Source organism: Hemitrygon akajei, chromosome 8, assembly GCF_048418815.1.
Source record: "Hemitrygon akajei chromosome 8, sHemAka1.3, whole genome shotgun sequence".
Lineage (NCBI taxonomy): Eukaryota > Metazoa > Chordata > Chondrichthyes > Myliobatiformes > Dasyatidae > Hemitrygon > Hemitrygon akajei.
Window position 1 is genome coordinate 16,736,596 of NC_133131.1, and position 144,179 is coordinate 16,880,774.

The 144,179-nt window shown below is 43.7% G+C and overlaps 1 protein-coding gene and 1 long non-coding RNA gene across 9 annotated transcripts; one reads left to right on the forward strand and one right to left on the reverse strand.

Moving 5' to 3' along the window:
* Window positions 1-3,444: 3,444 nt before the first annotated feature.
* On the reverse strand, window positions 3,445-6,830 carry LOC140731682 (uncharacterized). Its single transcript, XR_012099895.1, has 2 exons — window positions 6,185-6,830; window positions 3,445-4,207 (listed from the first exon to the last, which is right to left on the reverse strand). It is a non-coding gene; the product is annotated as an uncharacterized lncRNA (long non-coding RNA).
* A 1,533-nt stretch (window positions 6,831-8,363) lies between these two features.
* LOC140731681 (hepatocyte nuclear factor 1-beta-like) lies at window positions 8,364-118,934 on the forward strand. Of its 8 annotated transcripts, none has more exons than XM_073053340.1 (10): window positions 8,364-8,737; window positions 11,705-11,904; window positions 17,730-17,997; window positions 21,369-21,598; window positions 70,408-70,527; window positions 73,057-73,217; window positions 77,677-77,818; window positions 79,804-79,998; window positions 85,751-85,869; window positions 113,503-118,934. In XM_073053340.1, exons 1-10 carry the CDS (start codon window positions 8,388-8,390, stop codon window positions 113,746-113,748), a joined length of 2,031 nt encoding a protein of 676 aa, XP_072909441.1. In that variant the 5' UTR covers window positions 8,364-8,387; the 3' UTR covers window positions 113,749-118,934. The 8 variants fall into 8 exon arrangements, with proteins under 8 accessions (XP_072909441.1, XP_072909443.1, XP_072909444.1 ...); XM_073053342.1 differs by having other exon boundaries at window positions 21,369-21,589; XM_073053343.1 differs by having other exon boundaries at window positions 17,811-17,997.
* The last annotated feature ends 25,245 nt before the right edge of the window (window positions 118,935-144,179 follow it).

Consider the following 144,179-nt stretch of genomic DNA (forward strand, 5'->3'; position numbering starts at 1 on the left):
AACCGGAGCACCCAGAGTCATGGGGAGAACGTACAAAATCCTTACAGTTGCCGTTAGAATTGAACTTTGAACTCCAATGCCCCAAGTTGCAATATTGTCGTACTAACCACTACACTATAGTGGTCATCTTTATCCCTCTACCCCTCTAACAACCTCCTCCAGTTCTGATGCTCTCACAGCAGAGTTCTCCATCTTTCTCTCATTTAACCTGCTTGTTAAAACGTTAAGAACCAAACCTTTGTTCATCCATCCCAATACCTTCGAATGAAGCTCAGTATCATTGTACTGTGAGCACATTTGGGATTTTTTAAAGATGTAAAGAACAGTATATAAATTTAAGTTCCTTTTTATTGGGGTTGAGTATTACTTCAAGACACATCCTCATTGATAACATCAAAATTAATACCTAAAGGGGCCACTGTTGAGAGGGTGAAGGTTTGTTGCCATATCAACTCTCAGCCGAAGCTTGGTCTCACCAATGTAGAGGGCGCCAGAGATGCTGGTCTATTGCATTGGATGCTGTCACAATTCACTCATGTGAATGAAAATGGACAGAAAAGACCAAATGAAAACTCCTGAAGAAGGAGTTCTGGCTTGAAATATAAACTATTTATTTACCTCCATAGATGGAGGAAATGTGGTAAACCAAAGACAACTGCACTTAGATGCCCAAAGACACATAGATGCCCAAATGAAGACCCTGAACCATACCTGTGGCACAGTGGAGATGGCCAAGGACAGACAGAGATGGAGCATCTTCAGTATAATGGCCAGTAAGCAAGTATAGATGCTGCCTGACTTGCAGAGTTCTTTCAGCCTTTTGTGTGTGTGTTACCCAAGAGAAGGTCAAAGCATGGCAGCTTATTATAACCCTTGCAACTGACATGTTTCATCACAGGTGATTCTAGCCTCTTAAGATGAGAGATATAGGCATGGTACAATTCAAAGGACAGTAGATATTCCATTGCAAAATGAAACCTCAATCAATTTTCAGACTTAAATTTATTAACTGTGTAGATAGCATGTGCAAAGAATGGAAAATGCGATTAGATGATCAGTATGAACCTGAAGGGATGAAGGGCCTTTCTCTGTGCTCTGTGATTCTAAATCATACATAAAACTAAGCTTCTGGCTTTATGGTACCATCAGTAGGGTTACATTGTAATTTGCATTTATGCAAGCAAGCCACAGATTTTCTCTTTTAAGGTACAACTTGAGATTGAAGGGATGGTTAAATTTCAGGTCCAGACTCTGCATTAGATCTGAGAATACAGGGACAAGGTAGGCAGTGTAGAGGGAGAGGAACACCGAGGTTGGTAGGTGGAACTAGATGAGAGGCAGATGGAACAAGGTGGAGGAGGGTGATAGGAAAGGTGAACAATTGAAGCAGAAACCCTGGTGGACAGGTAAGTGATGATCAGCAGATGGAACCGGATGGGTGGAAGGATGGACAAGGTGGAGAGAGAACCTGGAGTGGACTAGAGGGAGAAGAACACAGTGGTCTGGGTTACATGAAATGGGAAAATTCAATGCTCATACAGGTATGTAGACTACCCGAACAGAATATGTGCTGTTGTTCTTCCTGTTTAAATTCCATTCCACTCTGGCAGCAGAGGTGGCCGAGGTCATACAGAATGGTGTAGGAATAGGATTGGTAGTTGAAATGTTGTGCAACTGGAAGCTCAATGAGAAAGGCCACTGTTGAGAAAGTGAAGGTTCTCTGCAAAATGGACTCCAGTTGCTCTCACCAATGTGGGAGATGCCAGAGAAAAGCATATCTCCTGGTCTATCGCCAGCACCAAATGCTGTAGACCTGGAAGGCATGTCCTTATCTCTTGGAAGAGCTGCTTGGGACCCACGATGGGGGGCGGTGTTATGTAGGAAAAAAAAGCGTTGCTCCTCCGACAGTTGCCGGAAATAGTTCCAGGGGATAGGGAGGGGTTGGGGGAGGGTGGTGGGGGGTCATGGACTGGGTGGTCCCTACCGAAAGCAGCAGAACGCTTCCTAGGAGAAAACAGTCAGGTGCCAGGACCGATAAAACCACTTGCAGGTGGATTAGTTGAGGGGGCTGATGCCTTTTGGATGCAGTGGGCATTTCAACCCATCTGCAGCTGACAAATCAAACAGGATGGAGCGCCAATCCCTCCTGTGGTGTTTATACTCTGTACAGCTTTCTCACTGCTGGACTCAAGCAGCTCCTGATGGAGTGGAACTCTTGCCTGCAGCCACCGCCCTGTTTGTCTGGAAGAATCACCCTAAGACCATAGGCCTCACTCAGTATTATAACATGTGCATTCACCAGACATTATTGACAACATCCTCCCTCCCACACCATCGGAATTGCAATAAATTTGCATTCCTGTGACAAATGTCCTCAAGATTTCATCACCAGTGTATTTGCAGTCTTAATTGTTAAAAAGAATTCAAATCAACACCAAAACATGAGGACAAATTGTCATGAGAATCCAATTTAGTGAAAATATAAGAGCAACGTTTTTTTAATTGTAAAATCAGTGAGAACAATCATATTGGATAAATTGCCCAGCAGTGTTAGCCCTGCGATATGAGAAACTCATCTATTCCAAAATTCTTCAATGCTACCCAGTGTATCGCAGGCACCACTCTACCTGCCGTCAAGGCCATATATGCCGTCTTTGCTGTGTGACGTTTTCACTAATTCTGTTGTGTTTCTTTGTATTTACTGTGCATGCCCTCCTGAAAATGAAACTCAAGGTGACATATATGCCTTTGATAAATCCTTTGACTTTGATGCACAGAAAGGTGCTGGAAAAGGGACAGTAACATCATTAAGCATCCCACCCATCCTTCTCATGGAGATCCCACTCCCATCAGGGAGGAAGTTACGTAGCATCCACGCCAGGAAAGCAGTTCCTTTCCCCGAGCACTAAGTTTGATCTACACCCCTACCCAGTAACCCACCCCTCCACTACTTTACCATGTTATGTACAGACACTCCCGTGGCTAGCGTCACTTTATGGACATGAAATCAGTCTCTGTATGTCCTCTATCTCATGTATTTATGGGGTTTTTAAAAAATCTTTACCTTATTGTGGTTTGTTTGTGTTGCATCCGGATCCGGAGTAACAATTACCTCGTGCTCCTTTACACTCGTGTACTGGAAATGACATTAAACAATCTTGAACATTTGGGCTCGATTCCGCTGCAAGTACCCGGGTTGATATAGAAGTGGCCACACGCTTCATGAGCGGCCGCTGACGGGGTGAGCAGACTGGGAGGAAACTTAAACCCATTGATATTGCCCCTTTAGACCAGGGAAGGGTTCATCGCCTTCGTTATGCCGTGGACCCCTTTGGCAGCCCGGTGAAGCCCATGGACCCCTTTTCAGAACAAGTACAAAATAAACCGATCGTATTGAAATACAGTTCTCAAAATATAAAAATAAACACAATGTTGACACAGCAATGTATGTGCTTCTTTATTAAAGCGTTAAATAAGAAGATTTGGACCCTCTGGAATCTTATCAACAGAGCCCCGTGGACCCCAGGGTAATAACCCCTGCTTTAGACCATTATATTACGGATTAAAATTCCACGTTAAACGGAGTTCTTTATCCACCCGTGTATGATTTCAAAAACACTATGTCCAACAATTAAAACTTTAAATTCGTTGACTAGTTCATTTAAAACAAAATAATCAGTAGAAGTCGCAAGCATTCCTGTGTAATAGTCTGCGATTCCAATGTCATTTGACGCTTCTATAACGGCAGGGCTTTCCGTCTCTGTACGAATTAATTCTGTTCTGGCTCCCCGATCTGGATTGGGCTAATCTCCGTCCCCAGCAAATGTCCAGCAGACAGTGAGAAGTCCTTCAATAAACTAATTCGATCAATCGGTAATAATGAGGCTAAAGCTGGAATTCTGGCGTCTATTTGCAAAATTAACCCACGAACTCCTCTCTAATTGAACAACTGTTTCATTATGGCAATCACTTTAAGCAATTATATTTCGATCCTCTTTTCATAAAATAATTACTATGTTGATAAATCATCGACTGACGGAATAAGGACAAATTACCTCGTTATTTAAACCGATGCATTGTATGTGGAATTTGCATTTACAAACAGACTTTAATCAATTTCACGAACTTTTTATTTATTTAAGATGGAGTTGCTGTAGATGCGCTTTGGAAAACTTGATAAATTCGTCCATTCTGTGTACAGAGCGCCCTGAAATGAAGATGTTTTATATAAAATAAACGTTATAGATATTATAACATTATAAAATAAATGTTATATATGTTATAGAAGGATAATTGGTATCAACGAGATAATCCATAGGAATTACCTCAGCTCTCCAGCACACGTTGTGGGTCTATCTTGGAAAGTTACAAGATTGTCGAGAGTGATAACTTTTGCCGTGACAATGGGCTCCATTCAGGTTCTCTCCTCGCTGGAGATTGATTACATATGCTGCAATTGCATTATTCATCAAGGGGTCAAAACTTAGTTTAAAGGCAAAGTCTCCACTTTGTTCGGCCGAATTATCAAAAAAAAGGGCAAATTCTGTGGAAAATGGCAGGCTTTTGAGAAACATTGATAGAATTTATTTTCGTTGCGCCTTCATTCTCCTGTCACTTTTCCTGTGCGTCGTTTTGGCAAACTCCCCGCGGAACTGATCGATGTAAAGTTTACACAAGGTATTGCCAAGTTGCGAATGTTCTGTCGGGATCTCTAGCACAACAGCGAAAAACAAAAACAAAGCAGATCTCAAGTATTTCCAGTAGCAATCCTTTGCTTGTCAGTTGTTTTGTTTGGCATCCAGTGCTGACGAAAATACAATTACTTTTATTTAAGGGTACTATTTTATTGCATTCGATTGCATTTTTCTTTTTGGACCATAATCGAACAAGGTGATTGAATTTACTCGTTTGGGGCGTATTTCTGTTACACGGTCCAGAACAGACGGAGAAAGGCGCCACAGCGGTCAGTTTTCTGTACTTCGCGCTCTCCACAGGTAGTTTGGGTGGGGAAGATTGGAAGGGATCCGAAATGTGCCGGGGTTGGGATGTCTTATGGACCCTGAACGAAAGCAGCCTTCAAGCTTAAATACAGACGTATGGTGGCAAAACATGCACTGAGATGGACCGGCATAAACCTCCTCTCGAGAGCCCAAAAGGCTCGCTCCAGTCTTCAGAGCTCTGGAGCCCAGTCGTAATGTTGGGACAGATGCCTGTCGCATATCCCACCCACTTAAGTGTTAGTTTAGCGCGCGGAGGGTAAAAATTCTCGGGACAGACAAAACATTTAAATTTTAATCCGCTTGACCTCTAATCAAACAACGACCTTTAGAATGAATGGCTGTTGCTTTCAGCACAAGACGGTTTCTCTTTTCTGAAACACACGTTTATTTCCCTCCTCGGCGGAGGACTTTCCCCAATTCTTCGTGCAGCAGTTCCACTGCGGGACCATTTTAGTGTCAATGAAACACTAGGTCCCTCCTGTGCAGAAATGGGCCGTGTACACAAAAATATTGATTTAACCGCAAATGTCACTGACCCGCTTCTACTCTCATTGATTCTCTGTTAGTTATATTGCATTTATGTATTTTTTTATATTCCGGGGACTTTCTTGTATGGAAATCCTAAACAATTTGATATTCTGAGTTATATATGAAGACTTTATACGTAAATATATACGTCACAGAGTCTCCACTTCACCTATAAACCAACTCAAACCTATTATTACCTTCTGAAAAGATTGTAAAATATTTTGATTTCAGATGAAAAATAAAATAACAAAATATTGCAGTTTCTTATATTATATTGTAGTCGCTTGCTCGAATTTGTAGTTATTAACAAATTTGTAGTTTTTAACATCTAGGTCCAAAGTTAGCCTACGGTAGAAACTTCAAGGTGAGTAAGTTATTCTGAGCAAAATTTGCTGTGATCATTTATAGGAAGAAAACGTGGTCATTGTTTTTATGAACCATGAACATCTTTTCGATAACAAATTAAAGCAATCTGTTGCCCAGAGAGAAAACTAGACTTCTAAAGTAAAGTTCCCAACGCCTTCATTTTCCTCAAAACTCGTGCTTTGCATCAAAACTCAGCATTTGTAAGAAAGAATGCAACAGGAGAGAGAAAGCAAATTCTGGAATTAAACAGAACTCCTTATGAATTGCAATGTGAATGGGCAGTCAAATACCTTAGAGCAGGATGTTATAATTTGTCTAATTCAGGGTCGCATGTTCAGTTTGAAAGGGAAAACTCCGATCAATTTCCCTTTGGCATGTGAAACCGTTTCCAACGCAGATTATCCAACAATTCATCCTTGTAGAAAATATCTGCTGCTTAAAAAAAAAATTACAATCTTAAATCAATTAATCATTTTAACGAGATTGATCTTGATTGCATTTATAATTTGTAAACCCAAAAACAAAGAGTATTGATAAGTTTAAAAAAAGGCTACAGCCCACGGCCACCTCCAGTTGTACCCTTAGGTGACGGCCTCTACGTTTTCAGGTGAGCGAGGGCCGTGGCACTGAAATGAAATGTAATTTCACTTCTATTTTAAACAACACGCTGCTTATACATTGATTTAGGATTAAAGTTGTGCGCATTTACACGAGGAATTAAACGTTATCCCGAACACTGCTGTATATGGACACGTGTCTTGTCAACAAGTAGCCATTTGTCCCAGCGCTCTCGGTGTGGCGTTTCGGGAGTCGTTCTCACTGGGACACGAAGAGGCCGGTTAAATGTGCTGATCGAATGCAGCCTGTCCGATCGAAACAAATTCTAAGACGGCTGTCTGAGCGAGCAAGAGCAATAAAACCGCTGTAAAGTCTCAGCACAACCTGCTGCGGCCCACCGCGGTATGAGAGCCCTCCTGAAGGGTTATTGTTTCAGCAACTTGTTGCGAATTATTACTCGGGGGCGAAAAAAAAACTCAGTACGAAGTTCAGGTCAAATATACTTTACTTGACATTATGAGACGAATGAAACATTTTATGCTCATATTCGTAGTGTGATATTTTAATATTTTATTTACGGATTCAAGATGACTGATGGCACGGATTTGATACAAACGAAATTGAAAATTAAAACTGTATCAGGCTTGGACTAAACATTATGTCAGTATTGTGAACACATTTCCTAATTGTTGCATTTACTGGTGCAGGGCGCAGTCTATATGACATTGTACTAATTTAATCAAACTTTCAACTTCATTATGGTTTTAAATGTTTTCAGCCACACCAAACATTTTCGATTTCACATTGCAATCCAGTCGCTTCCTTCGTTCAGGTCGGTTCAGTTCCAACGCCTCTCGACAGCTTGGAAATCTAGGAGCTGAGACTGACAGTGTCGGTAACTTTACGGTTCTCCCTTGTCTCCCGATCGGTGGTCAAACCGCGTCTTTTGCATTAGACACAAATTTATGAAACGTACTAATTTCACCCGAGAGGGTGTTAAAGGATTCAAACCCGGGTCTAATTATTACAATCTGGATCGAGGAATTACAAATTAACCAATAAACATAAATTAAATCCGTCATTCTCGAATATTGCTGGCAGTTTTGCGCCCTATAGTATTAATACTTAATAATTCAATGGTCCTGCCACCCGTTACGTACACCGCACCAAAAAAACGCCAATACCCGTCCTCAATCGTATTCCGTTTCGCTGCTTATTCTAAACACTTATAATCAACGCTTTATCTACTTGGCAATAGCTTGTGTCTGCAATTGAGATGCACATTACATTTTTTTGCAGGGCTGTAAAAGCAACGCTATAAAGATTTATTTCCTTTAAATTCATACTTGATTCTTTTTTTCTTGCTGGCCTTCTTTAGGGGTTGGGTTAATTCCTGTCAAAAAGCTCAGTATATTTTTCAACAGTTTCTCTTTCAATATAATTGTTTTTCTAACGCGAATTATTAAAAAACAGCAGCCCGGCTTGCATAGCATCCGTTCGGCTGGCGCAGTGTCGGACTCTGGACTTTGTTCGTAGTCGGTCCAAAGTTCAGAGTTTTGTAGGTACTAATCGATAAATAGCGGCCAATAAAATGCGCCAGTCTCAAATGTAAACACAACGAGCTCGGCTCGCATTGTCCCGGCTCCTCCAACACGCACTCTCGCAGCCTCGTTGTATTTGCATATTGCTAAGACTTTTTTTTCCCCCCACAAAGACTTCCCGCCGATTTGCATATTCTTATATTCTGTTCCCAAAGAATGATCATGGCAGTTTAGTGCAAAAGGTGCCTCCAGGAAGCGGCTTCTCTGGATTTTAAAAAAAATATTTTGCCATTTCTCGAAAATATTTTTTGATGTACGAGGAACAAGTGGTTACAAAGGATCCGATTGGTCTGTGCGCATATATATTTTCTAAAAAGTCTGATTTAATTAAAAGATGGTGTCCAAACTGACATCTCTCCAACAGGAACTATTGAGTGCCTTGTTGAGCTCCGGAGTATCCAAAGATGTACTGATTCAGGCTTTGGAAGATTTGGAACCTTCCCCGAGCTTTGAGGTGAAGTTGGAGAACCTGCCCGTGTCTCCCTTGAAGATGAACGGCTCGAGTTCGGAGACCAAGGTCGTCTTCCACTCCCTGACTAATGGGCACGGCAAAGGCAAGTTATCCGGGGACGAGGGCTCGGAAGACGGCGAGGATTACGACACACCTCCCATCCTCAAGGAACTGGAGTCTCTGAACACGGAGGAGGCGGCGGAGCAGAGAGCCGAGGTGGACAGAATGCTGAGGTAACCCGTCCCAACAGCTTTACTTCTCTCTTAATAATATGGAGTTACAAACGCGCAATCTGTTGTTCGGAGCGTTCATTTAAGTAAAATAGGAAGCCGCTTGCTCCAACGCCCTAGCAACTCAATTTTTTAAAAAATATATATAAATAAACTAAATGTACGAGAAACATTGTCAGTTTTAAACCGGGAGTCTCGACGACAGTTGTAATCGTGTAGCCTTTTTCTAAGGCCAGGTTAGGAACAAATCTGCTGTCGTTTTGCGGGGTTTAATCCGGGCAGGTTGTCAGTTTCATGTTGTTATTTTGTTAGTTTCATGTGGCCAGACTGAGCTCAATTTGTCCGGTTTTGTCAGGGTAATTCTGTAACCTGGGCGGGAAATCTGAAATAGTGTTTTCAATGTATCGAGGGGTCGAGGTTTTCCACTTCATCGATGAACTAATACTAAATACAGTCCTTGGCCGGAAAATACTGTAATTGTGTAAGGGGTTGAGATTCGCTTCACTGGTGTCAAAAAGTTAGTGGCATTTTGTAGGCAGCGTTAATATGAAATAACATGAATAAATGATAACTGTAGGTTGCGACAGTCAGCAAGACAAGTTCATGCAGACATTTAAGGGCTGAACTCGTCCGATCTTTTAACATCTAAAAGCGGGGCGGTTAAACTACAGTACAGAAAATATCGACCATCCGGAAAACCGCTCTCTTGAGTGTAAAACCCCCGAGTGTCCTTGCAATCTTACATTATTAGCAAAGGACATCTTCGTTTCTGACGTTCGCTTATACCGAATTATTTCAGGTTCAGTCAGATTCGCTTAATTTCGGACGAATTCTTTCGAAACCGTAGATTTTTGACTTTTTTCCCCCCCGGAGAGAAGGCCTCTAAGCTTTGGCTAACTACAGTACTTAACCTGTGTAAGGTGGTCGTGAAAAAAAAATAATCTGCTTGCATCTAGGGCGGATCTGTCAACCGAGCGCCAGGGGGGAAAAATAGGCTTTCGTTAAAAACGCGCCGAGAAGTGTAAACAGTGGTAACGCGCACCTTTCCCCGTTTAGAAAGATTTTCTGGCTTTAAGCTTGTAACAATATTATAAAATATATGCATAACTCATCTGTTTTTATGAAGTAATTCATAGATGTGTTTAATGTGCATGTAGAAAATGCAAGGCGAAAACATTGAAACGTGTATTTTTAAACTGTTCCTTTCTGTTTGAATGAAAGACGAGAAACGGCACGAGGGCTTTTAATCGTCCCGTGGCAGTTTATAAATATAACTATGGTCCAAGATTGTGGAACACGTGCGGCTGACGTTTCTGCAGAGCGCTATTAATTTAGTATAAATGATCAACCCCGAATGTACAGAAAAGTGGAACACACTCTGATTAGGTGAATGGGTAACCTGGTTACTCATTGGTAAGGCGAGTTGTAAAGAGCGCGTACTCTACTGAACAAACAGCTCTTGTTTGGGTTTGCGAGTCATGAGAAATTACAAAGTATGATCTGAAACTCGTCACGGTTGATCAGTCCCGAATATAATATGACCCGCGTAAATCTGGATAAATCCATGTGATTCTCAGGGGCAATTTTGAGTGGGAGAGCGGTGACAAGGACCGCATTGCAGCCCACTGCTAATTAGGTTCCCAACACAACTTTCGGTAGTGTCATACCCCTGTAAATTCACATGGCATATCTAAACTGGCGGGCGTGCCTGAGCTTCAGAACCATATTTCTATCTGAAGTATTTTTATTTTATACTGATGACTGTTTTTTAATTCAATTGTCATATTATTTGTTTATTTTTAAAGCGTCGATGTGGTACAGTGACCGGGCGTAAGTGCTTGTTGAAAAGCACATGAACCCAGAGACAGGGTGCGCGCTTGGAGTTTATGAGAAAAAAGATTTTAAACCTTGTTTAACGCCCTAAAAAAAAAGCCACTCCACGGTTCGAATTCATCAGTTTAACGAAAGGAAATTTAAATATTATGCGTTCAAATAATCTGCAGTCGTCAGGTAAACTATTCGTAATTACAGAGGAGAGTGCACGCTGTCTATTTGAAAAAGCGGAGAATTCCCAATAAGCTATTAGCTAATTTTACATCGGTAACACACGTGGTACGATAAGTTTTTATCGTTTAATTTTTTCCATTAAATATCAGAATCAGGTTTACTATCACTGACATATGTCGTGACATTTGACGATTTGCGGCCTGGCGCGACGTGAAAAGCTCGAAAGAAGCCTGAACGCTGCGCCATATTTTAATAATAGTATACCAGGCGAAGGAAAGTTGGGGTGTGTGTGTTGGGGGGGGGGGGGTCTAAGGGTTAATAGTCACCTCTCTCCAGGGAGATATAAAAGTTATTCCCCTTGCACGGGGGTACAGGGATTGTGGGCGGAGATCACAACCTAAGTGCAAAACGCTGGTAAAAATTAAGTGTGTCTGGGCCCAACGGCTCGAGTCCTGGTGGAAGGACCTCAGTGAGTGATATAAACTACAGCCACCAACAATGTTTCAACAGCAGACACAAGCCTATCGACGACAAACCCCAACCTGTAAAAAAAATAACTGATCGCAATCCCCTCTCAGAGTTACAATTACTAAAGGCGTATCACTAATTGAATATATCCCGCCCTCTTTAAAATCAGTCTCTAAACTGGTTGGAATCTGCGTGGGGCATCAGTTTTGAAAGATCGATTTGGATGAAAAAGAATTGAAATCGACTTGCTTCCCCCCTATCTTTTGTACGGCCCCCATAACTCAATATCAGCTGGACTACCGTCCAGCATCGTTGATGGAGATCTTGTATCGAGCATCATTTTCTAGCAAAGGTTTGTTCCTGTCGGGCCTTTGCAGTGTGCGAGTGTGTAACCAAGCCGCGGCGTTTCAATACTCAGTACTCTACACCCTGGCCCTGCAGCGGCCTTTTGACAGAGTTGTTGAAATTGTAACCTGTTTGTTGGACCCTCTGTAGGGAGGACCCGTGGCGAGCGGCGAAGATGATCAAGGGCTACATGCAGCAGCACAACATCCCCCAGCGGGAGGTGGTGGACGTGACGGGCCTAAATCAGTCTCACCTCTCGCAGCATCTGAACAAGGGCACCCCGATGAAGAACCAGAAACGGGCCGCCCTCTACACCTGGTACATCAGGAAGCAACAGGAGATTCAGAGACGTAAGTGTCCACACTTCAAAGGCTCGCTTACTCTTACTGCAAAGTAACCCGCTTAGTTTCCAGTCGCGTGATTTGTCTTTACATCTAGAAGGAGAGGAATTAACACCGACGTTTCAGGCCAACACCCGTCATGAATTGAATCCCGATGAAGAGTCTCTGCCCGAAATGTAACTGTCAGATGCTGCTTGATCTGCTGAGTTCCTCCAACATTTTGCTTTGGGTTTTCAGCATCTGCAGAATCTCTTGCGTTTGGTCTTTTTTACATCCCTAAATGAAGGAATCGCCTTTGCTCCGCCATTTAGACTTCCTAAAGAACTTTACATCCATTTTTACAGTGATATAGGGAGACGGGAACAAGACTAGATCAGCTTATTGAAGGACCTGTACTGGCTATCACAGTTCGGGCAGCTGACCCACTATTGGTTGAAGGATATTTCATATCTCTCATATGTACCCAAGAGAGTAGATATGAGCTCAGTTGAGCGCCCATTCTGACAGTGCGGCCCTCTCTCAGTATCAGAATGGAGTGCCTGTCAGATTTTTAATGGTCAGATCTCCATAACACAATATTGCATTGCAGGTTCATTCCCTGAGATTAGAATTATTTTTCCCATTCATTCAGAAACAAACACTTATCTTTACCTCTGGTTGTTCTGTGGAAGGTTTCAGTGATGATTTGACAGATGCTGGAAAACTTGGGAGTTTTGCCATTTTAACTTGTTGGCTTGCCTGCGTAATTAGAGTGAAGGGTACTGCTGCAGGTGGCGGAATTAAAGTCCTCTGCGCAATAATCTTGTCCCTTTGTGCTGGGTTTCAGGAAGTCCTGTCCTCTCTCCACTGTCTTCCATCCCATCTTCAGAAACACATCCACTTTTCCCCTGCAGGAGACGGAGAAAAGAACACCAGCTTCTTTTTAAAAAAAAGACACCTAAGTCTGCTATCTATGTGATCAGGGAGTCTGTAACCATGCAGAGAGTGATGGACAGAGGAATTGATCCTAGATTGAGTCATAACGGAAGAAACCCTGAATCATTTAGGAGCCAGCTGGAAGTGGGGAGAAAATGCTGAGTAGTCTTATGGCCCTGCTCATCTGTATTGTTCAGTACTGTTCTGTGTTATGTGCTTTGTATGCTTCAGCCTCTCCATCATAACACAGGGAATATTACTAACAGCAGTGATCATTTGGAACTCCATAGTTCAGCAATAATTCTTCAGAATAAATGTGTAGGATCCACTTAATTAGTTGACTGTGACAGGTTCATTCATTGAAGTGACAGCTGGGCTGCTCTTTCTCTGGCAAAAAAAAGTTTGACTTGATGGGGTACAGAATAGAAACACTGTCCAATACTTTACTGCTCTCACTTAAGTAACTCTGCTCAAGGTAAAAGAAAGTATTTGCCAACCAACCTGTAGTTGGTTTGTTGTAAATGAACTGTTGTGTTGCAATGTGTAGAGTATTCACAGTGGGGAAAGTGGAACAGCCTCCAAGGTAAATCCAGGGTCTGCATTTTATGTTGGAGTAGACAAAGAAGCTGAAACAGTATGATATAAAAACATTTCAGATGGCACTGTTTAACTGTGGAGTATCATCTGCCCCTTCCTACTGTGATTGCTTATGCTGAGAAAAATAACACCATGAAAGGAAACAGATAATGTCTGCCCCCAACTTATTTCTGTTACTATGGGGTTGGGTGAGACTGGGGCAGCAGAGGAACGTGACCCCTCACTAATGATTACTAGACTAAGTTTCAGGTATTTGATTTGTAAATATCACCTGGAAGTTAAGATGACACCATAAAAAAGACCCATTGGATCTAATGTTTTCTAAAAAAGGGTTCAATGCTAAAAGATGACCACCAGCATCACTCTATTTCCTGAGTCATTTGCCTCTAGTTTGTTTGGTTTTAAAATACTTGCCCCTCCACAGCTGACCCAATCTTTTGTACAAAGTTCATTTTAAACTTTTACAAGACTTGCCTTTTACAAGAATAAACAATGATTGGGTCAAAGGTGTTTTTAAGCACAAGAGATTCTGCAGATGCTGGACATCCAGATACAAAACGCTGGAGGAAATCAGCATCTGTGGAAAGGAATAAACAGCTGACGTATTTGAGCGAGTCCTGAAGAAGAGTCTGGACCGAAACATTGACTGTTTATTCCTTTCCCTAGGTGCTGACTGTCCTGCTGAATTCCTCCAGCATTTTGTGTGTATTACAAAGATATTGTTTATCTGTAACTGGTGCCCATGGATATTAAGCTCTCATTTTTTGAATAGTATTTCTTGGTTAGTATTTAAAAATTTCCCTGGTTTATAAAAAAAACTGAAGTCAATTTAGGTCAATATCTCAATATTAGATTTCTGTTAGGAGAAGCCAGCAACAATTTCATTAATACCACTTGAATACAGGACTGTGCCAAAGTCTTAAGCACATGTATATAGCTAGGGTGCCTCAGACTCCTGCACAGTATTGTCATAATCTTATGTATTGTACTGTACTGCTGTCGCAAAAAACAAACAAATTTAATGACAGTGTGATTTTGATATGGGTCTCTGTTGTGGACTGAGAGTGGGAAAGGGGGCAGGGAGAGGGGAATCATGGTTGGGAAAAGGAGAAGGGAGAGGGGAGGGAGCGGGGAGCACCAGAGAGACATTCTGTAATGATCAATAAACTGATTGTTTGGAATCAAAAGCCCTTGCCTGGTGTCTGAGGGCTGGGCATGTCTACACCAACGCCACCACCCCACCCCCACCCGCCCAGCACTCCTCCGTCACCTGTCCCACACCCCTCCCACAGCGCTCCACCCTCTTCACTCCCAATATAATTTGCTTCTGCCAGATTTACAAACTTGCTCTCTGCTCCACATTGACAAACACAGTACTGTGCATAAGTCTTAGATACTCTAGTTATAAATACATGTGCCCAAGACTTTTGCATAATACTGTAAGTATGCAACATGTTCTTTCCTGAATGCTGTAGCTCTCAGTGTAAAATGTAAGACGAAAGTAGTTGAAATTCACGAATTACCGCGTGGTTAGATGAAAAAATATTGAAACAGAGAAAACATCTCGAAACTTTGGTATTTTCCGCGACCTAGAGATTCTATCCGAGGAGCCAGTTAAATTCTGTTAGAGTAAAGCCAATTTCACAGTTAAACATCCACAATAAATCAATAAAGAAAAAGATACAGATTATAGTAATCATTCGAGCGTATTAATCACTCTACTGGATTGATCCATTTTCTAAAAACATCCATATACATTTTCCAATTACAGAACTTTCTCATCAAGGTTTAGTTTCTGACAACATTTTAGCCATCAAGGCTACATCATTGCATCGACAGGCAATTCTGAGAGTAAATGTACTGATCTATGTTGTTACCTGATGTTCCTTTTTCCTTACTCCATGTTTTACACTCTGATTGATCTTGTGAAGTCAATAAATGATGATGCATCATTTCCTTGCTTTACAATAAAATAGATTTGACATTAGGCACCATTACCAAGATCTATATTCATAATGGGTTAATGACTTTAACCCATTCAGCGTGGAAATGTTACGTTCCAGCTCTTGAATGTACAAGAGACATTTAGGTGCTCAGTAATAAAAGGATTGTGAAGGGCAACTAGCTATCTGCCATATGGTAGTCCCTTTGTAAATAGAAATATCGCCGTGCTTTTGAAACAGCACTTTACATCTTTACACCAAGGTGGCTTAGCGCTCAGTGTGAAGCTATTGCAGTGTGGGCGGCGGAGTTCAACTCTGGCACCGTCTGTAAGGAGACTCTCCATTCTCCCCCGACTGTGCGGGGTTCCTCCAGGTGCTCCGGCTTCTGTCCCACGTCCCAAAGACGGTTAGCAGCTTAACTGGTCATTGTAAATTGTCCTGTGATTAGGCTAGGGTTAAATAGGTGGGTTGCTGGGAGGTGTGGCTCGTCGGGCCTGTTCCACCCCATATCTCTAAATAAATAAGTAGAATTGAAGTGACTTTAGCCTGTTCAGCTTGGAATTGTTATATTCCCGCTCTTGCTGTATAAGAGACCTTTGGGTGTAAAATTATAAAAGAATTATGAAGGAGAGCTAGCTACATGCCATATGGCAGACCCTTTGTAAATAGAAATGTCCCAGGACTTTTGAAATGGTAGAAATTTCCCAGCTCTTTACAACTCTTGGCTATAAAATAAAGTTCACAGAATGTACACAGGATCAAGTGAAGTGCCCTTCAAAGCTCGGCTGAGGCATAGTTTTGTTAAAATAATCTCCTCCAGCATTGATAAAGCTCTGCTCAAAAGGAAACTCCTTTCTGTCTGAATGATTTATTTAAAGTAATTAAACTTTGAAATTAATGAGGAAATCCTTGTAGATATATTAACTTATTCCGCAAAAAAAAAATCAATTCAAAGATTTGTTCCTCAGTAGTTGCATTTCTCCGCGCGGTACTCACAACAAAATCCCAACAAAGAGAATTATCACTTACAAACGATTGCTTCATTAATATTTTACTGCAAATGACTTCCTGTGACAATACCACTGATTCCTATTGGGCAGGGCAGAATTGCATCTGTACGGTCATAGGAGTAGACACAATGTATCCTTGTCCAAAATGAATGTGGCTCTCAATGGAAACTGACTTACTCTGTGGTGAGAATGAAGCAAATTACCCCAGAAAGTGATCACAGCCATGGTAGAGGTGTGTTTTAAGGGATATGTGGGGCAATTAAGTAGGCAGTGGGGAATAGAAAGGGTGGCAGGTGGAGTTATAGGTGGAAGAGGCTCATGGCGAATACAAGCCATTACCACTGTTTTCTCTGTTACAAAGTTTATGTGCTTTAAGGAATCTTCAGCCTATTAAGATATAATTTCTTCATAAAAACAGAAGGTATGGAAATGCTCAGCAGGTTATTGAATTGGATAATTGGATGTTTCTTATGTTTCCCCCCTCCACAGATGCTGCCTGACCTGCTGAATACACTCAGTGGCTACTTTATTAGGCACACCAGTACACCTGCTCATTATTGCAAATATCTAATCAGCAAGTCATGAGGCAGCAATTCAATGCATTAAAGCATTATCAAGAGGTTCAGTTGTTCAGACCAAACATCAATGTGGGGAAGAAATGTGATCTAATTGTCTTTGACAGTGGAATGATTGTTGGTGCCAGACGGGGTGGATTCAGTATCTCAGAGACTGCTGATCTCCTGGGATTTTCACACACAACAGTCTCTAGAGTTTACAAAGAATGGTGCGGGAAACAAAAAAAAAACACCCAGTAAGTAGTAGTTCTATGGGTTAAAATGCTTTGTTAATGTGAGAGGTCAGAGGAGAATGGCCAGACGGGTTCAAGCTGACAGCAAAGCGACAGTAACTCAAATAATCACGTGTTACAACAGTGGTGTGCAGAAGAGCATCTCTAAATGCACAACACGTCAAACCGTGAAGTTGGTGGGCTACAACTGCAGAAAACCACACTGGGCTCCACTCCTGTACCTAATAAAGTGGCCACAGAGTGTATTTCCACCGTCTTCAGTTAGCATTTTAGTTGTCCGGCAGAACTTGCTTTTGCCTTTCGGTGTTTGAAGCGCTACTGTGTTTGGTTCTGGTCAAGTTGTATTGAATTTTTGCAAGGGAACGTAATGTCCAATAAGAAACTCTGAGTAAGAGTAAACAATGCTGTGTTATCAAATTAAATTTTCATTTTGTTGCTCTAGTTGGTAATAAATTGATTGTAACTACTTTTGAGAATTTTGTCATGATTTTTTTTGAAGAATATATAATCCAATCTTTTTGTCATGTATGGGCTGGGTCAAGTCTACCCTTTCTCTTTCAGAATTCAACCAGACTATCCAGAATACTGGAAACAATATGACAGACAAAAGCAGGCCAGATCAGCTGCTGTTTCTCTTTCCAGAGTTCAATCAGCAAGACCAGGCCTCGGGGCAGGCTGAGGAGGCGGGTACTGAACCTGCCAACAAGAAGATGCGCCGCAACAGGTTTAAATGGGGACCAGCTTCCCAGCAAATATTATACCAAGCTTATGAACGACAGAAGAATCCCAGCAAGGAGGAACGGGAGGCACTAGTGGAGGAATGTAACAGGTAAGCAACGACAAGGTGGGGGCTGAGAACAACATCAGCGAAGGTGCCAAGCCAAGACTTTATGAGGCATTGTCCAGACCACACTTGGAATATTGTGAGCAGTTTCGAGCCCCTTATCTGAGGAAGGATGTGCTGGCGTTTGAGAGTGTCCAAAGGAGGTTCACGGGAATGAAAGGGTTAAAGTATAAGGAGTGCATGAGAGCTCTGGGCCTGGTGTTCAGAAGAATGGTGGGAGTTCTCATTGAAACCTATTGAATATTGAAAGGCCTAGATAGAATGGATGTGGAGAGGATGTTTCCCACAGTGGATGAGTCTAGACCCAGAGAACACAGCCTCAGAATAGGTGGTCATCCCTTTAGAATAGATACGAGGAGGAATTTTTTTAACCAGAGGGTGGTGAATCTGTAGTATTCATTGCCATAGACAGCTGTGTATACTTAAAGCCGAAGTTGATAGACTTTTGATTAGTCAGGGTGTCAAAGTTCACGAGGAGAAGGCAGAAGAATGGGGTTGAGAGGGATAATAAATGAGCCATGATGGAATGGCAGAGCAGACTCGATGGGCTGAATGGCCTAATTCTGCTCCTATGTCTTATGGTTCCTGAGTAGCTGAGTACATAGCCTAGTGAGGAAGGATCAATGTTTGAACCCCTGATTTTTGTTTGTAGATGCAATGAAACCCAGATTTGTCTCAAATTCAGTCTGCTGCTTGTATCGTTTGTTATCCAGTGGTGCCACATCTAACCAGCCCTGAATCTGTTTGGCTGCTCACCCAGGAAACTTCCAGAAGCCCCGCAGAATCAGTTGATGCAACTGCAGTTGGCGGGAGGGTTACAAATGTTGGCTTCAGTTTTACAGACGGAGACGGATGAGATATTAGTCTGGGTTTACATTCCAGTGAAGCCAGGTAGCAAAGAGTGAAGGACAGTCTGTGGTCCTGCCCACGATCAATTAACACTCACCACTGGATCATAAATGGCCACTTAAGTTTGGCCCTTCCCCGTACTTTGAGTCAGCAGATTCAGAAGATGGGAGAAGAACAGAGAGGGAGATGGAGAGAAAGGATTTGTTGCACTACATTACAACACAAACCAGCATGAGCCATGATTGATAAACCTTTATAAAGCCATTAACGGTTTGACTGACTTTTGATCAAACAATTTGAACATAGTCTTATAAAACTAACCTTGAAACAGACACAAGATGCTGGAGGAACTCAGCAGGTCAGACAGCATCTATGGAGGGGAATGATGAAGGGCCCAAAATGTTGACTGTTCATTCCTTTCCATAGACGCTGCCTGACCTGCTGAGTTGCTCCAGCATCTTGTGTGTGTTATTCTGGATTTCCAGCGCCTGCAGAATCTCTTGTGTTTATGCTTGTTTCAGAGAATGCATTTTCAGCTCCCAGCCAGATATTCTGTTAGATATCTTTGCAGTCACTGTAAATTTCTTGAGTAACACGTACTCCCTGGACTAAACTGGATATTGGATATTGGAATAATTAGTTACAGTTGTATATATTGCAATCAAATTAATTTCAAGATCAAAAATGGCAAAATCTTGGGAACTATATAGTTCAAATGTCAAACATTCAATGTCTGGATAAACGTCCTTGGTATTTATTAATTTATTGAGGTACAGTGCAGAATAGGTGTGCCATTTGGTAATCCCCCAATTTAATCTCGGCCTAATCATAGGACAATGCACAGTGACCAATTAACTTATCAACTGGTACGTCTTTAGACTGCGGGAGGAATCTGGAGCACCCAGAGGAAGCACACACAGTCACGGGAAGAAAGTACGAAGTCCTCACAGTCAGCAGTGGGGATTGAACCCTGGGTCGCTGATTTCAGATTTCTTCAGCAATCCAAATGCTCATTTGTTAATAGTGAACATGCTGTTGGTTGCAGTTGAATTCACTCAACTCGGAGAATATATCTTTGCTTGTCAATTCTTAAAGCAGCAGGATATGTAACGGATATAGGTGAATGCTGCTTTTCGATTAGCCTTTGGGGAAAAATCCCAGTAAGTTTGTTTCGAAAATGTTGTAAGTAAAAAGCATTGTTTCCCTCCTGGTGTGTCTGTGCATGTTTAATTCGTCTATTTCCCGAGGCACCGTCAAGTTCAATTACTTTCTGAGCCTGCTGTATCAGTGGTGTCACCCAGCAAAAGCCAGTGCTGTGAAAGAAGGCTGGGATTGCCTTCTCTTGTTTCCCAACTTTATTTGTCCAGCCATGTACTTCAATGTACTGAGAGAGCAGGCGTGGAAAGCCGCTCCTGGTGATTTCAAAGGGACTACAGGGTAGAAAGATGCAAATGGATGTGAAATGTCAATGTACACACTCGCATCGCCACTGCGTTGGGTACAGACGTGTAACCCAGTGTGGTCTTCTGCTGCTGTTAGCCCACCCATTTCAAGGTTCAATGTGCTGTGTGTTCAGAGATGCTGTCCTGCACACCACTGTTGTAACACGTGGTTATTTGAGTTACTGTCCCCTTCTTGTCAGCTTGAACCAGTCTGGCCGTTCTCCTCTGACCTCTCTCATTAACAAGGCATTTTTGCCCTCAGTACTGCCGCTTCCTGGATGTTTCTCTTTGTTTTTCGCGCCATTTTCTGTGAACTCTAGAGACCGTTGTGTGCGAAAATCCCAACAGATCAGCATTTAGATACTCAAACCACCCCATTTGGCACCAACAACCATTCCACGGTCAAAGTCGCTCAGATCACATTTCTTCCCCATTCTGATGTTGGATCTAAACAACAACTGAACCTCTTGACCATGTCTGCATGCTTTTGTGCATTGAGTTGCTGCCACATGATTGGCTGATAAGATATTTGCATTAAGGAGCATGTATAGCTAATAAACTGGCTACTGAGTGTCTTTCTTTCCCTCAGTTTCATGCTATAGATCTGAAGAATATTCAGACAGAAGAGGCTGCAGATGCCAGAATCAGCAGCAATGCACACAACATGGTGAAGGGATTCGACAGGTCAGGCAGCATCTGTGGAGGGAAATGGACAATCCATTTTTCAAGTTCCAACCTAGAATGAAGGGGCTTGCTCTGAGATGTAACTATCCGTTACCCCCCATAGATGATGTCAGAACTGCAGAGTTCCTCCAGCATCCTAAGTTTTATTTGCAAGGTCAATTCTCACAATTTGATTTTGGACAGAGTAGAAGTCTTGTATCAAATTATTAATATTTGCAAGATCTTCAATGGCTTAATCCATATTCAAGTGAAATCTTATACCTGTGTAATCAAATACAATGAAATAGAATAAACAACATTAAATGATATAATTAGTTTAAATATAAAATTGCTTGTAAGTTTGCAATATTTTAGAGTATGACTGTCACTTGTTCACCCTAGAGCCGAATGCATACAACGTGGCGTGTCTCCTTCTAAAGCACACGGACTAGGATCGAATCTGGTTACAGAAGTCAGAGTGTATAACTGGTTTGCCAACCGAAGGAAGGAAGAAGCTTTCCGCCAGAAACTAGCCATGGACGCGTACAGTGTTCAGTCGCACAACATGAACCCACTGCTGTCCCATAGCTCTCCACACCATCCACCAAACTCTTCTCCCTCAAGTAAGCACGGTAAGCCGTTGTCCTCTGTTCCTTTCCAGTGTGCCTGGTAATTGTGGAGGGTTCCTAAAAGGTGGGACTTCGGAGTTAACGATCTGGCTTGCCACGGAATGGCAAGCTGGGGCAATTTGAATTGAATCTGAGCATTGGGAGCCTATTGAGATGCGCATTGTTGGACTTGATGCTCTGAAAATGTTTCCTCTCTGTGGAAGCTACCAATGATTACTGTGGACAGGGATTAAAACCAATGTTCCACTCAGTCCATCTGGGAAATTTAAAATCTAGGAAGATTAAAATGACCAGATTGAGCTATTTAACTGTGCTTATAAATGTTTGGGTTGACGAGTTAAAATTAGATGCGTTGAGTCCTGTTCCTTTTGACAGTTGCAGTGTGAAAATGTAGCTTGAGAGACCAGGCAGTCCCTTGGCTTACAACAGGTTTCCATTCCTGAGGAGTGTTTGCATCCTGAGGTGATTGTGAGTTGGAGATGAAGACAAACAGTGTGTGGGAGAGAGCCACAGAAACAGCGGTGAGGGGAGAGTGAGCAGGCTGAGGAAGAGCAGCGACCAGCCGCTCTCACTGGCTCACTGAGCGAATGAGCATGCTTAGAGCTCCCAGCACCACTCTTCTGGACCCAGTTCCCCCACTGTTGCAGTTCAGGATGGGGTGTGAGGATAGAAGGCATGTGGAAGTGTCCGGTTCCCACCCGGAAGAAGATGCCTACAGCCCTCCAGCAGCCGGCAAATTCATCCTCATCCATCCCACTGATCTCCCGAATGCTCATTTGTATGTATAATAGACACAAGAGGTACCGGAGATGCTGGGATTTCAATATGGTGGAGGAGCTCAGCAGGTCAGGCAGCATCTATGAATGGGAATGAACAGTCAATGTTTCAGGTTGAGAGTGTTCGTCAGGACTGGATTTCTCTCTAGTCCTGCTGGAGGGTCTCGACCTGAAATGTTGACTATCTGTTCTCATCCATAGATGAGGTGTCCATAAGTCAGGCGTCTGTAAACTGGGAAGCACCTACAGAGATAGATTTTCCTCAGTGGTATTGGTTCTTCATTGGCCTTGCTCAAAACCTATTCTGCATCATAGTGCACCCATGAAGTTCTCAGGTAGGGTTTCTTTGTGTTTCTTTTCCACCATTTCCACGAAATTCAGTGGAGGTTGGCTGCAGTTTATTCTGTGACAGATAGAAGATTGAATTTATACACAGGTCAAGTCTCCCTTGAGTAGGTGGAGCAGAAATGGAGCACATCAGACAGATTGTGCATACAGATGAGCAGAACGCACAGAATGTTGGAGGAACTCAGCAGGTCAGGCAGCGTCTACCATGAGCTGCCGCCGTTTTGGCCCGAAACGATGGCTGCTTATTCCTGTCCAGAAATGGAGCAAGTTTCTGGATTAAGTTTCTAAGGACATTGAGCTTCACTGGCGGTGTGTTGCAATGTCAGATCTTATCCTATATCGGCAAATCGTCTCTCTGGGGTGTTGGCGGTGGTGGTGGTGGGGGAGGGCAGGGGGGTTGTGTAATATAAATGGTATATCAGCTGGGCTGCTTTTCAATGGCCATACCTGCTAACAGCGTGAGGCTCCTTAACGGCATTTAGATAAGTAAGGCTTTGTGGAGTTCTGCGTATTTTTGATAACTTTATAGAGTTGTTAATGATAAACTCAACTGGTGTTATGATGAGCTTTGTTGTTCTACTCCACACACCAGGAAGACAGTAAACCTTTAAATAATGTTACAATGGCTATGCATGAGGAATCCAGTTTTTTATCTTATTAAGCTTAGGTCCCTGATTCTTAAGTTGATTCCAACATGTCTTTAAGAGGTAAAGGCAGGATAATATAAACAATGCTAATTCCAGGTGAACAGATGGCCACCATCTAAGATCTGGGCGAAACCACTGGAGCTCAAGGCAATGCCTGCTCTGACCCCATCAGTGTAACTGTGGCGTTGAACGTTGCCAGTACTGGTGTAAAGGGATTCGTTCAGGGATCTGCCATGTGATGTTGGGTCCCCTGTGCTATTCCTCGTAACCTTTCTTGTTTCCGAGTGACTTTCTGTGTTCAGGGTGGATAGGAAGCACTTTGATTTCAAAAGAGTTGCTTACAACCACTCCACTTCCCGCTGTGGTTGACAGGCAGTGCCACACTTTGGAATTGTGGTCACCGTTGAGCGAGATGAGGCAGCTGATCTGTACACTGCAAGAACCATAGAGTCACAGAAACAGGCCCTTCAGCCCATCTAGTCCAGCTCAGCATGATCTCCTGCCTAGTCTCATCTGCCTTCACCTGGACAACATCCATGTACATATCCAAACTTCTCTTTAATGTTACAATCGAATACACATCTAAAACTTCAGCTGGCAGATTGCCACACCCTCCGAGTGCAGAATTTCCCCCGTAGGTTCCATACAACCATAAAACCATAACACATAGGAGTAGACTTGGCCCCTTTGGCCCATTGAGTATGCACTGCCATTGGATCAAGGCTGATCTCCCCTTGACTATTTCACCTTTCACCCTAAACCAATAACCTCTTGTTCTAGTCTCATCCAAACTGAAGGAAAAAAAAAGCCTGCTTGCATTCACCTTATCTATACCCCTCATAATTTTGTAGACCTCTGTAAAATCTCTCATTTTTCTGCGCTCCAAGGAGTAAAGTCCTAACCTATTCAACTTTTACCCATAGGTCAGGTCTTCAAGTCCTGGCAACATCCTTGTAAATTTTCTCAGCTCTCTTTCAAGCTTATTGTTATCCCTCTTGTAGGAAAACTATCAATAACCTTGAAAGAGTAATATTTGATCAGAAAATCTTTTTCATTATAAATGTTGGTCAATACAAAACAATATCTAGAGGCCCAGAAATGAATTTTTATTGGTAGTTATCAAAGTTCAAAAAGAACTGGAATTTAAAAAAAAATGAAACTTAAACGTGAACTGGTGTAGCGCAGAGAAGTGGGATTTAAACCTTGCTCTACTACGTTCATTATATTGTAAAGAGAAAGGAACTTGAACAGATTCCAGGCTTTTCCCCACTCGCCAGCCACCTGCTCTTGAGCCTCTTCAGCACCTCCTGGCATCGAGGTACCAATCGAACAATTAACGAGGGGAAAGTCCAGCTTCTGAGAATCAAAAAGAGAGCTTTGAAATGAGATATGCTCCGCAAATGAGCGAGGCAATAAATGATATTAGTAGCGCTTATCAATAGTTTTGAACCTGCCAAGGTTTGAATCTGTGTGGCGGGGTGGAGATACGTCTCTACCGAAGGAGGTGTAAGGCGCTCCTTCCCTCCACGAGCCTGCAGGTTGTCCCTGGGTAGAGTGTGGCACCTGCTTAGCCCCCCATCAGATTCACATGAATCCATGGCAACAGGTAGTCATATGAGCAGCTGGAGCTCATACCTGGTTATGTCACCACTCACTCCAGGCAGACAGTTTCTGAAGAGCATTGGTAATGGCCGGGGGGTCACCCGTCTTGTAAAGACACTGCCCAGAAGAAGGAAATGGCAAACCACTTCTGTAGAAAAAATTTGCCAAGAACCGTCACGGACATAAAAACCATGATCGCCCATGTCACATGACACGGCACATGATGATGTTGAAGGTTTGAGCTGAACAGGTAAGAATGCTCCCAAGAGATCTTGCAGATGCTGGAAATCCAGAGCAACACACGCAAGACAGTGGACGAACTCAGCGGGTCAGGCAGCGTCTCTGGAGGGGAATCAACAGTCAATGTTTTGGACTGAGACCGGTCTTGGCCCGACTGTTGACCTTTTATTTGCATCCATAGAAGCTGCCTGACCTGCTGCGTTTTCCTCCAGCATCTTGTACGTGTTGCCGAGAATACTCCGAGCTGGCTGGTTACTTCCAGCAAGCTAGGAGTTTGGAGAAAGAACATACAACAGTACAGCGCAAAAACAGGCCATTAGGCCCATGATGTCTGTGCTGTACTCTGTCTGTGATATATAATGCCAAATTAAACAAAATCACTGCTGCCTGCACCTGATCCTTACCCCTCTGTTGCCTGCCTTTTCATGTGTCTGTCTTACAGCCCTTTAAATGCCACTGTCACATCTGCTTTGAGCACAACCCCTGGTATCCCGCTGTCTGTAAAAAGAAACTTGCCCCACACATCTTCTGTAAACCTCAACACCCCTCCCCCAGCACCCATAAATGAATGTCCTCCAGTGCTTGAAATTTCTGCCCTGTCTATCTCCCTCATAATTCTTTGAATTTCTATCAGGTTTTTGCTCAGCCTCTGCCGTTCCAGAGAATACAGCCCAAGTTTATTCAAACCTCTCCTTCTAACTCGTGCCCTCCAGTGCAAGATTGCTGCAAGTAGTTCCCTCGTCCTTGAGGGTGGCTTGCTCCCGGCTGTGCTCTCATGGGAAACGTGGCTGGTTCTGCTGGCGATTCAGTGGTAATACATTAACTGGGACAAGTCAGCCTGACTGTCCAGGGATCAGCAGGATGTGACCCTGATATAACAACCCACCGAGTTTGCTGCAGCGTCTTATTTCTTCACTCGGAGGGTTGTGCGAGTGTGGAACGAGTTGCCAGCACGAGTGGTGCATGCCAGCTCGATTTCAACATTTATGTGAAGCTTGGATTGGCACATGGACGGCAGGGGTTTGGAGGGCTGTGGTCGGTCCCAGTGCAGGTCGATGGGTGTAGGCAGTTTAAATGGTTTCTGCAGGGACTAGATGGGCTGAAGGGCCTCTTTCTGTGCTGTACTTTTCGATAGCTATGACTAGATAGAGAGATTAGCTTTATTTGTCACACGTGCATTGAAACATCGAAACGTACAGTGAGATGCATTGCTTGCGTCAGGGTTTTGCTGGAAGCAGCCTGCAAATGTCACCACACTTCTGGTGTCAACGTGACGTGCCCACAACTTACTAATCCTGACTCGTACGTCTTTAGACTGCGAGAGGAAGCCAGCGCACCTTGGGGTCACAGGGATTTCTTAAAAACTCCTTACAGACTGCAGACCCGATCTTACCTCTGGCACTGTAAAGCATTGTGCTAACTGCTCCACCCCCGTGACAACACCCATCGCCCCCTTCCCCTCCACCACTTTACCCCAGCTCTTCACTGAGATGCATAGGCTCATTGGAGGCAGAGAGATCTGTTCTCCCCTCAGCTATCGGGCACGGTCGTGCTGGATTCTGGAGTGGATGTGCTGTGGGAGGGCGATGGTGGAGAGGGCAGGACTTTTCCCCAAGCAGTTCTGCAGATGCTGGAAACCCAAATCAGCAGACACAAAATGCTGGAGGAACTCGGCAGGCCAGGCAGCATCTACAGAAATGAACAAGCATGTCGTTTCAACTTCTTCAGAGTCTCGGCCCGTTTGTTCATTTACCTGGATGCTGCCCGACCTGTTGAATTCCTCCAGCAATTTGTGTCTGTTGCTTAGGACTTTTTCACAGACTCTTTAAAATTAGCATGTCCCAAGTCTGTGGTTTCTGGTTTTTATTTATTTTATTTAGAGTAATGGCCCAATGAGCCATTCCAATTACATCCATGAACTGACTAGCCCATAAGTCTTCAGAATATGTGAGGAAACAGGAACACCCAGAGGAAACCCACGGGGTCATGGGCAGAATGCACAAACTCCTGTCAGGAAGCGGTGTGAATTGTACCCAGGTTGCTGGTGCTGTAATAGGGTTACGCTAACCACTATGCCAACTTGCTGTCTGTACAGGTTAGGGGTAGTAGATTGTGGGCACGTTGGTGCTGGAGGCATGGCCACACTTGCTGTCTGCCCCCTGCACTTCCTCGGGGCTGGGTTGGTTGTTTAACCCTTTGCATCACAGCTAGTGGGGAAAGAGATCAGTGGAATGGGGGAAGTATCGTCACAAAGCCTCCTTACCCATCATCCACACTGCCCTTTGTCGCCAAGGACACTGCTTGGAGTGTGCTGATGTGCTTGAGGCTTCCATACTGAGGCCCTCACTCATGACAACGGAGCGGAGAACCGGGTGTGAAGGATTGAGTTAGCAGAGCGTGACCATGGTGCGTGGTGCCGGACAGAGTGAGTGCCATGGCCAGAGCTCAGATGCGATAAGTAGCCTTTGGAACAGAAGTTTACAGGGCAGTTGAGAAGGTGTTAGCTCTGTTGGCCTTCCTCGGGGGATTGAATTCAGGAGCCATGAGATAATGTTGCAGCTCTATAAAACCCTGGTTAGACCACACGGAGAATATTGCGTTCAGTTCCGGTTGCCTCATTACAGGAAGGGCGTGGAAACTTCAGTGAGGGTGCTGAGTAGATTTACCAGGATGCTGCCCAGGACTAGAGCACATGTCTTATGAAGATAGGTTGAGTGAGCTCGAGTTTTTGTCTTTGGAGTGAAGCAGGAAGTTTCTTGATAGAGGTGTACAAGATGATATAGAGTAGATAGCCAGAGACTTTTTCCCAGGGTAGAACTGCAAGGGGGCATAATTTTCAGGTGATTGGAGGATATTAGGGGGAGATGTCAGAGGTAAGTTCCTTGCACTGAGAGTGGTGGGTGTGTGGAACACTCTGCCAGGGGTAGTGGTAGAGGCAGATACATTGGGGGCACGGATACTCTTAGATAAGCACATGGAGGATAGAAAAATGGAGGGCTATGTAGGAGGGAAGGGTTAGATTGACTTTAGAGTAGATGAAAAAGTCAGTACAACTCGCAGGCTGAAGGGTCTCCGCCCTGTGCTGTAGTGTTCTACGTTCCAAGTGTTGAACGCCTGCTCGCAGCCGCCGCATGGCGCTTCAGAAAGAACGGATTGTAGGGGAGAGAGGGGTGGGGGGGGGGGTCGGTGGACAGAGGTAAATAAGCTGCAGACAACAACAAAAAATCAGAGCGAAAAATAAAGTTGAAAATGAAGAGGGCAGTGGAAGTGCAGAGACCTGGCGGCTTGAGCGAGTGATAATGCAGGTGTCATTGTGATGTTGACGAGATTGGAAAACAATCCGTATTGTTCTTGTACCTGCAATCTACACACTAAAGTCAGCAAGGCACTGATCCGAACAAAAGAACCTGACCAGTATTGGGGTCAACGTGAGGTCGCTGTCCGAGAATGACGGGGGGGGGTGGGTTGAGATGCTGGTGGGGTGGGGGGAGCTCCTCCTGACGGGTCGGGACCCAGCCTTGCTCATTTACAAGCACATTTGTAGGCGCAGTCAGCTGTTTCCAGTGTGTCGCACTTGGGCTAAAATAATGCAACAGCATGCAGCCGGTGTTGTCATGGCATTGTGTCCATTATGCATGCTTAATTGAAAATTAAGCAAGCTTTTTGAATGAGCTACGCTCCCCTTTGATCTTGCCCATCCTTCCAGTGTGTACTCAGTCACCGCATGAGACTCTTTGTTTTTTTATATTAGCGACCGCATTGGTAGGATTGAAGCCTTGTTCATTTATCTTTATTTTGCGAGGCTCCCCTTTATGTCCCGAGCTCCAGACTCAGCCGGCAGAAATTGCCCAGTCTATGGGACACGGCGACACCCCATTCCGCGGTCTCCTCTACCAGCCGGGAATCACAGTCCTTCCGTAATGCAGTCTGTGAATTGGGAGAGGGGTCTCGAGAGGTCAGGAGTGTCGGAGGCGAGAATTTGTGAATTTGCCGGGGACTGGTGCTGATATTGATTAGGTCTCGGAAAAGGAGGAAATTAGCTCAGGAAATGAATAATGCAGGACAGGGGAGAGTGTATGCAGAAGTCAATGAAATCTGGTCTATTTAACCTTTCCCTGGCACACAGGTACAGGGTATCTTTGCTTTTTAAAGCATCTGCAACTCAGCACTGGTGAACGCCTTCAAAGTGTACAAACTGCGCACATCAAGTAAGACTAACTTTTGTAAAAAAAATCCTTTCAGATTAGAAGTTTTACTTTCCACGAGCAGTAGGTTTTGTATCGTTCGTGTAGCAGTTAGCCCTGGGTGTCGGAGTTCAGAGTTAATTTCCCGCGCTGTCTGCGTGTTCTCTCCGTGACAGCGTGAGGTTCCTCCAGGGACTCTGGTTTCCTCCCACAGTCCTCAGATGTACCGGTTAGTAGGTTAAATTGTAAGATGTCTTGCGGTTAGGCTAGGGTTAAATCAGTGGATTGCTGGGCTGGAGGGGTAGGGGACACAGTCTCAGAAGAGAGGGGAGTCCTCTCAGGGTGGGGATGAGGGAGAATTTAACCAGAGAATGGTGAATCTGTGGAATTCTTTGCCACAGGCAGCTGTGGAGGCCAAGTCTTTATGAATATTTAAGGGAGATGTTGATAGATTCTTGATTGGTCAGGGCATGAAGGGATATGAGGAGAAGGCAGGAGACTGGGACTGAGAGGGAGAATGGTTCAGCCATGATGAAATGGCAGAGCAGACTCGATGGGCCAAATGGCCTATTTCTCCTCCTACATCATGGTCTTATAGTATGTTCCAGGTCTGTATCCCTGAATAAAAAAATATACATGTAAATTTAACTTCTGCTCAGGTTGTGGGGTGGAAATGGTTAATCATTGCAGATAAGAGAAGCTGTGAGCCAGCAGATATATTACTTTTACTAAGCTTTTAGAATGCATTTATACTGAGGCAGATAGTATACTAATGCTGAATATATGGTATGTCAGTAGGAAAGCTTATGTTGTGTTTCAGGCCGAGTCTGGCAATAAACTCCACACCAAGCCCTGCCCTGCCAACAACCTTTTCCACATGAGGAGAGCAGATGAAAACAGCCACTTTTGTCTTAACACTTTAAAAAAAAACTAATTTTTAGTATGAGTTCACAAAGTGTACCGCGAAACTATTCATAGTGTATCTTAGCACAGAAGGGTTCAATGGTCAAAAGGCTGCGAACAGAGAGAAAGAAAGGTGCTGCAGAAAGGAGACGCCAGGGTAACATTTTACCTCAAACACACAAAATGGGAGATGACTGAACCTCTCTGAAACTGAGCAGTGTGGAGATGAGAGCACCATTTCCTTTGACTTCTTCCTGGCTATGAGACCACTGCGAACAAATTAAAGTAAAAATCAGTTTGGTTCCTGTGATAAAGGACGTTTCTGAAGCAAGAAGGCTCCTGTGCAGTGGGAGAGAGGAAATTAACGCTGGAGCTATGATTAGTGGCACCCAAGGCTGGATTGAAAACTGAGGAAATGAAGTCACTGGCCGTACTCTGTCCTCATCTCAATATCCCCCCTCCGCATTTCAATTCTTTTTGTGAGTGACCCAGGAAATCGGTGTCAAATCGTTTTGGTGACTTTCCAGCTCCTCATCTTGTAAAATCCATGATTTATCTTAAGTCATGCTGTGACCTTATGTTCAGGAATTCAAACCTGTGGCTCCTCCACCACATGTGAAACAGGGGAGTGCATACACATAAGTCAGTGAAATCTCGCCTTGCATTTCCAGCAACGGCAGACTTCCTCGTGGTTTCTATTTAATCTTTCCCTGGTTCACAGCTACAGAGTATCTTTGCATTCTTAAGCATCTGTAACTCAACCCTGACAAACTCCTTCAAAATGTATAAATTGCACAGATAAAGTAAAACTTGCTCACCTTTGTGAAGTCCTTTCGGGTTAGAACGCTGTTCTCAAAGCTCCCATTGCAAATGCTACTTCTCATTTGTGTGTTTATACAGTTTAAATGGCTCATTCGGAATGCCCTGTTCCCTTCTCTTGTTGAATGAACCCTAAGATTGGTGGCAGAAAATTTAAATATATGCAGCTGAGAAGAAAGTGGATAGTTAGGCTTCAGAGGGCAATGTTAGCTTTAAACAAATGTGAGAGTATTCACTGCCTTTGTTCCACTGAGGTCAATAGAGCTAAATTAGAATATATTGTCTTGTTTGTTCTCAGAATAGAGTATACTGTATCGAGTCCTGGTGAAAGGTCTTAGCTTGAAATGTCGACTGTTTATTCCCCTCCATAGATGCTGTCTGACTTCCTGAGTTCCTCCAGCATTTTGTGTGTGTTGCTCCAGATTTCCAGCACCTACAGAACCCCTTGTGTCTAGACCTCAGTTAATGGTAGGGGTCCATGGCATAAAAAAGATTGAGGACCCCTCCTTGGTCTACAGCATATCTGCTGGTTAATACACCCAAGTTTGTTTAAGATAGAGACAATCCTCTGATACCCTACAGTAAGTAAAGCATTGTCATTAATGCTTGATCGTCGGTGGTCTGAAATATTTACTAAACTTTCTGAGTGTTGGCATTAATATAGCAGCATTGTCTGTAGATTTATCATGATTTAGAAGGTCAATTCAAGTCTAGACGCTTTTATTGTCATTTCAACCATAACTGCTGGTACAGTACACAGTAAAAACAAAACAACGTTCCTCCAGGACCCTGGTGCTACATGAAACAACACAAAACTACACTAGACTGTGTGAAACAACACAAAACTACATTAGACTTCAGACCTACACAGGACTACATAAAGTGCACAAAACAGTTCGAGACAGTACAATAATTAATACACAAGACAATAGGCACAGTAAAGGGCCTATTAATTTATTATTTATTATTTTTGCAATAGGACAATGATTGTCATGTAAAGTTAAAGCAATTCCACAAAAGCTGCATTGTAAATATCCTATTGAATATTGAAAAGGCCAGATAGAGTGGACGTGGAGAGGATGCTTCCAATAGTGGGAGAGTTTGGGACCAGAGGCCCAAGCCTCAGAATACAAGGCCATCCCTTTAGAATGGAGATGAGGAGGAATTTTGTTGGCCAGAGTGTGATGAATTGGTGAGATTCATTGCCATAGATGGCTGTGGAGGTCAAGTTATTGGATACATTTAAAGCAGAGGTTGATAGTTTCTTAATTAGTAAGGGTGTCAAAGGTTACAAGGAAAAGATGGGAGAATGAAGTTGAGAGGGAAAATAAATCAGCCATGATAGAATGGTGAAGCAGTCTTAATTGGCCAAATGACTCAATTTTGCTCCCAAGTCTCAGTCTTACTGTAAATGATCTTGGCTTGCAGATGTTATGTCAGAACCTAGCTAGAAAACCAAATCGACAGTTTGGTGGTGATGGTCCATACTGTTCCACCTACATGCACAAGGGCAAGCGGACGCAAGGAGCAGGCAAAGATGAAGATTGTCTGGTCCTTTGAGCCTGCTCTGCCATTCGTTGAGATCATGGGTGATCTACCTCAGCACCACTTTTCCAGCACTCTCACCAAACACCTTGATTCCCTTAATGCTTCAGAATCTATCCATCTCCCTTTAGAAAGAAAACAGGAACTGAGCTTCCACAACCATCCAGGATAGAAAATTCCAAAGCTTCATCACGCACCCAAGTGAGGAAAAATTTCCTCACTTCATTCCTAACTGGCTCAAATGGTGCCCCTTCTAGCTCGCCAGTCACTAGAAACATGCATATAGCTTGTCAAGCCTTTAAGAATTTTGTAAGTTTTGATGAGATCAAGTTGAGGCACTGAGCAATGGAATTCTTTATTAATGTGGGACAAAAATCTCTGGTGACTGAATGAGAATATTTTAAGAATTACATTCCAAGCATCTAAACGTACATTGAATTGAGATTGGTAAACATTCAATAGGTCACTTGCTCCTTAAAAATGCTTTATCCAACATTCTACACAGCCAAGATGACAAACTCAGAGATATTTTTTCAGTTTGGCATAGTTTATTGTATTCAGTCATTGGTTTAGTAAGTATTTCAGTTTTGTGCAAAAGGATGTATTTGAAAATGGCTCATTTTCCTCTACTTGATGACTATCACACAGATCAGTTCTTGTTGGAAGATGGGGACATTCAAAAGTAAGCATTGGTTACCAGATGTTTATGCGACCTGATACCATTTGGTGATGTAACAGTTACACCCTGTTAGTTTTAGGGACTTTAAACACAACAGAGACGCAAATTGCCCCTTCATCCAGGCAGGTAAAATATGACAGCATTTACATTTTAAAAAGGTGTCAGACTCGTATACAAGCAGCATTGTTTTAAGTTGTCATGGTTTTATGAACTAACTGCTGTTTCACTGGAGTTCCCCACTCATGGGTAGCCTTCAAATAGTTTCCTTCTTTTTCCTAATCCAATCCTGCAAAGAGAAACTGTAATTAAAGACAAGAGATTCTGAGGGAGAATTTTTGATGAAGTTCCACGGGGTCTTTATTGTCAAGTTTCAATAACTCCAATAGATCTTGAGTCATCATCATTACGTGCCTTGTCGTATAATGTGGACCATGATTGTTCTTGGCAAATTTTTCTACAGAAGTGGTTTGCCATTGCCTTCTTCTGAGCAGTGTCTTTACAAGATGGGTGACCCCCAGCCATTATCAATTCTCTTCAGAGAATTGTCTGCCTGGCGTCAGTGGTCACATAACCAGGAGTTGTGATGTGCACCAGCTGCTCATACGACCATCCACCGCCTGCTCCAATGGCTTCACGTGATCATGGGGGTTGGGGAGTGGGTTAAGCAGGAGCTACACCTTGACCAAGGGCGACCTGCAGGCCAGCAGAGGGAAGGAGCATTTTACACCTCCTTTGGTAGAGACATATCTCCACCCTGCTACCAAAATCTTGAGTGGACTTTGTAATAGATTTATATTGGGAAGTCAGGCCTCTAAATGTCTTATCAACCATCGTGCTTAAAGCTTTTCACAGAGTTAGCTTTATGATATACAGAGGAGTTGGATCCACTCAAGAAAGAGTGGTTACTTATAGGAAACATGACATTTCCTTTGTGCACAGCAAGATTCCAGGAAGAATAATGGAACCATGACTAAATAATAGCTTTAGTAATGTCAATCTAGGTGTAAATATTGTTGTCTCAGGGCACTGGGACATCTTCTTTGAAGTTGTGTCGTAGAATCTTTGTCATCCACCTGTCACCTACTCCCTCACCTCTATTCAAACAGTCCTTCCAGGTGAGGCAACACTTCACCTGCGAATCTGTTGGGGTCGCCTACTGTATCCGGTGCTCCCGATGCGGCCTCCTCTACGTTAGTGAAACCCCTCGTGAATTGGGGGCCGCTTTGTCGAGCACTTCTGCTCCATCCGCCAAAAGTGGAATTTCCTGGTGGCTAGCCATTTTAATTCCTATTCCCTTTCCTGTTCCAACATGTTGGTCCACAGCCTCCTCTTGTGCCACGATGAGGCCACTCTCAGAGTGGAAGAGCAACACCTCATATTCTGTCTGGGTAGCCTCAAACCTGATGGCATGAATACCAATTTCCCCATCTGGCAAAATTTTTCCCCTCCCACTTCCCTCTTCTTCTATTCCCCATTCTGGACTCTTACTCCTCTCGCTTGCTTATCACTTCCCCCCTTCTTCCCTTTTCCCTAGGTCCACTCTCCTCTCCTATCAGATCCCTTCATCTCCAGCCCTTTATCTTTCTTACCCAACTGGCTTCACCTATCACCTTCTAGCTATCCTCCTCCCCCTCCCCTCACTTCTTTATTCTGGCATCTTCCTTCTTCATTTCCAGTCCTGAAGAAGGGTCTCGGCCTGAAACTTTGACTGCTCATTCATTTCCGTAGACGCTGCCTGACCTGCTGAGCTCCTCCAGCGTTTTGTGTCTGTTGCTTTGGATTTCCAGCGTCCACAGAATTTCATGTGTTTATTATAGGCTGGGTCTTGCTAATATCTTACCAGAAAGGCACCACCTCCATCTGTGTAGCACTCTTTCAGAAGGGTCTGGAATGCCAGTTTAGAGTCTTGTCTCAAACCCAGAACCTTCCAGTTCAAGTTCTGAGTGTGAGAAATTCCACTGAGGAAAGGAGTGAGAGAGCCTGGCAAAGTGAACTTTGTCACATTGAAGCTGCTTTTCCAGCAAACACACATTTCACAAATGGGTAACTGGGGCTTGAAAACCACATCTAGGAACTTACTATAGTCCCTTCCATGTATTGGGTACTGCTCATATGATCTGCCCCTCTGACTCACAGAAGCACAGAGCATCTTGAAAAATAGGAACAGGAATACCAAAAGACCACAAGACGTATGAAGAGAATTAAGCCATTCGGCCCATCATATCTGTTCCACCATTCCATCAAGGCTGATTTATTAACCCTCTCAACCCCACTTTTCTACCCATAACCTTTGAAGCCTTTACCAATCAATAACCTATGAACCTCCACTTTAAATAGACCCAATGACTTGGCCTCCCACAGACATCTGTGGCAATGAATTCCACAGATTCTTCACCATCTGGCTAAAGAGATCCCTACTCAATCCCTTTAGCATGCTACATCATCCAATGTGATCACAGGTGATCTCCTATCTGAATACAATATTCTTGCTTCCTGTACCCGTTGATGGTGATGTCTCCTAGGTGAGTCATCAAACCAAGACCTTATACCAGTCTTGGTTGAATGAACAAATGTGAAGTCTTTAGGTGAGATTGCCTCTCATTTTCTAAAATTAATTTGCGGAAGAATCTAAGGCAGGTTATCTTCCTGGAGACTGGCCACTGATGACACATGGGGTTCTGCAGAAAGGGAAAATGGGATCATGAGAAAGCTAACATATGAAATTTTGCAGATGACATGAAGATTGAAGGTGTTATGGATAGGGTAGGAGGTTGTCATAGGTTACAACAGGATTATAGACAGAATGCCAAGCTGGACAGTAAAGGGGCAGATGGTGTTCAGTCTGGAAAAGTATGAATTGATACACTGGAAGATCGAACCTGACGACAGAGCACAAGGTTCATGGCAGGATTCTTAGCAGTGTGGAGGAACAGAAGGGTCTTGGGGTCTGGGTTCATACATCCCTCAAGGTTGCCATGTAAGTTGATAGGTTGTTTAAGATGTGGTGTTTCGGCCTTCTTTAGTCAAGGGATTGAGTTCAAGACCATGAGCTAATGTTGTAGTTCTATGATCAAACCGTAGTATTATATTCAGTTCTGGTCACCTAATTATTGGAAGGATGTAGACAGGATGCGGATGAAATTTACCAAGATGCTGCCTGAATTAGAGAACTTGTCTTATGAGGAAAGGTTGAGTGACCCTAGGCCTTTCCTCTTTTGAGCAAAAAGATGATGAGAGGCAACTTGATAGAGTTGTGCAAGATTATACGAGGCATATATAGAGCCAGTGCCTTTTTCCCCAGGGTTGCAATGTAAAATGCCATCTCTTTAAGGTGAGTGGAGGAAAGTTTATGGGAGATAACAGAGGTATGGAGAGTGGTGACTGCCTGGAACACACAGCTGAGAGTGGTTGTAGAGGCAAATGCAATAAGGACATTTAAGAGACTGTCAGATGTAAGAAAAATGGAGAGTTATGGGCTATATAAAGCCAGCCGGTGGTGGTGTGGCATCAGCATCGGACTTCAAGGTAAATAGTCCTGGGTTCGAAACCGGCTGACCCTTGCACACTGGGTTGAGCATTAAAAAAAGACAGTTGCTAAGGAAACAGCAAAAAAATGCCGCCCGGTGTGCCACAAGACGTGAAAGGGAAAAATCACGATAGGCTATATAGGAAGGAAGGGTAAGGTTGATCATGACTTATGATTATAAAGGTTGGCACAACATGGTGGGCCTTTACTATGTTGTACTGTTCTATGTTATTAATAAAGTTGTTGAATCACTTCTTTGTAGATCTGACACGATAATGCAGAAACTGTGGTGCTTCCTGTACAGATCTTTATAAGGCTGATTCTTGGTGTTGATTCGATTTTTTTCCCACAGAGCTTATCACACACTTGCCACAGAAAGTGGTAAATGAATGGACCACCCTGCCAGAGATGGTGGCAGAGGCAGATACATTTGGGAGAGTTAAGGAACCCTTGGATAGGAAAATGGATGAAAGAAAAATGGAGGGTGATGTACGAGTGAGGCATTAGATTGATCTTGGAATAAGTTAAAGGGCTGGCACAACATCGTGCTGTAATGTTCTATGTTCTGTTATCTCAATTGGGCCCTAGAAATGTTGATATCAGACCCATAAATGACTATTAGTCCTTTTGCATGTAAAACTTAACAAGTGGTTGCCTGCTGGAGCATCAGTTGAAGTGTGATTTATAACCATCAGTATCAACAGTGGGAAATTGTGCCTCATTACCTGAATGCCAAGATCATTTACTGATCTGTAGTTCACTGAAATGTGGACTATTCAGATGTAGGACCAGATTAGCTGGTTATCATTATGCCTGGGGAGGAGGGGTTGAGAGGGATAATAAATCAGCCATGACAAAATGGGGGAGTAGACTCATTGGGCTGAATGGCCTAATTCTGCTCCTATTTCTGATGGTCTTCTGGAGCTTGAAGGGTGGCTTGAAGTAGCTCAGTTATCAGCAGTGTTGCCTCTGGGTTTAGCCCAATCCACTGACATTAACATGAATATCTAGGCAAACATCAATAGACTACGGAGGCACCACTGCACTCTTGGGGGGATGCTTCCTTTAGGAGGAGACATTAAAATGATGTTCTGTGTGGGTAAACGATCCTGCAGCAATGCTTCAGAACAGAACAGAGGATTCTCCCTGATGTCATGGACAATATTTATCTCTTAATCAATATCGCAATAATAGGATTTCTGATTACAATCAATTCATTTTTGGGAGGTTGCTGTTTGCAAATCGGCTTCTGAATTTCCTACCTTACCTGATGACTAACTATAAGCAAACGGGAAAGTCTAGCTTTATATATGTAAAATCATGTTTGCACAATAGACATTTTCATATATAGCATTGGTGGACATTGTTGACTGGTCACTGCCCTGACAAGTGTGTTGTCATGGTTCCAGACTGAGATTTCTGGGGTTAATGGTGAACATGTAGCTACTGAGTTTATCTTTCAAATTGTCCATGGTTCAGTGTAAGAAATCTCATTGTGTTTGTTGCCCCATTAGCACGTGGCCAAGTTCAGATGATTAGAATGTACATGGTACCGTGACCTATGTGCCACAGGTGCTTTGTAGTATGTGCTCATGTTTTTAAACACAAACCTTCTTTTGACTAAGAGGCGGACACATAGAAATTGTGTGTCCATGGAATCCTTTCCCACCATGAGCAAAACGCATTTAATCAAGATGGCTGTCCTACAGACATCTACATTGTAAGTTCACAGTTTGACAAAAAAAAATCTGTTTCACTTTAAGTATATTCTGTGTAAGCAATTTCCCAATTAAAAAAAACTGAATTAACAGACATTATCCGCGTAATACGGCTAAGTGAGAGGTTGCAGCTAATTTGAACAAAAAGAAAAGGATTAATTATCATGTGAATTTAGTGAACTGTTTAACTGAGGTGGCCAACAGTACTGATTAAGAAAATTTAACTGTGACACCGTTAGAGCTTGTTGCTTTGCATATCTGGAAAGGATATTGCTGGGCATGATCTCTCTTTTGCAGTCCTGCATAACTTAGGGTGAGTGACAGTACAATGCAAATTGCATTACACAGTATAGGTTGCTGTCGTCCAAGTTTCAGTCTGTCTATCAATTTCTGCAGAATTTATTGATAAGTGCTAGTGATAGTAGATTTTCTTTGTAACTCAAGTGGCCAAGTCAACTTTAAATCCATGTTTTTTTTAATGGTTAGAGCTTTAGTGCTTTTAGCATTCCATCTGAGGTGTTTGCTCACTTCCTGCTTTGATCTTTATACGTTGTCTAATCTAGAGCGCACGTACTGACCGTACTGAGTTTTATATCACTTTGCCCCTGAACTTTTTCTGGGCTTCCATCCTCCCGCCTTACTTATGCTCATTAGCATCTGGTTTAAAACCTCACTATTTACTGTGTCAGAGTTTGAATTGTTGTGTTCTCTAGTTTTGCAAGAGGGTGTTTCTGTTGTATAAGTGAAAAAGGCACATAGTAACGTGTTAGTTTAGATTGCAAAGAAAGTTTAACCTCCACGAGTACACTGCTGATTTACCACAAGATGTAGGATGAACTCAGTGGGTAAGATAGCATCTGTGGGGGTAAGTGGGCAGTGGACAATATGGGTCATGACCAAAATATTGCCTATCCATTTCCCTCCACAGATGCTGCCTGACCCTCTGAGTTCCTCCAGCATCTTGTGTTTTGGTCCAGATTCCAGCACCTGGAGGCTCTTGTGTCTCCTGATGATTTTCCAGTCTGAGTAGGTGGTGTCAGCACTGAACCTCACTCTCGTTGACCATGACCAGGAAGATGCAAGCTTCCTGGTCACTGAATGGAGGTTGAGTTGAACAGAAAACAAGACACTGTGGGTCAGAATCAGAATCCGGTTTATTATCACTGACGTATATCAGCATTTGCTGTTGGCGGCAACAGTACAGCACAAAACACAAAAACTATAAAGACAGAAATAAATAAATAATGCAACAGGGGAATAGTGAGTTAGCGTTCATAGCTTCTTGGACAGCCCAGAAACCTGATGGTAGAGGGGAAGGCTCTGTTCATTAAAAAGTTGAGTGCAATTTCCCAACTAGCACCACTGTAAGCTGCAACCCACACCAGAAGTGCTCTGTCAAAGAATCACTCCTGGGTTTGTGTATGGGTACTCTGAAACCATGCTGTGTGCTGTCAGTAACCAGCATAATTTTTTGCTCCCAGCTATAGGACAGGCAACTAGAATAATCAAATCATCATATCTCTTCTCTCCTTTGTGTCCACTCCTACATGAGCAACTCTACCATTCCCATTCTTAGCTTGCTGAACTACTTTTCCTCAAATGGCTATCATACTCTTTATTAAAAATAAATAGGTTACTTTTTTCTGTAAGATTAGGTAATTCGACATTCGGTCTTTTTTTGATTCCACTTTCTAATGTTCCCCCACCAGATGCTTGGGAGCATCTGGTTCTATCTCCAAACCTTGTCACTCCACTATCTTCCCCATGACACACACAAAATGCCCGAAACGTGGACAGTGCTTCTCCCTATAGATGCTGCCTGCCCTGCTGTGTTCCGCCAGCATTTTGTGTGTGTTGTTTGAATTTCCAGCATCTGCAGATTTCCTCGTGTTTGCTCTTTAACTTCCCCATGAGTTCATTCTTTAGTATTTGTGAGAGTACAGGTTACTGATATTAATTATAATACATTTTTAATGAATTTGAGATGATTGCTGAATTCTGCTTCTGCAGTTTGGTTTAAAGTTTGTTACAATTTAACAAATTCCATAAGCATATAAATCTGATAACCTTGGTAGGATGCCTCCTTTCCAGGGTGTTAACACACTTGAACTGCTTTTGCAGGGTATCTCAGACTCTTGATAGTTGGATTAACCCTCTCTGTCCCTTCCAGCTCTTGAGGAGCAGACTGGGTGCTAGCTCGTTGCAGTGTGACCTGGTCAGGATCTGTTTTCATTGTGGGTATATCAGCAGTGGTAATCCACCCAATTCAAGCAGGCACAACCTCTGGCGACTAAGTAACAACCATGTGTTTCTTGGCTATTGACTTTCATTTATTTTTCCTGAACTATATTAACAGCAATATGGGGTTCAATTTGGACTCCATCTGTAAGAAGTTTGTACGTTCCTTATCGTGAGTGCATGGGTTTCCACTGGGTGCTCCAATTTCCTCCCACAGTCCAAAGACATATTGGTTAGTAGGTGAATTTATCATTGTAAATTGTCCTGTAACTAGGCTAGGGTTAAATAGGTGGTTTACTGGGCGGTGCAGCTCGTTAAACCAGAAGGGCCTGTCCCATGCTGTATCTCTAAATAAATAATAATCCCTGACAGCAATGAAGATCAGCATTTCTTTGGGAATGTTGGATCTTTGCGTCATGACTGTTTTGGAGATCTGTAGGTGTCTGTTAGCTTTATCCGGTTCACTCACTATGAGCTGCTGCAGTAGAGGCCAGTGAGTGTGACATTCAATCCATTGGCATGATATCAGATGCCACATTTCTCTCTGTCCCACTTGGGTTGGAGGCATCACTACCACAGGATGTGGCTGCATGTGTGACTGAGAGGCCTGACACTAATCCAACAGGTAGAACAGACAACAGAATGAGGCATACACGGGTTGCTTCCTCAGGCTAGGATCTGCTCACTTGGGAACTTAAGACTCTTTGTTTTAACCTTCTGTGTATTTTCCCGTTTATGGTGTTTTGGTGCCACTGTTTTCAGATAATACAGGCTGGAATTCAAGCAAACAGCAATGCTTCCATCATTAAGGACACCCCTCTTCTCATTGCTACCATCAAGGAGGAGGTGCAGGAGCCTGAAGCTACACAGTCAGTACTTTAGGAACAACTTCTGCCCCTCTGCCATCAGATTTCTGAATGGTCCATGAACCTATGTACACTACCTCACTGTTTTCCCTCTTCTTTTTTTTTGCACTACTTATTCAAAACAACAAAATTCATGACATATGGCCCTGATAAAAAACCTGTTTCTGATTCCAGAATCAGAATCAAAGTCAGAATCCGGTTTAACACCTCCAGCATATGTCATGAAATTTGTTGTCTTTGTGGCAACAGTACAATGCAATACATAATAGTAGAAAAAATGTGAATTACAGTAAGTGTGTGTGTAAATATATATATGTGTGTGTGTGTGTGTATATATATATATAAATAAGTAGTGCAAAATAGAAATAAAAAAGTAGTGAGGTAATGTTTATAGCTTCAATGCCCATCCAGAAATCAGATGGCAGAGGGGAAGAAGCTGTTCCTGAATCATGACTGTGTGCCTTCAGGCTTCTGTATCTCCTTCCTGATGGTAGCAATGAGAACGAGGCATGACCTGGGTGATGGGAGTTGTTAATGCTGGATGCTGTCTTTTTGAGGCATTGTTGTTTGAAGATGTCCAGGATACTGTGGAGGCTTGTGCCCATGATGGTGCCGACTGAAGTTTACAACTCTCTGCAGCTTATTTTGATTCTGCGTAGTAGCCTCGCTCCCCCATACCAGACAGTGATGCAGCCAGTTAGAATGCACTCCATAGTCCATCTGACATTCACGTTAGATGTAACAGAGATTAATAAAACCATTGCAGATACAGTCGAGTTTGTTGAAGGCAGACATATGAATATGCAAGGAATGGAGGGATAACATGTACAGGCAAAAGAGTTTTAGTGTAAGTCGGCATTGTGTTCAGTGCAGACATCATTGGCTGAAGGGCCTTTTCCAGTGCTGTGATCTCTGCATGTTCTGTTATTTTTTCATGCAACTTTCTTCTGGTTCCTTCTGCTCAATGTGAAGCATCACTTTTAAAGACAAATTTATCTAATGAAAGCTACTCTGACCATAGGAAGGGAGGATTCTCAGAGAACTAGTCACTCTGGACCACTGCTGAGCACATCAGTACTTCCCAGTAGCATGGTCGGACATTGCTCATCTACCTCCTCAGGTGAGGGGCAATATGTGGTCTGACTAAGAAATGCAAACAGGATGAATAACTGGAGAGATGGTATTACATTTTCCAGCAAGTGCAGTGGGCCAAGCTGAACTAGATGGTGCTCTTTAAAGGAAGCTTACGATAGAAGGCTGCATTCTAGCTGCTGTTTGCTAAGACATTCCTTTAATTAATGGCCCTTGATTGGAATTGATAAGACATGCCTGGGCAGAAATTTGCATTAATTTTATACTCAACTGAATTCTTCAAAAGGCAGAAATCTGCTTACTTAACAAGACACAACAGGTCAGCTTCTGGGGTCAAAAGTTGACACCAAGTGCCTTTATTGCTCAGGACCTGGGAAGATGGTCATGGTTGCTACCTTGAAGAAGTTTGCACCATGGTGTTGGCTAATTGCCTGCTCTTTCAAGACTTGCTATTGTTTTGTGGATGTGCTCATAGGTGTAACCAATAGGGATCATGCAGGAATTCAAGAGCAGAGTATGACTAAAGGGAATTTAAGCCACAGATCCATTGGTAGCACGTCTGATTTCGGAATTGAAAAGCCCCAGTGTTACACCAGTGCAGATCAGCACTGCTTTTACATGAGATGCTACACTGAAGACACTTTCTGTTCTCGCAGTCCGGACAAGTACTGCATGCAAGTGGTAGAGAGCCTTTGCTTCACAACGCCAGAGGCATACAGTTCAATACTGACCTTGGATGCTGTTTACATGTTCTCCCTGTGGTGTCATGGGTTTCTACCAGGAGCTTCAGTTTTCTCCCAGATGCTAGGAGATGCGTGGGTTGATCTGAACATGAAGGCCTCGATTGGTTAAGGTCGACCATAGACATTGTGCCTTACTGTCTAGATATGCAAGCCTGGGCTGTACAATATGGAGAACAAGCTGTTGCCCATGTAGCAAGCTCCCCCTCTCTACACAACTGATGAAAGCAAAGGAATGGCAGAGACTGACACTGCTTGGCACAAACAGCATCGCAGGATTGCCAGTCAGAGTCGAACTCAATGTAGGGACGCCAGCTCCGGACTTTTCCCTTGGAGTTTACTCAGAAAAACTTCTCTGTGAGTGGGTATACCTGCAAGGCAGTGGAGGTTGGAGACCAGAGTTTTCCTTCCCCTAGACGAGCTGTCTGAAGCAACTGGATTTATGGCACCAGTAACCCGCATTTGCCCTCTTCTCATGTCAGAAGAAATGGTTCCACTGGACTTTGTAGCTAAGCCACTCGAGAAAGCCAGAAGGTGGACTTGGTTATCAGAGGCTATTTGAGGCACATGCCATTGGGAGCATTCAATAGGTAGTGGGAGCTTATCCCCATTACTTCCCTGTTACGTACCCCGTAACTGGGTCACTTACCAGCAAAGATAGAGAGGTCCATTGAAGTCTGATGGTACTATTTTTAACAGTATTTATTGATAAAAATACACAAAAATAATATCAATGCACCCATACAGATAATATACGTCGTCAATACTAAATCTAAAAGCGTGGGTATAATAATAATCAATAAGAAATAACTCCATCGTTGTCTAGGGGATAATGTATTGTCCAATGGAAATAGAAAAGTCACTCAAGTTCATTCAAGCTGCAGCTTTTGGTTGGAGAGAGAGACGGATTAAAACTTGCCCATTCCTTTTATGATGTCAATCCTTCGAGAGTCATTGGGGACTGATTTCTCCTTTGTTGTTAGCTAAAGCCGTTCTTCTGTGGCAAGGCCCACCAATTCCGAGGCAAATGGAAAAGGACGCACGTGGCTTTCCACCGGCTTTCGCTATTACGCTGTTACAGGATTTCTAGCGTTTCTTCTGGTGCATCTGTAGGGCTGTTCCCCAGACCTCTTTTATCCTGACTCACAGGGTCTCAGATGTCAATCAGGGTGGAATGATGCCATCCCCCAACCAGCCCACGTTGCCTGAGGGCTTCCACGAAGCACAGTACTCAATACACAATTCCGTCTCAAAGAGACAATGGCCGCTTCCCGTTGCTTTGTATCGCTGAGGGCCAGCACATTTCAACCCCCTTTGTGGATTCTGCATGTCTTTCTCTCATTTCCTGGGTCTCCTGACCCGAATCAATAGTGATCCTGCGATTCTCAAAAAGGAGAGGGCACAGGCGTAACATCCCCCAGCTATAACAGCCTTATGGAATCAATCTGAACACAATCATTATGTTTTAGAGATACTTAGACACTTAAGTAGGCAAGCCTTGGTAGAATATGGTCCAATGGAATGAGTATAGATGGGAAAAAGAGCCAGTATGGACTTTATGGGGGCCTAAAGGCTTGTTTCTGTGCTGTACAATTCTATGACTGTACGCTCTATAACAAAGTAAGGGTTTAGTCTTGTTTGACCCAAGCGGCGGAGCATGAGCAAGGAAGAGGCTCCCGAGATGTTCAGGCTGTTGCTACACTTACACCAAGACAGGAATGAAAGATTTTAAAAGTTAACTTTATTTGTCAGGTGTACGTTGAAACATAGAGTGAAGTGTGATAAAGCAAATCAGCCAGGATTGTGCTGGGAGCAGCTCACAGGTGTTCCCATGCTTCCAGTGCCAGAATAGCATGCCCACAACTCACTCGCTAATTCTCACCCATACGTCTTCGGAATTTGGGAGGAAACTGGAGCACCCGGAGGAAACCCATAGGATCACAGGGAGAATGTACAAACTCCTTACAGCCAACAGCGGGAATTAAACCTCAGATCTAAACCACTCACTTACTTCACTTGCCCCACAACCTATGGACTCACTTTCAAGGACTCTTCGTCTCATGTACAAGATATTTATTATTAATTTTTTTTGTATTTGTACAGTTTGTTGTCTCTTGCACACTGGTTGTCTGTCCCGTCAGTGCGGCCTTTCATTGATTCTGTTATGGATATTGGATTTATTGAGTATGCCTGCAAGAAAATAAATCTCAGGATTGTCTATGGTGACATGTACCGAATGTGCTTTGTTAATGAACTTACTTTGAACTATGCTACTGTGCCACCCCACACACTAATGTGTCGCACCATTACGCTAGGTAGGATGTTCTCCTAACCCAAGGGGTTAATCCCCAAATGGAGATCGTCTGTGCTTGACTTTGTTTAACATGGGGAGGCTGATCCATGGACAGCCACCATATGGTCCCTGACTGATTGGAGTCAGGGTCCCGTGGCAAGAAATGCAAGATGACTGAGACCCTTCACTGCTGCAGCCTTCTTTTGCTGTCACTGCATTTATGATGTGACATCATCTTCCACCAACTCCACACTTGAGGTCTTGGTTGGATTGCTCTTTGGCTGGAAGCTCCCCCTTGACCTTACCATGATGGGTGACCCTACCAGGAGCTGAACTCCAGAGGGCATCACTCTCGGGATCTCAGGAACTCCACCGCGGCAAGATGACGATCTATGGAGAAGAAGTTATCAGCTTTGAAAACAAGGACAGTGCGATGTAGTGCTGGTGGTGGTATATTCAGAGTGATCTACGATTTCCCTGGAAAATTAGAAGTTAAGTTATGTAAAATTCGAACTTCAGTTGGTCAATCCTGGGTTTTGTTTGATATCTAAATCTGCAGCCCAGAAATTTGAATAGATCAGTTTAGCAAAGTTGTGTGTGTACAAAAATTTAACCTTAAGAGGCAACTTGTGGAAGGCAATGCAATAAAATGGGTGTGGCCAGCGGTCTGTACAACCAGAAAGAACTACCTCACAGTTAGGCCTCTAGTTCGTATTATCTATATTTACATATTTCCAATTATGTTGAGTTTCTAGATGAGAGACTTCATCTTAGACAAGGATTTCACGTTCTTGTTGGTGTGGTTGGGATGTAAATTTTCATGTCTGTGCTGCAGGAAATTGATGAAACTCTGCTGTTCCTGGGAGTTGTCATGTGCAAGTTGGCCGCCATGTTTCCTGCTGCACTTTATGAGTACGGTACTTCATTGGTCGTAAAACCCTCTTGCATGTCTTGCTAGGATCTGGAGTCACTGCCAGGGGCAGTATCAAAGAAAGATTCTATACTGTTTATACAGATATGTCCTGGATAAGGAAGGAAAGCACTCTTAGGGCTGTAGGGAGAAGAAGATTAAACGCAGAAGATTCTCCAGACGCTGGAAATCCAGAGTGGCACACACACACAATGCTGGAGGATGTCAGCAGGTCAGGCAGCATCTATGGAGAGGAATAAACAGTTGAAGTTTCAGGCTGAGACCTAAAAGAAGACTTCCTCATGAAGGGCCTCAGCCTGAAACGTCGACTGTTTTATTCCTCTCCATAGATGCTGCTGGACCTGCTGAGCTCCTCCAGCATTTTGTGTGTGTTGGGAGTAAGATTAGCTGGATTGCTCTTACATGGGACAGCTATACATCAGTGATAAACCTGATTCCGATTCTGAGGTATGAACTCAATGTAGAAAGGCTTCTTTCTACACTGTAACCTTCAGGTCCCTCTACAGAAACGCTGGTCTTTCTGTGTTTAATCCCAGCCTGGTGTCTAACGGCAGAGAAAAGATGCTACTGCCTTTAAAATATCAGCTTAAATTGGCTCATAAGGACATTAGACCATTCAGCTCATCATGTCTGCTCCGCCATTCCATCATGGTTGACTTATCCCTCTCAACCATATTTTCCTGCCTTCTCCCCGTAACCTTTCATGCCCTGACTAATCAAGAACCTATCAACTTCCACTCTAAGTAAACCCAATGACTTGGCCTCCACAGCCGTCCGTGGCAATGAATTCCACAGGTTCACCACCCTCCGTCTAAAAGAATTCCTCCTCGTCTCCGTTCTAATGAAATAAATCTAGAATTAAAGAGCTGGTACCCTTCACCCTGAAACAAAATGTCTAATTTGCTGACTCATTATTTGTTTGCTTGCACGGTGAAACACCAACCTGTACCTCCTCAGAGGAAAGAAGGAGGCCGTTCGGTCCATCCGGGCATCTACTAGCTCTTTGGAAGAGCCTTCTAATTTGTCCTGTTCACCCCAGAGCCCTGGAAACGTTTCCCCTTCAGGGCCCTTGGGTACAATTTATCGTGGCTTCTTTGACCGTGTCCTGCAATTGAACCCACTGAACTTCCTCTGCGTTTCAACATATTGATCAACCCATTTAAACTGTTATGGTTTCAGCATTTCAATAGTGCATGAGGGATTTGAAGCCATCATGGACTTGTGAGAACAACTGGTAACTGTGGATTAGAACAACAGTCCAACGTGACGCTGAAAATCCTGTAACCACCCGGTTTTCAGAGTACTGATTAAAGCAGGTTTGCCAATTTCTTCCACCCAGACTTCAAAGCAATGATCAAATGCCTTGAAATAAATGGTTTCAATACTTCATTGAAATCTGACAAGCTTAAGACCCAAAAACTGGACACAGAATACTTTGATTTGCTGACAGTGGTCGAAACAGCTCTGCACAGTGTTGCCTGGAGTAGCAATGATTTCTGGGGATATTGGACCAGTAGCTCAAAGTTCAAAGTACTGTATATGTCACCATATATAACCCTGAGATTCCTTTTCTTGAGGGCATTCTCATTAATTCCGAGAATCATAATAGAATGAATGAAAGATCACACCCTACAGGGTGGACAAACAACCAATGTGCAAATACAAAATACAAGAAGAAATAATAATAAATAAATAAGCAATATTTATTTGTTGACATATAGCGCAGAATAGGCCATTCCAGCCGTTTGAGCGCGTTGCCCAATAATCCCTCGATTTAATCCTAGCTGCCTAATCTCTGGCAAATTTAGAATGACCAGTTAACCTACCAAACTGGTATGTCTTTGGACTGTGGGAGGAAACCAGAGCACCCAGAGGAAACCCACACAGTCACGGGGAGATTGTACAAACTCCTTACAGGCAGCACCAGGAACTGAACCCAGGTTGCTGGTGCCGTAAAGTGTTGTGCTAACCACCACGCGTGTTGGTTAAAACTAACTGTAGTGGCTAATTATCGAGAACATGAGATGAAGAGTCCTTGAAAGTGAGTCCACAGATTGTGAGCATAATTAGTGGGCAGACTGCGCACTTTCCCAGAGTCAGGCCTGTACCTTGATGTGAGTTACCGTGTGACAGTCAGTATGTTACAAGTTGGAGCTCAAAGTTCCACGCTATAAATGCTGCGGAATACTTTCCACGGAACTAGGAGCACGTCACACATCTTCTTGTTTTAGACTCTAAGAGCACAAAAGCTGCTTCCCTCCTCCTCCCCCACCCCCTCCACCCGGCGGGATGCCATTGCTCCCGAAGATCCTCAGCCTTCTCCTGTGTGATGGAGACGATGCCTGTAACCAGTTCAGTGTGAGACCCCGTGGATTTTGTGCAGCCTCTGCAATAGTTGTCGGAACTGCCAGCTGCGAGCGGTGGGATTGTCTCTAGACCTCTCTAGGCAAGCGTATGTATGGAGGATGTATCTCCTGCTTTCTCAGAGCTTTCTGTCCGGGTAAAGGAGGGACTATTTTGAGCTGCCAAGCGTTGTGAGCACTCTACGCGGCGCTGGAGTGTGCGGCAACACTTGCAGGCTGCGCTCAGAACACCCTTGGGTGTGTTGGTTGTTAACTTAAGCTGCGGATTTCACGGTCTGTTTCGTTGTACACCTGATAACCAAAACTTCATCTTTGAGTAAGGAGTAAACAGGAGGCTTCTCATCACTCCTTCCCGCTGCTGCCTGTAAGGAGTTTGTACACCCCCCCTCCCGTGACCACGTGGGTTTCCTCTGGGTGCTCTGGTTTCCGCCCACAGTCCAAAGACACACCGGTCGGTAGGTCAATTGGTCATTGTGAATTGTCCCATGATTAGGCCAGGGTTAAATCGGGGCTTGCTGGTCAGCACAGCTCGAATGGCTGGAAGGGCCTGTCCATTCACAAAGAAGAGAAAGGCTGCAGACGCTGGAAATCCGAGCAGCACACACAAAAAGCTGGGGGGACTCAGCAGGCCAGGCGGCGTCTAGGAAAAGAGCACAGTTGACGATTTGGGCCGAGACCCTTCGGCAGCTCCCGTGCTGCATCTCAATAAATAAATAAATATAACTTTTTCCCCTTAAAGTTCCCATTAAGATTAGCTGTGGTGCCTAAAATTCCTTTGTGGCAATGCAGCAGTACAGATGGAGATGAAGATGTACCTGTACCCTCTGTAGTTCAATTAAAAGGGCTTCCTGTAATCACAGTGACATATTATTAGTGAAGAACTGTGAATGTCCACAGTAAAACAAATGTCAGGTAATAACCCAGATAATAAATTTAGTTTGAAAGTTGGACTTTGAAGATGGCTGGCAGATTTTGTATTGACTTTGCTTGAGAGGTGGTTTTTGCCCTGATTGCTACTTGACCATGAGGGCAGCTCGTGCCTTTCTGCCCTGATGAGATGTTCAGCTCAGGTCCCAGTGCCCCCCACATGGAGTGAGATAAATCATCTTAACTCAAACTCCATCCCCTGGCAATCTAACTCGGCCCAATTGTCCGAGCATTTACATTGCTGTTATCTACGTATTAGCACACCAACCCTCACATGCAAGCCTCTGATAATTCAGTTAAGTGCTGATAATGCGTAAGGCAAGGCATAGAATGAATTTATTATCTCCCAGTTACAACCCTTGATGGCATCAGTATCCTGCCATTCCAGTGATATGTCACAACACACTCCTGTTTGTGTTACTCCTTACATCAGGCAGATAAGGAATAATGTTGTACTTATTTCTAAACAAATTGAATTATCGTCTTGTGTCCATCTGAGTGGAGCCGGTCTTCAGCTTGTTTTGCCCTTTGAGCCGCCGTTGAAAACAGCCGTCACCCAGCGCCGTTCGTTCAGACCTTTTGCCCACTTTGCCCCTGCTCCACCTGATAGAGTGACAGAGCGCTAACGCACAGAAACAGGCCCTTCAGCCTGGTCTTCTGCCCAGACCCGTCTGCCTGCACCCGCATACCCCCCTCATCCACGCACCTACCCAAACTTCTCTTAAATGTTACAATTGAACCTGCACTTGTCACACTCAAACCACCCTCTGAGTGAGGAAGCTCCCCCTCAGATTCCCTCTTACCCAGTTTTGTCTTTCCCTTTGTCCTTCTACAGTGCCCTCGATGATGAATTGAATTGACTTTATTACTTACATCCTTTGCATAAATGAGGAGTAAAAATCTTTACGTTACGTCTCCCGTCTAAGTGTGCAGTGTGCAACTTACAGTCATTTAGCTATGAGGCTGCCCTCATAGACTGTAAGGACTTGGCACATCTTTGAGCAAAATAACAAAGGGCGTTAGTTGGGAGGCATGCTAGCTGGTTGGTATCTGTCCAGAGAAGCCTGGTTCCTATCTGATTCCTGAGGCTGTGCAAACTTTGGGCGCATCTGTAGTTCTGAACTTCCCACTATTCAGGCCACTTACAGAGACAGGTGTGTAAAAAGGGCCCGAAGGATCATTGGGGACCCGAGTCACCCCAACCACAAACTGTTCCAGCTGCTACCATCCGGGAAACGGTACCACAGCATAAGAGCCAGGACCAGCAGGCTCCAGGACAGCTTCTTCCACCAGGCCATCAGAATGATTAATTCATACTGACACAACTGTATTTATTATTATTTATTATGTTATTTCTATGACTGTCCTGTTGTATTTATTGTGCTGACTGCTTATGGGGTTTGCTTCTTGCACTGAATGTGATGAACCCTCCGCCCATATTGGGCCCGGCAGTTGCAGAACACAGTGTCTTTGCTGAATAGAACATAGAATAGTACAGCACATTACAGGCAACTTCGGCCCACAATGTTGTGCCGACCCTCAAACCCTGCCTCCCATATAATCCCCCACCTTAAATTCCTCCATATACCTGTCTAGTAGTCTCTTAAACTTCACTAGTGTATCTGCCTCCACCACTGACTCAGGCAGTGCATTCCACATACCAACCACTCTCTGAGTGAAAAACCTTCTTCTAATATCCCCCTTGAACTCCCCTCCCCTTACCTTAAAGCCGTGTCCTCTTGTACTGAGCAGTGGGAATTATGTCCGACTACTCAAGAGGTTCTGGAGATGCTGGAAGTCTTGAGCAACACTCATAAAACGCTGGAGGAACTCAGCAAGTCAGGCGGCATCTATGGAGGGGAATAATCAGTTGGCAGTTCATCAGGACTTGGAAAACATCTTTCTTTCCAGTCCTGATCTTATCTACATTTCTGCAAGTCATACCCAGTCATGTTCAGACAGCACTTCCAGCTGGAGGAGCAAAAGGAGTTGCAAAATTCGGAGGCTTGGGGTGAAACAGTGGATTGAAATCAGTTTTTAATTGTTCAAGCTAGAGACATATGCCTGGTGGTATTAGTACATTGCAGTCTGTCTCTGAAATTTAGTTCCTCAAAATGTGAATTAGGTTTAATATCACTAACACATGTTGTGAATTTTTTTGTATCAGCAGTATAGTGCTATACCTAAAATATACTATAAATTATAATTAAAAAATATATGAAGTAGTGTAAAAAGAGAGCAAAAATATAGTGAGGTAGTGTTCATGGTCCATTCTGAAACCTGATGGCAGAGGGGAAGAAGCTGTTCCTAAAATGATGAGTGAGTGTCTTCAGGCTCCTGGGCCTCTTTGCCGATGGTAGCAACGGGAAGAGGACAAGTCCCTGTGTCCTGCCAAGTCAGTGGAATTCCACTGTCCAAATTCCACGTTGAAAATTCAGATCTACTCACTTCAGTGGAGCCAGATTTAGGAAGCAAGTATATCCTGTCTCTGTGACTGTATTCGCACACTTAATCCCTTTGACAGACAATTTTCTCTCCTTGACATCCCAAGGACCGTTGCCCATTGAAAGTCCCACAGCCCCACCTGTCCCAGAACTAGATGGTCCTTAAGATTATTAAAGGGCTTTCAGCAACCTGACTATATTAACGACTGAGGAATTATATGATCACTTCTGATTAGTTACAGCAGGAGGCCATTTAGCCTTTCATACCTTTCGAATGTTGAAAGGCACGGACAGAGTGGATGTGGCAAAGTTGTTTCCCATGGTGGGGGAGTCTAGTATGAGAGGGCACGACTTAAGGATTGAAGGGCGCCCATTCAGAACAGAGACGCAAAGAAATTTTTTTTAGCCAGAAGGTGGTAAATCTGTGGAATTTGTTGCCACGGGCGGCAGTGGAGGCCAAGTCATTGGGTGTATTTAAGGCAGAGATTGATAGGTATCTGAGTAGCCAGGGCATCAAAGGTTATGGTGAGAAGGCAGGGGAGTGGGACTAAATGGGAGAATGGATCAGCTCATTATAAAATGGCTCATGACTCGATGGGCCGAATGGCCGACTCCTCCTTTTTCTTATGGACTTACGGTCTTAGATTAGATTTTCTATCACAAATAAATCCTTTGTTTTTGAGCTTGAATACCGCAATTGACGGCCTTCCTTTCCTCGCTGCTGAGATGTGCTGTGACTCATCATCAGTGATGTAACCTGGGGTCAGCGGGCGCTTTGGGTCTTTCAACATCAGACATTCTCGCCCAGATGACCCAGCCGGGGTTAGTCAGGCTCTGGCTTGTGTCCCAGCATCGGCCCACGGGTCACACCTCTTGATCCACAGCCATCTGGAGGCTCGCTCAGCGGCCTCTGTGGCGGGTACTGATGGCTCTTGTCCTCGTAGATCCCAGAATGCCAAGGAGAGGGTAGATTCTACACAGCGAGCAGCCAGCAACACCTCTCCACCCCACCTCTGTCGATTTGAATCGTGTCCCCTTATGTTGCAACATATATTTCAAAACCAACTCCATTACTTGGTCAAACTATGTTTCTTTAAAAATGTATTATAAAGGTCTCTGGAACGTTTGTGACTTTTATTGGAAATATTTAGAAGCACATTCGTGAAATTTCCCCTGAATAGCACAAATACCGTAAATGGTTGTGGCTGTAATGAATAGCCCTTGTGGGCATACCTTGCTAGAAGAGCCCCTTGCATCCTGATTACATTTTTGAGAGATCATGTGATGTCATTGTTTCTTAATGGAAGATTATGGTTTATTGTGTAGAATGAGGACTCTGTCAAATTTAGAGAGGGAGAAATTGGACAAGGCTCGTTTTTTTTTGAGCCCATGTCCAACTAGGATTTTATTTCGGCCACCTGGAGCCACAGGCTAAAGGCTCGCCCAGGAATGAGCAAGAACACTTTGATTATTATTTTTTGCCAGACTGTAAATGCCAGCAGTAGGATCCACAGGTTCTTCAGAAGTCAAGAATAAGGCATAAGGCCTGTTATGTACGCATATTTTATTAAGTGTACAAGAGCAAAGAATGAACAAAGAAAGAGGAACCAAGAGAACAATGAACAAAATAAGTTGTGGTCGTCTCGTACTCAGACTAGAGATAACAAAATTCCAGGTTAACAATTAACCTATAAAATAGCAAGATTCAAGTGGTGTGACACCTGCTACTGAAAACCAAGAAGCTTCTAGAAAAGTAGAAAAGCAACTGTACTCTAATTAATAAAAAAAATTCATTGAACAATTACATTAATATAGATGATTATATAAAAATAAAAGCAGGCATAGAAAAGTTAACATATAAGGAATATATGAAAAAAATAACAATTCTACACTCTAAACAAGAGAAAATCTGCAGATGCTGGAAATCTGAGCAACACACACAAAATGCTGGAGGAACTCAGCAGGCCAGGCAGCATCTAGGAAGAGAGTGCAGTCAATGGTTTGGGCCAGAACGCTTCGGCAGGGCTGGAGAAAAAAAAAGTTGAAGTGTATCTCCCCCCACTACCTTTTAAATCTTAGACATCCCACCTCTCCCGGAAGTTCTGAGAGTCTCCCACATATTGATAGAGGCTCCCTGACGCCCACAAATTATATACAATATCCCAGAAATCGATTTTTTTTTAGAGCGTGAGAGAGAGACAGAGCGAGCGAGAGAGACAGAGAGTGAGAGAGAGAGCCATGGCAGAGTGTTCCAAAAAAAGGAAATATAAAATGTACTTCACCCCAGACTACACTAAAGTGTACCCCTGCCTAATATGGGTAAAAAATAATGACAGTGTTGCTCGCTGCACTGTTTGCAACAGTGACTTTTCTATTGTCCATGGTGGGTTAAAATGTAAAAGACATGTTGAGGTGAGTTTTGTTCATTAGCATAGCTAACGTTATTTGAACTAGCTGGCTAGCTGCTAAGGAGCTACTCTATTACAGACATCCCACCTCTCCCGGAAGTGGAGATGTCCTGGAATTTGCGAGAGTCTCTCGCAAATTGATGGTGCTACCTCCCTGAAATGAGTTTTTGCAGGTTGGGATGTCTGAAATCTACTTTTCAGCTTTTTTCCTCCAGTCCTGCCGAAGGGTTTCAGCCCGAAATGTCGACTGTGCTCTTTTCCTAGATGCTGCCTGGCCTGCTGAGTTCTACACCCTAATCCAACACGGCCTAGTCTGTAGTATTCCGGAGCAGTATTCCTCCAGCTCCACCGTTAAGATTAGCGCAGCAGCTAAAAGCCCATCGTGGTCAGACTGCAGAGAACATGCTGTCTCTGGATTCCTAAAGTGTGCCTTGGCAGTGTTTTCAAGGACACAAAGCTATGGCATAATCCAGGATGGTGTTTGATGTTTCTTCACGTTGTTTGGACACACAGTACTGTCTGATAATTCTTGCCCCTACTCTCTCCCTGAAAATCACTGGGGTTCAATTTCCCTCCAAAATGTCCTTGGCATGTTACTGACAAAGAGGCTATCAAATTTAACTCGTGACAGCTCTTGGTGAAAGGTTTCCTGTCTTAAGAGGCAGATTCATTTACTTATCACACATATACTGAAACATAGAGTGAAAAGTGTTGCTTGCATTGACAACAGACATCCCACCTCTCCCAGAAGTTCCTGGAGTCTCCCGCATTTTGATAGCGGCTCCCTGACACCCGCAAATTATATTCAATATCCCAGAAATCGATGTTTTTGAGAACAAGCAAGCGAGAGGGAGGGAGAGAGATAGACAGAGAAAATAACAGAGAGAGCATCCTGATTGGTCTCTCTTTGTGCTAAGTAGACCTATCAGTTTTCTCTGTGGGCGGGCTTTGCAGTTTTTGCAGGGTGCGATGTCTGTGACAAGCAAAACAACCCAGTGACCTTGCAGGGGGCAGCCCACAAGTGATGCCCCAATTCTGGTGCCAGCAATGTTCAGTACCACCACAACAACAACTGCATCAACCCTGAAAGGAAAACCCCTTCCCACCATTTCACCCGCTCACACACACATTCTGGCTGCTCGCCCCAGGACAGGCTCCCTCCAGGCCCAGACTCCCAGATTTGCAGACGCCAGGCATGTGTGTAGGTTTTCGGAAATAAAACAGCGCGAGGCGTTTTGAGTTTAAGGAAAAACAACTCATCTATTGCCTCCAAACACAGAATATAAAGCACAGTAAAAAAAAAACCTCACATAATTAGGTCGTCACCTCAGTCCAGCCTCTTAAAGTGAACTCCAGCTCAATGTCGGTGGTTGTGAATTCCAACCTTTACATCCCCCTACATTAGTACCGATCAGCTACACTGGAAGCCCAGGCATCAGATGCAGCAGAAAAGACCCCTTCCACAAGACCATGGATGTGTGCAGATCCCAGAGTAAGGCTGTGGGGCTGGTGTCAATGAGAGGGGAGTCTGTGACCTTTGAGGTGGGATTAGCTGGTTAACTGTCAGTAGGAGAAATTTGGTAGACGATAGCGGAGTTCAGTAGATTTCTTTGGAAGGGGGGGGGGAGCAGACTGCCCAACAGCAGCTCAGGTGACATTGGAACCCTACCACCAGTTCCCGCTTGGTTGGTGGGGCTTGATAACGCATCAAATGAACAACGTTGTTTTACCGTGAGCCCCCAATACCGTATGTGAACTGGCATCTCACACACACACAGTGCTAGCACAGCAGGTTTGGGTTGCAGTCTTCTGCTCTGATCAAAAATGTTACCTCTTCAGGACCAACAGGTCAGACTCTCTTGTTACTGTCAGTCAGCATCTGCCGTTTGTAATTCAAGATTCAGGATAGTTTATTGTCAGTCTTCAGTAAAGGAGAACAGAATGATTGTTACTCTGGATCCCGTGTGGCTCATGAAAAACACAAGTACAAAGAACACAATTTAAAAAACACGATTAAAATAGAAAAGCAGTTCCTACAAAGCAACACGCACACAAAATGCTGGAGGAACTCAGCAGGTCAGGCAGCATCCATGGAAATGAACAAACAGTCGACATTTCAGGCTGATACCCTTCTTCAGGACTGGAAAGGAAGGGGGAAGATGCCAGAATTAAAAGATGGGGGCGGGGGAAGAGGAAGGAGGCTAGCTGGAGGGTGATAGGTGACGACAGGCGGGTGGGGAAGGTCAAGGGCTGGAGAAGAAGGAAGAGGAGAGGGATGTGACAGGCAGGTGAGAAGAGGTAAGAGGTCACCGAGGGGAACAGAGGACGAGGGATGGGGTTACACAATGTACAGTTAAATGTTACATACATAGATTGATAAAGCAGGGCGAGGTGAGGTGTAGGTAGAGGTGGGGTAATGGGTGGAGGCATTGATCAGCCCGGAGGCTGGGGGAAGTAAATGTTTATGAGTCTAGAGGTCCTGGCGCAGATGCCATGTAGCCTCTCTCCTGATGCGAGTGCGGCAAATAGTCCACGAACAGAGTCGGTGGGATCTTTCATGATCCAGCGGGCTTTTCTCTGGAACCTTGCTGTATATCCGTTCCTGATGGTGGGTAGGGTGGTACCATCGGGTGCTTCTAACAACCACAGCGCAATTTAATACGGAGCGTACAAGCTCTCTATTGTTGCTGCGGGAGACTGGATTATTATAAGGACAAGGGCACTTGTGGACTGTGTCCCTGCTAGTGACTAATTTTGTCATTTGAACACACCTTTTGAAGTAATATTGTTTACAGTGCCAGTGAGACTGCTGGGTACATAAAGAAGTCGAGTGTTGTACTACAATGCGGAGGGAATTCAATAGGTCATAAGTCCACTGACAGGCTGCTGGGAGAACTGAGGAATCCATGCCACGAAAACACATTTATCTCCATCAGTTCCACTGACACCCGTTATCGGCGACTTTCCCAGGCTCAGAGCTGTACCCCCCGGAGCTCGCCGGGCTGGTTTTCAGATCGGCCTTGCTGTTTGTTATCAGGTGCTGGTCCAGTTTGGCTCTCCGCCTTGGCCTACCCACAGCCTAGCATTCGCCTGCCACCAACCTCACACCCGTACGCTGGAGAATAACGCTGCAGGACAGCTTCACTGGCAAAGGCATTTTACATGCTGAGAAGATTATGGTTTCAGAATCAGGATCGGGTTTATGGTCACAAACAAGGGAAAATCTGCAGATGCTGGAAATCCGAGCAACACGCACAAAATGCTGGAGGAGCTCAGCAGGCCAGGCAGCATCTATGGAAAAGAGTAAACAGCTGACATTACGGGCCGAGACCCACCGAGACTGATGAAGGGTCTCGGCCCGAAATGTCGACTGTTTACTGTTTTCCATATTATCACTAACATATACTGTATGTCATCAACTTTTTGTTTGGCAGCAGTACAGTACAGTACAGTAAATTGTGATCAGAAATATATAAATAAGATAAATATATAGAGAGCTAAACACAGCTTTTGAAGTACTATTGTTTTCAGTGCCACTGAGACTGCTGGGTACATAAAGAAGTCGAGTGTTGTACTACAATGCGGAGGGGAAGAGAGCTAAATTAGTGAGGTTCACGGGTTCATTTTCCGTGCAGGAGTCTGATGGCAGAGGGGAAGAAGCTGTTTCTAAAACATTTGAGTGCGTGTCTTCAGGCTCCTGTGCCTCCTCTCAGATGCTGGCAATGAGAGGAGGGCATAACCTGGGTGGTGGGGGTCCTTAATGATGGATGCTACCTTCATGAGGCATCACCCTTTTGAAAATGTCCTCGATGGTGCTGAGGCTAGTGCCCTTGATGGAGCTGGTGGAGAATAAAGCCTCTGTAGTTTTTTCTAACCTTGAGCAGTGGCTCCTCCGTATCAGACGGCGATGCAACCAGTCAGAATGTGTTCCACGGTACATCTGCAGAAATTAGCTAGAGTCATTGGTGACATTCCAAATTAATATTCATTAATCTGCTCTTACTTTGGGGATTATGTCCATATTCATTCAGTGTTGGTCAGTCCTTCTGTCAGTGTGTGTAGTAACTCTATGGCTAACCTTGCTGCACATTCTGATTATGGGGGAATATGTTTTTAGGTTAGTGTTTGTGTTTTTAACTGTGTCAAGGCCCAGTGGCTCGTTGGCTCTGGAAATCCCTGTCAGTCCTCACGGGAGGTGGAAGCTCTGAGTCTGTAGGCCCAAGTCCGTGTCCACTGGAGGCCTGTCCTGAGGTTAAAGGACTGTGTATATTTGTGGGGGGGGGGGGGGGGGAGGAAGAGGGCTTGTTTTTGCCGTTGTTCTTTTGTTGGTTGACGTGTTCTCAGTTGTTCTGCTGAACGTTGTGGGGATGCTGTGTTGGTGCCGGAACGTGTGGTTGACGCTTGTGGATGCCCCCAGCGCATCCTGCAGTGTGTTGGTTCTATGTTTTGGTGCACTTGAATTTTGATTCAGTAGCTGAGCTGACCCACATTGTAAACAACTTCCGAATAACTTAACCATAATTTGTGTACGACCATAGCAACATCACCCAATTTTTTTTTAAAAAATTATTTTTTGATTTATTGAGATACAGCACAATATAGCACACCCCCGCTTCTACCCTAGCCTAGTCACGGGACGATTTACAATGACCAACTAACCAGTACAACGTACAAACTCCTTACAGACAGCGGTGGGAATTGAACCTGGGTCACATGTACTGTAAGGTGTTATGCTAACCTCTACGCTACCATAGCCATTTCTAGCAGCCACTGGTCAGTGTTTTGTAACTGAACAGATAATCTGTTCCAGTCATAAACACAACATATTCTGCAGCTGCTGGAAATCCAGAGCAACGCACACAAAGTTCTGGAGGAACTCAGCAGGTCTGGAGAGGAATAATCAGTCCACATTATAAGCCGAGACATTCATGAGACCTGATGAAGGTTCTCGGCCTGAAATGTTGACTGCTTATACCTCTACAGAAATCAGCTGTTTATTCCCCTGTAGGACTTGTGTATTTAATACTTCGGTAATATTTGAGTAATCTTGCACATAGATATTTGTTGTGTCACTAAGCATTCTTGTTCGTTTAAATAATTTGTTACGGGTTATATGTATAAATATGTGAACTGTGTACGTCGTCACCCTACCACATGAAAGGTGTGTGTCTCGCTTAAAGTAAACACGAAGTTAGACCCGCACTCCCAGACTCCCGTGACTTCCTCTGAATTAGTTTAAACTCTGTTAGTTACAAAACGTAACGGGCCTCTCCTTAGTTGCAGTCTGACCTGCATTTTGTGTGTGATCTGTTCTAGTGATGTTGATTGAGGATTATATGTTCTCCAGGACATCGGAACAACACTCCTCTTCTTCCAAAATATTCCTTGGGAGTTTTTGCTTCCACTCAAGAGGGGTGGCAGGACCTTGGTTGGACACTTTGGCTGAAACAGTGCAGCTCAGATTTAGACCCCAGACTTACTGTCACAAAGATTTAGACCCAAACTTTCTGTCCCAAAGATGTGTGTGACTGCTACCTACTGAGTCATAGCTATGTTCCTCTTCGTTGCCTTATCTGTCATGTTCCCCTCCTATCAGATTCCTTCATCTTCAGCCCTTCAGCTTTTCCACCTATCACTTCACAGCTTCTTCACTTCATCCCCACCCACCTGGTCTCACCTATACCTCAAAACATGAGAAAATTTACAGATGCTGGAACTCCAAGCAATATAACACACATACAAAATGCTGGAGGAACTCAGCAGGCCAGGCAGCATCGATGGAAGGGTCTCGGGCCAAAACGTTGACTGTTTGCTCTTTTCCATTGATGCTGCCTGGGTTGCTGGATTCCTCCTGCATTTTGTGTGTGATGCTCAGCCATACCTCCCAGTTTGTACTCTTTTCCCTGCCCCCATCTTCACATTCTGGTTACTTCCCCCTTCTTCTCCAATCCTGGTGAAAGGTCTCAGCCCGAAACGTCAACTCGTTCTTGCCCTCCGTAGATGCTGCCCGACGTGCCGAGTTCCTCCAGCTTTTTGTGTGTGCAGCTTTGGATGTCCAACTTTTGCTGAATCCCTTGTGTTTGTTACCTGTTATTTGTTGTTTATTTTCCTGGCCGAAGTCAGGGTCGGGAAGGAGGGTCAAATTGCGGGGGTATTCTGAATTTGACTGAATTACACAATTTGGAGGGCAGTTTAATTGAGAAAGTGAATTGATATGTAAAAAATTCCCTTGGAGACTTCACAGGGTCAGAGGTGTGGACATTAAAGTGAGGAGTTTACGGATCCAACACTAGTTTATTAACTGCTGTCCACATGTCACTATTTGTGTAGTCTTTAAACTGGAGAGTATGAAAAAACCCAGAGCAGGATTCCTATTATTTAATCCCAAAGAGGTGTCTGGACCAACTTGGGAATCTGGTGACAGGCCAAACAAGCACAGTGCTCTCCAGGGTCAAGGATACTTTAAACTGTGCTTGGCAGTCTGTCAGCAATATGAGGTTTAACACATATTGACTTAACCCATTAAACCCTTGTCACTTAAGTCAAGAAACTCGTTGTCAAACATGGCTTGGAATTGGTCTCCATCCAAACGGGCAGACAGGCCTCAGGGAAAGGGATGGATCGAGATTAATGACTAGCAATCGAAAGGCATCGCATTCCTTTGCCTCTGCCAGTGACAAATTACCACTGTGGTGAATCTGGAATGAATAATTATTTGAAAACAAATGTACAATGGTGTCCTTTGGTTACAGACTTTTACCTTTACCTTATCAAATATTGGAGCTGTTCATGACTAAATTTGGAACAAGGTGGTTTGCAGATTTCATTGCAGCCCGAACACGTGGAACGTGCGCACTGGCAGGCCTTTAAGTATAGGAGGCCCAATCAATTCACTGTGTGATCCAAGTTCAAAGTTCAAAGCAAATTTATTAGCAAAGTATGTATTTGTCACCATACACTACACCAAGATTCACTTTCTTGTGGGCATTCCCTGTAGATACAAAGTAACACAACAGGATCAATGAAAAACTACACACAAAAGAAGACGGGCAAACAACTACCGTGCTAAAGATGACAAACTATGCAAATACAAAAAAACCCAACAATAATAGTAAATAATATAGAGAACAATCAGCCGCATGCGCATTGGTCACATTCTCGTAGTCGATCTGATGAGGTTCACCTCAGTCAATAACAACTATGGTATAACTCATAATAAACTTCTCCCAGTGTTACTACTTCAGAAGATTTCCACTCTTCCCCAACAATGCCTGTAACCAGGGTGTCTCCTGTTCCCCCTCAAGCTTCTCTGGAGATGCTTGGATACGTTTTATCTGGTTTGGCGATTTTTCCTCGCTTGTGTTACACCTTTAAGTATTATCACACCCAATATTTTGCATTCTCCCCCATTATTATCTATGTATGCTTCATCCCTCTCTTCCAGGAACATTCATTCAGAAACATGACCCATCTCCTGCCTGCACTCGGATTATGTGTTTGGTCACTGCTACACCGTACGCTTTCCCTTGGTAGATATGCCTGTTCTGAGTCATATTACTTTAGTGACTTATAAAATACCTTCCTTTATTTTACCTGCCAATATTATTTCATGTGCCTTCATTGCCTATCCAACTTCCTTTAAAGTTTTAACCCTACACACCTCTATTTCTCCAGTTAATCTCTGTGCTTATCACAACTTCCCTCTTATTGTCCTGTCCTATATGTGTGCTGCGTGATGTCCAGGGCGGGGTTTAGATTTCGGAGCTCTCCATTTTCTCTTGTTAGTCTGACCCCTCACTACCTATTGTTGAATACCTTCCGTTGTCCCGTTTCCAGTCCATTTTACCCGAGTCACACGTTAGCTCGGTAAAATTGGGTTTACTCCAACTTAGAACATTAAATCTGAGTCCTTCGTTGGCCTGATCTCACTGCAACTAAATTAGAATCATTCGCTCCCTCTAGTACGCTTAGAATGCAAGGAATCAGAATCAGGTTTATTATCACCGGCATGTGGCTTGAAATTTGTTAACTCAGCAGCAGCAGTTCAATGCAATACATAATCTAGCAGAGAGAGAAATAATAATAATAAATAAAATACATAATAAATAAACAAGTAAATCAATTATGTGTATTGAATAGATTTTTTTTAAATGTGCAAAAATAGAAATAATATATATTTAAAAAATGAGGTAGTGTTCACAGGTTCAATGTCCATTTAGGAATTGGATGCAGAGGGGAAGAAGCTGTTCCTGAATCACTGAGTGTGTGCCTTCAGGCTTCTGTACCTCCTACCTGATGGTAACAGTGAGAAAAGGGCATGCTCTGGGTGCTGGAGTCCTTAATAATGGACGCTGCCTTTCTGACACATGTTTCCCTGAAGATGTCCTGGGTACTTTGTAGGCTAGTACCCAAGATGGAGCTAACTAGATTTACAACCTTCTGCAGCTTCTTTCGGTCCTGTGCAGTAGCCCCTCCATACCAGACAGTGATGCAGCCTGTCAGAATGCTCTCCACAGTACAACTATAGAACTTTTTGAGTGTGTTTGTTGACATGCCAAGTCTCTTCAAACCCCTAATAAAGTATAGCTGCTCACTTGCCTTCTTTATGATTACATCATAGGACGTAGGAGGAGAATTAGGCTACTTGTTCTATCAAGTCGACCCTGCCATTCATTCATGGCTGATTTATTTTTCCCAGTCTCCTGTCTTCTGCCCAAAACCTTTGACACCCTTACTATTTAAAACCTTTGCTTTTAGTATAACCAATGTTCCCTCTGAGGAGTGCGTGTGTGCTTGCGCGCACATCTTTTGCTAGCAGTGCACAGAGAAATTTAAACTGTGCACGAAAGGTTGTTGCACTCTACCTCGTTGGCATGTTGAGTATATTTCACGATCATACTCAATCACATTTCCTTTTCCTGTTTCTGACGCGGATGTCGTTGACCGCGTGGAGTTTGCGGTGATTTTCTGCAGGTTTTAGGACTGGCTTATTTATAATGTTTTTATTGAAGAAATTATTCAGTGTGCACATGTTCCTGTCACTGGGGGAAAAAATTGCATAGCACAAGATTTTTGCACACACTGTTCATTACAAATTGGAGGGAACATTGTTGGCGACCATATCTGCCTGTGGCAACGGATTCCACAGATTCACCAGCCTCTGGCTACAGAAATTCCTCCTGCCTCTGTTCTAAGGGGATGTACTTTTCTCTGAGGGTGTGCCCTCTGCGCCAGACTCACCCACTATTCGAAACTTCTTCTCCACTTTCACTCTATCCGGGCCCTGTCAATATTCAGTAGATTTCAGTGAGTGCCCCTCTCATTCTTCTAAACTTGAGTGAGTACAGGCCCAGAGTCAACAAACACTCCGCATATATTAACCCTTTCATTCCCGGGATCATTCTTCTGATCCTCGTCTGGACCCTCTCTAAAGACTACACATCCACCCTTTATATAATGCTGTCCGCATCGTAAATACATGCTGGTATTTGTGCATTTATGCATATTTTGTTCCATATCTGTACTTGAACCTTTAACTTGTATTTTATATGACTTTTTATTCTTTATTAATTGTTGAATGTTTTTTGTTGCATGTTACTCCTGCGCACTACCCCAGATTTGTACTACATGTGAATGTACATGGCGAACGAAGTAGATTTTTAATCCCTAGGTGTGGGGCCCAAAGCTGCTCACAGTATTTTTTATAAAACCTGGGAAATTTTCTTGAGGATTTGCATCCTTGCTTTTATGATTTAACGTTTGAGATTTGGAATCTGGGGAAATTCTTTGATACGTTTTCATAAAACACGTCAACTTTCTGAATTAAAATCGTACTCTGTGTCACTTTTGGAATTCTTTGAGCTGACGCTGTTCGATCTGATTTCATTCGGAGTTATTTTAATTTATTTTATTGACATACAACACAGAGTAGACCCTTCTGGCCCTAATCATGGGACAATTTACAATGACCTACTAAACTACTGACCGGTGCATCTTTGGACCGTGGGAGGAAACCCACGCGGTCACGGGGAGATCGTCCAAACTCCTTACAGGCAGTGGTGGGAATTGAACCCGGGCCGCTGGTACCATGAAGCATTGTGCTGACCTCTACGCCACCGTGCTGACAGAGTTTTGTATTGTATTCCGTGGCCAGTTACGTTTTCAAAGATGGTTGTGTCTCCTAATTTTACTAAAGAAAAACAAAGTTTATTTCACAAGTTATCTTTTTAAGTATTGTGAATTCACAGCAATTGATCACGTTGTCCCAACGTGGACTATAAATGGTAGGAATTTGTTACGGTGCCTCAACAATGAATGAAAGCCTCTGATATCATATTGCTGGGAAGTCACTAGTCCCACTTGTTTTAGAACTGGGGGAAATTAAGAAAAAGACAAGGATATAAACAAAGGCAAGGATTATGTTTATTTTCAGCAGCAGATAATAGACGTTTGGAATATAGACAATTAAATAGAAGTCAGTTTCTATGGTTTGGGAAACCACAGGAAAATAGCAACACATGTGCAACTTAAATTTGTCTGAAGACAATGTCTTCATAAGCATAAGGGACTCTTCCCCGTTTTTAGCCCATTGCCGCTACTGGGGTATAAGCTGCTGACGTCAGCTTGCCAGATCCTCTGTCCCGGGCCGAAGGTTGAATGGCCCCGTGGCTTCCACTTTCACCACACGACTTCATACGTCTTCTCGGCGACAATCCTTCCTGTCCCGGGGATGGGGTCTTTGGAGCTTCTGTTGGTGTTTCTGTTACTCTGGGTTTTTACGGGATGGGGTTGCTAGCTCCGTGCCCAACCCTCCTCCTTTCGCAGGCGGGCTTGGGATCATCCACGGCGGGGTTATAAGGGGTATTCAGGTTTAACAAAAAATGTAACAAAGAGCTCCAGACACTGTTAATGGCCAGTGCTACAATGGGCTTTGCTTCTTTTGACAGTTTTATAGGGGAATGGAGTTATAAAATAAAGCATTTTTATAGGCCTCAGGTTCATTGTGTAGCCCGGGCGAGCAACAGAACCAATTAAGTGCTCTATTATCTTGCTGACGTTTACCAGGCAAACCATTCCAGTACAGGGAAGGAGAGCCCACTACTGTGTTTACAATGAAAAGTTCTCAGAAGGTTCATTAAAATTAATTTTGCTTAATTGACATAGAAATGCACTTTGCCCCACTTATCAAGCATAATTCTGATATTGAACTAGTGGTTAACCCTCATTCAGAAGGTTAATCATATTGATTGACTGCTATGCTTGCACTATTGTGATTGGTTGATGTAAGCAAGGCCACAGATAGAGACAGGGTTACGTTTGGATGTTGATTCATTACCGACAACACTGCGATGTATTTGCAAACGAGAAAACTTGCAGATGCTGAAAATCCGAGCAGCACACACAAAATGCTGGAGGAACTCAGCAGGCCAGGCAGCATCTATGGAAAAAAGTGCAGTTGACGTTTCAGGCCAAAACCCTTCGGTTCCTCCCGCATTTTGTGCGTGTTGTTACAACTTATTTGTTCAACTCACTTCATTGCAGGTGAGGAACTTCGTCTGAAGTTTTTTTTTGTTAAGTTTGTTACAGTTTCTCCCATGTTTACCTTTTTAAAGATTTGAAGACAAGCTTATTTGTCACATGTACATCAAAACACCGAGACTCACAGTGAAATGTGTTCTTTGCATTAACGACCAACACAGTCTGAGAATAGCGCTGTGGGCAGTCCACCAGTGTCACCACACTTCTGGCACCAGTGTAGCATACCCATAACGTTACTGACCCTGAGGTCTCTTCGGATCTCTGTCAGGACTGTCATTTTAAAAAATATTCCTCATATATCATGACACATGACGTACGGTGTCTGAAAATGAACCTTAGGGTTGTATTTGGTGACATGCATGTTCTTTGATAATAAATGTACTTTGAACTTTGAACACAGAAAGCCATTCAGCCCATCGAGTCTTTGCCAGGTGTTAGAGCACTCCTGCCAATTGCATTCCCTCACTTATTCCCGTAGATTCTATTCTCCTTCACCTGCCCATTGATTCCCCCCCCCCCCCGTCCCACCCCCGATTCTTCTAATGTCCAGCAGCCAGGCATGCGAGACAATCTACAGTCCCCAATCCCCAATTGACCTTCCAACCAACCAACAGGGCTTTGGGATATGGGACGAAAGCCAGAGCACCCAGGGGAACCCTGGACGTTCACAGGGAGAACACACAGATTCCATATCGACAGTCTGAGACGCTGGAGTTGTAAAGCAGCAGCACTACCTGCTGCAGCCGAGTCCCATCATAAGCTTGTAAAAAGGTCACACCACAGGGAGGCATCGGTGGGCCTAACACCCACTCTACCCTACGTCCATGGGTTTACATTTCAGTTTTTAAAAAAACTGAGCAATCACTTTGTTATCTGTTGTGACATCATGAAAACTTTCTTTCATCCACACTGTTGTTGAGTTAAAGTTGAAAAGGCGCCTTCAAGTAAGACCACCTGAATATGGATTGAAATTTTAAAATCCTGAGAATTATTCAAGCACCTTTGGGGATGAAATAATTTTTTTTCCTCACTGCTTTTCAGAAGGGAAATACTGAAGTGACTTGTGACAAAGCAACTCTTAAATTCTTGCCTGAGTCACTCTGGCGACACGAGAACACTGAATCAGGCAGACAGTCTCCAGGGGTATAGTATAGCACTCTTGGAAGTGCAGTCTTTGAGATAGGCTTGCATGTTAAAGTACCTTTTGCCCTCACAAGAGCATGTAAAACATTTCAGCGAATGCTTGGGAGTTATAGCTGGTGCAGCGTACAATTCTTGTCCATCAAAGACCATTCCCTTTTCTCTTGCCAAAATCTGACCTGAAGCAACCATCATTTGGTTAATGAGAGTAACCACCCTCCAAAGTGTCCTCTGCACCTGTGGAGGCGCTGTGAGCCGCACGACGGTGGCCTTCACCATCGCTCATCCGGGCATAAGGAATAATCAAAGATGAGAAAATCTGCTGATGCTGGAAGTCCAAGGCAACTCATACAAAGCGCTGGAGGAGCTCAGCAGGCCAGGTAGCATCTGTGGAAAAGAGTAAACAGTCGACGTTTCGGGCCGAGACCCTTTGTCAGGACCAAAAAGGAAGGGGAGAAGTCTTAATAAGAAGGTGGGGGAGGGGAGGTAAGTACAAAGTAGTTGGTGGTAGGTGAAACCAGGAGGGGGGGGAGGGTGAAGTTACGAGCTGGGAAGTCGATTGGTGAAAGAGATACAGGGCTAGAGAAGGGGGAATCTGATAGGAGAGGACAGAAGGCCATGGAAGAAAGGGAAGGGAGAGGAGCACCAGAGGGGGGTGATAAGCAAGTAAGAAGGGGTGAGAGGGAAACACACATAGGGAAAGGTGAAGGAGAGGAGGGGGGGGGCAATTACTGGAAGTTTGTGAAATCGTTGTTCATGCCTTCAGGTTGGAGGCCTGATGGTCTTCAGTCCTCCCCTATCAGTTCCTCCCCTCTCCAGTTAACTTCCCAGCTCTTTACTTCAGGATGTATATTGTGTACATTTCTCCGACATTAAATGTGCCTATGGAAACCCTTCCCCCTCTCCCGATTTCACCTATCACCTACCGCCTTGTACTTCTTCCTCCCCTCCCCCACCTTCTTCCTCGGACTTCTCTTCTTCGATTCCAGTCCTGATGAAGCATCTCAGCCCGAAATGTCGACTGTTTACTCTTTTCCATAGTCGCCGAGTGACTTGCTGAGTTCCTCCAGCATTTTGTATGTGTTGGAAGGAAGAGATAAAAATTCTGAACCCACTGTGAGGCACTTTAAATTATCCCTTTTAGGATTGTTAATTTAAATGGAACTAGCAGGAAATTATTTTACTCTTAACTGCTTTATCTCAAATTTCTGGTCCTGCCGGGGCTGGACTCCACACAGCTGATTTCTCATTCATGCTAGTTTCTTTGAATGAAAAAATCCCTGGAGAAAGATGGTGAGCTGCCTAAAATAGAAGTGGGTTTTGGCTTGAATCATCTCACTCTGTACAGGTTCTGCTGGTGTAGCACACACAAAATGCTGGGGGAGCTCAGCAGGTCAAGCAGCATATATGAGGAAGAATAAACAGTTGACGTTTCGGCCCAAGACCCCATTGTTGGTTCTTTCACCCACCGAGCCGCACAGGGACCTGTAGGTAACTTAAGCAATTTCTACGGCATCTCAGCCTGGGCAAAGAGGAGCTACTCAAGTTGTAAACAAGCGAGACAGTGTGAGAAATAAGGAAATTGGCGACTGTGAAATGGAATGACAGCAGATACACAGAAACAGTCAGTAATGTCCTCACCCTGGCGTTGCACAATGTTTGTCCTGGAATTGAGTGAACTGCTCTTGCAGGCAAATTTCCAGATGAAACCAACTTTGCTTTCTTTGTTGAAGGGAATGTGTTGGAGTGACAGGGCAAGAGAGTTATTGATCCTAAATAACAAAGGTTCAGTTCATTTTACATCATGGAAATGGTTGTAGCTAATTGCTCTGTCTTCCAGCTAATTTCCTCGTCTTGTCTTACTAACTTGGTTTCATCCTCTTCCCTCCCAACATTTGGGAACCTTCCCCTTGTCTGTCTTTTTTGCTCCCACTTGGCTGATTTTCTTGTTCTCCCTCCTGCTTTAAGTTTAGAGTTTTGGCCGAGACTATATTCCTTCACTGGAGGTCTTAGCTCGGTGGGGGGAACGCAGTTAGGTTAACCCAATAGATTGTGATTTTAAGCTTCACCTACAGATCTGAACAGCAAAAGGAGTGGCGCAATAGTGTAGCGGTCAGCGTCAGTGGCCAGCAATCGGGGTTCAATTCCGGCCACTCTCTGTACATTCTCCCCGAAACCACATGGGGTTCCCCAGGGCGCTCTGGTTCCCTCCTGCATTCCAATGACGTAGGGGTCAGGACTGGTAAGTTGTGGACCTGCTATGTTGGCACCTGAAGCATGGCAACACTTGTGGGCTCTGTTGGTCGTTGATGATAATGATGGACGTCATTGCGTATTCCGATGGACATGTGACAAATAGAGCTAGCGATTGTCTTTAAATTGTCAGCTGGCATTCTGGTTTGGTACCAAATGTACCTTAGACACATTCTAAGGTACGAGATGTTGAACTGAGGACCCATGCTCTCCCAAGCAAGTGTCCTCTGTCCTCTTAGAAGAAGAGTTGACATGTTCTAGCCTGTTATGGCCAACATTTATCACTCGCCTGAAATCTAAATCAAATTGTCCAGTCATCTGTAACATTACTGTTTGTGGGATCTTGTTGGCCATTTGCTTTACAACACTGATCCTGTTTCAGAAGAACTTAATTGGACATAGAGCACATAAGCTCGTCCTGAGGAGGTGAAAGATTCCATACCAGTGCACGCTCTTTCATTCCTGCACATGGGATGTGCAACCAAAATGCAATTTGTTGTTGCCTCTCCATGTTTTTGCTACATTTATTTTTCTATTTTGTTTGTCTTTCTTTTCTCTCCCCCCCATTTTCCTTCCCTTTCTTCCCTCATAGGCCACTCGCTTCCCGGTGTCTTCCTTCATGAAGGAAGTCCAGGTGCTCTTGGCTATGAACATCTCCACAACCATCAGTGCCCCAACATGGCCAGCTGGCAGGAGGTGCTACTCAGTCAGGGTGAGCTGGGCAGTAGTGCTTTTACATTCTCCAGATCTCATGCCGCACTAACAAAACTCGCCCAACCGAGGCAATCTTCGGACCATACAACATGGAGCATGGCGCAGCGCAGCACAGCACCGTGTGGGCCCTGTGGCTTACAGTGTTGTGCTGACCTTTTAACCTACTCCAGGATAAATCCAACCCTTCCCTCCTACATGGCCCATAACCCTCCATTTTTCTTACAACCCTGTGTCTGTCTAAGAGACCATAAGACATAGGAACAGAATTAGGCCATTCGGCCCATCGACTCTGCTCCGCCATTCAATCATGGCTGGTTTATTTTCCCTTTCAACAGCACTCTCCTGCCTTCTCCCTGAAGCCTTGGACACTCATACTAACCACAAACATATCAACCTCCTCTTTAAATGTACCCACAATGTAAAGAATCTTGTAAATGCTCCTACTGTGTCACCCTCTACTACCACCCTAGCTGTGTGCATTCTAGGTATTTTGCACTTTCTGTGTAAAATAACCTACTTCTGACATCTCTCCTAAACATCCTTCAAAGGATGTCCTCTGGCATTAGCCATTGGGATAATGGCACTGGCTGTTCACTCTATCTATGCTTTGTATCATCTTACACACCTCTGTCAAGTTACCTGTCATCTCCCTTCGCTCCAAAGAGAAAAGCCTCAGCTTGCTCAGTCTTGGTGTTGGACTCGGTGAACACTCAACCCCTACCCCATCTTCCTATCACCAGGGTAACCGAGAAACTCTCCTCTTCTTCCATAATTCTCAATTAAAGAGCAACCATAAACTTATCTCCTGTTTGTTCAGGAACGTAAGGCTAAAGGCAATTCATTGCTTTGGCAGCGCTCTGTTCATAAATGCATTCTGCACAGGAGTACACTCCATGCTCACAGTCCAGTGCAATGTTAGATTGTATTGTTCTGCAGTAAAATTTAACGTGGCACAGCAGATATCTTTTCAAAGTTCAAAGTAAATTTTTTATGTTACCACATACTACCTTGAGATTCCACCAGGATAGAGTAGCGATTAGCATGGCCCCATTACAGCTTGGGGCATCAGAGTTCAATCCAGCGCCACCTGAAAAGGGCTTCTCGGTCCTCCCCATGGGTTTTGCCCAGGTGCTCTGGTTTCCTCCCCCAGTCCAAAGACGTATGGGGTAGGTTAGTTGGTCATTGTAAGTTATCCCATGATTAGGTAAGGGTTAATTGGGGTTTGTTGGGGCTTGCTGGGGTGATGTGCATTGAAAGGGTGGAAGGACCTTCTCCGCACTGTTTTGCTAAATAGATAAGTAAATTCATTTTCTTGCAGGCATTCACAGTAGAACAAAGAAGTGCAGTAGAATCAATGAAAAACTGCATGCAATTAAAACTTGATAAACAACCAGTGTGTAGAAGAAGACAAACTGTGCAAACATACAAACAAATAATAAATTAATACCGAAGACATGAGTTGTAGAGTCCTTGAAAGTGAGTCCGTAGGTTGTGTTCGGTGATCAGTTCAATGGTCCTGTGAGTGGAGTTATCCGCAGTGGTTCAGGAGTTTGATGGTTGAAGAGTAATAACTGTTTCTGAACCTGGTGGCATGGGACCTAAGGCTCCTGTACCTCCTTCCTGATGGCAGCAGTGAGATGATTTAGTCAGATGAATGTCTAACCCCCTGAGAAAACCATCCAGATTCCATTTACTAGTAAGCATTGTACATTATGGGAAAATACACCAATGGACTGGCTGGTGAGAGTCAAGCAATACGGACATACAAAGAGGAACATTGTGTAAGATTAAACGATATCTTAAAATGCAAAGTGTGTATGTACTTCTTGCTGCTTGATCATTAGATCAATCCCCCCTGTCGTCATTAATCCAGGATTACCTGAAGCTGAATGTGAGAAATCCCAAGATTCTTTCCCAGTGCTGTTAATAAGCCAAGGTGCTTAAAGCCATCTTCAGTAGATGAGTTGGACTGTTATTAGATTCCTTTCTGTACCATCTTACTGACTAGGTAGTAGTTATTTGGTTTATGGACAGTGTGGTATTGGGCACCAAGTATCAAGTTGGATCTTTGTCCTATGGTGCATCATATGCTTTCCTTCTGGGATATTTTAACCCATATTTTATTGATGTTATTGTGCAGCGCAACTTAAAAACCAAAGGTGAATGACTTTGTCAACAAGCATTGAATTTTGGTTTGTATCATTGTCTTGGCTTGTCTATTTATAGTGTTAAATATCTCCTCTGACAACCTGGAAGATTTTGATGTTCTTATCACATGTTCTTTGCACCCCATACTGATGGTCATCTTGTCCAATTATGTGATGGGGAAGCATTGACTGACATACTCAAACACACTAATGGCCTTTCACCTTTGCCCCCATCACCTTGTCAGTATTTATCTTGTGTGTTTTATTTTGTTTGCTCTTCACTGGGTCTTGCCATCTCAGACACTGAATACAGTTTGGCTTATGTCTGTATGTTTGATTTTTTTTTAATTTAATTTTTTGTTGTTGTTGTGTTGTGGCAGGAGTACGATATGGCCAGCAAGGTACCAATGAAGTCCCCTCTTCCTCGACGATCAGTCACCACGGTAACAGTGCCATGGTAACAAGCCAAACAGTTCTACAGCAAGTCTCGCCAGCAAACCTGGACCCCGGCCACAGTCTGCTGTCACCTGACGGCAAGATGGTGAGCACACCTACACCATTGTAACTGCAAAAGCTGATAAGATAAGAGTCTGGGAAGGGAAAACAAGTGGGGCTTGTTTTAAATGGTGTAAGGCTTATATTAAACAATGGGAGCTCTGTAGGAAAAGCAGGCCTGGAATCCAAAGCAAGTTGGGATCGAACGGCTTTGCCGTAACCCCTATCCTCATGGAGTATTAAAGGCGTGTATCCAGAGATCAACCTGTAACATTGACAAAGAAACCATTTTAATTTATTGATTGAATTGTAAAGTTCCATTCCAGGCATAACACTGCAACGCTTAGGTCTATAATAAAGTCAATTAGTTCATCTATTTTTTAATATATATATATCGCCTCCCATAACTCTGGAACAACTATACCAGTTGGGACAAGAGACTATATTGTCAGGGCATTTACCTTTTATTTCTGATGAAGGGCCTCAGCCTGAAGTGTTGACTGTTTATTCCTCTCTTTAGATGCTGCCTGGCCTGCATTTTGTGTGGGTTGCTCTGGATTTCCAGCATCTGCAGAATCCCATTTTTAAAAAACTTTTTTTTCATTTACCTTTCCGCCTTTCCTTCGTCAAGAGCATGTTGACATTGTGTTTGTGTTAGTGGATGGAGTGAAACCCCATCCCCGCAGCAGAGACGTTGAAACACAAGTAATTAAATAAATTGAGAGAATTGATAGGCCTCAATAGGCAGAAGTGGCCATGAAGCTGTCAAAGGACAAACCACGAGGGGTTCACTGATGTCTTACAGGGAAGGGAATCTGCATCCTGACTTTGTCTGGGTGCAACCACTGAACTGCCTGATTCTGAATTTAGCATGTTCAGAGGGCAGTTAGGGAAGGTTAGTCATTCTTCTTTCACTCTGCCTTTCTGTCCTAAATCGGGGCACAATGAAACCTGCTTAGTCTGTCTCCAAAGACTGGTTCTTTGCAGCTTTAGCTGTCCTCCATAAGATCTGAGCCCTTCTTGGAATTAGAAATGGAATAGATTTATTACTGTCATGGTGGCCTAGCAGTTAGCACAGCGCTCTACAGCGCCAGCGACCGCTGTTTGGGGTTCCATTCCTGCCGCTGCCTGCAAGGAGTTTGTACGTTCCAGCCCTGACCGCAGTGGGTTTCCTCTGGGTGCTGTGGTTCCAAAGTTGTTCGGTTAGGTTTAGTGAGTCGTGGGCATGCTGTGTTGGTGCTGGAAGCGTGGTGATGCTCGCAGGCTGCCCAGCACATTCCTTATAGATTTGATTTGATGCAAGCGATGAATTTCACTGTATGTTTCAATGTACATCTGACAAATAAGGTTAATCTCCCTTTCTTTTTGTTCCACCAAGCACAAGGAAGATGAGTTCCTTAAAAAGCACAATAAAACAGGAGCAGGGGTAGGCTGCTCATCTTCTCGGGGCTGCCCCACCAAACTATATGATTGTCCAGGCTTTCACACTTCACTCTCATTGTCCAGTCTTTCAAAAATGCATCTGCTTCCTGTTTAAATACTTCCAATGATGAGGCCTTTGCAACTCTTTGGGACAGAGAACTTCAGGTCACCATTCTGTGCGCGTAGAACTTCCCTGCGCCTCAGTTTTAGGTTCAGAGCAATGTTTCTCCCGTAGGAGACACCAAATGCAAATTGAGTGTCCACTTTGCAGAATAACCCCATTCGGTGCAGAAGGGTGGGATTTAAGGTTCAAGGCTCAAGTTCACTTATCGTGTGCGTATCGAAACATACAGTAAAATGTGTCATTTGGGCTAACAACCAACACACCCGAGGGTGTGCTGGGGGCAGCCTGCAAGTATTGCCACACATTTCCAGCGCATGCCCACAATGCTTGGCAGAATAACATAGACCACAACAAAACAGAATGCAAGCACCCACACACATACACAGCCTTTTAACCACAGGGCAGGGATTAGTATTGGTTATTAGATACATTTAAAAGGTTCTGTTTTGTGTGCCGACCAGGAAGATCATAATGGCTTCAAGGCTAAAAAGAAACGATGTGGAATACAGTAACAGCAGTGCAGGAAAACAAATGAAATGCAAGGGCCACAACAAAGGAGACTGGGAGATCAAGAGTTTAATCTTTTAGCATACACTCAATGGCCACTTATTGGGTACCTCCTAAAATGGCCAATGAGCATGTGTTTGTGGTCTCCATCCATTTCAATGTCCGACATATTCTGCATTCAGAGATGCTCTTCTGCACGCTGCCGTTGTGATGTGTGGTTATTTGAGTTACTGTCACCTTCCTGTCAGCTTGAACCCGTCTGGCTGTTCTCCTCCGACCTCTCTCATTAACGAGGCGCTTTTTCCCCCCACAGAACTACGTTCACTGGATTTTATTTTGGCTTTCACACCATTCTCTGTGAAATTGTTGTGCATGAAATTCCCAGGAGGTCAGCAGTTTGTGAGAAACTCAAACCGCCCCATCTGGCATCAACAACCATTCCATAGTCAAAGTCGCTTGGTTCACATTTCTTCCCCATTCTGATGTTTGATCTGAATAACAGCTGAACCTCTTGACCATGTCTGCATGCTCTTATGCATTGACTCCCTGCCACACAATTGGCTGACATATGTTAGCATATATATACTTTGAACTTTGATTAGATGCACTAACGAGAAGGTATACAGGTATACCTAATAAAGTGGACACTGGGAGTATATCGCTGAGCATTAGCTGCTTTAATTCTCTGTTCCACTTCCAATGTCAACTAGTGAATGACTGTATTAGGGTGGAGGTCGAGAGAGACAGAAAGACCCCTCTTTTGTCTTTCCAGCTTTCTTGATCTGTAACCTAGTATAGACATTCCCTTTGCTTTCTCCATCCCACCCCTTCTCAGCATCTTAAAGTTTCTAACTTTCCCCGGTTCCAGTGAAAGGTTATCACTCTGCTTCTCTCTCCACAGATGTTCCCTGACCCTCAGAGTGTTTCCAGCGTTTTCTGTTGCTTGTGGCAGCTTTTTGAGCATCACCACATTTCCAGTTACAGCAGGAATTGTTCATTGGTAGTGATGTTCTTGCAGTACAGTTTGGGTGGTACATTGATGCAGATAGTACAGCCACTGCCTCGGACTGCCAGAGTCCGGCATTCAACAAAGTCTGGAGAGCAATAAGTCAGCCCAAAACATCAACTATTTATTTCCTTCTATAGATGCTGCCCAACCTGCTGAGTTGCTACGGCATTTTCTGTGTGTTACTCTGGATTTCCAGCATCTGCAGAATCTCTTTTGTCCTGGGATCAATCCTGTATGCATGGAGTTTGCATGTTCCCCTGTGACCACATGGGTTTCCCATGCACCCTCCGATTTCCTCCCACACCCCAAATATGTGTGGGTAGGCAGGTGAATTCCCAATTGTAAATGGCCCCCAGTCTTTAGGAGAACGGTCAAATCTGAAGTACTTGTGGGAAGACAGGGAAAATATAATGGGATCTGGGTAGGATTAGTGTAAATGAATGGTTGGTAGTCAGCGTGAATTCACTGGGTCAAAGAGCTTGACTTGATCCCATATGACTTCAAAGTCAAATTTATTACATGTCACCACATACAACTCTGAGATTCTTTTTCTGTGGGCTAAACTTTTTCAGGATTAGTACTAGGATTGCTTTGAATACATTGAATCTTCTTTTCCATCCATTTTGAGTGTTGTTTACCACAGTGGGCAAGTCGGTGTTCTGAGTAAGTGCAGGACACGATTTCTTCGGCACAGGGTTAGAGAGCTGTCATGTCTTCTTCAAATTGCCCTGGAACTGTCCTGGAGTTGAAAGAGAGAGGGTAGGAGGGAGGGAGGGAGGGAGGAAAGGTTAATTGTTTTGCTGTTCATAAACACGATCTGATGTCCTGTTGAAGGGCTTGGGCCTGAAATGTTAACTGATTACTCTTTTCCATTAATGCTGCCTGGCCGGCTGAGTTCCTCCAGCATTTTGTGTCTTGCTTTGTTTTGCTGTTGTTGTTTTGTTGCTTCTTGTGTTCCGTGTTGTTCTGCCAAGCATTATGACTTGCTGTGTTGACGCTTGCAGACTGCCCCCAGCACACTCCTAGGTGTGTTGGATGTTAACACAAATGAGGCAGTTCACTGTATGTTTCGATGCACATGTGACCAATAAATCTCAATCTGGACTGTTTCATAATCCTTTAACAATGTTTGTGATCCACTGGATCTGTGAGATTTCTAGTTATAATTGTTTTTTTTTCATATTTGTTGACAGGATGGGGGTGTCATTATCCATGCCACCGTTTATTGTCCAGTGAGGGGGCAGCTAAGTCTCGGCTGTAATTGTGGACCTGGAGTCACATGTAGTGGTCAGGGAGGAAGGGGAACCTGCAGAGCTTTGTAATACAAGTCTCTGCTTCATTACTCTTTGCAGATACACTGGTCCATTTTGGTGACGCACCGCAAACCGCGCCGGTAACTTTTTGCATCGTGTCTGACCTATTTTATTTGCCTCTCTGCCGCAGATCACTGCCACCGGTGGACCCCTGCCTCCGGTCAGCACACTGACAAACATCCACAGCCTGTCACAGCCGCCACATCACAACCACCAGCAAACGCAGAACCTCATCATCAACCCGCTGTCTGGAGTCATGGCGATAGCACAAAGTAGGGCTTCTTCCCTCCCTCCGAATTAACGGCTTCCTGGCTTTTTACACTTTGCGTGTAATTGACGCTCTGTAGGCTTGGGCCAACGTGTGCTTATGTTTATTCATGAGGGAAAGGGTTGGTCTGCAAAATGGCTGCACCCTTGGCAAATGGTGGGCTGTAAAGAAGCAAAGGTCGTGTCCCTCTCTAGTCCTGATGGGATGCAGGAACACGTGATCAGGGCATTAGCAGCTGAATAAATGCCTTGGGAGATGAGCTGGGCTCTAAAGAAATTCAGTGCTTTTCCTTCCTCCCTTCTGCAGGGCAGAATGAACCTCAGAATTCAGGAAGAGTAAAATAACTATCAGGAGGACCCTTTTCATATAATGAGTGACTTTCTTCTGAGTAATGGCACCCCTTCACCAATGTGGCTTGGGAAAAAAGGAAGAGAAAATTTACAAGGATGCTGGTGGATCTCGAGGACTTAAGTTATAGGAGAAGGTTGAATAGGTTGGGACTTTATTCCCTGAAGCGTAGGAGAATGAGGGGAGATTTGATGAGACATATAGAACTGTGAGGAATCTAGGTAGGATGATTCCGAGCAGGCTTTATCCCCTTCTTGCACTTCTACTTCTTCCTGTCCTCCCGCCACCTTCTTACTCTGGCTTCTCTTCCTTTCCAGTCCTGATGAAGGGTCTCAGCCCGAAACGTCGACTGTTTACTCTTTTCCCTAGATGCTGCCTAGCCTGCTGAGTTCCTCCAGCACTTTGTGTATGTTGCTTTATCCCCTCAGGTTGGGTGAGACCTGAACTAGAGGTCGTAGCTATAGGGTGAAGGGTGAACTATTTAAGGGGAATCTGAGGGAGAATTTCTTCTCTCAGACGGTGGTGCGAATGTGGAACGAGCTGCCAGCGGAACTGGTGGATTGCGGGTTCAATTGTAGCATTTAAGAGTAGCTGAAAGAAAGAGGTTTGGTGGGATATGGTGCAAGTGCAGGTAGATGGGACCGGGCAGAAGACCAGGTTGGCACAGACTAGTTGGGCTGAAGGGCCTGTGTCTGTGCTGAGGTGCTCTAAACTCAATGGCTGTAGCAGAAGTTAAGTCAAGAACTTCAAGCTCATGTTCTGCAGTGAGATCTGAACCTACTTCTGAGGCAGGGGCCACAGTGAATCAAAAGTGCCTCCAGTAAGATTTCAGAAAGTTTATTATCATTTAAAGTTGACAGTTACCAGTGTTCTGTTAACTGACCACTTGATTGTTCGGAAGTTCCGATGATAGGTACACAGAGCTTAGAAAAATAAAGAACTATGGGTAACCCTAGGTAATTTCTAAAGTAAGTACATCTACTTCGGCACAGCATTGTGAAACATTTTCTATGTTTCTATGATTCGGCATCGAATTCACTCATCATTCGGGAATGTGAGCTGGGAATCCAGAGTGTGGGGGGGGGGGGGGGGATATTGCCAGATCTGGGGGTCTTGGGTGTGGCTGGGACCAGTGACCATACTGTTGATCAGCTGTGTGCAACGTATAAAAAAAGTGAAATAAAAGTGTATTTGGGTATTATAAAAATGTGTAACATCCAATAATTTGGAAAATCTGCTATTAGAACATAGAATATAGAAATCTACAGCCCTTCAGCCCACAAGATTGTCCCGACCATGTAACCTAGTCTAGAAACTGCCTGGAATTTCCCTACCACATAGCCCTCTAAGCTCCATCTACCTATCTAAGAGTCTCTTAAAAGACCCTATTGTTTCTGCCCCTACCACCGTCGCTGGCAGTGCGTGCACCTGTCACTCGCTGTGTGAAAAACTTACCTCTGACCATCCCCCTTGTACCTACTTCCAAGCACCTTGAAACTGTGCCCCCTATTCCAGCAGTTCCAACGTTCCCAGTGTGCTGGGTTAATCAGTCTTTAGTTTAAACTGAACTTCCATACCAGAGGTTTGTTTTTTGTTGTTGCCTGGGATGGTGACCCCCTTCTCTTTCTCTTTCACTTGCAGGTATAAGCACGTCGCAAGGACAGAGCGTGCCTGTCATTAACAGCGTGGCAGCGGGCAGTCTGGCGGCTTTGCAGCCTGTACAGTTCTCACAGCAGCTCCACAGTCCGCACCAGCAGCCAATCATGCAGCAGTCTCAGAGTCACATGTCGCAGCAGCCCTTCATGGCCACGGTGACCCAGCTGCAGAACTCTCACAGTAAGACCTTGTCGTGACTTGGAGAGGGTGGTGCTGAAATGTATGGGCCCAGAGCTCTGCACTGCAATCAAGGCGGCACAATAACTGTTGCATTCTTTCTTGAAACCTTAAAGGGGGAAAAAGCTGAGGAATTTTTTTTTTTTACTTATCTTCAAAAAGTTCTTTTTCTTGCATGGCTGGGTGCTGTACTTTACAGAATCAGGTGAATTTTGGGTTACCGTTCCAGCATTATCGTGAGTTTAGATTTCCTCAGATTCACAACCCATAACGCCATGAGACATAGGAGCAGAATTAGGCCATTCAGCCCATCGAGTCTGATTTATTATCCTTGATGCCCTTACTAATCAAGAACCTATCACCTCCACTTTAAGTGCACCTAACGACTTGGTGTGCACAGCTGTCTGTGGCATGAAGTCCACAGATTCACCCTCTGGCTAAAGAAATTCCTCCTCATCGCTGTTCAAAAGGGATGTCCCTCTATTCTGGGACTCTGCCCTCTGGCCCTAGACTCTCCCACTGTAGGAAACACACTCCATCTAGTCCTTTCAATATTCAACAAGTTTCTGTGAGTTCCCTTATAGGGCTTTTAAGCTCAGCGAGTACAGGTCCAGAGCCAGCAGATGCTCATGATACCTGGAAACATGAAACATTCTAGTGAACTTCCTTTTACAATATCCTTAAAATACTAGACCGGGTCAATGGAGAAGTATCCTGGTGATGGTCTTAGCAAGTGGACGGAATGATTGTGCATGATAATGACTGTGTTTGAGAACAAACATGAGGCTGGCTGTTATTTCGTAGCATAAATTAATATATTTATCTTCGGGACAGTGACATTGCTGACAAGATCAGCATTCAGCCATAATAGAATGGTAGAAGAGTCATGATGGGCCGAATGGCCTAATTCTTCTCTTATGCCCTAAGGTCTTATTCACCATCCCTAGATACTCTTGAATTGAGGCAGCATTTAGGAACCAACCACACTGATAGGTCTAGACCATGTAAGGATAGCAAATTTCCTTCACTAAAGAACATTAGTGAACTAGGCAGGTTTTGTCAACTACCCTTGAGCTTTACAGCCAATAACTTTAATCCAAGCACTTTCTACTTGCTGCCCCTTTTAAGTAACTGAATCTAAATTATCTGGCCTGGCAGGTGACAAACTCTTGCCTCAGATTAGTACTTTGGGCTAAAATGAAAACGGAACACACTGGAAAGAGTCAGCATGTCAGACCGCAAAGGTGGGAAGAGAAAAAGAGTAGAAGACGCTTTGTCAGAACTGGGAAGGAGTGAAAAGAAGCTTATGAAGCTGCAGCGAGCAAAGAGGATGTTGTAATAGTTAATAGTTGGTTGTTACTTCGGTAATGTGACATGAAATACGATGAGGAGCAGTACTTTTCCACAAGGCGCTTTGGTAGAACAACATCAAAAGGGTCAAAGGTTTTTCTGCGCTCAGACTTACTGGGCGATCTTACAGATTGCTAACCCACCACCCAAAAAAAGCTAGTCAAACAAAGCAGACAAGTTAATTCACAGAAGGCGCAAACCACCTCTCCCTGACTGAGGCACTTTTATTTCACTGCCAAAGGTGCTGTCTCTGATGATGCAAGATTAAAAATAAAATTAATTTTACAACCTTGCTGGTATCCTTACTGTTAACCCTCAGACAGCCAGTAGGCCTGGACACCTAAACCCAAGCAGTAATCGCAATTAACTTGGCTTTATCAAATAACAAAATTCTCAAAATACTGAAAGCTAATTTATATATTATTTTAAATGCTTGTGTCAGACACACAGCTCTCCACGTTCTTCATTCTTGTTATGATATGTTCAGGTTACATCTGCCCTCATAAATGCCAAAGATAAATCACTATGTCAATATTTTGCACTCAGTTTAGCAATGTCAACAGCCCTGGTGTAGATGTTTGCAGGGGCCTTTCGCTGTCTCCGAGGAGTGAGGACATGGAAGCTATCTCACAGCTTCGTTGCCTTTTTATATACAAAAGTTCTTTCAGTCATTCCACTCCTCTCCCTCTTTACCCCTGCTGAAGCAGGCTGCACTTACTGTTCCTATAATCTATGGCTTCTATCACTGAAAAGACAAGGGTAACAGGTGTACAAGAATATCACTTCCTACTTATACCCCTCCAAATCACACGCCACCCTCTATTCAACACGTATATCCACTATCGCCAGTACTTCGAATTATGGCTTATGTTTGCAAAATGGCCTAGTAATTGGTGGAATTTTAAGAAGGTTGTAAGGTCCAGAGTCAGTCACTGTGCTACCACATCATTTACCTCAGGATTAAATCAGATAAGTGCGCTTTAAGTTACAAGGTCCACCAGTTGTGGAAGGGTAATTCCTCCGCACCTTCTGTGCTTTTCAGAAGCTTCCTTCTGTTATTGGGCTACCACGGAGGTGGATGCCGCCTTCATGAAAGTTCTGATTTTTCTTCGATGCTTAGTAAGCCATGACACAGATTGCAGTGATATGAGGCAAACGGTGGCCTCGGCCACTAAAAATTAAGTTTTTTCCAGACAATTCTTGTTTAATAAAACCAGAGATTGTTGGAAATATTTGGCAGGTCTGATGTTATCTGTGAAGAAACAAACAAACATTGTTTCAGGTCTGTGACCTTCGATCAGAATTTCTCCACAAGGGCAGGCCCAGGAGAGAGAAGACAGGTCATTTAATAGCTGAGACTGCCGCAGAGCTATTGATTCCAGAAGCCATTTGCCTGTTACAATGGTGGGGTTCCATACATTTCTCAATAGGCCAATAGGCTTAGGGCCAGCACTTCTTAAAACACATTGTCATTTGCACCCAGTCAGTGTATTTTCCTCATCAGCATAAAAGACTGAGGGGCAGTGTTGATGTGCATAACCTGAGTGCACACAAACCGCAGATGGAACTCCTCAAACAAGAAAATTTAGCTTCTAAAGTTTCAGGACAAGTCTCTAATCATCCAATTCCAAGGACCAGTTGAATCTCTTGAGCTTAATATGTCTGAAATAGTATTAGTATGGCATTGTATTGAAAGCCGACTCTAAAAGAGGGTACCGGTACTTTCCACTGATCATTGATTTTGGCCGAGCAGTGATCTGTGCACAGTCACCTATTGCTCATTCCACTTGGTGCCTTCATAGCACCGGACCTTGTAGGCACCGGACCTTGTAGGCACCGGACCTTGTAGGCACCGGAACTTGTAGGCACCGGACCTTGTAGGCACCGGACCTTGTAGGCACCGGACCTTGTAGGCACCGGACCTTGTAGGCACCGGAACTTGTAGGCACCGGACCTTGTAGGCACCGGACCTTGTAGGCACCGGAACTTGTAGGCACCGGACCTAGCTTGCGAATTATGATGGGAAGCAGATTCCCGAAGTGCTTCACAGACGGAACGCCGGAGGAACTCAGCAGGTTAGGCAGGACCTGATAAAGCGTCTTGGCCTGAAGCGGTGCCTGTTCACATCTGTCCTTAGATGCTGCCTGACCTGCTGAGTTCCTCCACACATTGAAGGTCTATTATTCAAGGTTTCTAGCATTTGCAGGTTCTCTAATGTCATCTGAAATGCCCGTTTCAGTGGGCTCTAGCCGTTAAGATTTGAACCATGCAAGTAATATGTAAGTACTGGAATTCATCTCTTCAATTTGGAGGAATTGTTCCACTGTCTTTAGACATTCTGACCCTGTACCTCGCACAGTGTTTTTTGGAGCCTTTTGGGGTATTGAGGAAGGAGGGAAAAACGAAAAACCAACTCGTACTGCAAACACAAAAAGCTCCCAGCAAATTAGTGGGCTTACCTGCTGACAACTTGCTGTTCTGACTGAAGTTATTCAGCAATAGTCATCACCTCTTTGGCAGCATGAGTTGGTCGATGGTTTACATTGGTTTTCCTAATTACAACAATCATTCTTGTGTGTATATGCCCAAGGAATGACATACATGTGCCCTTTGGAGATGGTATAGCACAGATGTACCACCTCCAAGCAAGGTATGTCTTTCCTTAAGTACGAAGACCAAGACTGTGCACGTTGACTCCAGGAGTCATCTTACCATGCAAATGCAAACAGCATCCCTTTCCTTTTAAATCCAAGGCCAAGATACCACAGGCCTTTGAGATCTCTTTTTTATAAGCATATTAAACCTTGATGAAGCTGCACAGCCATACTCAGCTCTACATCAACTTCTGCAAGTGTCTTACCATTTAGGAAGGGATTCTGCTTTTCCATTCTCCCTTCCAAAGTGAATGGTCTTAATTTTACAAAATGACAACACAACTCCTGTGTTTGTGGTCACTCTCCCTGCCCTTATCCTTTTGTGTCCTCTTCTAAACCGACTTTCAGGCCAGCCTTCTGTTCCATCAGCAAGTTTGGAGATGTTCATTTCGGACCTTTGCAGTTTCCCTGTGATTCCTGGAAACTGGAAGAGGAGTTGGCTATTTTCACTGCAAGGAGAGGAGGGAGGGAGTGGGCAGCTGGAGACATGATGGTTGTAGCCTGTGATTGCAGGCATCCAGCTCAAACTATTAGAGTCCCTGTAATCCAGGGGTTCCCAACCTTTTTTATGCTATTGACCAATACCATAAGGCAGAGGAAGCCCTGCTGTATACTCCTGGTCTGAAGGCTGCTCTTTATGAGGAGCTGGTGATGTTCAATGCTATCAAATAGATCTAAGGCCACAGTCGCCAACTCTAAATTCTCCTTTGAGAAGAAAACATACACAAAGTTCTGCACAGTGAGCTTGTCTTCCCCTTCTATTGAAGTTAATGATGCCTAATGAGTTGCTGCTTTGCTCTGAGCCAATATTATGCTACTGAGGTGGATCAGATTTTCAACGAAACACCTCACCAGATGCAGTACAACCATGCTGACAATTTCCTTTGTAAAGAATATTTATTAATTTAGCGCCTCAGAAATGGATAACAACAGTATATCTCATTGAACACACACAAAATGCTGGTGGAACGCAGCAGGCCAGGCAGCATCTATAGGAAGAAGCACTGTTGACATTTCGGGCCAAGACCCTTCGTCAGGACTAACTGAAAGAAAAGATAGTAAGGGATTTGAAAGTAGGAGGGGGAGGGGGAAATCTGAAATGATAGGAGAAGGCAGGAGGGAGTGGGGTGAAGCTAAGAGCTGGAAAGGTGATTGGCAAAAGGGATACAGAGCTGGAGAAGGGAAAGGATCTTGGGATGGGAGGCCGAGGGAGAAAGAAAGGGGGAGGGGAGCACCAGAGGGAGATGGAGAACAGGCAAAGAGTGATGGGCAGAGAGAGGAAAAAAGGGGGGGGGGGGGGGGAATAAAAATTAGCCCTGACGAAGGGTCTCAGCCCGAAACATCGACAGTGCTTCTTCCTATAGATGCAGCCTGGCCTGCTGCGTTCCACCAGCCTTTTGTGTGTGTTGTTTGAATTTCCAGCATCTGCAGATTTCCTCGTATATCTCATTGATGTCATTTTAAAACTTACCTTTGTTTACAGCCTTGGAGCTTGTGCTAAACTTTCTCAATCAGTACTATCTCCTGGACTGATATGTAAATTATGTTATTGTTAAACTGCTTCAAGTTAAAGATTTCATTGTTTGAGTAAATGTGGGAAAGCAGTGTGCTGTTGAGCTCGTTACAGAAGTGTGTCTTGAGTTTTTGTTGCGTTCTCTATTGTGATTATGAAGAAATTAGAGGTTTGAAGATTAAGGTTCGTGACAGACTTGCCCATCTAACACTGCTCTTTTGTTTTGCTTTCCTTCCAGTGTACACACATAAACCAGATCCTCCCCAGTATTCCCACACTGCACGCTTCCCGTCAGCGATGGTCGTCGCGGATACAGGAAGCATCAGTGCGCTAGCAAGCATGTCCTCCAGCAAGCAGGTAACTGAATGCAGCAGCTACAGCAATTCCTCAAAGTGCCTACAGATCGCTGGCATTTAGAGACCTTACTCTGGAGTTGAAGGCCATTGTATGCCAGAAATATATATTGACTGTGAATGACACGCAGTTCAAGATCTGATTGGTGTATGTAACAGGTCGATGTACAGTGGATTGCGGTTAATTGGGACACATCGGGACCAGTCTATTTTGGCCCAATTAAGCGACTGCCCTAATTAGCTGAAGTTCTATGGAAATAGTTTAAAAGGTATAAAAAAGACCAAATGAGTAATAAATAATGTATTTAAATGAACAAATGAGAACACCACCAGTAGTACTACAGTACTATAAAACTGTATATTAGTTCATGATAGTAATCGACGGAGGAATTCTTCCAAAGTATGCAATGAACAATATCAGCATGGACACCTAATGGACTGCTATCGATGATTGCATCCTGCAAGTCTTCATTTTCATTGTAACATTCAAGATGACTGTCGATACCTTCAAATTCATCATAGTTCCTAACTTGCTGAAGTAGTGGAATAGTTTCATTTTCATTCCCGGCCATTTCTAGCATCTCCAAGCCTGAGTGATGAAACTGCAGTGAGCAAAACCGTTCTGAATTGTCTTACTGCTTATTCCTCACAACTATCAGTGACAAAAATCACTGCTTTATCAACACAAACACAAGCAACTGACACTATTTAAAAACTGGTCAATGAAAGCATGGTATAGCATTTAACAGCTGCACAAGTGTGTGCGACTAACACTAGTTGGAACCTGTTCAGCAACAGTCTCCTGTCCCAATTAAGTGGCATAGTGTCCCAAATAAACAACGGGAATCCTGGCAGTTTTCTCAATTAGTTTTGGCACTTTAAGAGTTGCTCCAAATAAGTGGCTGTCCTGATTAACCAATAGCCCAATTAAACGGATCCACTGTGTTTATCAGCAGTGGGTGAATTTTTTAAGTGATTTATTTCTTTAGAGGGTGATTTGGTTGGGATTTCCTCCACAGTCTTAATTTTCAAATTCTCATCCTTCCTTTCAAGACCCTTATCTTTCCTTCTCCCTTTTCCTGCAGCCTTATACCATTCCTCCTAGATCTGATTGCACAGATCTGATTATTCCATGACTGATTGGCCGTCAGTTTTGGGATTACCACACTAAACTTCTCAGTCCATCTACTCCACCTCCTTCACAGAGGGTTCTCCGAAGATCCATATTCCTATATTTCCATCAGACACGGGCAGGCCATTTCAGTCCAAGGAATCCATTGCAGCCCATGAAACAATCCCACATCCCCGCTCATTTTTTTCCCCTGTAACTTCCAGCTCCCTCTAGACTCTACCACTTATATATATACTGGGGGCAATTTTTTCTTGTTGTTCTTAAGCCTGTTACCCCTACTGGGGTATAGACCACTGAGAGCAGTTCACCAGAGTCCACTGCCCTGGCCAATGTTTCAAGTCCAGGTGTAGCCTGCCTATACATCTTCAAGGCGAAGATCTTTCCTCTCCCAGGGCTGAGGTATTTGGAGCTTCGGCTGGCATTTCTGTAGAATTGGGTTTTTAATGGGATGGGGTTGTTAGCCCTACGCCCAGCCTTCCTCCTTTCTTAGATTACCCACCAATCAACTTGTCTTCTATTGGAATGCCCAGACAAAATCCATGTGGACACAGGATAAATGTACAAACTCCATACAGGCAACACCAGAGCTCAGCGTTACATATGAGTCACTAGACAGAGTCACTGCGTCGCCAACCCCTCCCCCCCCCCCCCCCCATTATGTGACAAGGTGCCGAATTTTACTGACAATGCTCCTGGAATGTTCTACTATGTTAAAGGGGCCATATGAATGAAAGACTTGAAAATGAGTAAGATTTCGACCAAATTTACATTGGACGTCACTGAGCACTCTCAAATACATTAACACAGAGGATCAAGAAGTATAACAGTGGACTTCTGGATTCTTGCAGCAAGCCCCTGATTATCCTTTACAATTGTCTCTTTTAATCAAACTTGCAACACAAACAAACATTGAGTAACGTGCCCCGTTTTGGCCGCCTAATGACTTGCCAAAGTGAGGCTCCATTTGCCAACAGTAAAAGATTCTCAGTTGAAAAGTAGGAATTGTTCCCAGTGCTCAAACCAACCTTTATCCCCACCCAAACAACAAAACAAAAGTACCTCATCTGATAATTACTGTTTCACATTTTGTGGGACTTGCTGTATGGAAAATTGGCAGTTAATCCTAATTTACAACAGATCTACAAAAGTATTTCATTGGTGGTGTATGGTTTTGGACATTCTGAAGTCATGAAAAGTACTACAGAAATGTAAACCTGTTCTAGATGTTCAAAATTCAAGGTTTGAAGTAAATTTACTATCAAAGTCTCCACGTATTACCCTGAGATTCATTTTCTTGTGGGCATGTTTCGATGTCGGTGATACTACTTTTGAACTGGAAAACATGAGAGAGTAATAGTTTATAAACTAGCTCAGAGCCAGAGAACAGAAGGTGGTGGAAGAGCAGAAAGGGGGTTGAATAGAGGAAAGGGCAATGTCTGGATAAGCGGATGAGGGCGAGAGGAATGGAAGGTTAAGCTGATAGATAAGGAAGGAGGAAACGTGAGTGGAGTATAAATACCAGCATGGAGTGGCAGGGCTGAATGGCCTATTCCGTGTTGTATCTCCCACATAATCCTATCTGGGGGTGTTATTAAATACCAGCAAGGGTGAAGAGGTGAGAGTGAGCAATCAAGATACAAACCTACATGGTTAGTTAACAAGAAAAGCAAATGAATACAAGATTGCAAAAGCCATCATAAATTACAGCACTGACAGTTACCGGCTGCACTCCGAGCAATACTCCAAGCAAAAACAAGGCAGCTCTCTGTTTTATGACAGTTGGGTGCGGCTCAGTTCAAGGTGGACTGAGATGTGAAGCCTGCTGGTTGCTCTGAGTAAATTCTCTTTCCACATGGGTTGGCTTTATTGCATCCTTTCTGCTGTATAAATCTGAGTCATTGGTACACTGCCTCTTAGGAGCAGTAATGACTTATTTAAGGGAATTGTGATCAAGCTGATTTGATGAAGCTTTCATTATGGAAATGGAAAGAATTTAAAGTTCAAAGAACATTTATAATCAAAGCATGTACACTGTATACAACCTTGAGTTTCGATTTCTTGCAGGCAGCCACCAAACAAAGAAAAATGACAGAACCCGTTAAAAAAATAACTCGCACGGCAATGACTGTCAATGTGCGTAAGAATAGAACAAATTGCGCAAAGAATTAACAAGTAAACAAATAACACACAGGACATTAACCGCGGAGTCACTGAAAGTGAGTCCGCAGCCACAGAGACAGCTCAGCACTGAGAGAGGTGAAGCTGGTCCTGGACCCTGATGGCTGCAGGCCATAACCGTGGAGCCAGCTCAGCACCGAGGCGAGTGTCAATGTTTGCAGCTCACAGCTGCAGAGTCAGTTCAGCGCTGAAGCAAATAAACCTGGCAGAACAGTGAGCTGAACACGGGCTTGTCCTTTGTTTAAAGTAATGCCTCCTATGAGATATTGTGCAGGGAGAAGAAGGCAGTTCCGTATCTCAGTGAAAGCCGTGAGATTAGACTATGCAGCATCTTTTCCCCACTGTTTAATCTTAACCATCCAATAACTTGCATTTTATTTAGTGCTTCCAGTCTGTCCCAAGCCACTTGAAAGGATCTCTTTCAAACAAAATTTGACAGTATTGCTCAGGAGGTAATTAGAGAAATGAGACTGGAGAGTTAAGACCCAAATTTAAGGAGGTGAGAGAGGGAGAGAATTCCAGACTTCAAGATGAGGCACTTGTGGAATGGTCCCCAAAGGTGGAACAGTATAAATTGGGGATGAGCTAGAGACCGGAACTGGAGGAGTGCAGAGATTTTGGATGATTACTAGATCGCAGGAAATAAAAGGTAGAGAAGGAAGAAACTGGATGAGTTTTATCAAAGTACATGTGAGATATTGCATGGAAACAATGAATCTGAAAGTGCTACTGACCAACCATTGAAGGTTACCAAGCTGAGAGAGCAGAGTTGCTGAGAGCGATTTCATAAACCCTGCTGCAAATTGCTACCACCTCACTCTGGGTGCCATGGTGGCGTAGCAGTTAGCGCGATGCTATTCCAGCTCGGGACATCAGAGTTCAGTGTTCATAGTTCAGTCCTGGGTTCCTCTGTAAGGAGTTCGTATGTCCTGTACGTGGATTGCGTGGGTTTTCCCCAGGCAATCCAGTTTCCTCCCCCAGACCAATGACCTACCTGGTAGCTTAATTGGTCATTGTAAATTGCCCCATGATCTGGTCAGGATTAAATCAGGGTTGTCGGGAGTTGTTGGGCCATGTGGCTCAAAGGGCCAGAAGGACCGATTCCACGCTATAGCGCTAAATAGATAGAACAAATAAAGCTCCTGTTAGTGGTTGCAGAGCCAGCAACCAGTCAGTAATGGTGGCTATCCTTCCCATAATTCTTTGTGATTCAGAAATCACTCAATCAGTTGCATTCTTGAATCTTCAATTATGGAAGCAACCGTAGCTTTGCCTGGAAGTGAAGTTACTTTGGAAGCAATATTCATCTGGTTCACCATGGAACCTTGGCACATAAATAAGAGCACTATATTAGGTCTAACATGGAGAATAGCTGGCTACTGACTGGTTCATAATCACTAATTGTAGAGAAGACCTCCATTTTTAACACTTTAAAATTAAGATAACATTTTGAAATAACTTGTCTACATTGAATATTAAATCAAAGGGATGATTCCCTGTAGTCTATTTTTTGTTCAAACATAAACATCAGCTTTATATGGGAAAGAAATCCAAAGAATTAAAAGGAGCTTAAAAACAGCAAATTACTGCAGAGATAACTCAATGGGCCGAATTGCCCAAATCTGCTCTTATTGAGAACCCTGACAGTGTGAAAATTTTGTTAAAAAGAAAATGGTAGTTGAAATATTAAAATAAACTCCATTCTCTGGGAAGAAGATCCTGGGCAAATAATTTATTCCCAATCTGTTACATGAGGGTTTTGCTGAATTGCTATTACAGGTCACAATATGATCGGGCTAGAACTTGCTGGGAAAATTCTGCCAGGTCCATATCAAATGGACGGCATTTACCACTTCTCTGAGGATCTGCTGGCTTAGCTCAGCAGAAATCCCAAACTTGCTGGTGAGAATCCTCTTTCCCAGTTTTGCTCCGACATCTGATTCCTTGTGGAATACTGAGGTGGAGCATAAACTTGCTGAATGTCCTGGAGCTTGTGCTGGGATATCCCAGGTTAGACTTCAGGACCAGAATCAACTTTATTATCATTCTCTTATATGTTGTGAAATTAATTGTTTTACAGCAGCAGTACAGTATAAAGTCATAAATTTCCAATAAATTACAAAATAAACAAACGGTGCAAACAAAAAAGAAATACTGAGTTAGTATTCATGGATCATTCAGGGGAAGAAATTGTTTATGAATCATATGTGAGTCTTCACTCTTTACCTGCTCCCTGATGATAGAAATGAGATGAGGAGATGTCCTGGAGGGTCCTTAATGAAGATAACATTGATGTTAAGACTTGGCACTGCAAGCCCATTCATCGGAGAGGCTATGTCAGGAGGATAAATGGGAGGTGGTTTATTTCTTTTAAAAGATCCTTGCATGCTGCCCAAGTGCTACACCTGCCCATTCACCACCTCCCTCACTTCCATTCATGGTCCCAGGCAGTCCTTCCAAGTGAGGCAACACTTCACCTGTGAATCTGCTGGGGTCACCTATTGTGTCCAGGGCTCCCGATGCGACCTCCTCTATATTGGTGAGACCCAATGTAAATTGGGGACTGCTTCATTGAGCACCTCCACACCATCTGCCACAAAAAGGACTTCCCAGTGGCCAAACATTTTAATTCCGATTCCCATTCCCATTCTGATGTGTTACTCCCTGGCCTTCTCTTATGACGAGATGAGGCCACCCTCAGGGAATATATATTCTGTCTGGGTAGCCTCTAACCTGATGGAATGAATATCGATTTCTCCTATCAGTAAACAAATCCCCCCCACCACTTCCTCTATTCCCCACAGTGAGCTTTTACCTCTTGTCATGTGCCTATTACCTCCCCTTGGGTCCCCTCCCAGTTCCCTTTCTCCTATTGTCCATTCTCCTCTCTTATCAGATTCCCTCTTCCTCAGCCCTTGAACACCCCCTCCCACCTGGCTTCACCTATCACTTTCTAGCTAGCCTCCTTCTCCTCCCCCCCACCTTTTTATTCTGGTGTTGTCCCCCTTCCTTCTCAGACCTGGTGAAGGGTCCCGGCCCAGAACATCGACTGTTTATCAACTTCCACAGATGCTGACTGACTTGCTGAGTTCCTCCAGCATTTTGTGTGTGTGGCTCTGGATTTCCAGCATCTACAGACTTCCTTGTGTTTTAAAATTCTGTTTGCTCTAATGATTTTAATTATTATAAAAGTTCTTATTCTTTATAATTCTTGGTTTTTTAAGTATGTTTTATTGTAAATTCTTCAGCCACTGTTAAGTGCTTAAAAGAGGCAAGGCCTGGGGGTGTGGTCTATCTAGTTTTCTGGAATTCTTGGCTTTTTAGAGGCAGGGCTTACTCATGCCGACCCATATGTTTGCATTGTGACGCACAAGACAATTACTACTAGCAAGCTGGTACCTGGGGATTGGTAAAAGGTGTACGGGAATATGATTGGTCTAACTGCTGCCAGCTAGTTCTGGCCTATCATGTTATACACGTCCGACAGGCGAGGGATGACCTTTGTTACTGATGATTAGCCCTGTTAGCCAAGTTAGCCCCCAAATTTCCATCTTGTTCAGGATGGGTAAGGCTAACAGCTTGCAAGACATACGTATTTAAATGATTTTTAATACAAATTCAACCACAAAATTATTTGAAAAACTAAAGTTTTGATAAGAACATAGAATATTACAGCACAGTACAGGGCCTTTGGTCCATGATTGTGCACCGACCTTTCACCCTACTCTAAAATCAATCTAACTCTTCCCTCCTACATAGCTCTCCAAGTTTTTAAAAATGTCTTTAATGTATCTACCTCTACCACAACCCCTGCTTTCGTGTTCCATGCACCCACCATTCTCTGTAAAAATTTTAGTTCGGACATTCCTCTATACTTTCCTCCAGTCACCTTAAAATTAAGCCCCCTTGTGTTAGCCATTTCCACCCTCGGAAAAGGTCTCTGGCTGTCTACTCAATCTATGCCTCTTATCACCTTGGTCACCTCTGTCAAGTCACCTCTTTGCTCTGAAGAGAAAAGCCCTAGCTCGCTCGACTTATCCCATAAAATATGCTCACCAGTCCAAGGAGCATCCTGATAAATCTCTTCAGCACCCTCTCTAAAGCTCCACGTCCTTCCAATATTGAAGTGACCAGTACAGAATACAATACTCCGTGTAGTCTAATCAGGGTTTTATAGAGCTACAAAATTGACTCATGGCTCTTGAACTCAATCCCCCAACTGATAAAGACAACATATACCTTCTTAATCAGCCTATTAACTTGCCTGGCAACTTTTCAAAGTTCAAAGTACATTTATTATCAAAGTATGTCCCCATGTACTATCCTGAGATTCATGTTCTTGCAGAAATTCACAGTAGAACAAAGGAATACAATGCAAAACTACACATAAACACTGACTGACAAATGTGCAAATGAAGACAAACTGTGCAAATACAAAAAAAACCCAACATTAATAATAATAAATAACATTGAGGACATAAGTTGTAGAGTCCTTGAAGGTGAGGCCACAGGTTATGGAATCAGTTCAGAGTTGAGGTGAGTGAAGTTATCCACGCTGGTTCAGGAACCTGATGGTTGTAGGGTCATAACTGTTTATGAACCTAATGCTGTGGGATCTAAGGCTCCTGTACCACCTTCCCAATGGCAGGAGCAGGAGCTTACTCTTTTTAGCTTATATTTCATTGGGGGGGGGGGTGCTAAATTATAAATTGCAATATGTGATTTGTATAATGACCTGAAAAGACTTGAGTTTCCATCAGTTTTCCAATTTGATTTTCAAATCGACAGCATCCTGCGTGTAATTTTCCAAGGTGGCTTACATGATCAGACAGATACAAAGGTTGACACAGGAAAGAAATGGAGGCTCCTGTTAGTGAAAAACAACAGAGGGAAAGGTTGAAGGTGACATTATGTAAACCTGAGGCATAGACAGTTGAAGAATCTATGAAGAAAGCACTTCACAAAGGACTTCACAAAAGTTAAAAAGAAATGGTAATTGTCACCAAATTTATTCTTCAACAGTGAGCACACTCTGTCCTCTGTGCTTCCTTTTGTTCCAAGTTCAAAGTAAATTTATTATCAAAATGTGTATATGCTACCATATACTACCTTGTAGTTCATTTCCTTGCAGGCAATTACGGGGGACAAAAAGAAAGACAATAGGATTTCATGAGAAACTGTTCGTAAACAAAGACTGACAAACATCCAATGTGCAAAAGGAGAAACTGCAGTAAAATAATGCCGAGAGCAAGGGTTGTAATGAGTCCTTGAGAGTGCGTTTGTAGGTCGTAGAATCAGTTCAGAGTGGTGACAATTGAAGTTATCCACGCTGATTTAGGGGCCCGATGGTTGTAGGGTCATTAATGTTTCAGAACCTGGTGGTGTGGGACACAGGGCTTCTGAATCTCCTGTCTGTAGTAGCAAGAAGTGGATGGTGGAGGTGTCCTTGAGGATGGAATCTGCTTTCTTGTGCCAGTGCTCCATATAAGTGTTCTCAATGGTGGGGAGGTATTTGCCTATGATGGACTGGGCTGTATCCACCACTTCCTGTTAGAGGTTTTTGTTGCTGAGCATTGGTGCTTCTATACTAAGCTGAGGTTTGTTTGTTATTGTTGGCATTTACTGTTGGCAGCATTTCCTAGTTAATGTTCCAATGTCAGCAATTAAAATGTCTTTGTAAAGTCCAACCACGAAGCTCTCTGTGAAATGAAATTCTCCTTCCCCCACCCCCCCAACACCCGCCCCAGTGAGACCAAAACTCTTACCAGCTTGCTTCAACATGTACGTTAATAAAAAATGTATTTCATCAACTGGCGTTGGACAAAGCCAGGGAACGCTTACTGAAATAATTTATCCTGATTGTCTGGAAATAATCACTTGTGGATTGTCAGTTTATCAGACTTCATCTAGTACAGCCAAGAAATGATTGCAATTATTAGGTAAGCTCTTAATAAAATATAATTTTAAAATTACATTAGAGGCCTTTCTGTCAGTTATGTTTGTTTTGACTGAAGAAAAGCCTCTAGATTTCTGCTCTTCTAACATACAGTCAAGGGCAGTTTAAATGTACTCTCAGGTTAAAGGGGTATCAACTGCCATGATGAGGCCTCTCTGAGGTTGGAGGAGCAACACCTCATATTCCATCTGAGTAGCCTCCAAACTGACAGCCTGAACATTGATTTTTCTAACTTCCAGTAATGGCTTTTCCTTCTTCCTCCCTCCTCCCTTCTCCCTTCTCTTTATTTTCCGTTCCTTGTTCTTCTTACTTCTTCTCTTCTCACCTGCCTATCGCCTCCCTCTGGTCACCTTCTCCTTCCCTTTCTCTCATGGTCCACTGTCCTCTCCTATCAGATTCCTCCTTCTTCAGCCCCTTACTTCTTCCACCTATCACTTCCCAGCTTCTCACTTCACTCGTAAACACAAAGTACACTGCAGATGTTGGGGTCAAAGCAACGCGTACAACACGCTGGAGGAACCCAGCAGGTGGGACAGCATCCGTGGAAACGAGTATTCAACGTTTCGGGCCGTGACGAAGGGTCTCGGCCCGAAACGTTGACTGCTCGTTTCCATGGATGTTGCCCGATCTGCTGAGTTCCTCCAGCGTGTTGTACGTGTTGCTTCTCACTTCACTCCCTCCCCCAACCACCCGCTTGCCCCCTGCAGCTTGTAATCCTTCCTCTCTGCTCACCTTATTCTGGATTCTTCCCCCTTTCTTTCCAGTCCTGTTGAAGGGTCTTGGCCCGAAACATCAATTGTTTATTCCTCTCCATGGATGCAGCCTGACCTGCTGAGATCCTCCAGCATTTTGTGTGTGTTGCTCCAGCTGTGCAGTATCTGCAGAATCTCCTGTGTCTCCACAGATATGTGGCAAGATAACCAGAGGAAAGTTGACAGTTCATGCAAGAGGGAATAGGGAACAGGGAAGTAAATGGGAGAATGGGATTGATGAGATCTTCTGAGAGTCACAATGATTCCGGGGGCAGTCAGCCTCCTTTTACATCATCAGAAAACATGATGAAGTTTTCCATATCTTTTCTCTGCTTTTCACATCTCCTTTTTAATTTCACTCCCATATTTCCTACGCACTTTCTGCCTGTATTAAGCTCTTAGTGCCCTACATTAAAATTCTAATTTTTTGCCTTACGCTCTGTCCAACTTGACATCCAAGGAGCACTAGATTGGTGGTCCTAGCATTATTTTGTGGGAACATGTTTACACTCGGTCTCAATCTCTATACATACTCTTTCAAGTAACACACAAAATGCTGGATGATGATGAAAGGTCTCAGCTCAAAACATTAACTGATTATCCTTGTGTAGTTATTCCCTGACCTGCTGAGCATTTTGTGTGTGTTGATCTGGATTTCCAGCAGAACCTCTTGTGTTTATCTTCAGGTTGTTTCCATTCTTCCCAGACCAGTTCTCCGTCTGGCAACACTTTCCTTCCCTCAGTTTGCAATTTTTTTCCCTCTTTTATCTTTTTTTCTTATCAACAGCGATATTGCATCTAATTGAATTATGATCACTGACACCAGCGTGCTCTCCCACGGACGCCCTTCACTGCACCATCACTGGCTAAAACTAAACCCAGAATTGCTCCACAGCTTCTGCACCTGCACAGCTCTGACTGTCCGGAAATCCTCACTGCAGGCACCGTCCCTGCACAGCAGATTGGGCAGTGAGCAGTGACCACGGCCACGCTGAGGCTTCCTGACGGCCGTCAGATAACTCGTGGCGTCAGAGGCGTTGTCCACTGTCTCTCGGTGCCTCCAATAACTAAAAACACTTTTAATAATTAACCATAAAAAATAAAGTATGTTTAAAATCATTAAACTGCTAAAATATAATTAGAAAAAGCAGAAGCACAGAAGCAGAAAAGTAGGAGTGGGGTAGGCCATTCAGTGCTTCTCGTCCGCTCAGTCATTCATTATAACCTTGGTTGATCTTTCTTAATCCCATTAACCCATTGCCTCCTCATAGCTTTTGGTGCCTGTGTTGTCTAGAAATTTATCTGTCTTCTTCTTAAAGAGATGCAGCGGCTTGGGCTCTGCATCAGTCGTGGAATATCCTCAGATTGACGCTATTTTTCCCTTCTCAATCCTAAATGGCATGCCCCGCACACTGAGACGGGGCCCCCTGCCTCGACACTCTACCCTCGCCTTCCCAGCCGGGAAGAATGCTTTTGGAGACCTGTCGGAATTTTTGCACACTTCGCTTAGTCCTGATTTAAATCAGAATCAGGTTTATTATCACATGTCGTAACGTGGCTGCGTTACAGCGCAAGACATAAAGAAATACCATAAGTTACAATAAAAAAAAAATGATTGCGCAGAAGAGGAATAAAGTTCTGAACTCTGGAACGCAAGTCAAGATGACCCAATCTCTCCTCCGGCCCCACCCTCCCCAAAAGCAGCCAGGAAGAACTGTTGTTGCATCCCTTTATGGCAAGTAAGTCCTTTCTTGGGTAATGGTGTATAGTACTCTAGGTGCGGCCTCACGTATGGTTATAAATTCTCTTGCAGCAAAGGGTAACATGCCACTTGACTTCTTTATTGCTTGCTGCATTTGCATGTTTGCATTCAGCGACTTTTGTTCAAGGACACCTGGTTCCTGAGCACATCAACATCTGCCAATCTGTCACCATTCTAACAATACTCTACTTTTCTGAGTTTCCTGCGCAAGTTAACAACCTTGCATTTATATACATTATTCTCAATCTACCCATTCTCTTAATTTGGTCACCTTGAAGCATTCTCCTCATAACTCACAGTCCCACCCAGTTTCATGTTGAAGGCAAACTTAGAAATATTACATTTGTCTTTGGTTATTGGCTTTCCGTCTCATTAATTTCTTATTGAAACCTCCTGTAGTTTTACATTGTAAATGAAGGTCAGCAAGGCCAGTCACATGAACAGAGCTGCACTTGATGTAGCAGTCATGTGACTGCCTAAAGCAGTCGTGAAGCTGCAATCAGTACGATCAGGAAGAGACGCTGGACTCCAGCACAATTAGGACTTCCTTGCCGCAATGGGGTTCATTAACACACCGGCTTGTGAGAAGGACGTAGCTGGCAGTTCCCTTCCAAATTACTGGCCAAAGAAAAGGGCAACCTGCCCCTATATGATTCAATTGACACCAAAGAGCTGTGCCTTTGCCAAAAAAAAATGAACAGCTTTTCCGAGGTGCATTGTAACTGATAGAAGCAAGGCAAGCTTTCATTTCTAGACATTTATGTTACTCAACATTGCATTTCAAGTACTACAAAACTTCCATGAAATAAGGTATTTAAGTGACTTTACTAAGTCCATCTATCATCTTCCAGCTTCTCACTTCCTCCCCCTCACCTGTTCTCACCTATCACCTTCTGGCTCCTCACTTCCTCCCCCTCACCTGTTCTCACCTATCACCTTCCGGCTCTTCACTTCCTTCACCCTCACCTGTTCTCACCTATCACCTTCTGGCTCCTCACTTCCTTCACCCTCACCTGTTCTCACCTATCACCTTCTGGCTTCTCACTTCCTTCACCCTCACCTGTTCTCACCTATCACCTTCTGGCTTCTCACTTCCTTCACCCTCACCTGTTCTCACCTATCACCTTCTGGCTCCTCACTTCCTTCACCCTCACCTGTTCTCACCTATCACCTTCCGGCTCTTCACTTCCTCCACCCTCACCTGTTCTCACCTATCACCTTCCGGCTCCTCACTTCCTTCCCCCTCACCTGTTCTCACCTATCACCTTCTGGCTCCTCACTTCCTTCCCCCTCACCTGTTCTCACCTATCACCTTCTGGCTCCTCACTTCCTTCCCCCTCACCTGTTCTCACCTATCACCTTCTGGCTCCTCACTTCCTTCCCCCTCACCTGTTCTCACCTATCACCTTTTGGCTCCTCACTTCCTTCACCCTCACCTGTTCTCACCTATCACCTTCTGGCTCCTCACTTCCTTCACCCTCACCTGTTCTCACCTATCACCTTCTGGCTCCTCACTTCCTTCCCCCTCACCTGTTCTCACCTATCACCTTCTGGCTCCTCACTTCCTTCACCCTCACCTGTTCTCACCTATCACCTTCTGGCTCCTCACTTCCTTCACCCTCACCTGTTCTCACCTATCACCTTCTGGCTCCTCACTTCCTTCACCCTCACCTGGTCTCACCTATCACCTTCTGGCTCCTCACTTCCTCCCCCTCACCTGTTCTCACCTATCACCTTCTGGCTCCTCACTTCCTCCCCCTCACCTGTTCTCACCTATCACCTTCTGGCTCCTCACTTCCTTCACCCTCACCTGTTCTCACCTATCACCTTCTGGCTCCTCACTTCCTTCACCCTCACCTGTTCTCACCTATCACCTTCCGGCTCTTCACTTCCTTCCCCCTCACCTGTTCTCACCTATCACCTTCCGGCTCCTCACTTCCTCCCCCTCACCTGTTCTCACCTATCACCTTCCGGCTCTTCACTTCCTTCCCCCTCACCTGTTCTCACCTATCACCTTCTGGCTCTTCACTTCCTTCACCCTCACCTGTTCTCACCTATCACCTACTGGCTCTTCACTTCCTTCACCCTCACCTGTTCTCAACTATCACCTTCCGGCTCTTCACTTCCTTCACCCTCACCTGTTCTCACCTATCACCTTCCGGCTCCTCACTTCCTTCCCACTCACCTGGTCTCACCTATCACCTTCTGGCTCCTCACTTCCTCCCCCTCACCTGTTCTCACCTATCACCTTCTGGATTCTCACTTCCTTCACCCTCACCTGTTCTCACCTATCACCTTCTGGCTCTTCACTTCCTTCACCCTCACCTGTTCTCAACTATCACCTTCCGGCTCTTCACTTCCTTCACCCTCACCTGTTCTCACCTATCACCTTCCGGCTCCTCACTTCCTTCCCCCTCACCTGGTCTCACCTATCACCTTCTGGCTCCTCACTTCCTCCCCCTCACCTGTTCTCACCTATCACCTTCTGGATTCTCACTTCCTTCACCCTCACCTGTTCTCACCTATCACCTTCCGGCTTCTCACTTCCTTCACCCTCACCTGTTCTCACCTATCACCTTCTGGCTCCTCACTTCCTTCACCCTCACCTGTTCTCACCCATCACCTTCTGGCTCTTCACTTCCTTCACCCTCACCTGTTCTCACCTATCACCTTCTGGTTCCTCACTTCCTTCCCCCTCACCTGGTCTCACCTATCGCCCTCCGGCTCCTCACTTCCTTCCCCCTCACCTGGTCTCACCTATCACCTTCTGGCTCCTCACTTCCTTCACCCTCACCTGTTCTCACCTATCACCTTCCGGCTCTTCACTTCCTCCACCCTCACCTGTTCTCACCTATCACCTTCTGGCTTCTCACTTCCTTCACCCTCACCTGTTCTCACCTATCACCTTCTGGCTCCTCACTTCCTTCCCCCTCACCTGTTCTCACCTATCACCTTCTGGCTCCTCACTTCCTCCTCCTCACCTGGTCTCACCTATCACCTTCTGGCTCTTCACTTCCTTCACCCTCACCTGTTCTCAACTATCACCTTCCGGCTCTTCACTTCCTTCACCCTCACCTGTTCTCACCTATCATCTTCTGGCTTCTCACTTCCTTCACCCTCACCTGTTCTCACCTATCACCTTCTGGCTCTTCACTTCCTTCACCCTCACCTGTTCTCACCTATCACCTTCTGGCTCCTCACTTCCTTCACCCTCACCTGTTCTCACCTATCACCTTCTGGCTCCTCACTTCCTTCCCCCTCACCTGTTCTCACCTATCATCTTCTGGCTTCTCACTTCCTTCACCCTCACCTGTTCTCACCTATCACCTTCTGGCTCCTCACTTCCTTCACCCTCACCTGTTCTCACCTATCACCTTCTGGCTCCTCACTTCCTTCCCCCTCACCTGTTCTCACCTATCATCTTCTGGCTTCTCACTTCCTTCACCCTCACCTGTTCTCACCTATCACCTTCTGGCTCTTCACTTCCTTCACCCTCACCTGTTCTCACCTATCACCTTCTGGCTCCTCACTTCCTTCACCTTCACCTGTTCTCACCTATCACCTTCTGGCTCCTCACTTCCTTCCCCCTCACCTGTTCTCACCTATCATCTTCAGGCTTCTCACTTCCTTCACCCTCACCTGTTCTCACCTATCACCTTCTGGCTCCTCACTTCCTTCACCCTCACCTGTTCTCACCTATCACCTTCTGGCTCCTCACTTCCTTCCCCCTCACCTGTTCTCACCTATCATCTTCTGGCTTCTCACTTCCTTCACCCTCACCTGTTCTCACCTATCACCTTCTGGCTCTTCACTTCCTTCACCCTCACCTGTTCTCACCTATCACCTTCTGGCTCCTCACTTCCTTCACCTTCACCTGTTCTCACCTATCACCTTCTGGCTCCTCACTTCCTTCCCCCTCACCTGTTCTCACCTATCATCTTCTGGCTTCTCACTTCCTTCACCCTCACCTGTTCTCACCTATCACCTTCTGGCTCTTCACTTCCTTCACACTCACCTGTTCTCACCTATCACCTTCTGGCTCCTCACTTCCTTCACCTTCACCTGTTCTCACCTATCACCTTCTGGCTCCTCACTTCCTTCCCCCTCACCTGTTCTCACCTATCATCTTCTGGCTTCTCACTTCCTTCACCCTCACCTGTTCTCACCTATCACCTTCTGGCTCTTCACTTCCTTCACCCTCACCTGTTCTCACCTATCACCTTCTGGCTTGTACTCCTTACCCTCCCTACTCCTTACTGTGGTCCTTTGCCCTTCCTTTCCAGTACTGATGAAGGCTGTCAGCCTGAAACGTTGCCTCTTTATTCCTTTCCATAGACGCTGCCTGACCTGCTGAATTCCTCCTGCATTTTAAAATTTTTATTGACATACAGAAGAGGCCCTTCAGCCCTTCAAGCTGCGCTGCCCAGTAATCCTCAATTTAAACCAAACCTAACCACAGGACATTTTACAATGACCAATTTACTTACCAACTGGTATGTCTTTGGACCGTGGGAGGAAACCAGAGCAGCCGGAGGAAACCCACGCAGTCACGTAGAGAACGTACAAACCCTTTACAGGCGGGAATTGAACCTGAGTCACTGGTACTCTAAAGCGTTGTGCTAACCACAACAATATGTGTAGATCCAATTTCATGCTTATTTCAAAGTAGAATAATACTATTTCTTCTGTATTATGAGTATAAATATATCACCTCATCTCTTACAGACACTTGTATCTAATTACATAAAATTTATGCAACACACACAAAATGCTGGAGGAGCTCAGACAGCATCTATGAAAAAAGAGTTGTTGATGTTTTGGGTCATCTTTTCACAGATGCTGCCTGGCCTGCTGAGTTCCTCCAGCATTTTGCGTGCATTGCTTGGATTTCCAGCATCTGCAGCTTTTCTCTTGAACATAAAATTTATCATTTATTTCCATTAGATGAATAAAGGTTAATATACATCAAATAGACATTGAATTTCAATGCTAGTAGAGGTTCTGACACACAAATCTCAATCAGTTGTGCACTCAAGCAGAGTGAAACTCCTAAGCAAACGAGGTTTCCTTTGAAAATCACTATCAATCAATATGCTAACAGTTCAGCCTTAAACTGACTTGATTAATAATGCCTTCATACTCCAATAGACTCAGATGAGTTCCCTATTGAGCCAGCGTCACAGTGCATGAAGGGTCCCTAATCAAAATATTAGTTTAATGTACAGTATGTCTTAATAATTGCCAGCCTTTCCAGCAGGGATTATAGTCACTCTTCCTTGATGGATGGCCCAGTGGAACTAATGAAAATGTGTGTGCTTGAGATGCCACAGAAGTAAACATTTTTTTTAACCAGAACTGTGCACAATAATCTTATGTTGTAGATTATGTAGTTTTATATAGCTACAATATGAATCTGAGTTTTATACTGTATATCATTCATAAATGGCGGAAATCTATTTGTTTATTTATTTATTTATTGACATACAGTGTGAATTAGCCCTTTGAGCTATGCCGCACAGCAATCTCCAAATTTAATGCTAGCCTAATCATGGGACAATTTACAATGACCAATTAACCTACCAACCTTTGGACTGTGGGAGGAAGCCTACACTGTCACGGGGAGAACATACAAACTCTAATAGACGGCAGCGGGAATTGAACCCTAGTACTATCAAGAGTCGTTCCAACCATCACGCTACCGTGCCATCCCGTGAGGTAATGTTGTAGCCCTCTAGAACTCTTGTTAGACCACACTTGTGGTGTTGTGTTCAGTTCTCATTGCCTCATTATAGGAAGGATGTGGAAGCCTTAGGGAGGGTGTAGAGGAGCTTTACCAGGACAGTGTCTGCATTAGAGAGCATGTCTTATGAAGATAGGTTGAATGACATAAAGCTTTTCTCTTTGGAGTGAAGGAGGATGAGAGGTGAGATGATAGAGGTTTTCAAAATTTTAAGAGGCATAGATAGAGTGGACAGCCAGAGACTTTTTACAGCTGGAAATTGCTAATATGAGGCTTCATTGTGTTTCATACATGGTTTGGTGTTTTCCTGGTTGCTTTTGAGAGATTCTGCCTGGCCTACTGAGTTCCTCCAGCATTTCGTGTGTGTTGCTCGGATTTCCAGCATCTGCAGATTTTCTTTTGTTTGTCATCTTTAATGTTAGCACAATTTCAATGAGCCTACAGCAGGGCTTTGCAAGGAGATATAGAAACCCTGTGAAAGATGGCCCTGCCTGGACCATGACATCTGGATAATGCTATGGGCCAAAGGTCATAATGGTAATCTTATATCTGAGTATAACCAATCAATGTGATTGTTGTCATTCTTAATTTTTAATTTATACATTTTTCAAGATCTATCCTATGTTGAAATAACATAATCACATTCAGATTATTTATCACATGTACATGGAATATATAGTGAAATGCATTGTTTGCGTTGACAACCAACACAATCTAAGGATGTGCTGGGGTAGCTCGTAAGTGTCACCACACATTCTAGTGCCAACGTAGAATGCCCACTGTGTTCAGCAGAACAACATAAGCATCAGCAACAACAAACAAAAGCAACAAAACAACAACAGCAGAACATGCTCTTTCTTCTCTCCCACCAAACCCACTCGTCTCTCACACACACTGACAGGCCTTCAAGCCCAGGACAGTCCAACTCTGGGCCTCCAACCTCCAGTCCCTGGCCCAGACCCACAGACATCAGGCCTCTGACATACAGCCTCACAGATATCAGGTCTCCAGTATCCCTAAGTGCCAAACCAGGGCCTTCGACCATTGGCCCTTATCTGATATTTGTTACAAAGACATCACTTGTCCATTATTTTATGAAGGTTTGACACTTTTCAGAATGTGTAAACCCAGGATGAAGAAAGGATGGCTGTGCAGAGCTGTATCTGGGAAAGAGTGAATGTGTTCAGGGGAGACAAAGCAAGAGCTAGCCGGCCATTCCCTATTTTCCCTTCCCCGGGCATTTGAAAGAGGTAACTGGAGTCACACCGGTGGCTAAGGATTGAAAGTGAGGGACAGACTGCTGGAGTTCTACTTCCTGAAAAGACATTAAGTCACATGAGTCATTCTGCAGTCCACGTGACTCAGTGCTGTGATATCCATTTTCATTTCACAGTCACTGAAGAAAAGGTTGACAGGGAAAGCAAACAGCACACCCTGTGTATTTTATAGAGAAACTGCAAGCAATGAATACATATTATGCAGAGATAGGATAGGTTATAGATGTGTAGAATAGCATGTTTTGGATGGGGAAAGAGGCCATTTGGCCCATAATGTCCACCTAACAAAGCAATTAATGGATCACATAACAGATAGAAAGAAAACATATCGTGATAGTATATCTGTCTACATACTGGAGGAAAAGATTATGACGTTTATTTTTTTTGAAATTTTCGATTTAAACAAGAGGAATTGCTTGAGTTTATATGTCAGGAAAGACCATATTGTATATACACGACCAGAGAAAGGGTTCCCAGTGTGTGTGAGGATGGAGATTGTGCGCATGTGGAGTAAAATGTTCTTATGTCTTAGATGTTCTGATGTGCCTGCTGTATTCTTTAAAACGGAGGTTCGGGGGTCTTGGCATAGTGAAGTTTGGGAACCCCTGGCTTAAAGAGAGGCTGGTGAATCTGTGGAAGTCATTGCCACAGACAGCTGTGGAGGCTGAGCCACTGGATAAATTTAAAGTGGAGGTTGATTAGTAAAGGTGTCAAAAGTTACAGGGAGAAGACAGGAGAATGGGGTTGAGGGGGATGATCAGCCCTGATGAGCCAAGTAGCCTAGTTCTGTTCCTGTGGCTTATAGTCTATTAGAGAGAATGTCATACTCTGGGTGTGCAGTAAAGCTACAACACAACTTCAGATCATTTTGGAAATCCCTTATGGCTTGAAGGTTATGTTTTCTTTGGAATACTCTCTGATCCTCTCCTAAAAACGTAAATGCAGGTAGAACTTGTAGGGTTCATTCAGTGTTGCCAAAACCTTGGGGGGAGAGCCACATTCGAACCAGGTATGGGGTGGGAAATCAGACTCAGTCTTTGTCCCAGACCCCCCTTTGCGTGTGCAACAGTGCAAGTGCCAAGCCTCTGAACTGGCTATTTATTGCATTGGCATTTGGGTTAAATCATTTTGGAGTCACTGCAGGTTCATATGTAAATATGCTACAATAAATCTTTCCCTTCAATGTTCCTAATCACGTATTGTCAGATAGGACAAATTTACCCAGGTAGGACAACTGATAGGACGTTCATAAGATTGTCTTAGTTTAAGGACTATTGCTGCTTTAAAGGATCAGTAATGTTTGTATTGCCAATACCTGTGTCACAGGGGTCTGGACTTAATGACATCTCCTGGCGTCTTCTTATCTTTGGGTTATTATGTTTGCTGTTTCAATAAATTAGTCCGTCCCTAAAAGCTATCATTGGCACTACCCCTCCCTGTTAAAAGAAGAACCGCCACATCATACCTTTATCATCCCCTCACATAGAGCACAACAAGTTATCATGAAGTCGATAATTAAAAGAAGCTATCATTAATTGTCTGGTGATCCTGCTGCAATGCCACACCAATACTTCCCAGTTTGTTTAATGACCATCGTGTTGTTGGGGGCCAGGGTGGTGGCATGGGAAAGAAAGGATTTCGTTCAAGAACCTTGTTTTTGTATTCTGCTGTGTGTTCAGTCTTGTAGATCAGCTCTGTATGCCTGATAACATAATGGCCAGCATTGGACTCATTGGACTTGCTTAGGTATTTACAAAGGGTGCAAGAAAATATTGACTTTTCAAACTGCTGTCTGATTTTTTTTCTGAAATTTATGAAGATGCTTTGAAGAGACTAACGATGAAAGGTTATTCCCATTGAATCGGTAATTAGAGCCTGTGAACGCCAGATCATTGGCAGAAGAATGCAAATGCCAAATTGAAAATAATTTTGTTTCCCATGCTGAATGTTTGTGAATATTGAATATTTTACTACAATTTGAATAGCGACCTCAGTATAATTTAAATAGAAGTTTGATAAGCATTTGAAAAGGAAGATTGAAGTGAAATATGAAGAATAGGGGCCTGTTGTAGATCATTCCAGTTGAAGAACTAACGTTAGCACAGATATTGTGAGCTGACTATACATTCAGCACTTCTTCTGGATAAAGTTCAACACTGGGCAATGGGGGGGGGTGGGTAGCGGTTAGCGCAGCACTTTGCAACATTAGCAATCACCAATCGGGGTTCAGTTCCTGCTGTTGTCTATAGGGAGTTTGTATGTTCTCCTCATGACCATGTGGGTTTCCTTCCGTTTCCTCGCACATTCCAAAGACGCACAGTAAGGGTTAGGGTTAGTGATTTGTGGGCATGCGATGTTGCACCGGAGGCGCAGGCTGTCCCCAGCACATCCTTGGACTGTGTTGGCCATTGATGGAAATAACACACTTCACTCGATTTTTTGACGTTTCAATCCACATGTGACAATTGAAGCTAATCTTTAATCTTGATAAAAACATCCTGATGTAGGGAATAATACACCAGTAGTTGTTCAATAATTCAGGAGCACAGTAGGCCATAGAACCAAGAAAACAATCTGTTATTACATCATCTAAAAACAATATTTAATTTAGTGAGCCAAGCGTGTATGTAAGATGACCTGTTTATTCTTGGCAGTGAAGGGCAAAACATATTAATGCAGCTGGGTCTGTCCAGCGTCCGAGACACTTAACATGTTTTTAAAAATTTACAATGGTAATGCACTTCCCCGTGCCTCACCCGTAACAATGAGCAATAGCTGATCTCAGGCTCACTGACCACTGACGCATCTAGAAAGTGATGGGTTGCAGCCAGTTCTATCTGAAGTGACACTGCCGCAATGCCATACCAAATATTACTTTGGCCTGACTCTAGATTCAACTGGTTTCTGCCCTTAATGAATGTGGCAGTGCATTTTGTTCTGAAGAATTGTTCATGGAACGGGGTGGGAGGGCTAAGAAAGATTGGAACTGGAGCATTATGGGTATGGATCCAGTACAGAAACACTAAAACATATTTAATTAACTCAGCACTTGCATTGGTCAGGACTCTGTATGATTTACAGTAAAAATCTTGCCACTTAGTCAAGAGCTGTGGATTTAAGCCCCATTACAGGAATATCAGCTCAAAATTCTAGGCTTACTCTCCACTGTGACGTTGTGTAATGTATTAGCTGTGGTGGTAAAGTGAGTTCTTGTTTGCTCCCTTGTGTAAAATGTTACATTTCACTATTTCAGAGAAGAGTGAGGGAATCATTCCCAGTATCCTGTATAGTCCCAGTATAAGGTATAGGAGCAGAATTAGACTGTTTGGCCCATCGAGTCTGCTCTGCCATTTCAACATGGCTGATCCATTTTCCCTCTCAGTCCCAATCTCCTGCCTTCTCCCTGTACCCTTTCATACCCTTACCAATCAAGAATCTATCAACTTCTACCTTAAATATACATAAAGACTTTGTCACCAGAGCTGCCTGTGGCAAAGAATTCCACAGATTCACCATTTTCTGGCTAAAGAAATTCCTCCTCATCTCCGTTCTAAAAGGACGCCCCTCTAATCTGAGGCTGTGTCCTCTGGTCTTAGACTTGACCACCACAGGAAACATCCTCTCCACATCCACTCTATCAAGGCCTTTCACCATTCGATAGGTTTCAATGAGGTCACCCCTCATTCTTCTAAATTCTAGTGAATACAGGCCTAGAGCCATCAAACACTCTTCATATATAACAAGCCGTTCAAACCTGGAATCATTTTCATGAACCTCCTTTAAACCCTGTCCAGGTTCAAATAACATGGATTATCTGGTCATTATTATGTTGCACTCACACCGTAGAATAATAGTCACACACACAGGAAGAGGTACTTCAGCCCATCATGCTTGAGGGACTCTGACCAGTTCTTGTCCCCTTATCCCATATCACTTAATTCCCTATCAATCCCAGTTCTGAATACACTCAACATTTGGTCATTAACATCCTTTAAGGATAGGATATTCCAAACATTAACAACCTTCTGAGTAAAGAAACTTCTCCATTTCCCTGCCCAAGATAGTCAATCATTTCCACTGCTTTCGGATTCTCCACACCAAGAAAACAGTATCTCGGTATCTACCTTATCATTTCTTTTCAGAGCCTTATACGTTTCTTTATGTGAATATAGGACGGTCTTGCATAATCTCTCCTCATTTGTAACTCACTCGTTGTGAGAACCATTCTGGCGTCTCTATGTTACACCAACTCCAAGGACACACTGTATGTCCTTCCTTGAGGTGAAGAACTAGAGGAGACAACCTCAGAATTGAGGGGCGACCTTTTAGAACAGAAGTAAGGAGGAATATTTTTAGCCAAAGAGTGGTGAATCTGTGGAATGCTCTGCCACAGGCTGCGGTGGAGGCCAAGTCCGTGGGTACAATTAAAGCAGAAATTGATAGGTTCCTGATTGGTCGGGGTATCAAGGGATATGGCAAGTGTATGGAGTTGAATGGGTCCTGGGATCAGCCATGATGAAATAGCAGAGCTACTTGATGGGCTGAATGGTCTAATTCTGCTCCTATGTCTTATGGTTTCATGGTCTAACACACTCCTTACCATTTAATTCCCATCTTCTTGGAAGTAAATGCCTTCTAAACTCCCTATTATGTTACTCCTTGGAGAAGAAGCACAATCAGACTCGGCTCTACACTAGCATTTGGTATGCCACCAAAGGCCCTGGAAAGTTTCTACAGATGTATGGTGGAGAGCATTCCAGCTGATTGCAACACCGCCTGGTATGGGCGGTCACAAGCAAGAGGCTGCTGATGGTTGTAAGATCACCCATCTCCATCACAGACACAACTCTCCCCACCATCGAGGACGTCTTCAAAAGGACGTGCCTCTAAAAGGTGGCATCCGTCCAAGAAGGACTCTCACTATCTGGGACATGCCCTCTTCTTATTACTGCCATCGGGGAGGAGGTACGGGAGCCTGCAGACACACACTTCACATTTTAGGAATAGTCTCTTCCCCTTTGCCATCATATTTCCAAACCGTTCATGAACCTATGAACACTACCTCACTATTTCTTTTTTGCCTTATTCATTTATTTTATTGTTTTTGTAATCAATAGTAATTTTTAAAAAAATCTCTTGCACTGTACTGCAGCCACAGATGAACAGATTTCATGACATTTGATAGTGATAATATACCTGATTCTGATTCTGATTTATGCCCAAGGGTAATCCTCTATGTCTGGACCCAAGTCTTTCTGCCACAGGCTGGACAGTGACCAGCTGGGATGGTTCAACCTCATCATGTTGAGGGGGTGATTTATAAAACATACCTTGAGATTCCCCTCAATATGATTATACAGTACACAGGCAAGAAAGGTACCTCGAGCCTGTACCAAACACTAGCTAGGCCAGGGGCTCCCAACCTTTTTTATGCCATGGACCAACACCAATAAACAAGGGACCCCAGGCTGGGAACCCCTGATTTAGGCTATAACTGGACTTTAGCATCCAATTTTGGTCACAGTTTTGATGGAATGTAAACGTTCAGGCATGGTGCAGAAAAACTTGAACAAGCTATCGAAACTAAGTTTGGAGTGGAGAAGCTGATGTTCTTTTCCTGGTAGAAATGTTGAGATGAGATTTGATGATGCACCACATGGGTTTGATTGGGAAAAGCTTTAAGTACAAGATATACAAGGAAGTTGTGAGGAAAACCTATTTACGTGGAGAGTGGATGTAGCCTGGAGGGGTGGTGGAAAGAGAATTATTCATTGTCTTTATAAGATTAGACAGGTTTTCATAGACTTGAAAGAGATTAATTTGCAAGGCTATGGAGAAGGAAGGCTGATGTTCTTGCTCCACTAGGTGTAAGCTTGGACCCACTGAACCAAAAGACCTTCCTCTGTGCTGTAATGTTTCTGTGACATCCGATTCCGTGCGATGATGCCGTTACGTGCTGGTCAATAGTTGCTGTTTGTTTTAGCAGTCCTCACTCATGTTTCTGTTTTTCTCTTGTCCTCCTCAGTGTCCTCTACAAGCCTGGTGATGCTCCACACCCTTCCAGTCTGCTAATCAGAGAAAACAACGTTCAAAAATAAACACAAAACACTTTTCAAAACAGATCTCTGGTATCTACGGAGACCAGGGAAAACTCACTGAGCCAACCAGCAGATGGTATGATTTCATGGCACACACCTAGCCTGGCCTCCTCTGTGACTAATTCCTTAGCACACTGACTGAGAACAAGGTGACACAAACTATAGCTTGAAATCCCTGCTAGGACAAGATATTCCCACTGACAGAAAACATCCTGTTTCAGATCACACTCTGGTTTGCGCAGGTCTGATGTAAGAACAAAACAAATGAAAGAGTTTTAGAGAATTAGATTTCTCTTTTCTTCAAACTCAAAAAAAAAATCTTTGCAGAGAAATAACCTTTTATCTGTTACTGGAAGTTGGTAAGACACCTGTACAGTTCATTCAAGCTGTGACCATTAAATAGATTGCAGTAAAATGCTAAAGGCGGAAGCCTTAGGAAGTGAGCACAGGAATCTTAATTGTTCTGATTGAATGGAGTTTCCAAGATTGCTGAAATCTGTTTTGAGGAAAACTGAATCAACTCAGTCGTCTTCAAATGTGTGAACTGCATCATCCCTTCTGAAGGTGTGAAGAAATAAAACGGACATTCCTGGGAGTACAGTTCAAAACAATACCCACGTCTCATTATGGTGGCAGTGCATCGTCAGATGAGTGTTGATATTCACCTTTGAAAATGACACACCTTTACAGAGATGGAATGCTGTCGTGGATTTGCAATGAAAGCAATCAGCAATTGTATCTTCATCCAGACGGCTTGATTATTCCCCATTTCATTCAATTATAAAGGGCTACTGTTTCTGATTGTAAAACCTATGGATTTTGGATGGGAAGATGGAAGTTATCCAGGATGATGCTGGAAAGCAGTGATTTCTTTACCGAGAAGCCAATCCTTGCCTGTGTGATTTGTAAGGTCCAGCTATTTCCTCCAGTGACTTTAAATTCATTATGGCTGGTAAATTTGGTAAAGAACGCAATTTGTGTTGCTCCTATTTACAGTGTTGATCTTGAATATTACATTCCCATAACGATGTTCCGTTGTTGCTTATATTCTCTTATTTTCATCCCCAACATCATCAACATGAAGTCCAAGCCAGAACCTGTTGCAGTAGGGCAGCTCTTTTACCTGACTGTACTCCCATTAAATGCTTTATAAGGTGACATTGTCAGGAATTAGTTTGACTGTTCCTTTCAGAACTGATTCAAGATTCATTCAGCTATCATTTTTCAACAATAACATAGCAGGAGTTAAATATGATTGCCCATCTGAAAATTAGATCATTTTTTAACAGCTGTAGAATGACTTGTCAGGTGAATCCAGTGCTTGGATCCAGATGTTGTAATACAGGTTGTGGCAGAAGATGGTGGTACAGAAGTTGGTGCTTAACTGAAATGGGGGTTCATTGCAATCTATGAAATAACTAGTAGAGTTAAATTTGCAACTTATTGTCACCTGGGCATTGTTCCAAGATATGGTTCATTGGCCTTCAGTGGAAGTGGAGTATAATATACAAATTGTTACTTCTTTGGTACCACTGAATGGAAGACTAAATTCCTTTGTTCCCACTTCCTACAGCCCTATTCAACTTGTACACTGCACACAGAGGATTGATTAGAATTTCCCATATATAATTTTCTCACAATATACAAGTGAGGCTCAACCACTAAGGAATCTAGAACACACAGAAAATGCTGGAGGAACTCAGCAGACCAGGCAGCATCTATAGAAAACACAAAGTACACTGCAGATGCTGTGGTCAAATCAACACGTACAAACAAGCTGGATGAACTCAGCAGGTCGGGCAGCATCCGTTGAAATGAACAGTCAACCTTTCGGGCTGAGACCCTTCGTCAGGACCTGCTGTGTTCCTCCAGTATTTTGTGTGTGTTTCTCCATATATACAAATTGGTTCAGATTACTTGTTTAATGGTATTAGAGGTCAAGAGATAAACATACCTAATCAGAAAGTCTCAGTCCTGAAGCAATTTATCACTCAGGTACACTGTATCAATGGGTAAATACTGAGAGGTGTTTCCAGTTTGTTATAATACTTAGTCCTTAAGGAAGCAAAAGACAAGGCATGTAATGATTTGACTGATTTGATCATTGCCAATTATAATGTGTTAATTAGTTTCTCCTTGGATAATGGATAGTAAGAAGACCAGAATATTTCACAACCACACCCCTCTCCCCACACACTTGACAATGGAAGGGCACAAAATGGTGAGACTCCTGGAGGAGATATAGGATAAAAAATTGCCTTAAAAAAAAACCCCTTAACTGATTGAGAAGCTCAATCTCTCAATCTGCTTCTTGCCATCAATACTCATTAATTTCATCAATAAACTATTGAGTGATACCATTTCCACAGCGATTAATATTGCACAGTAAGAGCTGTAACAGCTTAGGACAATGCTGAGTGAAACATTTCTTTAAACATCAAACCGATTTTAAGTGCCTTGATGAGGACAAATGTAAAACTTCATGCAAGTAAGAACATAATCCTTTTATCACTGTGAAATTGACTGGAGCACATCCTCCAATCTCGGTTTGGCTCATGATGACTATGAAAAGCAACAGCTGACAGTCTGAATGATAAAATGAAGGGGGAGTTTTTGGCAGAGTCCAGCAATAAGCCAGTGTAACAAGAACAGAGATGTGAGGCAGTAGTGTCAAGTTCAAGGACGTGGAGCTCCAAGACAATAAAAACCTCTCAATGGAACATTCTTTTATGTAATCTGCAGGCACTGCAACATCTGTCTTTGCCCACCAGCACTATCCCTACACAAGATGATTGGCCACTGGTTGTCCTCACCTCTACACATTTGGTTCCCTTGAAGTCAATGGGCAGAAGTGAGTATAACTGGAGGTTGATGATGTCACCATATTTGGTATTGACAACTGGAGGCAAATTTCTACCCATTTTTAACACGAGGATAAGAATAGCCTTGAAACTTACTCTGTCTTTAGTAAGGTCATGGCTGATCTGATATTGACTGAGATTCCATTTTCCTGTATGTTCCTTTCAACACATTATTCAAATATCACTCAGTCTCTACCTTGTATATATTCAGTGACTCCTCTACAGCTCTTTGACTCAAGACTTCAAAAGACTCTTAATCCACCAAGAGATGAATTTCCTCTTCATCTCCATTGAAGGGCCAAGATCAGGAGTTCCCAATCCTTTTTATGCCATGTGTCACGTATCCTGTAACTGGGCTACCGAACCAGCAGAAATGGAATACATGTTGGAGTCTGGTATTACTTTAACTAATAGTGTTTATTAGTAAACTAAGTAATACAGTACTATAAAATGCAACTGTATGAAACAGGTTAGCAATGATATATACAGAAGTGTGGAAATAGGAATCAAAACCAAGCTCTTTCAAAGTCTAGGGGTAAATGGATAGTCTTACGATGGTGAGTTCAGTTCAGTTTAGGTTGAGGTAGTTGCTGGTGTACCATTGGGGAGAGAGCGAGAGGTGATGCAGTTGCCATCGAACCTTCCATTGTCTTCCTGTTGCGGTCACCGACTGTGACCATACCAGGCACGACCATTCTTCAGTGGTAGGCCTGTCACCCAGGCAAGGGTGGACACACAACAAACCCCCACCGGTCGCACCTTCACACACTGTGAGCCACTGATCGATTCCCCCAAATCGATCCTCCAAACCCCCACCTTCATATGCACAACGCTCTTTCAGTGTCCCGTGGTGTGTCTGTCTGTGTCTTTGCAGACCTGCTTTTTATCATCACTTGCTGGGCACCGGCTGTCCATCAGGCTTGGCCCCACCTTGCTGTCTCTGCAAGAATCTTACAAGCAGGCAAAGAATGTGTCCTTGGAGCAAAGGTAAACAATCAGCTAAGGAGCCATAATATTAAATCATGTCTCTCTCTCATTAGCAGCATAGTTCACGGGCGGGTCACCTCTGGACTCCATTTTAGCTTGGTTTGTTCGTCACTCATGGACCACTACCATTAACCGAGGGGTTTGTGGACTCCAGGCAGGGAACCCCTGGGTTAGACAGAGTTGGCATGGAGAGGGTGTTTCCAATAATGGGACCAAAGGACACTGCCTCAGACTTGAAGGCTGGAGAAGAATTTCTTTAGCCAGCGGGTGCCAAATCAATGGAATTCATTGCCACTGACAACTTCGGAGCCCAAGTCATTGGGTATATTTAAAGTGGAGGTTGATAGGTTCTTAATTAATAAGGGATTAAAGTTTATGGGGAGAAGGCAGGAAAATGGGGTTGAGAGGGATAATAAATCAAATGGTGAGGCAGATTAATGGCCTGAATAGCCTAATCCTACTCCCATGCTTTAATGGCCTTATGGTTTGAAACTACACTGCTGCTTCTGCAATCCTTCATAAGAGAAACATCCTTTCAGCACCCACTCCATGAAGATCCCCTCAAAATATTATGAGTTTCAATGGATCACCTCTCCTTCAATGACGATCCAGGCCAGTATGACATTGTTTGCTCCCTAAATTTATGTGTCAAGGTGATAAATGACTATTACTCCATCTTACTGCACCCCTTGCCTTCCACCCTCCAGCCAGCCTGTCCATCTGATACCATTTACATTCCGTTTGATTGTTAAGAAACAAGCTCACTCCACCGTCGAGGTGAAAAACTACGTCCGAACACTGTCCAAGCTGAAGTCTGTGGGCAGTTGTACTAAGGAGCATTATTAGACAGAGGAATGATGATAAATAAACTTATTAATGACTTATAGGTTATAACACCAAACTATAGTGTATCTGTAGCCCATTTTGACTTCCAGCTGCATTAGCTTGACTGTAAATTTCTCACTTTGAATGATAGGTTCCTGGTTCCGAGGGACACCAATCACGTGCAGGTATGAGGCAATTATGTGGCACGACTGACCATTAATATTGAACAGGTGACTGCAGGGAGCAAGCTTCTAATTTTCCAATGTCTCCAGTTATCAGATTATCTTCTACCGTAGTTACTGGGGTTTATAACCAGGTCTTTAGTGCTCCATTGTATGTGAATAACAAAGTATTTAGTTGATTTTTTTTGTTTCATTGGCCACCAGCGAGTAGTCTCTCAAACCAGTAAGTAGCACCATCTGAATCCAGGTCTTCAGTCACTAGATCTATTGGGTTATGGAGGTTGAATAAATCAGGTTTGATTGTAACTGCAAAAATAAGATTACACACATTTTAGCCAATGTTTCGCGATGATCCATCACACGCAATTTCCAAAACGATTAGTGGTGTTGCATACCTCGAAATTTATGGATGTACTAGATGGCTGTCATCTAAATAATATGTCTGGAAAGATTAGCTTCTGCAGATCTGATCTGAAGAGATGCAATTTCCCAGTTTCCCAGTATCTAGTTAGGTTAGATATGACTAGTTAACTAAATCTATTACCCAGATGGTGTAATGTCATTTACTGAAAGAGACCATTAAGACAAAGGAGTGGAATTAGGCCATTCAGCCCATTGGATCTGGCTTGCCATTCCATCATGTCTCACATTTTATCCCTCTCAACCCGATTCTCCTGCCTTCTCCCCGTAACCATTGGCACCCTTCCTGATCAAGAACTCTGCTTCAAATATATTCAATGACATGGCCTCCACTGTAGACTCTGGACAGAGTCATCACCATTCACCCATGAAGGAGCTAAAATTGTGTGTGCCCATCGGCTGCTGTGGACATATAGTTAGTTGGATCCTTTTCCAGAACGTTTAATTGACCCATGGGACAGGGGAATGGAGGGTCAAGAAGATTTGAGACTAGAAGTAGAACAGGAAATCGACAGGCATTTGAAGGGGCATGCAGACAGGCACAGAGAAGAACAACTTACATTTATATCAGTTTTCATGTACCTTTTGGAATATTGTGAAGTACTTCCATCCGGTTAAATATCTCTGCAGTAATTTTGAAATCTAGACACTATTATCATTTGGAAATATGGTAGTCAATGGTACATGGCAAGCTCTAGAATCAGCAGAGAGATAATGAAGGCTAAAGAAATTCCTTCTCATCTCTGTTCTAAATGGATGCCTATATTTTCTGAGGCTGTGCGCTCTTGTCCTAGACTCGCCCACTATAGGAAACATCCTCTCCACATCCACTTTGTCTAGGTCTTTCAATGTTCAATAGGTTTCAATGAGATACTCCCCTGCCCCTTCTATGCCAGCAAGTAGATCAAATGCTCCTCGTACATTAACCCTTTCATTCCTGGAATCATTCTCATCATCCTCCTCCGGACGCTCTCCAATCCCAGCACAGGTGTTCTAAGATAAGGGGCCCATTGAGATAAAGAGTGCAAAATTAATTCTTCTCACTAATATCATCTTCATTCCTGTACCCTCCACATTCCATGAACAATCTGTACAGCACTTCAAAGTGTTTTAAACATTTTATAAGCATGCACATTGCATTCATCTTCCCTTTGAAAAATAACACTGATCCTTTGGTGATTGCTTAAGTTACTTTGCTACACTGTATGAAACCTGAAATCAACAATTCAATTGATATCATCATCTTGATCGAGAAGGAAGGTATAAACAGCACTTGCACTTCTTACTGTTACCGAGAGGAAGTTCTTTTGTTCATCCAATACTTTAGTGCCCAGAATGTGTTCCCATTGACCATCCATTCCGCCCATTGGTGTGTCTGGTTATGCTGCAGTTCAAGTCAAATGTTGTTAGGAGGATCCTGCATTTTTAGAGCCTCTTTCACAACCATGGGACATTCCAAAATATTTCTCAGCCAGTGAAGTACTTTGGGGTGCAGTCGCTGTTTTCACGCCATTTTGGACTGCTATTCTGTGTGCAGTAGGGTCCTGTATAAACAGTGACCAGATAGTCTGTTCCAGTCTTTCTTTTCCAGACATTGTAAATGCCATCACTAGTCATGCCAGTTAACTAGTTTCATGCTAAGATGTCCTTTGAATTCCTCAACAGATTTCATACTGTCCCACCATGATATTTCGTATTCTTTACATTGCTTCATTTTTGCGTCGTGAGCAGATAGCTCCCAGGAGATGGACAATTAGTTTAACTTGAGACTAATGTTCTTTTAACAGTTAACATTATTCCACAACACTTAGATTTTGTTTACAGCAGCTCTACCTTGCATGACCGAATACAAATTCAACTTACTGAAGTGAATTCCATAAATATATTTAAAATGTCATTTCCTCGGTCATGGATTGCAAGTTTTAGTTGTAAACGATTGTCTCTGCGGGCAACTGCAAATACAGGATGAGAATGTGTAGAGACTAAGGTTGTAGATTTTATTCCAGAGAAAAAGAACTGTGGGTTTACAATTACATTGTCCTGACCACCCACTAACATTTCCAATATTGGCACCAAATATTGATGTGGATTTATTCACAGTGACATAAGGCTACCCTTTCTCGTTTGCCTTCCTGTTCTCTCGATCTCTCTCTTCTCTTGCCCCTCTCTGTATTCTTTCATTTCCTTTTATTTTCTTTTACTCATTCTCCCTGCCCTGTTTCTTTTTCTCTCACATTTTCTGAATCATTCTTCTCTTCAAGTTCTTCTCTTGTAATTTCTTCTTCTCTTCTTCTTTCTGGATCTGTCTCCTTCCTCTTGATTTCACTGCATTTGATGTAACAGTGTTACTTAAGCTTTCCAGATATTGAGATAAAGGTGTATAATTATTGAAAAAATTGACTATATCTTACGATTGATATATTTTGATGCTTTGTAACTTTTCTAATGTCCAATATACAACAGTATTAATTTACATTTTTTTGCTGGAGAAATTCATGGTCAAAGCTGAATTTTTCAAAAGAAAATGTTCTAAAAAATTTTTGTAATGTACGAAAATTGTTCCTTCATGAAAGTGTAACCTTTTAGTAATCTCAGTTTCAGCTCATTTTCTATAGTTCCTGGCATTTTATGTACAGTATATTGCAAGCAGCAAGTCGGAGAGAACCTCTGACATGTTCTGGACTTGGGTGTATTTTTGTCTGTCAACATTTGGCAATTTTGTTACTGCCCAAGATATGGAGGGATTCTGACCTTTTTAACTAGAGGGAAATATGCCATTAGAATTGATTTGTTTCAATGTATTATTTTTGTAAAAATGCAAATCCAGTCTTTTAAAAAAATCATATTTATACTTAATGTGTAAAGTGAGCGTTGGGAAGTAAAACAATGTCGATAAAAATCATTGTTTGTGGGAGTTTTCTTTCTGTTGCAGTTTAGGGCAATTTTAAAGGTGATACAGAAACGGGTGATCAATGTCTCGATGATCGACAACTTAGAGCTGAAGTTAGAAAATCTCCTGAGGTTTAAAATGAGAAAGGATTACTTCATTTGGATCAAACAAGGCCCTATAAGCCCACTGAGTTGTACCTGCTCGTTTATGCAAATGTCTAGTCGGACAATCATGTGGTGGCAACTCACTGCATAAAAGCATGCAGGCATGGTCAAGAGGTTCAGTCGTTGTTGAGACCAACCATCAGACTGGGAAAGAAATGTGATCTAAGTTATTTTGACCATGGAATGATTGTTGGTGCCAGATGGGGTGGTCTGAGTATCTCAGAAACTGCTGATATCCTGGGATTTCCACACACAACAATCTCTAGAGTTTACAGAGAATGGTGTGAAAAACAAAAAAAAACAGTGAGTGGCAGTGCTGTGGTCAAAAACACCTTGTTAATGAGAGAGATCAGAGGAGAATGGCCAGACTGGTTTATGTTAAAGGGGAGGGGACAGAAACACTAATATCCACCCATTACAACCAGCGGTGGGCAGAAGAGCATATTTGAATGCACAACATGTCAAACTTTGAAGTGGATGGGTTACAGCAAAAGAAGACCAAACTGTCTTCCTCTCCTAAACCTAATAAAGTGGCCACTGAGTGCATATTTTCTCAACAAACACCCCAGATTTAGATCCATTGTCTTCAATATATCTCCCAGTTGTGGAGGGCCATTTTACCTTTGCAAACACTGGGAGGGGGTGGAGGGTGGTATGGGGAATGAGGTTGTGGTGGTGTGGGGAGGGGGTTGCCAGCCAGGGCAGAGTGCTGAATTCAGCGTGGTTGAATGCAGGGTTTTTAAGCACAGGTATTTTCCAATCTTGATTTGCAAATCAAATTTTACAAGATGTTGTAACAGTCAGCATCCGTACCAAGCCAAGGAAAGACACTATGGTAGTTCAAAGTCAAAGTCAGGTTTAGTGTTATGCTGGGTATCTGTATGCACAGGTGCAATGACAAACTTACCTGCAGCAGCATCACAGACCCACAGCATTATATAAACGCCAAAGCTCTCAAGAGGAGGCACCACCTGATCTGTATGGTGGTCAGTTTGTCAAAGGAGACTTGCAGGTGGAGCCAGACACAAAGGTCGAGCATTGATTCCATGAGTCCCGGTGTGGCCTCCCGTATATCGGTGAGACCCGTCGTAGATTGGGAGACCGCTGCACCGAGCACCTATGCTCTGTCCACTAGAAAAAGCAGGATCTCCCACTGGCCGCCCATTTTAATTCCACTTCCCATTCCCATTCTGATATGTCCATCCATGGCCTCCTCCACTGTCGTGATGAGGCCACACTTAGGTTGGGTAGCCTCCAACCTGATGGGATGAACTTCGATTTCTTAAACTTCCAGTAATACCCCCCACCACCACCACCCTTTACCATCCCCTTTTCCCTCACACATTTTATCTCCTTGCCCGCCCATTGCCTCCCCCGGTGCTCCTTCCCCCTTTTCGTTCTTCCATGGCCTTCTGTCTCTTTCACCAATCGACTTCCCAGCTCTTTACTCTATCCTTCCCCCCTCTAGGTTTCACCTAGCACATTGTGTTTCTCTCTCCCCTCCCCCCACATTTTAAATCTACTCCTCAGCTTTTTTTCTCCAGTCTTGCTGAAGGATTTCATCCTGAAATGTCGACTACTCTTTTCCTAGATGCTGCCTGGCCTGCTGAACACCTCCAGCATTTTGTGTGTATTAAATTGATTCAATGTACTGGATCTTTGCTTCCAATCTGTTTTCTATCTAATGAAGTTCTAGCTTTATGAAATAAGACAACATAATTGAATTGAATTTCAGTTTATTGTCATTTAGAAACCACAACTGCAATGCAATTAAAAAATGAAACAACGTTCCTCCAGAATGATATTGTAAAAGCACACGACAAAACAGACTACATCAGAAAATCCACATAACGTTTGGTAATCCCCAAATCCAGAGTCCGGAGAGGCTGCTGCGTATTAATATACTGACATTAATGGAAAATTGAGAGAGAAAAAAAATCTTGCACATAATCTGAGGTAGTGTATCAGCCGTTGGGTCTCTATCCAAAATCTAAATGCTCTAGCTTTTAACAACTTTGCAATGGAGAAAAATGTCCTACTCTCTACTCTATGCCTCTCAGAATTTTATATACCTCAATCAGGTCACCGCTTAGCCTTTTCAAAGCATATAAACACAGAGGTGTGGGTCTTCAGGCTCTCATACCTCCTGCCTGATGGCAGCAAAGAAAGGAGTATATAGCCCAGATGATGAGGGTTCGAAATAATGGATATTGCCGCCTTGAGACATTGTCATTGATGATGGAGATTGCAGTAGTTATGATGGATCAGCTGAGTCTTCCACTCTCTGTTACCTCTTACGAAACCCTTTGCATTAGGCTTCCATCCTACAGCTGAAGCATCTTGTCAGAATGCTTTCCACTGTCGATCTGTCAAAGTTTTGATGACACATTAACTCTTCTTAAGCTACTAAGAAAGTAGAGAAACTGTCACAGCTCTTGGTATGGGAGGTGGGGGGTGGGGGCTACTGCACAGGATCAAAGTAAGCAGAGAGTTGTAAACTTAGTTGGCTCCATCACAGGCACTAGCCTCCATAGTATCTAGGACATCTTTGGGGAGCAGTGCCCCAAAAAGGTGTTGTCCATCATTTCCAGGACCTGCCCTCTCCTTATTGCTAACATCAGACAGGAGGAACAGAAGCTTGAAGGCACACACTCAGCGATTCAGGAACAGCTTCTTCCCCTCTGCCATGAACACTACCTCACTACCTTCACTACACAAGCCCAATCCCTCTTCACTATCAAGAACATCTTCAAGAGGCAGTGCCTCAGGAAGCTGACATCCAACACTAGGGACCTTCACCATCCAGGACATACCCTCATCTTGTTACTGCCATCAGGGAGAAGGTACAGGTGCCAAAGACCCAGACTACATAATTCATGAACAGCTTCTTCCCCTCTGCCATTAGAATAAGCACTGCTTCATCATTCCTTTTCTTCCCCACTATTTATTTAGTTTGTAATTGACATTCAGTGGCCACTTTATTAGGTACACCTGTACACCTATTCAAAAATGTAAGTTAAGTGGATCATCAGTTAATCAGGGCAGTCACTTATTCAGGCAAACGCTTAAAGAGCAAAATCTAATGAGAAAATAGCCAGGATTTGTTTCATTTATTTGGGACATTATGCCCTTAATTGAGCAGGAGGCTGATGCCGAATAGCTTCTAACTAGCAAACACGAGGAAATCTGCAGATGCTGGAAATTCAAACAACAACACACACAAAATGCTGGTGGAACACAGCAGGCTAGGCAGCATCTATAGGGAGAAGCGCTGTTGACGTTTCGGGCCGAGACCCTTTGTCAGGACTAACCGAAAGGAAAGATAGTAAGAGATTTGGAAGTAGTGGGGGGAGGGGGAAATGCAAAATGATAGGAGAAGACCGGAGGGGGTGGGATGAAGCTAAGAGCTGGAAAGGTGATTGGCGAAAGTGATACAGAGCTGGAGAAGGGAAAGGATCATGGGACGGGAGGCCTCAGGAGAAAGAAAGGGGGGGGGGGAGCACCAGAGGGAGATGGAGAACAGGCAAACAACTAATTATGTCAGGGATGGGGTAAGAAGGGGAGGAGGGGGATTAACGGAAGTTAGAGAAGTCAATGTTCAATGTAGCTTCTAACTAGCATCAGTTGCCATTAGATACTACACCATGCTGATAGTGAAGAGTTTTTTTAAATAGCGTCAGTTGCACGTGCTCGTGTTATCCATTTGGGCTGACTTATGCCGATTCAAAAAGCAGTTGGAATATGAAGACAAGGAAAGTGATGAAGATGACACATCTGAACTGGTGACTACACAGGAAGGAAGGGAATTTATCGTTGGATTATGACATTACTTCATGCAGGAAGGCAATGAAGGCTGTCTATTATCTGCATCAGGTGTCTGCAATGATTTTGTTCATTTACAGTCAATGTAAACTGCAATGTACACTGGATGAATTCCTCAGTCAATAACCATTGGAAATTAATACAGTTTTATAGTACTGTAGTAGTATTGGTAGTATTCTAATTTGTTCTATATTCCATTTAAACACATAATTAGTTATTCAGTTAAACTGTTGCTTATTTTTTATACCTTTTTAACTTCTATCATGAAACTACGACTAATTGGAATAGCCGCTTAATTAGGCAAAAATGTACTGGTCTCGCTGTGTCCCAATTAACTGGAATCCACTGCATTTGATCAGTCAATCATGTGGCAGCAACTCAATGCATAAAAGCATGCAGATATATTCAAGAGGTTCAGTTGTTGATCAGACCAAATATCAGAATGGGGAAGAAATGAATCAGAATTAGGTTTAATATCGCTGGCATAAGTTGTGAGATTTGTTGTTTTGCAGCAGCAGTCCGATGCAATAGATAGTAATAAAAAATTAGAAATTACAATAACTAAGTAATGCAAAAAACAGTGAGGTGGAGTTCATGGGGTGGTTCATTGTCTGTTCAAAAATCTGATGGCGAGGGGGTAGGGGAAGAAGCTGTTCCTAAACTGTTACGTGTGTCTTTAGGCACCTGTACCTTCTCCCCAATGAGGGGACACGTCCTGGGTGACGGGGATCTTTAATGATGGATGCTACCTTTGTGAGGCATCGCCTTTTGAAGATGTCCTCATCGCTGGGGAGGCTGGGGCCCAAGAAGGAGCTCAAAAGTTCAAAGTAAATTAAGTTTGTTGTCAAAGTACCTATAGAGTATATCACCACATACAACCCTGGGATTTGTTCTCTTACGGGCATTCACAGTAACTCCAAGAAACATCTTTGATCCCCTGATGAGGACTGGCTGATAGATCTCCGGTTTCCTCCGCCTGAAGTTACAAAATCAACTCCTTGGTCTTGCTGACGTTGAGTGAGAGATTGTTGCTGTGGCCAGATTTTCAATCTCCCTTCCATCTGCTGATTTGCCACCACCTTTGATTTGGGCAACAGCCGTGGAGTTGTCAGCAAACTTAAAAATGGCGTTGTGGAGTGTGCTTAGCCTCACAGTCATACGTATAAAGCAAGTAGAGCAGGGGGCTCAGCACACACCCTTTTGGTGCACCAATGCTGATAGAGATCGTGGAGGAGATGTGTTTGCCAGTCCGAACTGAGTAGGGTTTCCAAGTGAGGAAATTGAGGAGCCAATTGCACAAGGAGATGTTGAGGCCAAAGTCTTGAAGCTTATGATTAGTTTTGAGGGGATGATAGTATTGAATGCCAAGCTGTAGTCAATAAAGAGCATCCAGAAGTTCCAGGGTTGAGTGAAGAGCCAATGAAATGGCATCTGCTGTGGACGTGTTGTGACAGTAGGCAAATTGGAGTGAATCCAAGTTGCCTTGCAGGCAGGAGCTGATACGTTTCATCACCAAAGCATTTCATCACAAGGGATGTAAGTGCTACTGGATGATAGTCACTGAGGCAGATAACCACGTTCATCTTAAGCACCGGTAAAATTAAAGCCCGCTTGAAGCAGGTGGGTACATCAGACTGCTGAAGCAAGAGGTGGCTGAGTTTGCAAATTACTGCAGTTTTTTCTGATCCTGTGCAGTCACCCTTCCATTCCAGACAGTGACGCAACCCGTTTGATTGCTCTCCACAGTACATCTGTAGAAATATGCAAGAGTCTTTGGTGTCATTCCAAGACTCCTCAACTTCCTGATGAAATATAGCTGGTATCATGACATCTTTGTAATTGCATCGATGTGTTGAGCCCAGGACAGATCTTCTGAGATGTTGACACACAGGAACTTGAAACGGCTCGCCCTTTCCACTGCTGATCCCTAATGTGGACTGGTGTGTGTTCCCTTAACTTCCCCTTTCTGACGTCCGCAATCAATTCCTTTGTCTTACTGATGTTGGGTGCAAGGTTGCTGTTGCAACACCGCTCAATCAACTGAACTATCTCACTCCTGTTCAACTCCTCATCAGCACCTGAAATTCTGCCAACAATAGTTGTGTCATCAGCACATTTATTGATTGTGTGAGCTGTGCCTAGCCACACATTCGTGGGTGTAGAGAGAGAGTAGAGCTGTGTGCCAAGCATGCATCCTTGAGAAGTGCCAGCACTGATAGTCAGCAAAGAGAAGATGTTATTTGCGATTCACACCAACTGTGGTTTTCCGATGAGGAAGTCAAGGATCCATTTGTAGAGGGAGGTACAGAGGCCCAGGTTTTGGAGCTTGTTGGTTAGTACTGAGGGTATGATGGTGTTGAACGCTGAGCTGTAATCAATAAACAGCAGCCTGACATAGGTATTGCTATTGTCCACGTGATCTGAGGCTGAGTGCAGAGTCAGTGAGACCCATAGTGACGATAGGTAATCTGCAGCAGGTCCAGGTCCTTACTTAGGCAGGAGTTGATACTGCGCATGACCAAGCTCTCAAAGCACTTCCATCACAGTAGATGTGAGTGCCGCTGGAACTCACCCTGCTCCTCGTCGGCGCTGGCATAATCATTGCCTTTTTGAAGCAGGTGGGAGCCTCTGACTGCAGCAGCGAGAGATTGGAAGTGTCCTTAAACACTCCCTCCAGTTAGTTTGCACAGGTTTTCAGTGCCCTACCAGGTACACCATCAGGACTTGACGCCTTGCAAGGGCTCACCTTCTTGAAAGATGTTCTGACGCTGGCCTCTGAGACAGGGGTCACAGGGTCACCAGGGATTTGCACAGGTGTAGTCTGCTCCCTTTCAAAACATGCATAAGTTCACCCGGAAGTGAAGCATCACACCCATTCATGATGTTAGGTTTCTCCTTGTAGGAAGTCATGGCCTACAAACCCTGCCAGAGCTGATGTGCATCCAATTCCATCTTCAGCTTCAATTGGAATTGCTTTCTGGCTCTTAGAATAGTCTTCTGAAGGTTGTACCTGGACTTATTGTGTAGTTCTGAATCAGCGGTCTTGAATGCCACAGATCTAGCCTTCAGCAGACTACGAATCTCCTGGTTCATCCATGGGTCTGGTTTGGGTACATCTAGTATGTTTTCAAAGGCACACACTCATCAATACAGGTCTTGATGAAGATGAAGATGGATCCCTGTATGTTGTCCAGTCCACTGAATCAAAGCAGTCCTGTAACTGCCCCTCTGCCTCTCCTGACCATACCTTCCTGGTCCTCACTACTGATGCTGCGGCCTTTAGTCTCTGCCTATACACTGGGAGAACAAGTACAGCCAGGTGAATGGACCTTCCAATGTGTGGATGTGGGATGGCATGGTAAGCGTTCTTGATGGTGTTATAACAGGGGTCAAATGAATTGGCTCCTCTGGTTCCACAGGTGATATGTTGGAGGTAACTATTCAGAAGCTAATTCAAGTTGGTCTGGTTAAAATTATGAAACCTACCCTCCCTCCTCTACCTTTTAAATACTCAACTGACCTGTTTTTATGGTGAATGGTGAAGCCACTGGGCTGCAGCACTGCATCTGAAATGGCTCTGGTGAGCCATGTTTCCGTGAAGCAAAGTACACAGCAGTCCTGGATGTCCCTCTGGTACAGCAATCTTGCTCTGAGGTCTGCAGTTTTACTTTCCAGAGAGTGTGCATTCACCAGCATGATATTCAGAAGAGAGTGTCTAAAGCCTCTGTTTCAATCGTGCCTTCCCCGCCTCTGTTTTCCAAAAGGGGAACTGCACTCACAACCTGAGTCTGCGGTCTGTCGATTTTGAGGATTGATGGATTTTATAAATGTCTTAAAATGATGTTGCTCACCGTAGTACCCATGGCTGTGACTGTGCATTTCAGCTGTAGCAGTCCTAAACGGGAATATTTGGTGATTCCTATTGGAGCTGCACGCAAAGTGTCGACACTTATTGGTGCCACCTTAAGGCAGCTTGTGATGCACCATCAATAACTCTCGGAGACGTGAGGCGAGATATAGGCTTTTATTGGCTGGAAGAAAGAACAAGCTGCAAGTGACCACCACACTACATCCTGGAGACTGAGGCCGGGGCTGTGTCTCCAATCGCCTTTATACCGGGGTCCGTGGGAGGAGCCACAGGAGCAGTCAGCGGGGTGGGGGGGGGGCGTGTCCAGACGGGTATATGTAGTTCACCACAGCTTGCTTTGATGCCAGATGGGGGTAGTTTGAGGTTTGTCGATAAGAAAAGCTATAGGAGAATGGACAGACTGGTTCAAGGTGACAGTAACTCAAATAACCACATGTTACAACAGTGGTGTGCAGAAGAGATCTCTGACCGCACTGCATGTCGAACTTTGAAGTGGACGGGCTACAGCAGCAGAAGACTACGAACATACATCTAGTGGCCATTTTATTAGTTACCTCCTGTACCTAAAAAAGTGGCTATTGAGTGTGTAGAAATGTGTCTTTGCACTGTATTGCTACTACAAAACAACAAATTTCACATCATATTGTGGTGAGCATTTGATCCATAATGACAGACGAGGAAGTTCGTTAACTCAACAACCGCTTTATTGTGACAAGCACAAAACAGACCGGGCACCATGACCCAGAGAGTGAATCCAACCAGTCTCAAACAGACGGGGGAGGTGACCACCACACACCCTGGTTACAGACAGGGTGAGCCACAAACACACAAGCAAATAACTGTATAACCCAAGCTAAAATGTAACAATAAATTAACTGAAATTTCCCACCATAATCCCACAAAAGCATTTTAACACAAGAACAATAAACAGCACTGGTCATTCAAAATTCAGGCGGGCTGTTGATCATGCCAGCCACCCCCCCAGAGCATCACAATATAAAACAGTAATTATAAACCTGATTCTGACAGTGCAAATCGGCGGCAAAATCTAAGTTCTGAAAGAACTTAGCAGATCAAGCAACATCAGTTGAGGTAAAGGGATGGTCAATGATCCTACATCAGGACTGGGAGTGTAGACAAAAGCCAGTGTTGATCGAGGGGGAGGTAAGATAGAGGCTGGTAGATGATGGGTGGAACCAGACAAGTAGGTAGAGGGGATGACTCCATGTTCTCAAGCTCCCCAGATAATTCCATCTTCGGCAGTAATGTAAGTATCAAATATTGAATCACGTGCATATTATGCATCTCTTGTTATTTCTCTTCAACTGTCTCACCTTGAAATTGCAAGGTTGAAATCCGATTAGTTCTCAAACATGAGAAGGTCTGCAGCTGCTGGAAATCCAAGCAAAACACACACACTCACACTCACACACACACACACACACACACACACACACACACACACTCACACACACACACACACACACACACACACACACACACACACACACACACACACACACACACACACACACACACACACACACACGTGCTGGAGGAACTCAGCAGGTCAGGCAGCAACTGTAGAAAAGAGCAAACAGTCGACGTTTCAGGCCGAGACCCTTCATCAGGACTGAAAACAAAAGGATGGGCAGTCAGAGAAAGAAGGTTGGGGGAGGGGAGGAAGAAGTACAAGGGGGTAGGTGAGAGGTGAAACTGGGAGCAGGAGAGGGCATGAATTAAAGAGCTGAGAAGTTGATTGGTGACTATTACAAACCCTCTTGGCACAAATCTCTTGCAAAATTTGCTGAAGATTTGGGGTAAAGTACTGTTGGAACTTTAATGTACACCACTGAGGGTGTTTTGACACCTGTGAAACTCCACTAGAAGCCACCAGGAAGAAATATTCAAGGTTCAAGGATGCTTAATGTCATTTCCAGTGCACAAGTGTAAAGGAAAATGAAATAATTGTTAATCTGGATCTGATGCAGCACAAAAAAGAACACAATAATAACACAATAAATACAAATAGATAAGATTTCTCACATACAGTACAGTGCAAAAGTATTAGGCACATATATATAGCTAGGTGCCGAAGACTTTTGCACAGTGCTGTGGTAATTGTATGTATTACAGTGTACTGCTGCCGTAAAAAAAAATCTCATTTCATATGTGAGTGATGATAAACCTGATTCTTCAACTGTCTCACCTTGAAATTGCAAAGGTTGAAATCCTATTAGTTCACAAACACGAGAAGGTCTGCATTGGGGAGTGGGAGTGGGAAGGGGACAGGGAGAGGGAAATCATGGTGGGGGGGAAGGAGAAGGGAGAGGGGAGGGAGCAGGAAACTCTAAAGAGACAGTCTGTAGTGATCAATAAACCAACTGTTTGGAATCAGATGACCTTGCCTGGTGTCTCTGGGCTGGGAGTGTCTTTGCGTGTGCCACACCCACCCCGCTCCTGGCATTCCTTCTCTGCCACCTGTCCCACACCCCTCCCATGGCGCTGCACCTTCGCCATTCCCAATATTCTATGTTCCTGCCAGGATTTACAAACTTGCTCTCTGTACTGTGCAAAAGTCTTAATCACCCTAGCTGTATGCCGAAGTACTGTACACAGATTGATTTTACGTCCATAAAGAGATGCTTGGCACAGGAGTGTCTGTACATGAGGTGACTCTGACAGGAAATGATAACATAGTGGTGGTGGGGATGGTGAGAATGGTTGGGTTAGTGGAGGGAGGTGTTGATCAGCCTCAGTGTTTGAGAAATTAGCTATCTTGGAGACTGCTTCTCCTGGCGTGGATGCTATGTAACTTCCTCCGTGACGGGAGTGAGACAAACAGTCCATGAGTGGGGTGAGTCGGATCCTTCACAATGTAACCGGCCCTTGATGTGCACACGTCCTCGATGTCATTCTTCCTGCTATGTAATGCCCCTGAATATAACGAGTAGACGAGTCCCTTGTAAATCTGAAGGGCATACTCCGTGTGCACTGATGCACAAACAATAAAACCCAGCGCTCGCTGTTTTTAAAACAACTTTTGCTTTTTAAAGCCATATTGCTTACTTCGAATACAATTCTGCAAAACAACAGCGCGGATTCTCAAGCATCATGGCGATACCCGAAGAGAATTCAGAGCACCCCGTGACCTCAGGAAGGTTCGATGAACCCATTGACAGATCACCGTGGTCAAGTATGTCAGGTAATTTCCACACTGCAGCTCCAAGCTCTTTCATTCCTTTTTTTTTGGAATCTGCACATCATAGGCAAGTACACCGTCTATTGTGGATCTTTATTTGCCCTTGAGAGGTCAGAGTGGGCTGCTTTCTTGAACCACAACAGTCCATCTGCTAAAGGAACTTGCACAGGGCTGTTGGGAGGAAGCTTCATGGATTTGACCCAGTGACTTGTGCCCAAGTCAGGATATGTGACTTGTGGGGCACCCACTGATGGTGGGTTCAGATGGACTTGCAGCCCAAATCCTGGTCACAGTCTTGGGAGGTAGCATCATTATCTAGGTGCTGTTTGAAGATATATCTGGATCTGGTTACTGGAAAGAACTCCCATGTCCTATGCTGAACTAGACAATCAGTCAACAGACACAAAATGCTGGTGGAACACAGCAGGCCAGGCAGCATCTATAAGGAAGAAGCGCTGTCGACGTTTCGGGCCGAGACCCTTCGTCAGGACTAACTGAAAGAAAAGATAGTAAGGGATTTGAAAGTAGGAGGGGGAGGGGGAAATGTGAAAAGATAGGAGAAGGCAGGAGGGGGTGGGATAAAGCTAAGAGCTGGAAAGTTGATTGGCAAAAGGGATACAGAGCTGGAGAAGGGAAAGGATCATGGGATGGGAGGCCTTTATTGGTATTGGTTTATTATTGTCACATATACCCAGAGACTGTGAAATGCTTGTCTTCTATACTGTTCATACAGATTAAATCATTACACAGTGCATTGAGGCAGACTGAAGTGAAACAATAATAAAGCGTAACAGGTACAGAGGAAGTCCAGTGCAGGTAAACAATCAAGTGGAAGACCACAGTGATTGTGGATTGTGAGATCTAGAGTCCACCCTGTGACTGGGAACCATTTAATGGTCTTATTACAGCAGGGTAGAAGCTGTCCTTCAGCCTGCTGTTACATGTTTTCAGGCTTTTGTATCTTCTGGGGGTGAGGGGTAGAGAAAATGTCATGAGATCATTTATATCCTTTGGATAACCCCTTATTCTAAGGAGCAATCAGAATTGAGGGATGGAGAAAAAAACAACATGATTTGAGCAAAGAGTTCTTCCTATGTGATTTGGTGGTGATGTTGAGGACTTCTGTTGGGTCTGGTGGGCTGGCTGAAGCTAACCATTGTCTCTGATCCAATTTCACAACTTTAGTTTATTCGCAATTCAGTTTGATGGATTATCAGATTCTCTCTGTGGTGTTTTGGGAACATAATAAAGCTCTGGCAAGATGATTTGCATTGTTGGCTTTATGCCCATATGTATAGCCAGCAGGCCAATGTGGTTCTCATTGGAAAGTTAAGCTTAAGCTATGAGTCTAAAACAGAATGGTTGGGGCTCCAATATATATTTTAAATCCAGAGTTAAAAATGTTCCACATTCTTCTCCACCTTGTCGTCATCATCATTGTTTCAGGCTGTGTCGTGTGACATGGACGACCATGGTCTATCCATGACCATGATGGTTCTTGGCAAATGTTTCTACACAAGTGGTTTGCCATTGCCTTTTTCTGGGCAGTGTCTTTACAAGACCCTGGCCATTATCAATACCCTTCACAGATTGTCTGTCACATAACCAGGATGTCTGAAATGCATCAGGTGCTCATATGACCATCCACCACCTGTTCCCATGGCTTCATATGACCCTGATCAGGTTGGGGGAGGGGGAGGTTGCTAAGCAGGTACTACACCTTGCTCAAAGGTGACCTGTAGCCTCTGGAGGGGAAGAAGTGTCTTTGGTGGAGACGTATCCCCACCCCCCCGCCACCCATTTCCTATTGTAGAGGGTCTAAAACTTGTGGTCATAGATTAGGACAAGGGAAAGACGTTTAGAAGAGAACTGTATAAAAGCATTTTCACTCAGTAAGGTGACTGGAATCTGGAATGGGCTGCCTGAGAAAGTGGTGGAAGCAGGAACACTCACAATGTTTAAGAATAAGGTAGGTGGGGAATTGAGGTATATAGTCCAAGTGCTGGTAAGTGGGATCAGTTATAGGCTGGCCACTGATGGTCAGCATGGGTGTGATAGGTCACTGATGGTCAGTGTGGGTGTGATGGGTCACTGATGGTCAGCGTGGGTGTGATGGGCCACTGATGGTCAGCATGGGTGTGATGGGTCACTGATGGTCAGCATGGGTGTGATGGGCCACTGATGGTCAGCATGGGTGTGACGGGCCACTGATGGTCAGCATGGGTGTGATAGGTCACTGATGGTCAGCATGAGTGTGATGGGTCACTGATGGTCAGCATGGGTGTGATAGGTCACTGATGGTCAGCATGGGTCTGATAGGTCACTGATGGTCAGCATGGGTGTGATGGGTCACTGATGGTCAGCATGGGTGTGATAGGTCACTGATGGCCAGCATGGGTGTGATGGGTCACTGATGGTCAGTGTGGGTGTGATGGGTCACTGATGGTCAGCGTGGGTGTGATGGGTCACTGATGGTCAGCTGGGTGTGATGGGCCACTGATGGTCAGCGTGGGTGTGATAGGTCACTGATGGTCAGCATGGGTGTGATGGGTCACTGATGGTCAGCATGGGTGTGATAGGTCACTGATGGCCAGCATGGGTGTGATGGGTCACTGATGGTCAGTGTGGGTGTGATGGGTCACTGATGGTCAGCGTGGGTGTGATGGGTCACTGATGGTCAGCTGGGTGTGATGGGCCACTGATGGTCAGCGTGGGTGTGATGGGTCACTGATGGTCAGCATGGGTGTGATGGGCCACTGATGGTTAGCGTGGGTGTGATGGGTCACTGATGGTCAGCATGGATATGATGGGTCACTGATGGCCAGCATGGGTGTGATGGGCCACTGATGGTCAGCATGGGTGTGATAGGTCACTGATGGTCAGCATGGGTGTGATGGGCCACTGATGGTCAGCATGTGTCTGATGGGTCACTGATGGCCAGAATGGGTGTGATGGGTCACTGATGGTCAGCATGGGTCTGATGGGCCACTGATGGCCAGCATGTGTCTGATGGGTCACTGATGGTCAGCGTGGGTGTGATGGGTCACTGATAGTCAGCATGGGTGTGACGGGCCACTGATGGTCAGCATGGGTGTGATAGGTCACTGATGGTCAGCATGAGTGTGATGGGTCACTGATGGTCAGCATGGGTGTGATAGGTCACTGATGGTCAGCATGGGTCTGATAGGTCACTGATGGTCAGCATGGGTGTGATGGGTCACTGATGGTCAGCGTGGGTGTGATGGGTCACTGATGGTCAGCATGGGTGTGATGGGCCACTGATGGTTAGCGTGGGTGTGATGGGTCACTGATGGTCAGCATGGATATGATGGGTCACTGATGGCCAGCATGGGTGTGATGGGCCACTGATGGTCAGCATGGGTGTGATAGGTCACTGATGGTCAGCATGGGTGTGATGGGCCACTGATGGTCAGCATGTGTCTGATGGGTCACTGATGGCCAGAATGGGTGTGATGGGTCACTGATGGTCAGCATGGGTCTGATGGGCCACTGATGGCCAGCATGTGTCTGATGGGTCACTGATGGTCAGCGTGGGTGTGATGGGTCACTGATAGTCAGCATGGGTGTGATAGGTCACTGATGGTCAGCATGGGTGTGATAGGTCACTGATGGTCAGCATGGGTCTGATGGGCCACTGATGGCCAGCATGTGTCTGATGGGTCACTGATGGTCAGCATGGGTGTGATGGGCCACTGATGGTCAGCATGGGTGTGATAGGTCACTGATGGTCAGCATGGGTGTGATGGGTCACTGATGGTCAGCATGGGTGTGATAGGTCACTGATGGTCAGCATGGGTGTGATGGGCCACTGATGGTCAGCGTGGGTGTGATGGGTCACTGATGGTCAGCATGGGTCTGATAGGCTATAGAGCTTGCTTCTGTGTTGTATGACTCCATAGCTGTACAGATTGGAGATTGCTTACTGGAATGGGCAATGCAAATATCACACTAGTATAACAGTCTCTCTCTCTCAGATTGTGGCAACATTGCGATACAGTAATAAAGGGAACATATACTGTGTGCAGTTTTGGGCCCCCTATCTTAGAAAGAATGTGCTGATGTTGGAGAGAGTTCAGAGAAGATTCACTAGGATGATTCCTGGAATGCAGGGACTAACATGTGAGGAGCGTTTGTCGGCTCTTGGATTGTAATCATTAGAGTATAGAAGACTGAGAGGGGATCTCATAGAAACATTTCGAATGTTGAAAGGGTTGGACAGAGTAGATGTGGAAATGCCATTTCCCTTGGTGGGTGAGTCCAGGACAAGAGGTCACAGTCTTAGAATTAGAGGGTACCCATTTAAAACAGAAATGAGGAGAAATTTTTTTAACCAGAGGGTCGTGGATTTATGGAATTCGTTGCCACATACAGCTGTGGAGGCCCAATCATTGAGGGTTTTTAAGGAGGAGATTGACAGGTATCTAATTAGTCAGGGTATCAAGGGATATGGGAAAAAAGCCGGAAATTGGAACTAGACGGGAGAATAGTTTAGCTCATGGTGGAGTGGCGGAGCAGACTCAGTGGGCCGAATGGCCTGCTTCTGCTCCTTTGTCTTGTGAGCTTGTGATATGGCAGTGTACCCAACCAGTCCTTTATCTGTACCACAAATATTTAATAGTGCCATGAAAGTCAGTCAACACTAGAAGCTTCTCTTTCACAGTAAGCACCCTCCTCTCCTATCAGATTCCTTTTTCTCAAGCCCTTGACCTTTCTAGCCCACCTGGCTTCACCTATCACCCTCTAGCTATCCTCTTTCCCCTCCCCCCAGCTTTTTATTCTGGCCTCTTCGCCCTTCCTTTCAGTCCTGAAGAAGTGTCTCGGCCCGAAATGTTGACTGTACTCCTCTCCATAGATGCTGCCTGATCTGCTGAGTTCCTCCACCATTTTGTGCGCGCTGCCCTGGATTTCCAGCATCCGCAGGCCTTCTCATGTTTACGATTTGATGCAGTATCCTTGCCTGGACAAGCATGGAGGCTGGACAGAAAATAAACCAGTTGGTTCATGAAGTCTTACTGAGCAAAACCAGCAGCCACGATTGCAGTAAACATTCATGCCTTTCAGTCAGAGGACCATGAGGTCAAATCCCACTCCAGGAACTTGATCACACAATCCAAGTTGATGTTTCCAAGAGACAGCTGGACATCAAAAGTGCCATCATACAGCAGAGACATTAAACCAGGAGCCCCATGTGACCTTCCAATTGACGGTGAGGATCGGAGGGTGGTACTCTGATATCACGGGACTAACAAAGAGGAGCGAGGGAAGGAATCTGATAGGGGAGGAGAGCGCACAGCAGCCAATATCCGTCTCTCAACCAGCACTTCAAAACAGGTTCCCTGATGGTGCGATGGTGTATGCGGGCTGGTCGTATACACAAGCAGGCCACATTTGCACGGCAACTTTTTCAAATCAGTACGTCACTGCTTTGGGAGGTTCTGAGATCATGCGAGATTTCATGATTTCATTTAGTTTATTAGATTTGTTCACTGCATTGCACAGTTATAGTACCATGAGAAATGAATGAAACCTCCTACACACACAAGAAGAGCAGTCACATGATCTGAGTAGGCCTGCACTCTGGGTACTGTAGGAAATTGGGTAGCAAGGTTAAAATATAAACTACAACTGTAGTGGTGGTACACACCTCTCACGAGCAAGCAGAATTTGACAATGGAGGATGGAATCCCCTGACCAAACTGAAAAAAAATCTGAGGAACAGAGCAACGTGCAAGCTTCAGGCTCCGAAGAGAGAAAATAAAACACTTTGTAAAAGTGCTTGTGAATACACAATGAGTGACTGACTTTACAGGTGGGTTTAATGTGTTTCTTCCAGAGGCCTATAATTGTGTATTTATGATCTGTACCTGTAGCTTGTTAGGTGAGTGAAGTACTGCTGGATGAAGAAAGACCATTGTTAGAAGTAGTGAAGGAAACAATAGTTGAATTCGTTTTGTGATTGTTGTTATCCATTCAATGGTGAAATTATATAGGCATCCATTAGTCTTGAGAGACCATGGATCTGCGCCTGGAGTTTCCAGGGCGCAGGCCTGGGCAGGGTTGTATGGGAGACCGGCAGTTGCCCAAGCTGCAGGCCTTCCCCTCTCCACGCCACCGATGTTGTCCAAGGGAAGGGCACTAGGACCCAAGCAGCTTGGCACCTGTGACATCACAGAGCAATGTGTTGTTAAGTGCCTTGCTCAAGGACACAACACGCTGCCTCAGCTGAGGCTCGAACCAGTGACCTTCAGATCACTAGGCCGATACCTTATCCACTAGGCTACGCACCAACACCAAGGTGAAATTATTGAGTGAATTATTCTTCCTGGTGCTTATTTAGTGTAGGGAATGGAACTTGAACCCCTCAGTCTAATATACATAATAATGCTTTGAAATGTACAATGTTTTAAAAATACCTTTGAACTATGAAAAACCAACCAGGTTTGAAGCCTGGAGATGCAACAGGTACCAGAAGTGTTGGGTGGATGGGATTTATGTTTGCAATGGTGTCTGCATCTGGATATAAACTATGACTTATATTATTCAGATATAGGATTGGTTTTCAATACTAGCTAGTTCCTAGAAAAGCCTCAGTTATCCTGAACAGTTAGAGACTGGCCACACCCAATATTTGTAATTTTCCAACTTACCACTTGCCTTTGTCTAATACAAGAGAGGGGCCTTGTCTCCTTTGAACCTTATTTAACCCTTACAATGTTCCACAGAATATATACTGTTAGTTCCATTGTGTAACTTTTAATCTCTGAGAGAAAAAAATGGATTTAACACTGGCTGATACCATAAACCAAATGCAAATTGATAGTCAAGGAAACAAAAAAAAATTATAGCTTTAAAAGCAATTCACACGATGGGGACACTCTCAATGGTCGGGTCAGAATTTATGGTTTTGTCCCAAATGTTCACTAACTGAAGGGCTAATTTCATCAGTTCAGAGGCCAGTCAAGGATCATGTATATTGGTGAGTCTGGAGTCTTTTTTTAATTTCAAAAATAGACCTTATTCATAGAAATACATACATGGAATCCAATATAATCGGTGCTTGTTTTTCATGTATTTATTAAATCATTCATGGTATTCACAGCTGAAGAACTGATGCAGGGGGCAAGGGTTCAGATTTATAGATCATTGGGATCTCTTCTGGGGAAGAAATTATCTGCACAAAAAGGACGGGTTCCACCTGAACCCAAGGGAATCCAATATCGTTGTGAGCAGGTTGGCTTCAGTTGTTTGGGTGGGTTTAAACTAATTGGCAGGGGGATGGGAATTAGAGTGATAGTGCTGAAGACGAGGTAGTTGGTTTACAAACAGAAGCAGTGTGTTGTGAGACTCCTAGCAAGGAGAGGCTGATGATCAGGCAAAATTGCAGTCAACGGGATGAGCTGCAATGTAAAAGGTGGACAAAATGGAAAAAGATGAATACAGGACCAAAGGTGTTATATTTGAATGTGCGCAATATCTGGAATAAGGTCGATGCACTTAGCACAGTTACAGATTGACAGGTATGATATTGTGATCACTGAACCATGGCTGAAAGAAGATTAAAGCTGGGAGCTTAATGTCCAAGGATACACGTTATATCATAAGGACAGACAGGAAGGCGGAGGTGTTGGTGTTGCTCTGTTAGTAAAAATGAAATTAAATGATTAGAAGGAGGTGACATAAGGGTTGGAAGGTGCTGAATCATTGTGGATAGAGCTAAGGAACTGCAAAGGAACTGATGGGAGTTGTATACAGACCCTCAAATAGTGGTAAGGACGTGGTTTACAAATCACAACGGGAGATAGAAAATGCATGCCAAAAGGGCAATGTTACAACAGTCACGGGGGATTTCAATATGCAGGTAGATTGGGAAAATCAGGTTGGTGCAGGAGTCCAAGAGGGGGAATTTCTGGAATGCCTATGAGATGCCTTTTTAGAGCAGCTCATGGTTGAGCCCACTAGGGTATCAGCTATTCTGGATTGGGTGTTGAGTAATGAACCAGAATTGATTAGAGAGCTTAAGGTAAAAGAGGCATTAATGTGATTGAATTCACCCTGAAATTTGAGAGATGAATCAATATTACAGTGGACTAAAGGAATTACAGACGTGTGAGAGAGGAGTTAGCCAGAATTGACTGGAAGAGAACGCTGGCAGGGATGCCAGCAGAGCGGCAATGGCTGGAATCTTTGGAAGCATTTCAGGATGGGATGTATATATCCTGTACCTTCTGAAGGGCAAGATGACACAACCATGGCTAACAAGGGAAATCAAAGCCAACTTAAAAGCCAAAAAAGAGGGCATATAATAGAGCAAAAATTAGTGGGCAGTTAGGGTATTGGGAAGTATTTAAATACCAACAGAAGGCAACAAAAAAAGTCATTAAGAGGATAAAGATGGAATACAAAAGTAAGGTACCCTATAATATTAAAGAGGATGCCAAAAGTTTCTTCAGATAAATTAAGTGTAAAAGAGAGGCAAGAGTGGATATTGGACCGCTGAAAAATGAACCTGGAGAGGTAGTAATGGAGGATAAGGAAATAGCGGATGAGCTGAATAAGTATTTTGCATCAGTCTTCTCTCTGGAAGACACTGGCAGTATGATGAAAGTTCCAGGTATCAGGGGTCATGAAGTGTGTGAAGTTACCATTACTAGAGAGGAAGTTCTTGGGAAACTGAAATCACCTAGACCAGATGGTGTACACCTCAGGGTTCTGAAAGAAATGGAGGCCTTAGTAATGATCTTTCAAGAACCACTAGATTCTAGAATGGTTCTAGAACTGGAACTCTGGATGGCAGAGTCTGGATGGCAAATGTCTCTCCACTCTTCAAGAAGGGAGAGAAGCACAAGAAAGGAAATGATAGGCCAGTTAGTCTGATCTCAGTGGTTGGGAAGATGTTGGAGTTGATTGCTAAGGATGTGGTTTTGAGGTACTTGGAGACACATGGTAAAAAAAAAATGCTGTAGTCAGCATGGTTTCCTCAAGGGAAAATTTTGCCTGCCAAATCTGTTGGAATTATTTGAAGAAATAACAAGAAGGATAGACAAAGGAGATTCGGTCAACGTTGTGTACTTGGATTATCAGAAGGTCTTTGACAAGGTGCCACACATGAGCTACAAGCCCCTGTGTTAAAAGAAATATTCTATCATGAATAAAGCATTGGCTGATTGGCAAGAGGCAGAGAGTGGGAATAAGGGGAGACTTTTCTGGTTGGCTGTCAATGACTAGTGGTGTCCCACAGGGTCTGTGTTGGAACTGATTATTTTTACATTGTATGTCAACAACTTGGATGATGGAATTGATGGCTTTGATGCAGATTGCAGACGTTGCAAAGATAGGTGGAGGGGCAGGTAGTTCTGAGGATATAGGAAGGCTACAGAAGGACAGACAGATTAAGAGAATGGGCAAAGAAATGACAGATTGAATACAGTGTCGGGAAGTGTATAATCATGCGCTTTAGTTTAAGAAATGGAAGGGTTATCTATTTTCTAAGTGGAAAGAAAATACAAAAAACTGAAGTGCAGATGGACTTGAGAGTCTTTGTGCAGGATTCCCTAGAGGTTAATTTGCAGGTTGAGTCTGTGGTGAGGAAGACAAGTGTGATGTTAGCATTCATTTCAAGAGGACTAGAATATAAAAGCAAGGATGTAATGTGGAGACTTTATAAAACACCGGTGAGGCCTCACTTGGAGTATTGTGAGCAGTTTTGGGCCCCTTATCTTAGAAAGGATGTGCTGAAACTGGAGAGGGTTCAAAGGAGGTTCACAAAAATGATTCCAGGATTAAACAGTTGGTCATATGAAGATCACTTGATGGCTCTGGGTCTGTGTTCACTGGAATTCAGAAGAATGAGGGGTGACCTAATTGAAACCTATCGAATGGTAAAAGGCCTTGATAGAGTGGATGTGGAGAGGATGTTTCCTGTGGTGGGAGACTCTAAGACCAGAGGACAGAGCCTCAAAATAGTGGGGCGTCGTTTTAGAACGGAGATGAGGAGGAATTTCTTTAGCTAGAGAGTGGGTGAATCTGTGGAATTCTTTGCCACAAACAGCTGTAGAGACCAAGTCTTTATGTGTATTTAAGGCAGAAATTGATAGATTCTTGGTTGGTCAGGGCATGAAGGATTTGTTTTAAAGGCTGGAGATTGGGGCTGAGAGAAAAAAAATGAACAAGCCATGATGAAATGGTGGAGCAGACCTAATTATGCTTCTATATCTTATGATCTTATGGTATCATCAAATCAATAGATTCTGTTTGCAATGCATCAATGCCACTTATTGTATGTTTCTAAATTCAAAGTAAATTTACTATCACCATATACAACCCTGAGATTCATTTTTTACAGCAGTCATTGTAAATACAAAGAAGCATAACAGAATAAATGAAAAAGACACACAAAGATGGACAAACAACCAATGTTCAATGTGTAAATACAAAATAATAATAACAGATAAATATATAATAAATAATATTGAAAACATGAATTGTAAGGTCTTTGAAAGTCCACAGGTTGTGGAATCATTTCGGTGTTGGGGTTAATGAAGACTTCTTAAATCTTAAGTAGATCTGAAGATCACGGTCAGTAGAGTTCTTCCCTGAAGGACATTATGGTAGCATAGTGGTTAGCATAACGCTATTGTGGTGCCCGCAACCTGATTTCAATGCTGCCGCTATCTGTAAGGAATTGTATGTTCTCTCCTTAACCACATGGGTTTCCTCCAGATGCGCTGGTTTCTTCCCACCTTCCAAAGATGTATGGCTTAGTAGGTTAATGAGTCACATGGGTGTAATTGGGTGGTGCAGGCTCTTTGGGCTGAAGGATCTGTCAATGAATAGTTTCTCTAACTAATTAAAAATAAATTTAAAAGTTGTTGGTTTTCTGAGACAATCAGGTAGCCATGTGGTCGCCATTATAAAGAGTGAGCCTTCTATTCAAGACTTAACTATTTTAAAACTTTTTAATTTATTGAAATACAGTGTGGAGTAGGGCCTTCCAGCTTCAAGCTGCACTGTCTAGCGTCCCCGCAATTTAACCCTAGCCTAATCACCGGACTATTTACAATGACCAATTAACCGACCAATCGGAGAAGCCGGAGGAAACAAATTCTAATTGGTGATTTGAATTTGGGCCCAGTCATCAGTTACCAAAGTCAAAGAAAAACATGTGTTTGATCAGGCCACAACTAGTCTTGCAATTGGCAGCAATGAACCACCCTCTGACATTGTTCCAATTTCCACGGTGGGATTTTTCTGAACTATTTGACTTGAGCACAAATACAGATTGGGAGCTCATTTAAGCCTCCTTAAAATAAACATTACTGTCAAACTGCCCACCGCTGTCTTTATTAAAGATTCTTCCTTGACTAATCATGGTGTTTATCTTGCTTTTGGGCTGGCTGTTTGCCATTGCAGTTAAAATGCCCATCTCACTCCCTGGTTAAGAAACTGAGCCAAGGATCTAGTCTGTTTACAAACCAGCTCATGACTGCTACCTCATTTGTATTCAGGAACAACAAAATTCCTAGCAAATGCATAAATGAATTTTTAATAAACAGTCAGAGTTTATTGTCAAATGTGCAAGAACCTAAGGGGATAGATATACTCATTTAAGGACTCTGTTAAATTGTTATTTCATGCTCGTTATTTATTGCTGTTTATTTACATCTGCATTTGCACAGTTTGTTTACAGTTCCTGATGTTTACAGTTACAGTTCTATAGATTTTCTAAGTACGCCCGCAGAAAAAGAATCTCAGGGTTGTATGGGGTGTCATGTATGTTCTCTGATAAATTTTACTTTGAACTTTGATGCACAGAGACAACAAAGAGCTTGCAGCGTCACAGGCTCATAATATCAGGTACACAACATTCACACGAAAAACATAATTATATAATTACTGTATACAATAAAACAATAAAAAACATAATTAGAGCAAAAAAGAAGTCCATTATAAAAGTTCAATAAGTTCAAAGTTAAATTTATTATTTAAGTATATATGTGTGTGTGTGTGTGTGTGTGTGTGTGTGTGTGTGTGTGTGTGTGTGTGTGTGTGTGAGACATATATATGTTAGCATATACCCTGAGATTCATTTTCTTACGGACATACGCAATAAATCCAGTAACCTTAACAGAATCAATCCACTGCAACAGGGCAGTAGTGGTGCAAGTCCTGAGACTCCTGTACCTTCTCCCTGATGGCAGCAGTGAGAAGAGAGCATGACCTGGATGGTGGGTCCCTGATGATGGTGCTGCCTTCTTGTGACAACGTAGTACAAAAAGGTCAAGGTAGACATAGTGTTGCTAAATTGAGATAATAATTAGGGTTGTAGAATGATCGTGGGAATGAAAGGGTATAAGGAGCATATGTGATGGCTCAGGGCCTATAATCTTTGAAGCTTTGAAGAATGAGTGGGGATCTCATTGAAACCTATGGAATATTGAAAGTTCTAGATCAGGGGTTCCCAACCTGGGGTGCCCGCACCCCCAGGGGGTGCGAGATGGAATTTCAGGGGGTGCGACAAAGAGTGGCTTGTGACCTTGAGTGACGAGTCACGAGTGAACACTCAGCCAGCTGCCAGTGTGCCCTGAGAAGTGGTAGTAACGTTTGTCCCAAGCGCACTCCAGTCTCCCGCTGCCCGAGTCAGTGTTGAGGATTCTCATCAGTGTTACCTGGGAGTTACACCTCAGAGTTGAGGAGTCTCATCAATGTTAGCTAGAAGGTTACATCTCAGAGTTAAAAATCATCTCATAATGCCAAAATCTTTATACATCCTGAATCAACCATCGAGTAATGTTAAAACCAAACCCGCAGACAGTAGGTAAATTATTCAATTATAACATTTTAAAAAGCTGCATTTTGATAAAAAGCAGCTGAATTCATTCATTCGTATTTGTCTCAATGCATTAAAGAAGTTCTTGAATTTCAAAGATTTTTTTTCTCTTAAAAAGGTTTTTTTCTTGAATTGTTGATAATTTTGAATTGTGTTAGTTGAGGAGGTATCATGGTTAGCACCGAGGACTTTGAATCATGTGATGGGAGTTCATATCTCCGGTAATCATCGGAAATGGGTGTGTAAATTCAGTACAGAGTAGCCTAATAAGTCATGTCATGTCCCCGTAGCATTTCCACCTGACGATTTATCTTGGCGTAACCGCAGATATTTTCGTAATATAATATTTGAAAGCGTATTTCTCACGATACTTTGCTAAAGGCGTGTCTGGTTGAGTAAAGCGGTCATCCCTGACTTAGTCAGATAGTTTTTCTCATATTAGCTCATATTTTTCTCTTTACCCTTAACCCTTCATTAACCCTTCATCATGTCAGAAAGAAGGAAATGGAATGATGACTATGTGTGCTTTGGTTTCTCTTGCACAACAGGAAAACCCCAGTGCATTCTTTGTAGCGTTGTGTTTTCCAACTCAAATCTGAAGCCATCCAAGCTTCAAGAGCACTTCAAGAACAAGCATGGCAGAGCTGATGTTGAAGGACATGATGTTGGGTCATTGAAAATCAAAAGAGCTCGTTTTGATTCACAAGGAACTCTTCCAAAATTGTTAAAAAAACACTACTTCTTGCTTCATACCAAGTGGCATATAAAGTGGCCAAATCCAAGAAGCCCCATACAATTGCGGAAGATCTCATCAAGCCATGTGCACTGGAAATGGCAACAATTATCCTGGGCAAAGAAGCAAGAAAAAAATTTGAACAGGTGCCCCAATCAAATAATGTCATTCACAACCGAATCAGTGATTTGAGTGAAGATATTTTGGACCAAGTCATCTCAGATGTCAGAGCTAGTCCTCTTAAAATCTCTATTCAGTTGGATGAGTCAACTGATGTCTCCAGTTGTAGTCAACTCATCACATTAGAGTATGTCAATGATGGTGCTGTGAAGGAAAATTTTCTGTTTTGCAAAGATCTGAAAACAAACACAATTCCAAAGGATGTGATGCAGCTGGTGAAAGACTTCTTTGCCAAACATGATTTAGATATCAAAGTCATTGGTTCTGTGTGCACTGACGGGCACCTGCAATGTTTGGAAATAAATCTGGCTTTTCTGCATTGATGAAAAAGGAGATTCCAGACTTGCAAGTTACCCACTGTTTTCTTCATCGACATGCTTTGGCATCAAAAACATTGCCTCCAAATTTGAAGAAAGTCCTTGATACTTGTGTGAAGAT

Excerpts from the sequence above, each read along its gene's own strand:
- LOC140731681 (XM_073053340.1), top strand. The coding sequence starts at position 8,388 with ATGGTGTCCAAACTGACATCTCTCCAACAGGAACTATTGAGTGCCTTG. Across the intron at positions 8,738-11,704 it reads GAGGTGGACAGAATGCTGAG|GGAGGACCCGTGGCGAGCGG; the intron begins GTAACCCGTCCC and ends GACCCTCTGTAG. Across the intron at positions 73,218-77,676 it reads TGTCACCTGACGGCAAGATG|ATCACTGCCACCGGTGGACC; the intron begins GTGAGCACACCT and ends TCTCTGCCGCAG.